The sequence below is a fragment of the Centroberyx gerrardi genome, chromosome 15 (genome assembly GCF_048128805.1).
Source record: "Centroberyx gerrardi isolate f3 chromosome 15, fCenGer3.hap1.cur.20231027, whole genome shotgun sequence".
In the NCBI taxonomy this organism is placed as follows: Eukaryota; Metazoa; Chordata; class Actinopteri; order Beryciformes; family Berycidae; genus Centroberyx; species Centroberyx gerrardi.
The window spans coordinates 6,741,306-6,868,623 of NC_136011.1; the positions used below are offsets into that span (position 1 = coordinate 6,741,306).

At 42.0% G+C, this 127,318-nt stretch overlaps 2 protein-coding genes across 2 annotated transcripts in view; one reads left to right on the plus strand and one right to left on the minus strand.

The window, feature by feature from the left end:
• Nucleotides 1-5,110, plus strand: part of valopa (vertebrate ancient long opsin a) — an 11,511-nt gene extending 6,401 nt beyond the window's left edge. Inside the window, exons 4-5 of the mRNA XM_071924785.1 lie at nucleotides 68-301; nucleotides 4,874-5,110. Of these exons, the coding sequence (XP_071780886.1) occupies nucleotides 68-301; nucleotides 4,874-5,110 (471 nt within the window). The remainder of the gene's footprint in view (nucleotides 1-67; nucleotides 302-4,873) is intronic.
• A 54,031-nt stretch (nucleotides 5,111-59,141) lies between these two features.
• On the minus strand, nucleotides 59,142-121,390 carry cfap46 (cilia and flagella associated protein 46). Its single transcript, XM_078288909.1, has 59 exons — nucleotides 121,342-121,390; nucleotides 121,125-121,246; nucleotides 119,229-119,360; nucleotides 118,822-118,886; nucleotides 117,738-117,902; nucleotides 116,370-116,493; nucleotides 116,122-116,213; nucleotides 114,989-115,144; nucleotides 114,687-114,786; nucleotides 114,174-114,272; nucleotides 113,280-113,470; nucleotides 112,425-112,650; nucleotides 112,047-112,164; nucleotides 110,633-110,753; nucleotides 109,863-109,987; nucleotides 108,843-108,961; nucleotides 107,703-107,815; nucleotides 105,856-106,068; nucleotides 104,560-104,761; nucleotides 100,647-100,796; nucleotides 99,095-99,205; nucleotides 97,862-98,043; nucleotides 97,336-97,467; nucleotides 97,029-97,194; nucleotides 96,773-96,845; nucleotides 96,265-96,400; nucleotides 95,389-95,572; nucleotides 95,082-95,235; nucleotides 93,204-93,412; nucleotides 92,871-93,005; nucleotides 92,240-92,401; nucleotides 91,547-91,695; nucleotides 90,865-90,963; nucleotides 90,716-90,776; nucleotides 89,431-89,583; nucleotides 88,609-88,809; nucleotides 88,394-88,500; nucleotides 86,446-86,628; nucleotides 86,109-86,247; nucleotides 84,160-84,357; nucleotides 81,463-81,651; nucleotides 80,671-80,793; nucleotides 80,160-80,342; nucleotides 79,337-79,510; nucleotides 76,337-76,434; nucleotides 75,935-76,011; nucleotides 75,036-75,202; nucleotides 74,622-74,728; nucleotides 74,030-74,115; nucleotides 73,333-73,506; nucleotides 67,407-67,486; nucleotides 66,931-66,991; nucleotides 66,680-66,712; nucleotides 65,738-65,840; nucleotides 64,169-64,281; nucleotides 60,459-60,540; nucleotides 60,115-60,251; nucleotides 59,839-59,940; nucleotides 59,142-59,352 (listed from the first exon to the last, which is right to left on the minus strand). The coding sequence occupies exons 1-59, from the start codon at nucleotides 121,388-121,390 to the stop codon at nucleotides 59,243-59,245; spliced, it is 7,815 nt and encodes a 2,604-aa protein (XP_078145035.1). The 3' UTR covers nucleotides 59,142-59,242.
• Nucleotides 121,391-127,318: the final 5,928 nt, after the last annotated feature.

Sequence of the window (127,318 nt, forward strand, 5' to 3'; positions counted from 1 at the left end):
TGCACATTTCCAATGATAACTTGCATAACATGAACTTACAAAACGTTTGGTTTTCCGCTCTCTCCAGGTGTCTCATGGTCGTTTGGCCAACGCCAGGAAGCCGGAGCGCCAGGTGACCCGCATGGTGGTGGTGATGATCGTGGCCTTCATGGTGGGCTGGACGCCGTACGCCGCCTTCTCCATCGTGGTCACAGCTTGTCCAACCATCTACCTGGACCCCAGGCTGGCCTCCATCCCCGCATTCTTTTCCAAGACCGCCACCGTCTACAACCCAATCATCTACGTCTTCATGAACAAACAGGTAACTGATGTGTTTGAGTCCAGTGATCATTATTTCATTTCACACATATGGAATACTTGATTTATGTTTAACATCAGCTGAAAAACCAGTTTGCCTCGCCCTTCCAAGAAAAATCAATATCTTCATGTATTAGAGGATAGAAATGTAAGACATGCTGCTGTGCACTTTGTGGCTATTAATGGAATCTATTGCACTAAACATAGATCCACAACTACTCACGTTATACATTTTTAGACAATAAGCTGCTCCAGCCTTTGAACAGAAACACAGTTTGGGGCAATGCCCAGTACCAAAGTACAGCTAGTTACAGCGGCGTAGCTACTGGATAGGTAGATAGACAGACAGAGTTGAGACACATCGCTACTTGTATGCAGCAGATGAAAGCCGCTGCATTTTTTTCCTGTTGTTGTTGGGTGTTAGCCTGTTTTTCAATAATGCATGGTGTATGAATAAATGAAATGTGAAATCCAGAGAGTACAATTGTCCAGGCGTGGCTCTGTTAAAACTGCATTAGGCTCCTATGGTATGCCAGCGAGGCTGGCAGTTGTAAAAGGGTATTGCTGATGTTTTTACGTGCCATTTACCATGTTTACTGTACTTGGCTCTGCCTAGCTCCTTTCCTCAGTGTAAGCGAGATACAGACTGTTTCACATAAAGGATTATCATCATGGCTTGTCCAAACAATGTGTTACAGCAGTCATTAGAGAAGGGTGATCATGTCTGGAACTTAATACATTTTAATCAATCCCTTTTCCAAAACACTAATTCTAAAGTGGCGATGCATGAGTAGAGCCAATCTATGAAATAGACTACACTCTTAATGACTTTTTCAATGCAAAACAGCAAGATGGGAGGTGTAATATGTTATAGTCATTGCTTTGTCAGTGGCAGTGAATAACACTGCCTTTTGCATACATGTTCCTATTCCCACTACAACGTGCTCAGAATAAACATGTAATACAAATCACGTGGATTTGAAATATTGCCTGAAACGGCATATAAGGAAGCATGCATATATTTAAGTTTAATGCATCCTGGTTATGCGTCCTGTTTTTCCTATAAAGCTATAATACAATGTTAAAGGATTCATGCTGGTAGAAGAGCCTTCTAATGGCTACAGACTGGAGCCTGAATTGGGACATGAGAGACTTTAGTTGTAGTTAAAGAGACAGATACCCCATTTACAACTGGCATGCCACTTGCATCTAGATTGTATCCTGATGCGATTCATCCACATTACATTTAATGTGGGACTCACCTGGTTAAATAAAGGAGAAATAAATAAAAAAATAAACATTTGTTATCAAAAATGTGTCTTCAGGAGCTGGATAGAAATCCAATTGCCTTCCCCCTGGTGCTTTCCCTCACAATATGCAAATTTAGTCCACAATGACAGTAAACATCTGGTTTCATTTGTATTCCAGCCGTGAGTCTCATGGACACCGCTGGCCTGCACTCTGACCTCTCTCCTGAAATGTGAACGAGTTTGTGTCTCTCAGAGGGCTATGCAAAGAAACAAGCTTTTAAAGCTGCACTATAAGATTTGTATGTGAAAATATCCATGGTTTCCATTGGTATAAAGCACCGACCAAACATAAGTGTGCTGTGTGCAGTTTACTGACATCACCTAGGGCAGAAACATAGTTTACTTTAATTACGCATTCGCAAGATGGCTGTCACATGTATCCTGCGGCCATTCGGTTATTTGTGCATGTCCTCAAAAATGAATGCTACGCGTCCACAACCAGTATTCCTACCAGTGTGCATATTGTTTCATTGCCTCTGACCAGTGCGGATTGTAAATAACATGCTGTATCTTTTTAACAGAATCCATTACAGTCCTGTCAGTATATTGAATTATCAAACTGTTAAGGCCAGTTATGACAAACATGGCAAGATTTGAGCCTGGGCGACAGCGGGGGTTCAAAGCGATCCGTTTTCAGACAGGGAGAAAGAAGTCAATCTGCTGAAGTAGATGCCTATGCTTGGCATGGTGAGAGGTATTGGTGAAAGGAGCCTGGATAAGACCCCCCACCCCCCCATCGCCAGGGAACTGCATGTCCATCTGATTGCCCCAGTTCTGCGCTGTGATTGCTGTGTAAATGGGTCAGCTGGTGTCACTGCTGAAAGATCAGGCGGCGCCGAGTCGATGTTAATAAGGACAGCGAGCAGGCAGATCCCGGTCTAAGCAGACTCTCCCACTGCTTATGAGCAAGCCAAACTACTTACAGAAGTCAGCTGACCCCTAGTGCTTGACGGTGATATCTCTCCCTCTCTCGCCATCTCTCTCTGGGCGAGTTACATAACGAGCCGAACCAGAGTCTCGGGGGTTTTCCATGATGCATGACTCCTGCATTGTAGTAGCAATTTTGCAGAGAGACAGACTCTTGGGATATTTAGGTCATAAGATCTAAGGTGAAGAAACCATTCTAGGAATATCCATTTATCATCACTTCTACTGCTACTATTTGAAGCATAACTTACACAAAGCCACAGGTTTTGATCTTGCAAGGTCAGACTCCTTGATCAATATGAAAGGCGAGCCTACAATGAAAGTCTGCACACTTCAGAAAAGATATATTTAAGCCATTTATAAATTCATATTTTGCCCATAAGGGCCTTTGTGTGGAATGAAAGCAAAACCTTTCTAATTGTCTGATGTAAAACTGTAAATACTAATAATGTAATACTTATTGATTCTCTGTAAGGACATTCCCTCCCTACTCACTACACCACCCTGCTGCTATAGATGGAGTATTAGAAACATAGAGACAAAGCATAAAAGCAACCACACAGTTAAAATATTAAGGGTCATTTTGGGGAACACTCTGGCCATTTTGACTGAGATGATAGATCATCATTGAGGTGGAAGCATCTTTGGGTCCCATGAGAAGGAGCGACACTTCACACAGGAGAGACCCTCCAGTGTATTATCAGTGATCATAATAATTCCCACCTATAGAAAAGACTCGGAGGAGAGCTGTGCGAAGCTGCTGGAAGACTCGAGAGCCTCATTGTGAGAGGCTGTTAGAAACGTTTACCGCGTCCTCCTATCCCAAACCCCACCATTTCACAAAAGCACCAACTGCTCTCTTGACTGGGTGATTGCAGAGGAAGTGTGTGAAGCGGAAGGACACCCAGAGGCTTGGAGCATCATGTCCTCAATACCTGTATCCTTGGTTATTTGTCAGAAGATGAAAAGGTGATGATTCATAGGGAGGAATATACGCTCGCTGTGTTCCTTTGCATAGCGATTAGGGCTGTAATGGTATGCAATTCACCGAACCACAGTCAGAAAGTAAAGTCATGTTGCTGTAATATCGTGACAGCTGAACACTTCAGATTCAAACAATTACAACTGATTTGGAACGGGCCTAATAAACTGCTCTACTTCTCCCACAAACTCTAGAAAGATTTTTTTCTATTTGTTATGAAGAGTTCATCTTCGACTATGCTCCACAAACATGCTCATGGCATTGTTCAGCTGCAACAACATGGGTTAATGATATGCCCAATCCTGTGGTATGCTTGCTGTCATAACGGTATTGCAGTGATATGATAAATGCTGCAGGCCTAATAGTGAGGCGCGAAATCAATATCATCACCCATTTAAAGTGAATCTCCTAACAATAAATTTGGAAAACTATTAGGAGAACGGCTTTTAAAAGACAGATAGAAAAGTGGCTGCCTTGGATCTTGAGAGTTATTGCGCTTGTGGCTATTCAGTTTCCCATTAAGTTGACATTTTATGACCTTACGCTCTGTGTAGGAGTGTTTTAAGAGCTGCTATGTTTTGCAAACAGGGTTGGAGGGAAGCGGCTAAGTGTTCTACGCGTATGTAAGGGGTTTCTATAGAATATCCCGGGTGAACACCGCCCCGGCCTTTTCTCTTTTCATGACATTAGCAGGTAACAGAGGTGTTACTGCCACTCTTTGAAAGCAAAAGCATTACTGGCTTGCGGGAGAGGCTCACGTGTTAAATTGGGCAGGTCAGTACGGTTCACGACTCTTGATTTCCACCCGAGGCAACACAGAGTGGGAGCTGCAACACTGACGAAGATCAATTAGTGTTTTTAGCTTTGAAGTAATGTGGAACCCAGTGATTTTGGTGCTTTTAGTGAGAAAACTATTCCGGCTACGGTCTTTCACTACGAACAGCTGTTGAACAGGGCGTCATTGTTACCCTTCTGGTGAAATGTGTATGTGTCTGTGCATGAAGAAACAATTTCTAATTAGACTTTGTTTAATATGGTGATTAATGTACTAAATGTTACCAGTGGAAATGTGTTTGATCACTATAAATTATATAATTTAAGCGAGGTATTGTATTTAACAGAGCTAGCCCTAACCCTTTTTTTAAAGTATAGATCCCATTATAACTATACTAATACTGCATCTATATTTTTTATCCTTTGCAAAAAAAAACCCCAGACATACCACTCTTTTTCATGTCCTTTATTATAGTCCCTAATACATCCTAATGGTAAAAAAATGGTAAACATTCTGAATGCACACCTGTCTTTCCTTGTTGTTTTGGATTCTCTGTCCTAACACCCCTTGATGTCTGTCCAGTTCAGGAAGTGCCTAATCCAGCTCTTCACCGGCATGGGGACCATACCGGAGAGCAACCTGAACCAGACCTCGGACCGACCTGGAATGACCGCCGAGAGTCAAACGGGAGAAATGTCGGCCATCGCCGCCCGCATCCCCGTGGGCGGCATGGCGTCGCCCAAGTCTGAGGACCCGCCCAGCGACTGCGGCTCCTTCGCCCAGCTCCCCATCCCAGAGAACAAAGTGTGTCCTATGTAACAGTATACACCGTCCCCGTCGCTGTTCTCCCACCCTGCCCTGTCTTTCTCCGACCTCCACAGTCCATACTAGCTTTTGGTAGTCTAGCTACAGTGCGTTTCAAAAGTCATCGACGCAATTTCTTTTATGTTTTGGCTCTGTATTCTTCAGAAAATGACATGGAGATTACAGTATGAAGATAAGGTGCAGCGAGTCAGCTTTAATCTGAGGGGATTTCATCAATATCAATCCCAGCACTTTTTTCTATATCTCACTTCCAAAAATAATAGAAGACAGAAACAAAACATCAAAAGTGAATAAAAGTGCTGTGGTCCGGGATGTTTTGGCAGTTCGCTCAATATCTGATTAAACTAAGCACAACAGAGAGGACAGGCAGGAATTGGATTGGCTGCAATGCTCAGAGCTTTACCCATTAGAAATATTTGTTGTAAATATTTGCTTGCGATACAGACCTCCTTCCCGTTATTGGAGAATATCTTTGATATTCTCTTGACCATCATCACACACCTGCTAGCTTGTCGTATTAGAGGGCCCTTTGACTTGATAGAGCCTGCCTTGATATGAGCATCACCATCAAAACACAGAGACTGCATATGCAGAGAGGGGCTGATAAAACCCCAAACCCTGACATCCAGTAGTTGAGGGCTAGCCAGTGTTTTTTGGAATATCACAATGCATCCAGCCTTTCATCTCACCCTCGCCTTCCCCGCTTTGAAGCCGCTGTGATGGCGGCTGCGGAGAAAGCATTGTTTTTCTATGCTGTTTCAGTACTTTGCTTTTGGCAGCGCATGTTCATTCATCTCCGCTGCTCAAGAGGAAGGAGCCGTCTTCTGACTCTGGACACTTTTAGCTCGTCCCGAGCAGACTAGATTGGGTCAAAGCTTTCATCTTTAGCGAAGACGGTCAATGGGACTTGGAGATGCCCGTCTCCCGCTGCCTCTGTCGGGACGTACAGTGACAATATATTTTTGAAGCGCCAGCGAGGGACCGTCTCCAAGCACAGACACACAAACACATACATGCGCGCGCACACACAACCACAGGCACGGGTAGCACATATGTACACACACACACAAACACACACATACACACACACACACACACACAGACAGAGTGGAGTTCATAAGATACGTTCTCTATAGGGACTGTGAATGAGATTCAGTGTTTCAATAAATACCATAGCACAAGAACAGCTTAGCTAACCAGCCATGTAGAAAAGCAATGAGGATTAACGTCACAAGCACGGGTCAACAGCAATATTAAAGCAAAATACTGTCACAATACAGTTGTACACTTTGGAGTTAGCTACAGTAGATGTAGCGATGAGTTTTGAAACGTCTGCTACTTGACTTTGTGGTATGTGTTTGTTCACTATTACTGGATATCTGTGTACACAAAACACTGTTGTATTCTCTATGCTGCACAGTGAGTGACTATGTTAAAAAGTAACAGTATGGTGTCTGTTTGCAATGTGCTGAGTGTGAGTGTTAGGATCATTTAACATGAAGCTTTTTGGCCAACCTGAGGTGGGAGGAGTCTGTGCAGACAAGTTTAAAGGTGCTACTTGGAGCATTTTTAAACATCAATCTATCACTGATTCATTTTGATAATTACCTTAAACAAATGAGATCTTGGTTGAGATGATTGGTAGCCTCTATCTCACACCAGTGGTATTGTTTATGCTAGTGTTTCTGAAAATTAATACCACATTTCCTATAAATTGCTTAATGTCACAAAGAGGATGATGCTTCTTCGGTCAAAGGTTTTCTTTTTTGTGCCGTAAAGCAATCAAGCAGATTTCTCACATAATCCAACCCTGTGGCACACAATGTAAAATACAGTGTAGAGACCGGTAGAAGCTGCCAATTTTCTCAGCAAAGATCTTGTTTGTTTACAGTAATTATAATAATGTCTCAAAATTAATAAGGTAATGATTTATTGATTTATTGTTGTTGAAATGCTACATGTAGCTCCTTTCAAGCCATATCTCACGTTCTTAGGAAGTTACAGTTGGGGATTCCTGTCACCTCTCAAAAAAAACCCAAAACAAAACAAAAAAAGATACTCTCACAGTGCTTAATTGCTAAATTATGGCCATGTGGCATGTGCCGTCTGACAGTGCTTTTTCCTCTTTCATTAGTTACTTGTTACTTGTATTTCTGCATTATCAATATTCATTTTTACATTTTCAACCGCTTCTAAATTCTCTCGCATTTGGGTGTATACAGAGGCTTCAGGGGACAAAATCAGTAGATTGTGGTTGCTTGATTGTACCGTATAAACACCATATAAACATAAAGGCATAGTTTGCAAAACCCCAAACCTCTGGGAAATAGGGTAAAAAATTCAAGCATAATGTTTCTTGGAATACGTCTCTTGTTGCTTCTGTAAAATGCAGACACATCAGGAGTGGTTGCAAATGTGAAAATAAAAACTGATAATGGAAAAGTCAGGGAAGACAGAAAACACTAGGAATGATTGTAACATTTTCAGAATACAACCACAATGAACAACCGGATCAGCAATGGCAAAAGCTAGAAATTGTCAATCATAAAACTATGAAGATATGGCTTTGATGTTCTGTATCCACTCTGATCTGCACAGGAAGGTCAAATAATGGGTGTCATGTCAAAAAATGTCCTAAATTAGCTTTTTACGTATCCACGCACACAGTGTTCATCAATCAGTACCCATACCTATTCACCCTTACACACACCTCCAAACCAAAACCACACACACCCACACACACACAATATACCAAAAGACTAACATGATCTACCTTAGCTTGTTAGGGACATACAGTATGCTGGGGTGGGGGTTAGTGGGGTTGGAAGTGGTGACTTTGCCTTGAAGATTAGACAGGATATAAATCAAACAAACCTGCCAGTGTTACATTTTGGGGCAGGGGGGGTGGGGGGGGTGGGGGGGTGGGGGGCGATTACAGACTACACTGCATGCTGATAAGGGGAGGGAACAATTCCAATGTACAGATAGGTAGAGTTCCTATTTCTCACTTTCCTGACCCTGAATATCGAGCCGCTCCAAACTGTTTGCTGTGTTGTATTTACAAAAAGGCATGTCAAGACTTGTTCTGCTGTATGTTTTCTCGTGTCAAGAGTAGTAGTTTGATTTACAAGAGTTTACAGGTCATAGATGCACGCTGGTTATGAAAATGTCCGTATTAAAGTATATTTTTGGAAAAGCAATTATGCCCCTTGTGGTTCTGTTGGTACAAATACAATATGTACTTCAGCTTCAGCCAAAAACGCTACAGAAAACGATGAAGGTTCAAGTGCTACTAGTGCTGGGAAAAAAAGTAGTTCTGAAACTCCACCAGGGTCTTTTGTCTTCATTCTCTCTCCCAGAGTATTATTCTCCTCCCAGATAGGCACTCTCAAGGTCCTATCCCACTCCATAAACTGAAGCGATCAATATTTACACCTACTTGTGTTGATGTATGTTGGACCGTATGCATGTCCCAAAGCCAATCCCACACATAATAGCTGACCCTGTAATGCAGCAGCTATTGGGGAGCTGCAGGAACGGCCCATAGCCCGTTACGACGACATTACCTGGAAATGTCCGTAACACCGTGTCACATACTTTAACACACTGGCCAAATTGGAGTGGATTAAAGGGCCTTGTATCCACCAGAGACGAGCAGGCAGGCTGAACCAGGATCAATTCAATTCAGTGAAAAGTCACAACGTCCCTCCCCCTATTTTTCTTCTCCTCCTCCTCCTCCTCCTCCTCCTCCTCCTCCTGATAGTAAAAAGATTTTTTTTTAGGTTGTGAGAAGTCTATGGCCCAAGTGAAGTGTTTTGGTTCTTTGGTAGTAGTCACATGAACAGCAGTTTATTATAGTCACGACATGGTGATTAAATTTGAGCATTAATCATCATTATACCATAAAACTGCTGTTAATTTAAGATGATTTTCGATTATGCAGCATGCAGTTGAATCATGTGCACTGTGGAAAGCAATAACAGTCAATTTACGTTTCTTTATTTGTGTATATGTTTAATGTTACTAAAATTATGGGTACTCTGGGAATATAATGGAAATATCATTATGGAAATACACGTGGTTTTCAGCCAATGTCCACTCAGAACCATCATGACAGGCAATTTATTACCTGCTCATCAGTAGATCGATTAAAGAGAGTAATCTCAATGGGAACTCCATAACTCCAAAATTGAACCTCCAGCTAGTGAACGTAAGGTTAATGAAGAATTGTTTGTGCGCCACAGCAATACAGGGAGGCAGGAGTTGACAGCCAGACAATTCATGGCACCATTAAGTGAACCTATAGATCACTGCAGAAGCCATCTATGAGCACATCTAACCTAGTTGCTGTGCAATTGTTGCCAAAATACAAATAAAAGCTAAAGCAAGAGGCTTTGAGAGAGAGAGCAGTCCAGGTGTGGTCAAAAGAGTCAGTTTTTAAACCCTTAAACATTAAAGTTGACTAAGAAACAGGTAATGGCACGTAGCATTGGTCCTAGAGGTAGAGACTGACTAATAACCAAAAGGCTGCTGGTTTCATCCAATCAGAATCAACAGTCTATGACAGACAACAGACAATCAACAGTGTCTATGCTGGCGCCAAGTACCCACCATTACTGCTGAAGTGCTCTTGAGCAAGGCACCAAACCCCTAATTGCTTCATGGTTGGCACACTGTAGGCGACCATGTGCTCCAATATATCTGAAAAAATACATGTTTGTGTGTAGCAAAAACGTAAATTCGGAAAGACAAATTTCAATTGCCTTGTGTAAAATATAAAATAATGCAATCTTCTCGATCCTCTTCTAAAACTTGAGGTAGACTTGACCAGACCTCCACAAGGCCACAGGCGATGGGTAAAAATTGGATGATACATGTTTTAAATGGCCTGGAACATATTTTACGGTGGTTCTGATGACAAGGACTTCTTGTCTGCACACGTACAGCAGGTAATGGAGAAAGGTGATGACAAGCCAATCTTTGTTACATGGGAGGTGGTAAAGAAGGTGAACCCAGGCAGAGCTCCATAACCAGTGGAAATGTTCTGCAGGAAAATTCCAGCTTTTTGGTTTTGTTTTACAAGCATTTTGCTGAGCATGCATGCTTGTTTTCAGCACCACCCTGCTTCACATTCATACGGCTACACGCATTCACAGCTGGGAGTTCAAGTGAGTCACATTGAGGTTTACGTGCCTTGCTCAATCGCACATTCATGGTATTTCTAGAGGGAGGGGAGATCATTACTAATTCATTTTTCCCACCCAGATTTTCGCAGTTGTTCTGGGGATTCAAGCTGATGATCTCTAACCTTTAGACGACACCACCTCCAGTGGTTAGTATTCTGTACCAACTCAACTGCTCCCTTTAGGAAGATCCCTCAATCCACCATCCGCAGAAAGCAACCCTGGGAGGTTTAATGAGATCCTGCCTGTTGCTTTTACACCTGTCATGGTTAAGTGCCCAGTGTGGCCGGTGCTACCTCCCCTAACAACGGCCTGAAACTGCTTGACCATCTCATTCCTGGCCGATACGGTGCCATCAATGACCAACAAGAATAACCTGAGAAAAGTGACCAGTCTCTGGTGTAAAGTCTGCGGGCAGCAGTGTCCAGGCCTACAAAAACTTTTCAATTCTCTAGCCAGGAGGAAGACAGTGAACATTGATGCTTGGAGCCCTCTTTCTCTCCCCTCAGTACTCATGGACCGCGCTAACAACTGGATTAAACTAAATAAATGATATTGACAGCATACTTAGGACAAATAACTAAATGAGTACTGATGTTGGACAAGGACATTTACTTATTTAATTTACAGTATATGTTAATTTATGTTTCTTGCTGATCTACATAAAGTAATGACTCAGCTACACCAGATGCGTTTCCGTTCCATCCATTCATGACAGAAGGGTCGGATCAGATATGCAGTCATTTACTTCAATGGAGCTTGCTCCACTGGCCACAACTGTTGAGATACACATAGCTTCTATTTTTGTCGGACTATGCAGCTGTTTGTTGCGTATTTGAGCCATATAATTGTATATAAATGCCAGGATTTTGCTTAGTACAGTCATATATCACCATGTCAGCTTTAAAAAACATCATAGTGCATAGCAGAGAAACAAAAACAGCTTAAAAGTTTGCAAAACATTTACAAACCAACAATGCTATCAAAGCTCAAACTAGATACGCTACAATTGCTAAATCCACTTGTGTTGTTTATGGACAAAAAAGAACAAATTGATAATTTTGTTCACTTAGGCGACCCATAGGTAAAATGTAGATAGGTGCAACACACAACGGACCTGGTGTAGCAGCTTAAAATGCCTTGCTGCAACTGGACTGCAACTAGGCTGCAACAAGTTCGGATACGCAAATGTTACACATGCTGTTTAGTTTAGATTTAATGTGCAATATGTGGACAGTTTTAATGTGGTCTATTGTAATGTAATAATCTAATAAAATTCAGTCTAATCAAGTCATTTTAAAAAAATGACTTGATTTTGCTGTTGATTTTAAATATATTATCAGAGCCAAACCATGTATCCCAAAATTACCTGGACCAAAGACTATGCTCAGATCAAAGCACTGGCCGACTCTCATAAGAAAAATGGATTTATCCTTTATTCATTCAATCTTAGACTGAAAAGCTCTTTTAAATTGAATTATAGTAACTCAAATTAGCTTTCATTGGCATGTGAAAGGACCTTGATTTACCCTCTTATTTTAACTATTTTTAAAGGGATTTTAAGAAATCCCTTTGTGTCATGTCCATGAACTATTTTAATCAGACTTAAACGTTGAAAAGGAACAATCAATGGTCATGAAAGCCACTTAAATGCTCTTTCTTATTTCTTATCGTAGATCAAGGCCTGCTCTTGATGTACTTCCATGGTCTTCACAAAGTGAGGTGCAGGTATGCCTCTCCTGGAGGGCCCTGGGAAGTTTCAAGGGAGGAAAGTGAGGAAAAAACTGCAATTGGTCCTGTACATTGTAATTTAGTGTGAATGATAATTACTGAGATGGCAGATTACTTGATGTTCATTTGTTCATCATTGTGACTTGATTGGCCTTGATGATGACACCACTATACAATAGACACATGGGAAGATGAACATGGATGGGTATACCAACAATGCTATCAATATCTTCTGTGTTTCTGTTGGCTATAGATAGCCAATGATGCGGCTCAAACAAAAGAGCCACCCTTTCTTCTCCTCTCACTTGACAATTCACCCAGGGAACTTATTGACCTTCTCATAAATCATTGAGTGCTCATACTCTCATTTAGTCAAAATATTGACAGGTGCCGTTCCATCACCTACAGTATGTGGATTAGGTGAGAGCTATGGACAGCGCTCAGAAGGACTGACTGAATAACGGCTTGGGCGTGAGCATCCGTCATCTTTATTGAAGATGCTGAGTAGACATGATGGCTTAGGCAAACAGAACAACCTTCTGATCAGTAGTAGGCTATGGGCACTGACCTAGTACACTTTAAGGTTAAAAGGCCTCAGATGCGATAATACTGCATGTTCCTGATCTCCTTCATCTGTGAGTCAGTCTGATCAACTTGATTCATTTGACCAAATTTGGACCAAAAATACAGTCTAAACCACTCTACGGATCACATCCACACAAGTACATGCTGTTAAATCATACACTTCTAGCATTGCCCAAAGAACTCTACCATCTAAGTTTTACTGATGGGAATGCATCCAAGTGGTTCTCAGAGTTTGGCACCCAACTTTCCACCCATCCCTAGCACACATCTGAATCCCATCTTTCATCTCTGCCTATGGTGGCTGCACCCCTGGTGTTCTCAAGACACAAAATCAAATAGCCACTTGCTTCATCAAGGGGAGTCCCACTGGGCATAAGCCGCTACCTACTTTGTGATTGATAACGTACCACCAGAACTCTAGAAGAAAAAAGAGTTCTACTAGACAAATCCAGGTGCTGCAAAACCTGGACACTAATCAATAAAAGTGAGCGGGATCATGCTTTTGAGTAGAGAAGACTTGCGACATTGGGGTGCTGTGACTGCCTACAGAGTAAGGAAATAGCAGGGGTAATTTGCACTTTTCTGACTCACTAATTATAGGGCTGCCCTGTAACAATGGATTGATAGCTGCATTTACGGAGTTTGTGGGTGTCATTATGCTCTCAGAAGGGGCACAAGGATGACTGAGGACTTGAACTCTGCTGCCCTGAGCAGTGGGCCCGTCTTTGTGGCAGTGACTTGGGCAAGTCTGCAGCTCACAGGTGATATCGCAGACTCACACCTCTAACTAGGATGACAGAGGGCAGATTGTATTGCAGAACAGGTGCTGTGTCAGTAAGGAGGAGGAGGCACTTTAGAAGCTTTTGCTCTTTCTGACTCACTTCCCCCCACCGTCGCTCTTTAAGGTGCCAAATGAGGCTTTTCACTTTGATGTATTTAATCAGTCGATCAGAGAATATTCTTCAAAAGCCGTTTTGCGATGATCAGTATCAAAGTCATACCCGCTGGCTGTATGGCTGCCTTGCGGAGGTATGGTGCCACGCTCATGCCCCTCTGGCAGATGGGTGTCACCGCTGTGCTTGGCACAACAGATCCTTCACTGCCAGCCAAATGAAGCTGTAACTTGCCGACGCCGGAGAGCTGGTCAGGTATCAAGAAGGGCATCACTCACAAAGCAGCTGAACTGAGGACAGGGTAACTAGTGGGGGAAATGAAAAGAGGGATGGATTCATTCAGCGAGTGAAGTGAGCTGCTTGGTGTAAGTACCGTAATTAGATGATTAGCTTTGATTGTAAGTGCTGTGCACAAATGTAGAGTAGACTTGTACAATTTATGAAGATGATTGACAGTTAAGTGTGTTTCAGTAAGAGCCGGAGTGTGTGTATGTGTGTATATGAGAGAGAGAGATAGATAGATAGAGAGAGAGAGAGAGAGAGAGAGAGAGAGAGAGAGAGAGAGAGAGAGAGAGAGAGAGAGAGAGAGGGCAAAATTATGTCCCATTTTCTAAATTGGGTTTTAAGTGCATGCATTTGATTAAAGGGGGTGGCTGGAGTGGTGGCTTTAAGTACAGTAAACTGCCATCAGGTGTAAGCCACTGAAAAGCACGACTCCGCAGTAACTTTTTTTTTTCTTTTAAAGCAAACACTTGGGACTGGGAATCATTACAAATTGCCATCTCTTTTTCTCTTCCATGTGTGTTTTTTCCACAGCATCATGGTCTTCAAGAGCCAAATTCAGCTGCGGAGTCTCAGTGTGAATCACTTCATTCCTCTGTACCCGAGTACTGTGAAACTTCATCATGGCAAAAGTCATTTCGAACAGATCAACTCTGTCCTTTATTGAGCCGTATATAATAAAATGAAGGCAAAGTATTATCAATTCAATTGGGACAATTTTACTTTAACTATAAATCTTCACACCATAGCTGCAATTTTAATCTCCCATAATCTTCTTTGTATGCTAATTGAGTTTTGAGAACTTACTTCAGGGTTCTGTATCTATTAGTTTGCATGGACTGCTGCAATATAGTGATGTATATAGCAATATAGGCTATATAGGACAGTAAGACAACACATATTCTAACATTGCTACTTTGATCATCAGCTACAGTAGCCTTTCCAAGGACAGCCAACCATTGCTCCACCGCTCTTTTCTACATCTAGCTATCTGCTGAGTGAACAAACAGCAATCTTACCTCAGTTGAATAAATGCAGAACAAATGAACAAGAACAAGATGCAGTTTTGGGGGTTTTACTTCAACCATTTTAGGCAAACACAAAATTATATTATTGCTACTTGTATTACCATTATATTCCAAATCATTTTCCTGCACTTCAGAAGCTGTCCAACAAAGGAACAGTACTTTGAAAGGAAAAAAAGTAAAAGGAGATATAAATGCTGTAAATCTAGTGTTGTTGTTGTTGTTGATGATGATGGTGGTGATAATGATGATCAAAACCTCTCCTCTTCTCCTCTGTTGTGTAATGCCACAACTCCTCCCTCTTTACCCCGTGTCTGTGTGTGACAGCAGAGGTTAGTGTAACACAGTGTAACCATCCCTTCAATGTACATATGTCCAGGGTCACTGTCCTCCAGAATAACATGCAGCAGTACAGGGTTCTAGTGTTCTAAAAGTGGTTGATCCGTTGATCATTCTGTCCTATGGTATAGATTAAAAAGTGAATGATCTGAAATAGTGCTAATGCCATCTGGCGCTGAAGCAAACATACCTAGAAATGCATTTGTTTGACTCTCAGGACGATGAAAAACTTTGATGCAAAACGATGAATCATTTTAAGTTTCTAGTTGAGAGCTGAAAGTTAGGGATGAGTGGGGGGAATAAGGAACAGAAGCAAAACAAAAGGAAGGCATGGGAACCCCTGTCTACAAATTATGTAATTCTGTTGAGTCACATACGGAGGCAGCCCAACTTTTCAAAGCAACACTGTGAATGGAACCGGGTGACGAGTGATTTGTCAGAGCCGGTACAAGGCCAATATAATTGCTGGTGTATAAATATTCCACAACATCACTTTTTTTTCACAAGATGAAAAAGGACATTAGGGCTTTCTATTTCCCCTGCACTTTTAAACCCATCATTAATTGATAAGATGTCATCATTTTGTCAAGCCTTCAGTGTTAATATTTTATCCCGGGAGAAAGGCGAAGGCAGAAAATTGTGAGTCCTGATGAAATGGCCCTGGTTGGTTGAGCTGAAAAGATCCCATGTTGTTGGTACCGTTGGGTGATTCAGATGGAGGCTAAAAATAAATCCAAATGTCAGTGATAAATTTTGACTAGAATAAATTATGAACTTAAATACCTGCTAAATTGGGCTCTAAAATAATTAGTCCTGAAGGATTATATGAATATCCTCCATCACCTGCAGGGAGAGGGACATTGCTTTGGCAAGGTATTCTACTGGGTGTATTGCAGAGTTCTCTGGATTTTTCATGAATGATTAAATGAGAGAAAAATGTAACTGAGAAAGAAATGTTCGGCTGCCATCTCTAAGCTCCCTTACCTCAGATGGATGAGGTCTTTGGAAGAAACTGTAACTGTAATTCTTTTATTATATAATTAGATTAGAAAATAACTCCTATCCTGTCCTGTAATCAGCACAGGATAGTTTTCAAAAAGTGAACAATGTGATTACAGTGATTTTTTTAAAGGATCACAGTAACATCACTGATAATTTGATGAATTTTTAGAAGTTAAAGCTGTGGTAGGCATTTTGTTATATAATTTTGGTAATATTTGTTGAAATTCTCTTTACATCCTGACAGCTATCAATAAATCAAATGCTCTGAGAAAAAATCTGGTCTCTGTGACTGTCCCAGGTAGCCTGATAAGACCATCCTGATCACGTGACCTCACATTCTGTTTCGCTCCACGGATCAGTCTGGACTTCTAGCCGCCCACATCGATTTCCTGAAATTACAATGTAACCGGGCCAATCAGGGACTGCGTCATAGTTGATGACGTAACCGGGCCAATCAGGGACTGCGTCGTAGTTGATGACATAACCGGGCCAATCAGGGACTGCGTCGTAATTGATGACGTAACCGGGCCAATCAGGGACTGCGTCGTAGTTGATGACGTGAAATACAGGCCTCCGCTGGCAAAACAGTAATGACGTCTTCCGAAGCAACGAGCGGTAACGTTAACGTTAGTAGAGTAAACACAGCCATAAGTGCAGTTATTGCAGAAATAGACTCAATAACAACAATTAAACAGGAACAAGAGTATGCACTAGCGGAGTTTCTCGGTGGAAAAGAAGTTTTCGCCGTTTTTCCGACTGGATTTGAATTTGGATTCGCTGATTGGCTAAAGGAGTTTGTCTGTCAAGGCAAGTACTCCCGCCCACTGAAATCGATGTGGGCGGCTAGAAGTCCAGACTGATCCGTGGAGCGAAACAGAATGTGAGGTCACGTGATCAGGATGGTCTTACCAGGCTATGTCCCAGGCCCTGTAATCAGCCACTCCAAAATCTCAGGGCGCCTGAATCTTAACAACCAATCAGGACAGCTCTCTGCAAGGAGGCATCCCTACCTGCCTGTCAATCACACGCTCACAGACAGTCTAGTCCTGACCAGCCTGCAAACTGCAGAGAGAAAACTAATATATCCACAGAAAAGACGTGGTCAGATTCAGGTCAGTCAGTCAACCGCTGTTAGTAGCTATAGTTTTCCAAAAAATGTTTTTTGCTCAGCTAACAGAGCTGTATTTTGTGTAGAAGATTTAGAATTTATCAAGTTTGCCCCTCTCATGAACGCGCCTGAGCCTTGTTTGAAGAGAGGAGTTACGAGAGAGAGGGAGGGAGTGGGGGGGGGGGTTGTTGTATACTTCCAAATTCTTGGCCATCTCTCCAAAATTACCCCAGCTTTAAAGCCGTAGGTCATCCACTGCATTATATATTTATAGATTAAGCCCACTGTACGACTTCAGGTCTTAACATGGACCCAGATGGAATGTAAATGTTTACCGTCAAATGACTGATTACTTAACATCACTAACTGATAAGATTTCATACATTACATTTTTGGAGTAAACCACCAAACACAGTACAGATATGCCTTTTCAACAAGTTAAAAAAGCTACACAGTCTTAGTTTTTGTGAACAAAGATTTACCATTTGGTGGACTCTCTGCTGCAGCTCATTTCTGGTCAGTGGTCTCAGCCCTTCCTCGTCGTCCTCTTCCTCACTGCCATCATAAAAACTGAGGAAAAACATATATTCACTCATGTTAGCACTGATTGTACCATCGGTGATATAAAAGTACCACAAGAGAAGGGGCACAAGCCGAGCTTTACAAGAACAAAGGAATCAATCAGAAACCCAGCAAGTGCTACAGACCATTAGCAACGGCGTGGCTGCTTGACTCCCTGACTGACACATGCTGCTGGGGAGGGACGTGTGATCTCTGACAGACAGCCATTAGTGAGTCACACCGTAACCCATTTAGAGGGCCAGACCAGAACCGAGACAGATGGCGAGCGTGACTGACGGCTCCGCTGGTTTGGAGCCGTGAACTGGGAACGCGGCACGGGACGAGCCGGAATGGTCAGTCAGCGAGCTGCGATGCTGCCACCTCACGCTGTGTTCATTTCTCATCGCCACGGAGAGGCGTGTAATGAGTGAGACCCTCGCAGCGTCCCGGGCAATCTCCGCATGGCCAGGCCCAAGGCCGGACCCATCTATCCCATATTTGATCAGCCGTAGCGTCGTTTGACTTGGAGGCATGATAGGGTTCTCTGGCTAATGCCACTGAGTCATTAGGGGGTCCTTTGAAAGTTAATCTAATAAAAAAGAGAACATTGGGTAAAGGATGAAGGAAGTAGTTGGCAGATGTGAAGAGATTTCTGAGAGATTCTGTACACTGTGTGGTTTGTTTGTTGTAGACTCTCTTGTTGCCAAATTCCATTCATGTGCAAACACACTCAGTGGAAACTCCTGTCAAACTGATAATATTGGATGGTGAGTTGTAATCATTTGCCACATTCCTCTATTCCTGTCCTTTCTGGGCAGTAGACGCAGGGAAGCAGCCATGGTCAATGGAGTAGCCTCTTGACAGTCAAATGCAAATGAATGGCATCTGTTCAAACGGCTGGTGAAGGGAGGCAGGAGAGCAATAAAACCACTCAAATGGCAATGATTATCATACTTTCTATAAATCACTTGGAAGAGTACAAAAAAATGAGAGCATTGTCAGTTTAAATGCTTGATTGATTCCAGAGTAAAATAAATCTGGCTGTGTTTAAAGTGAGTCAGCATTATAGATGAGTTATATGACAGAGAAGGAGCAAAATAAGCTGTAGTTTTTATCTTCTTTCACTCATAAGTTGCAGTAAAATCTGTGCACTCAACAATACAAAAACCTTCAACATCCTCAAGAGAAATTCTTCAGTGGTTGGCAATGCATTATCTCCTTTCTCTGGCTTGAAATCAATATAAATCTATATCCTTTGCTTAGTTATCAAGCAACAGAAGACAACTGTACAGGAAGATATATCATGGGTACAAATAATGGGTGTCAGTTATGCTGGTCACACACTATAAGACTTTCAATATCCTAACAGGCTGTGAAAACAGAAGGCAGCGGACACTAAAGGAGGGGAATTTCTTGACAATCCAGTGGAAAGGTATGGACACTAGACAATGAAGCAGGGAGTGCAAATCGCACAATGAATGACTGAATCTGCAGGAATCCCCAACACAGGTTTAAAAGACATGCAATGAGTCTGTAACATTATATACAAAGGGCTTTTTGGAGCAACTATTTTCTATTTTCCTAGAAACAAGGGACTAATTGGTAATTGTTTCAAAATACAGATTCATTTCAGTGTTTAAGTGGGATAAACTTAATACGTAGGTCCAAAAATTCTGAACCTTCCCTTTAACCCCTCTCACACTACAAGATTTTCTATGCTAACCGTCCATCCTGACCACCCCAAATCTACTGAGTCAGCAGCAACTCAGCCCGACCTTGAAAATTGTTTAGAATGCCCAAATTGCATATAAGATTGGGGAAGAAGTTAAGTAGCCTGACACTTGCATTATTGTATATCAGTCTTCAATGTTTCTACTTTCATTTTACATAGCAGGGCAGGGGTGCTTGCACCACTGTTGAATGAATGCAGATCAAACCAGACCTAAGACCATTATGGTCTAAAACAACTAGCATGCATTTAGAAGACTAGACTAGAAGCAAATGTTACCTGTTAGGGGGCAGGAGGGCATCAACATTCTGAGTCATGGGAGGTGCTGTTATACCCAGAACTGGTGAAACAGAACTGATTTTCCCACATGTTCCTTCTTCATCCTAACAACAAAATGAAAGTGTTATTCTTCCATAGCGGTAGATGCCAAGGGGGAACCGAGAGCTAATTGTTAGAAAAGTGGGGCTCCCATGTGTGATATCATGGCATAAAACACAGTGCAGAACTGTCGCCAACATTTATAGCCGGAAAAACCTTCTTCTTCACCAGGTAAGACATTCAGGGCTGTATTTACTAAGCATTTGCAGTAACGTTAATGCAGTTGCGTGCGTAAGACATTCGCGTTTGACCCAGTTAATATGTATTTTGAGGAGTGGCAACGGTAGGGTGCAATAATGCAGGAGGAGATTATTGAAATAGATAACTTCCATCAATTTACTAAACCAAAATGCACATAATTGGACATGCTATGGCCAGAGGAACCACATCCTAACTTCTCACCCTGAGAAAGCCACAGCTGCTGGGTTATAATGATATTATTTTATCACTTCTTGATTTAATAAAAAACAAACTGGAACCTCAGACCAAGTGGAGCCATGCCATGCCCACGTTAACAAAACTTGTGGCAGCCCTTCATCTCCCAGCCTCTGGCTCAGCTATACAGTGGGGAATACCAGGCTGCTCTCCTCCAGGCACAATGTTAAAACGGCTTGCCATACACGTTTCACCTGGTAGACATGTGCACTCAATACTTATATTGTACCTCAGGTGTTCAAATCGGAAAATTGAGACAGACTTGATTTGCATAAGTGGTCTTGATAAATCAGGTCGCGCTCGTAATATTTTTGTGTACAGTAGTAATTAGCCCTCAGTGTGCAGAGCGGTGAAAACTCGGGGCAGTGAATGCCACGTATTTCTGGTGTGAGCAATGTTAGAAAGAAAGAAGTTATTGGAGAATGTTTGGCTGCCACAATGCCAAATTGTTCCATTGTATAATAATATAGGCCTCTGTGTGTTCTAATAAGTTTGTATTCAACAGCCACGGGGTATTTAACCAGTGCCTACTGATAATGGACAGTTAAACTCGATTGTATGTGTTCCTCATGCCGTTTTCTCCCCCAAACTGATATTTCAAACTGCATCTCTGGGCATTCACCTTGTGTGTGTGGTGGAAGTGTGCAGCCAGCAGGTCTGTAGCCTGCTGCTCGGTCTGGGCCAGGAGTCCCAGGACGGCTCTGGTCACTGTGTCATCAGTCCAGTTCATACTGATCACAGGTTCAAAGGTGCTGACCCTTGACCCTGCCATGGCCACGATGCCTGGACACAGGGAGGAACACAGAATTGTATTATTGTACATGTGAGGACATTGTACATGTAATTCCCTAGATCCCTAAGATGATCCTCATCTTGCTATCTTTGAGTGGACATTTGGAGTAAGAAGGACACACACACACTCATGCTCACATACTCAGGATATAAGTATAAACACACACACACACACACACACACACACACACACACACACACACACACACACACACACAGGGTGGATTTAAATGCTGACCACATGTACCACCACACTCTGTGCTCAAACTGATCTATATGTGACATTATGTTTCAAAATGTATTTCTTCCCGATCTCAGTGGCTGATCTGTTGTCGCATTTGCTTTCTACTGCAATTCATTAATTCTGTCTACACAGAGAAGTTGTCGTTACATTGGGTAAACTGGGCTTGTATGTGTCTATACAAAGCAGCCTGTTCAGAAGGCAGAAAATACTGCAGATACTTCAGTAAACTCGTGACCATTTGCATTGTGCCTTGAGTGCCATTTGTAATCAGGGGTTTTAGGGGTTGTATAACTTTTTCCATGTCTTCTCAGAAACTAATGTCATGGCTGTCACATAAAAACAGTCTAGACAGCAATGTAGGCCCGGGCAAAATTCAAAATTTCAAAACAGATTGGTTTAGTTCTATTCCTTCTGTCCCAATGTGACTGAGATTTTCCTCTGGTCCTTCAGCCCACAAAGCCATCAGGTGATGAGTCTGTCATTTAAGGGACGAATAATAAAAGGACCAAGGAGGACAGGCGAAGGCTCTCGACAAGATGTTGTGCATCACACCCTCTTACCCCTCTATTTCTACCTCTCCTTCTCCAAACCCCCCTACCGAAATTGTTCTGGAGGAACAACCACATATATTAACATAATTTGATTTGGTGCAGTGGGGCTCTCTGGACATTGGGCATGAGGAATCAATTCGAGGAAAAATCATGACCTCATTATTGTGTGTGGTGTAAATAATTGCATCCTGAATGACATGCTTTTCCTTGCCAGGACCCCATAAATATCTGAGTAGAAATTGAAATGTAAACATGTAATATCGGAGCTTGCTGTCAGATGGAACGAGCATATTTGCAGATCTGCTCATGGTCTATATTTAGATGAGGGTGCGGGGGGCTGGAGGGTCGTGTAAGTAGGTTTCTCTGTCTCCATCTCTTGGGTTCACTCTCCATTTCAAGGTGTACATTTCTCACATCTCAGAGTACATATAATGGTACGGCTAAATGGGCAACCTCTGTCCTAGAATTCACAATGCCCAGGGTTGTCGGAACATGTTCTCGTTAAGTGATCTTGCGTGCATACTCACACACAGACACACAGACACACATACACACACACACCGTGTTCGCGGAGGAGTAAGAGGCAAGATTCACTAATTATTGAAATTTCTTTTACATAAAAAGCAGGATCACAAAAAATGTCTTCATCGTCTACTGACATGAATACAATTCTCTTGTGTGTCTGTTGATAATGTACGATGAAGGCAGTCTGGGTCATACTATCTGAACAAGGCTGCATACTCCCCTCTTGTGAGAAATAAATGTTCTTGTATGAAAATAATGAAGATAATGACGGGGGCAGTGGTAGGTCATTCAGTCGAATCAGGAGTAATATGGTAATATTAAAATCTGACTTTGAGATTACCTGAAGGTTATAGAAGTGGGCTAATGAGTGGACCGTCGCCAGTTCCACGACCTGCACTGACGAGGAAAATCTGGGTGGGGGAAAGTGAGGAACGCTCTCCCTTTCATTAACAAGTACTGTCAAAGTGCCCTTGAACAAGGGCAACTGAATCCCCAGCTGCTCCAGTGCTGTGTATTGTATTGAGCATCTCCCAGTTGTGAATGTGTCAAACTGTTGTGCAACAGGGTGTTGCAGAAAAAACACTATTTTTAGCCCCTGCTGTAGTGGGGCTAAAAATGTGCTCAGTAAAACCCTGTTCAACTAAAAAATGTTTTGCATGGAGCATTATGTAATTCCTAAAATGTTTGTATGTGTCACTAATCAACATTCAAGTTTCAGCCAGTGTCCAAAATGTCAAGAGTTAAATCAATGAGTCAATGAGTCAGAAATTAGAGTGGCAGGCCATGGTTTTGCTGATGATCTGTGAGGGCAAAGGGTCACATTCAAAATAGCATGAACACACCCTGAATCAATACTTGTTGGGGTGCTTGCAAAATAGGATCAAGCAAACTAAATCTGTATAAGTCACCCAGTGACAGGCCAACGCCTGCTGTGCACACTGCGCTTCATCAATAGCTCTGGATCGGTACATTTTCCACAGGGCAACTAAGCTGGCTATAGCTACAGTAAGCCTTATAGTCAATGCTTTCACTCAGTGTAAGTATTGAATCTGCATACTGCAATATTCAGTTCCTGAGGGAAATGTGTGTAACATCCTAAAAACCCAAGACCAAAAAGGGGCCTACAGTAAACCTTGCATGATGAACATCTGAAGGGACGTGACATACACCGGCAGTGCACCTGTTACTTCTGGAGGCCTTGAGCTTTCTATCACTCTTTCAACTGTGGAGGCTCTCTGACATCCAAGACCATTTGTCATCCCCACAATTGCCCTCCAACCTAACCCAACAATGCTCCGTGTGCCTGGTGTGATGTATACCTGTCTTGACAAGGTCAAGGATCCTCTCGTGCTTTTCCAAATCTGCTTGGAATTTTCCAAAGGCCTCGGCAGCACGCTGGCGGGTTAGATCCACCTCTATGGCCTGGTGGCTAAGCCGCCGTCCCTCAGCGGAGGCTGTCGTCTGCTGCTGCTCGATACTCCGTTTGAGCTGCAACAGAGCCGGTGGTGTCGTGACACACTGGACCAAGTCCCTTTTTAATCACATCTTTCAGGAGGGAATCAGCTAGCAGTGCCACAGGGGTGATACCATTAGTTACTACCCTATTCATCTCTAACAAACCCATACTACATCCTTACAGACTCAAGTGTGTTGCTGTGCATTATCGACAGATAGTGTTGCCTCCAAACGGGTGCAAAGATCAATAAAATCTTTACCCACTGGGCCTCTGTGTGTGTGTGTGTGTGTGTGTGTGTGTATGTGTGTAAGCAGTTGGGTTATAAGGCAGTAAAGCAGCATCTCGCTCCATATATGAGATCCATATATGTAGCAGGTCATTTCGGGGGTTAATTATCCTATTTTCTATTTCAAATCAATGTTTCAGCTCACCTCATTTTCTTCTACCCACACTTTGAAAGATGAACACACATTCAAAGCAGAACACTTACAGCATGCACACACACACTCACTCATCAACAGTCACATCAGCTAAGTGCCTGTGTAATTTATCTCTTTGTAACAGTCACTTCACTGAACGCCCGTGTTAATTACATATTTGCCTGTGTGATTGACTGCAATAGGGAAAATGGCGAGGGAAAGCATGGAGGTGAAAGGAGACTTTAATTTCAGGTACATATGCTTCAGTCAACTACACAAAAAAAAACCCACTTCTCCAATATGCTGAAAGCCCTAAAATCATCACTGTGCCACCAAAAGCCAGACTAAATTGCACATTTAAAATGCTGATGCAAAAATGAATGTCTGATTGGTAGTGGAGGATACAAACTCTATTCAGTCAGTTGAGTGAGCTAGTTTGACAGGAGCCTCACTGCATCTTCCTCTGACACCTGAGCCCTAACCCACAGAACCGCTCATCCATCATCTATCTTATCAAACACAGACATACATGCATGTATGCACATAAGCGCCATAAATCATGAGTAGGGCTGCAGCTATCGATTATTTTAGTAATCGAGTATTCTACCGATTATTCCATCGATTAATCGAGTAATCAGATAAGAAATACTTTTGCTTTATTAAAGAGCAATAGTAAATATACAAAAGAGAAAAGCTGTCCGCACGAAGCTGTCCATACGACACTGTGATTTACTGAAAACGAGGTGAAATAATAATTATTATTGATATTTATTACTAGGCCTAAATATCATACAAGTTCATAAGACTGGCTAATGTACATTTATTTACTATGTTGAAGGGTTGCCCTACACCTGCTGACCCTACTCACTGCAATCAAACTAAACTGAATATACCTGCTGTATTGGACTGGTGCATTTTAGGCTCCAATTGCTACTTACACCACCTGATATTTTGCTTTCTGGGGTATTTTATGCATCACTGTGAGGGGAGTAGGTGTGTGTGTGTGTGTGTGTGTGTGTGTGTGTGTGTGTGTGTGTGTGTGTGTGTATGTGTGTGTGACTATCATAATAATAACATGAATGAAGCTCAGGCTTTCACAAATTGACTGCAGCATTTTATTTTCTGTGGTTATTTTCTTGAGCAAAACTTAGCTAACTTAGGGACATCATAACTAGCCACCATATTGATTTACGTTCTTAACTAGCCATTACATATAGCCATAATTAACGTGCATTCTTTACTAGCCTTCATCTCATCCCGTTTTAATATTAAGTGCTGACTCCGCCCACCCGGCCAGTTTCGGCGTACGCCGGTAGCAATTACAAGTGGACCCTATCCTACAGTCCCTGCTCTCAGCGGAGGGAGGGAGCTACGCTGTGTGTGGGAAGCGCTGTGACCGTCAGACCTCTCTGGATTAGACAAGCAAGTAGAGAGAACCGGCATCAGCCGAACCAATTTATTGCCAAATGCTTTGGGATTCAACACATTAACATTGCTTCCCATGGTCAGAAAAAGTCGGCAGATTTGTCGCTAGTCGCTTTTGAGAAATAAAGTCGCCAGGGGGGTCTGAAAAGTCGCTAAGTCTAGCGACAAAGTCGCCAAGTTGGCAACACTGGATCCGAAACTTTGGACACTTTCTGTCGTTTTCTCTGGCCTGTCTCTTCTCTTCGCCCCTCGCTATTTTCTCTCTCTTTCTCCAGCGCGTTGTGCAACAGTAATAATCATCCGTGCGAAACACTGAGTGTGTATATAGTTATATGGATTAAACGAAGCTTCGATGCAAAGAATTTGCATCGATGATTTTTAGTAATCGAGTTACTCGAGTTTCTCGAGGAATCGTTTCAGCCCTAATCATGAGCATGCTCGCGAGCACTCACACAAACACACAGACACACACAGAGACACACACGCTCACAATACCTGCTCCATGTCTGCGGTTATGGTGTCAATCACTCCGCCCTGCTCCAATACATAATTGAAGAGGGCAAAGTTTATCTCTTCCCCTGACAGCAGAAGAGACAAACAAACAAGACTAGTTAACGGGGAAAAGCATAAAGGAAGTGTGGAGGAAAGAAAGTGTGGAGGAAAGAAAGTGTTTTGATGAACTGCTGACCGTGTCACACTGTGGACAGACACACTACCACACGATCAACAGACTAGAGGCTGTAAACTTGACCAAACAATTCCACAACCTCATTGTCAATCTTGCCAGGTGGTATGAAACTTGTCCAAATGAAAAATTACTGTCATTTTCCACATATGCAAATAATTATACATGCACTGTGGCTTTGATATTTCATAGAAGCAAAGCAAGTGGACAGCTGAATAATATTATTATTCAAGAGCATAGTACCGATTCAGAAAACGCTACACATGAAAGCTCCCTTTATCACACTAGACACCATAGGGAATATCTTTACGACCTACATACTGTGTTTGCGTTTTGTTGTGTCAAACACAAACACAGTAATCCTGATAATACATCTGTGGCTGTGTTAGGAGCCCAGCTAATAAAGCCTCAGTCTATATAGCAGAGCAGAGATTATGAAGGAACCGGCTTTGATTAGGCAATTGGAGCCAGACGGCCAGCTCTAGATCACCGGCCCGGGGTCAAATTCTGTTTGATTTTTTAGCCCTTATTTGAGCAGGCGAGTTGACTTAGGAACACATTCTTATTTACAGCAACAGCCTGGGGGAGTCATTGCAGGTGGGGGGAGGGCGGGGGTTTGTGCGCTCACCGAAACAGTTCCTAGAAAAAGAAAGGTTAAAAAAAAAAAATCCTCCCCACCCAGATTTTCCCAGCTCGTTCTAGGATTTCACCTCACAAGCCTGCTTCTGTCTAATCTTCAAGCCTCTACCTCCTCTTTTCAAATCTTTTCGATTGCATTAGCACTTACACTAACTTTGATTAAATATTTGAGCTGTACTTGACAGAAAATAATTCATTGCAAAGGATTCCAAATATCATTTGATCCATATGTGGTAAATACAGTAACATCTGTAAGTATAAGTAACAACTGTAAGTAAATCCATACATGTATGTAATCCATACACCATACTACCATTATTTCTACTGTTTATCCTATTTTTGTGCTTAAATTCTGTTGTCTGTTTCCCTGCTGAATCCTGCCCTAATTTTACAATGGGGATCAATAAAGTTTCTCCTTATCTTTATATGGATGGTGGTGCATTTGATTCACAACTCTCTTACTCTCCATATAGGCTTTGTAGAAGAATTCAGCATCAAAGCAGGCCGGTTGCTCCTCCTGTCTGCTCCGCTCCTCCACAGCTTCCCTGGCCAGCGCTCTCAGTCGTTTCTGCTCGGCGGCCTGCAGTCCAGGAAGCAGCAGGGTGGAGCGCCTCCTGTGCTCCGTCAGCCTCCGCCCCCGACGCTCCCCTTCAGCCCCACCGCCTGCTGCCGCGGCTGCCCGGAGCGTGGGTACCATCAGAGAAGAGCGCCTCCTGTTGAGTGCTGGAGAGAGAGGGAGCAGGGGAGGGAGAGAGAGAGAGAGCACCTCAACTTCAATGAAACAGAGACAGAAATACACTTTCTTTTCTCATGTCCAAAATATAACAAGTGGAATTTTAAGAAATATTCTCAAATTTTAGCACCCTATCACAAGTAAAAGCCACCAATAGTCCTGGGTGAGGATGAGAGGTGTCTATTTTTGGCAGCAAGATATGCACCCGCCTGCCACGGCCTCAGAAACAGAGAATAGATCAAACTGTTGGACTCTGCTGCTCCAAACGTATGTCCGATTATTAATATTTCATTGCATATATTTCAGTGTTATCTGAATGAATATGAACATATGTGAAATGCTGTTGGGCGGTATCCAATGTCATAATATTTCCCATGCATGATTATTGTTTGTTGGTTCTGGTGACACAAATTCCCTTGTCCTCCCAATAAAGATTATTAGAGAAAGAGAGGGAGAGAGAGAGAGAGAGAGAGAGAGAGAGAGAGCGAGAGAGAGAGAGAGATTCTGTGTAGTTGCCACTACATGAAGTGGTGAAGTAGTGAAGTCCAGGGTGCGTGAGAGTTGGAGCTCATTCACCAAGACTCTTTAAGACCATTATTAACACCTCTTTTGAATGATCCAGCTCAGTTGTTATGCAGGTCACACAGTAGCAGCTCACTGAACAGAAAGAGTGCAGAAGATATGTTCAGCATCCCTGCCTATGTTTGACTGAACAAAGCGTGCATGTAGTCACATCCACGGCTTTGCTCTGAAGAAAGAGCAACCACAAGGAAAAAACCCCCAAAAAACCCCAAATAATTTAGTGCTTGTTGCTGGCAGATGGTGGTGATTACAACGAATTGCCAAGAAATTCAAGAAATTTGCTCTGTGGCACAAGTGCAAAGGCAGCAGTTACATTTGAGAACACAATAATAGGATGATTCTGAGAAAACAAAAAGACATGATACCTCGCTGTATTTCTCCACTCACACTGTGCTGGGAGCCATGCCTCCTCAGAACTAATGAGGCTACAGTATGTGTGGCAAAAATTTGAAAGGATAGATTTTGCCTGTGTGAAACATTCACAACACCCCTTACGGATGTGTTACTGTAACATTTCCTTCTAACACACTGTTTTTATACATTTGTTTCTTTTGCAATTAGTATTTTATTGAAAGTACATTCCGTTCATTTCTTTTATACAACATACCAATGAGAAAAACAAAAGAAAAAACAAAAGAAAAAAACAAAACAAAACAAGACCAACTAACAAAAAAAACAAAATATATATAATAATAATAATAATAATAATAATAATAATAATAATAATGATAATAATAATAGTAATAATAATAATAATGAAAAGCAAAAAAACAAAAACACAGCTCTCGATATAGTCATATGGTCTGCTTATGATTTCATGATTGACAAGTTGGTGATATCATAGTACGTTGTCACTCCGCTAACCTTAGTACACAAGTTCAGCATTCTCTGTAGCCACTTTGTTCTCTTTATCCCTTATTATCTGTTGTCCATATACTTTAAGAATAGCTGCCATTTCTTTTCGAATCTGTTTGGAGTGCCCATTAATCTATAGGAGGTTCTCTCATATGCTGCAAGGGTACTGAGTTCTTTAAGCCACTCTTCGATTACATTTTCAGACTTCCATTGTCTCATTAACAATTTTCTCCCCACCATCAGAGCTGTGTGCACCCATTCAACCGTATTGCCAGGTATATGGAGCTTTTTTCCTATCTTTAATCAAGAGCGTGGTCTTTCAATTTGAGAGCATGATTTATTGATTTCACGTTCAGATTTTGTAATGCTTTCCCTCAAACCCTGCCCTCACATTAAATCAGTTACATTGCCTATTAATGACTTCTAAATGATTTTCAAAGCATTAGTAAATGATTTATTAAAAATTAATGAAGCCATTAATTAATGCTTATAAACCCAGTCAAACCCAGAGAAATTATGAGTAGCTAAATGTGTATCTCAATCTCCAGTAATCACGCTGTAGCATTAACTGAGATTGGAATAAATTGGAATAATATCTGTGACACAATTTAAGGATTTCCTCAGCTTTAACAGTAACAGACCCCTCGTTGTTCAACTGGAAAGCTAGTGCTTAATGTCTGCAATGTAACTGATTTAATTGTAGATATGTTACAGATATGATACCTGCAAGTGGGGACGTGTTTACCGTATTTCCAATATGTGAAACCTTTCTGATAGAGCAGACTTTGACACAGCAACGGTAAACATCATTTGAAGAGAAGGATATATACACAACACACCAACTGCGTTTTTAAAATGTAGTTGCTCATTGAATTTACTTTTGTTTTCTACTGTCTTAATGTGTTAGCTGGTTACTTTTGCTGTTGGTACTTTTCCCATTCCTAAACACTAAAATACAGGAAAAAAATGAAACACGGCGGCGTCCATTTTGTTGTTAGTTGCCTAGCAACAATGTTCCCATAACGTACAACACTTGAAAGCCAAGCATATTATCATGGATGTATTCTTATGCCGCAAATATGACTTAACCAATTCAATTTGAAGGAAGTAATAGCACCATTAAAATAAAAAACTTACTTGAGGTCCTTGACTTTGGCGGTCCATATTGGCCAGTGATCCGCAAGACTCCCGCTCCTGAGTCATGAAGGTGACGTCGTTTTCCCCTCTAGCACACCTATGGGAGGCCGATGTGCTATACGGCTACTATTTTATGTAGCTACTATAGTAAAAGAAAAAGTACAGGCGCTGGTATATACATTAACTGTCCTTTTATTCCAAAAGTCATATTTAATAAAGCCCCGGAGGGCCGGAGTGGATGAACCCGGTTAAACAGTAACCGCCCGTACGGGATGCTCTAAGAAGTAAAGCGAACGCACCCACAACGAGGCAGGGATCATTTCATTGGTCAACACTACACCTGGCATTCTATTGGTTGGGGAATTTTGACAGGGTTGTTGCACAAAAAATCCGAGAGCAGAGCAGAAATCCGAGAGCAGAGCAGAAATCCGAGAGCAGACGTTTCAGGAGCGCACAGAAGCAGCCTGAGTGCGAGGAGAAGGGCTGAAGCTGGAGCGCAGGAAATCTGTGTGCAAGCAACATTATATCTGAGTGCAAGCATACAGTTTGAGCAGAAGCAGAGCAAATCTAAGTGCAAGCAGGACATATTTGAGTGCGAGGACAGGGTTTGAGGGAAAGCATTACAAAATCTGAACGTGAAATCAATAAATCATGCTCTCAAATTGAAAGACCACGCTCTTGATTAAAGATAGGAAAAAAGCTCCATACAGGTAACCCTTTTGTTTGTAATGGGTCACTCAAGACAAATAGACGAGGGCATAGGGGTAAGTTAACATTAACAATGTGTTTTATAGTTTCCTGTACCCTCTGCCACTTACTTTTTTACTTTTGTACAGTTCCAAACGCAATGCAGCAGAGTGCCAACCTTCTGCTTACATTTCCAGCATTGAGAGTTCTCTTTAAGCCCTATGAAGCTTGTTAGGTGTCCAGTACACTGTTCAAAATCTTAATTTGCACTAGTTTAGTTTTTAGTTCTCTGGACAGCTTTCTGATATTATGTAGTATGTTGGACCACTCTTCTTGTGTAAAACTTATTCCCAGATCTGCTTCCCATATGATTTTTAGTTCAATCGTACTTCCATATGCTTGTTGCAATAGGGTGGAGTAATATTTGGATGTTTCATGACCTTTCCCAAATACTTCAACTAACTTTTTAGAAAAAGGTACCTCTTGTGGGCCAGACGCTGTACCGATTACCATGCAAGTTAGATGCTTAATTTGAATGTACCTCCAAAACTCAGAGGGTGGAAGGTGAAATCTAATCTGTAATTCCTCAAAAGTTAGAAGGTTATCACCGTCATAAAGGTCCCCTAAGCTCAAAATCCTTGCCCGAACCCATTTTGGCCATAGGAATAGTTTCTTATTGATTTTTAGTTTGGGGTTAGTACAGATTTTGAATTTATATATGGATCAAAGTGGAAGAGATATGCTATTTTCTTCCAGACCCATTGAAGATGTGAAATTATGGGATGGTTAGATACATCGGTTTGGCACTTTGTTGATAGGTAACTCATAGGGGGAAGAGGGTCACAGATTGCTCTTTCAAGGTCATCCCAAGGGGGAGCTCTCTCTGGGGGGAGAGACCATTGAGCTATGTGTCTCAAACAGAAGGCATAGTGGTACAGCAGTAAATTAGGTATCCCCAGTCCACCCTGGTCCACTGGCCTCTGTAGCTTCCATAATTTTAACCTAGGTTTTTTATTATTCCACAATAGCTTGTTGCATAACCTTTCAAATGAGTTGAAGTAGTTTGATGTTATTTTAACTGGCATCTGCAACAAATAATTGAATTTTGGGACCACTGTCATTTTCAAAAGATTTGCTTTACCCCACAGTAACAATCCGAGTAGTAGCCATCTGTCGATGTCACTCTCCAATTTCTTAATGAGAGGGTCCATATTTACCTTCACCAAATCTTTCAGATTACAGGGGAAGGTAATACCAAGATAAGTGAGGCCTTTTGTTGGCCAGCAGAATTATTTTGGGAAAAGAGTTGTCGGACAGTATTGTGTGAGAGGAAGGGCCTCCGACTTGGTCCAGTTTACTTTATACCCTGATACTTGAGAGAATGATTCTATAACTCCAAGTAATGCTGGCAAGGATGTTTGCGGGTTTGTTAGAAACAAAAGTATGTCGTCTGCATATAACATAATCTTGTGCACGCCCCCACTACTGCCGATTCCTGGGAAGTCAGCTAGGCCTCTTACTGCTACCACAAGTGCTTCCAGCGATACTGCAAATAATGAGGGTGATAGGGGGCAGTCTTGCCTTGTTCCTCTGTATAGCTCAAAGTGTGATGAAATAATGCCATTTGTTAGAACAGCCGCAGTGGGTGTACTGTAAATAATTTTAACCCATTTAATGAACCTATCCCCAAAACCAAACATTTTAAGGGTCAGAAATAAGTATTGCCACTCCACTCTATCATATGCTTTTTCAGCATCTAACGAAATTGCGGCCGAGGGTGTGTCAACATTGGACTGGTTCCACATGATGTTAATGAGCCGTCTAACATTATCTGAGGAGTTGCGATTCTTCATAAAGCCAGACTGGTCGGAATGAACAACTGAGGTTACAACTTTTTCCATTCTATTGGCCAGTACTTTTGGAATCAACATTAATTAATGATATGGGACGAAAATTCCTACAGTCAGAGGGGTCCTTCCTCTTCTTAGGTATCAGTGATATCAAAGCCTGCCATAGTGTTAAGGGGAGTGACCCACTGACCAAGGCTTCGTTATACATATAAAGTAGAGGCACTAGCTCCATATGGAATTCTTTATAAAATTCAGAAGTAAATCCATCCAAACCAGGGGCTTTACCTGTCGGCAGTGCTTTAATTGCGTCTGTGTGAAGTTTGCTTTCTTTAAGAAGTGTAGTGTTACTTCATCAGCTACATGTACTTCTGAGCAATATAGCTTCTCATAATACTCCTTGAAGGCTTGGTTGATATGTACAGTTTCACACACTAGGTCCTCACTATTCCTAACCGCAGAGATCACACTGGCTGTTTCCTTCTGTTTAATATAGCTAGCAAGAAATTTTCCTGCCTTCTCTCCTTCTTCAAATTGCTTATGACGTGCTCTAAATAATAAATATTCTGCTTTTTGTGTCAAGATGATATTTAGTTCATATTTTAATTGTGTTAGGGTCCTCAAATCTGCAGGGCATAAAGTAGTCTTGAACATTGTCTCAACCTCTCTAATTTTAGCTTCTAGTTCTGTCTGTTTTTTTCATAGTAGCTTTTTTCGTTATAGACTGCATACTGAATTATGTGCCCTCGTAGGAAAGCCTTAGCCGTTTCCCAAAACAGGCCCCTAGATATTGCTGTGGTGTCGTTTGTCTCTTTGAACAGGGTTAGCTGGTCTCTTATTTGTTCTTTAAATTGGCAATCTAACAGAAGGCTCGAGTTGAGTTTCCACCTTGAGGACTTGCTGTAGGCCTGTGGGGTTTAACTTCAAATAGGAGCATGATCTGATATTATGTTTTCTATAGTACTTACTTCTGATTACTTGCTTTGATATAAGAAAAAAGTCTATTCTAGAAAAAGAGTTATGGGGTGCCAAATAGAAGGTGTAGTCTCTTGCTGTTGGGTTTAGAAGCCTCCAAATGTCTATTAAACCCATATCTTGACACAACTCACTCAGCGCTGACGCAGTCCTTGTTTGACGGACTACGGAAGGATTACTGCGATCAATTAAATCAAATGTAGAATTAAAATCTCCACCGATCACCGTAGGGTAATCACCCATCTCTGACAGTATGTTCACCAGCTTCCCTATGAAGCCAGGGTCGTCCACATTGGGAGCATAAACATTTGCTAAAATAAAAGGTTGTCCTTGTATATTAATGAGTGCGCAAGCCACTCTTCCATCTTCATCAGTGTATTCCCTCACCCACGTGTACCTCAGCTGTTTGCTCACGACAATCGCTACACCCCTACTGCTTCCAGTGCCTGGAGAGGCCAAAATATGTCCAGCCCAACCCCTCCATAATAAGCTTGCGCTGTCCTCCTTTAAGTGGGTCTCTTGGAGAAAAACAATATCTGCTTTCTGAGCTTTGAGGTATGATAATATTTTTTTCCTTTTAATGCAGATATTCAACCCTTTTACATTCCAGGATATTATTTTCAGGTCCCCACTCATGTCACTGCGCAATGTTGTATATCCATCACATAATCATGAACTACACAATCAGAATATCAGTTCCCTTAGCATTTATATACTGTGTCCTTTGGCTTAGAATGGTACAAAACACACTCAACAAAAGAAAAAGCAAACAAACAAACCCAAAATACAAAACATCCACTAAGCAACTCGCCTGGAGTAGCATAAAGGGACAAAAAAATAAACATTTTAGGTCCATTAATCAGTCCCTCCAGGAAATTGCGATTTTGCGATCGCAATAATTAACGCAAATTCAACAAATCTCCGCAATATTTGCGAGAGCTTGCAGTTTTGCAAAATTGCCGCAACTTTTCCACATGAAATGGTCAAATCAACAGACCGCTTGTGATTTGGACCAATAGTCGCATTTCGTGTCGTGTTAACTTACGTCATCGCAGCGCGGATTCAGGTGGAAGGTGAACAAAGCTCACCTGCCAACAAATTACTGCCATAGACCGTGCAAAACAAAACAAAAGCAGCAAGAATCGAGGTGAGTGCAAAAATCAAGCTCTTGGAAGAGTTAATAGCTTAAACTAGTGATGTGTCGGTCGCGAACGAGTCGGCTCTATGAGCCGGCTCCTTTAAGTGAACGATGGGAGCCGGCCCCCGTCTGAGAGCCGATTTATTTTTTTCTTTATTTTTTTTTGTAAATTAATACAAGACAGAATAATAGGATGATCTTTTCGCCACACTGAATGTTGTGTTGATGTGTATGTGCGTGCGACCAATCACGTGTGATGACAGACAGAACAGCAGAAAACAAGATGAGTGACAGTCGCAAACGAAGTAGCATTTGGATGCATTTTAATAACATAGACAACCTAAAGGCAGAATGTAGAATTTGTAAGGTAAAAATATCACACACACGTGTTCCGTTTTGAGTGTCATTTGTTTGGTATTCTGGAAATTATAAGGTTTAGTATAATTACATTGAATAATTTAAGTAATATATGTGCACACATACCAATCATAGGTCAAAACATTGCTAAATTTGGCTGAATTCTAAAAGCCAGAAGTGGTACAAATGAAGAGCCATTTGGGAGCCGAAAGAGCCAGCTCTTATTGCTGAGCTGAGCCAAATGATCTGGCTCACTAAAAAGAGCCAGAATTCCCATCACTAGCTTAAACAGAGAGTGGGAGAGAATAGGGGGAGGCTATGTGTGTGTGTGTGTGTGTGTGTGTGTGTGTGTGTGAGTGAGTAAGAGAGAGAGAGAGAGAAAAAAACAAATGTTTTCTTTGCTTGCAATTTTTCCCAATTCCCGCAATTTTACCGCAAAAAGAGCACATAAAACCAAATTGTATCGCAATTTTTGAGAAAAGCCGCAGCAAAATCAAGCATTTTTGGCTGCAATAATCACAAAAAAAACTCCATGAAATCCTGGTGGGACTGTTTAATGTTTGATACTATTGTAACGAGAGACACTTGAGCTGCCTAATGTCCTGCCATAATCACCAGGATAAACATAACCAGTTATGCTAATTAGGTCATTAATTAAGCTAATTCATGCATTAATTACCAACTATTTCTATGTCAACATACTTGTCTTCACATAACGCATGAGTGGTATTGATATGAACTCTGTATCTTTTTAAGGATTTAAGGATTAAGGAGTTATAGCAGTAAAAGGAAAATCACTCCTCATTAATATGCAAATTTAGGCAGCAAGATGCTCCAAAAATCCAAAAGTTAGCTCTAACACATTGATTGTATTGAAAATGCATTTGTTTTTCTGTAAACAAAGGTCTTTCAGTAGCTAATAACATTCCATTATAATTCCACGACACTACATGATTACATTATTATTCCATTATGTGTTTTAGTCTCATGGCAGCAAATATTTTGTATTTTTTTTAATCTCATTTTGGAACTGGGCTCTTAATGGGTCTCTACAATTTAGCAGTGAGCACATTGAGGCTGCGATTCATGAAACCCATTGGGTGTCTGAGCCCAGGGGGAACCTCCTCCATCCTCCGGCACACTTTTGTCTCCACTTTTCTCCCTACCACTGTAGCCACGGCCACACGTTCTCTCTGTGGAACCAGCCTTTATTAAAATGCATGGCCAGCCTGGTTTTTCCTCCTGAGCCACCGTGCCCTTGCAATGAGGTGCGAGCAGAGAGATGGGAGGGGGTGCAGAGGGGTGGGGATGCTGAAGAGGGCACCAGGACAGCAGGAGGAGGAGGAAGGAGGCCGGGCTGGCTGGCCTGCTTGCCAGCACCTGGAGTCTAAAGCCCCAGAGGCGTGCCACAAGAACAGCTCCTTGCCTGAGGGCCACTCCTCCATCCACATTGTGTCAACCACAATTCGTCAGTGTGTCTCCGCGGTCGTGACTGACATGCTGGCAGTTGGTTAATCAGTGAGACTGACCTAGACAGTCAGTCAGCACCGCCTGGGGGGCCTCAGCACGCTGATGCAATAAGATGCTCGCCGTCTCTAGATAGTCCCACACAATCGTAGAAACTTGATAGTTGCATATATTTTTCTCCCCTAGCTGATGTAATGGATGGCGAAGGCTAATAATCAGAAGTTAGCATGCTGCCGTGGGTGGATCCAGAGTTGGGAGCCGAGAGAAGAAGCCACAAGGTACAACAGAAAGTTTAAGTGACTCATCCCTCCTTCTAGTTAGATGACTGCTCTCTCTTTCCCCATCTGTCTCTCCAATTACACCAGCGCTCAGTTTCCCGACTCACTTGGACAGCAGTTTTTCTGTGCCTGTCTCAGAAAAAAGGAAAAAAAAGGAAAACCTTGTGGCTTTTCATCACATAGAAAAATAGGTCTTGTGTCAAAATCTAGTTTTCGAGTCCCAAAGCTTTTAGATTCTTGCGTTTATCTCTCAATGGATGTTTGGTGATTTAAAAATGTTCAATGTCCAGTCTATGATTTCATGGGAAAACAGCAAATGCTGTATTCACTGTGTGACCAATCTGGGGAACCGTTCCACTTATTTTACTCTAAATAACAAATAATACATGACTGTGTACTGTGTACTGTTGGCTCAAAGCATTTAAATAGAACCAGAAATGCACCATAACAGAGCTGACAACTTCATACTGTTTTGATCAAACCGACACTATAGTACACGATAGCATTTCAGTGTATTAACTGAAGTGTAAGTCTGAACAGCACACACACCTTTTGCTGGTCACTGCACTGCATGTCATTTGTGCATATGGCCAACTTAGATTCGGAAAACTTAAATGTCAGACCCTCACAAGGTGATGGTGCAGATTGCCACAGCGGGGGGTGTGACCTTTCCTCTGAGGCCACATCCCTGCGTGGGCTATCGGCCTGCCTCTTCTTGTTACTGTGTTTACAGTGTTACAGTCTGTCCGATCTTCTCCACTGTAGCTTCATACTGGTTGAGCTGCACCTGCTGCTCCACACTTTTCTCCCTCGCCTGTAAAGCTACGAGAGGACACGTCTACAGATACACAGGATAGCCAGCAACTACAAGGTGTGCTAGTTGGCATCGGTGCAGCTTTATAGAGCAACAACAACCTCCCCTCTCCTGCACTGTTAAGCTGTGTTTTTCGCTCCTGTGTGGTCCAGGCTTCAGCAATACCACATACAAGGTCCTGTGAAACTTTATTGTAGGCCTCTGCAGCCACACTGGCTCCACACTCGTTTGTCTGAGTGAACAAACAGCAAAGCACTGTTATTGTCAAAAGGGTCTGGCTGCAGACCTCCACTGTCAGGCTAACTTCCGCTGTCAGGCCAAGGAGTCAGGCCAGCTCCACGCTCAGGTCTCTTCTTCTCTCATTCTAATGACGCAGCCCAAAGGTCTGCTAATTTCAATGGCTCAATCGTTGTAGGTTGGTTAATCAATGTTTTTGTTTGAAATTGTGTCTAATGGGCTGTTTTTGCATTTTTTTTGTACGTGTGAATAATTAAGCGTATGATAGATTTTTTGATTTTGATTGATTGATTTTCTTTTATTTTCGTGTAGATTGAATAGCTCTGTGATGTACAGCGTTGCAACTTGTATGTTCACGGAAACCCCAAACACCAGAAGCATAGTCAGACACAGGACACACACATGAATTATAGAGTTGTGTATAAGTATGGAATCCCAGATTGCCACATTGTTTAACTTTGTTCAGTACAGATCCCAGTGCTCTACCCGCTGACTGAGCTAGAACATTGACAGCTTCTTTAAATGTCATGTGCTCGTCCAGCGTCAAGCCAAGATATTTATACTGATCAGTATATGACAGCACTATTGAACCAAAATTAAAAACAACTGAACTTCTCTCCCTTGATTTTCGTCTAAAATGTACTATTTGTGTTTTGTCTTGATTTACCAATAGTCTCCATTTCCAGCACCATTCCGCAACAATGCTCAGCATAATCTGCAGGTCTTTTTCATGTTCAGCAAGTAAGACTACGTCATCTGCATATAATAATATGCCCACAATCTGATCATCAACTTTAACTCCCAAGCTTCCAGCTTGGGAGTTAAAGTTCATTAACATAAATGGAAAACAATGTTGGAGACAAAACATCTCCTTGCCTCACACCAAATTGTTGAATGAAATGAATGAAATGAAAACAAGCAGTAAACAAAATTAATGAAAACATCAGTTTGAAACGGAGGGGAAGGATGAGATATCTCCTGCAACTTCTATTGTTCTGATATTTCATCTCTCCTGGTTAGCACTATCCCCAAATCATAAGACAGTCATGAAATAGCCCGTTGTCCCCTTAAACATTTTGCTAAATCATTAATTAGGGAGATTTCACCACTCACAACCGTGTTTTTTGTGGCAGCCTCACAGGGCTTTTATTTTGAAAAGAAAATGCACTTCGGCGGCAAGCCTGGAAATGTGGCGAGTTTCACGGAACTTCAGCTTGAGAGGGTACTGGGAGCATAGAGATATAACGCATGTTATATGTTATATCTCTATGACTGGGAGTTCAAAATAACTGATGAAGAAGAGACCTGAGCTTGGAGCTGTCCTGACAGCGGAGATTGGCCTGACAGTGGAGGTCTGCAGCCAGACCCCCCTCGTTATTGTGGCACATAGATAAGTCTAACATCTGGAACGAGATGCCTGGAACCATTGGGATTCAAAGGCCTACGCCAGCAATCAACAGATAAAATGGGGGAGGAAAAAGACACCCCGCACCCTATGGAAAATAGTTAACAAAATCAAAAAGCAATCACAGCACTGGCCGTAGACGCTGAGAGGCAGTGGCCAATTAATAAGTTCTTCTCTCTACTGACGAGGGGCCGGGAGGTTCTATTTAGCTCGGCCCTTTCAATCAGACTCATAATTTCTTGAACACATCCACAGAGATAAGACAGTGGAACGGTAACAACACAAGGTGAGCAGTCTGAAGGTCGCTGATGAAGCCAATCAGACGAGGGGCGATTTCGTCTAATGTGGAAGCATGGGACAATCGCCTTGAGGCTAGCATACGAAAGGTTCTGTGGAAATGAAACAGATCAGTTAATGTACAGGGCTGTAGAGAGTATGAAGATAAGCTTGCCTCATGTGAATTAACAAGATATATTATAGGCTATATCATTATGTATTATGAGACCGCACTGCTATTGCTTAGAAGATTGAGAAATCCATCAAGTCGCATTGCCATATGCTGCGCTTTGCTGTTGGCTCATTGGAATTCAGTGGGATACCTGGGACAGCCTGAGACAATAACACTGCCATTCCAGCAGAGGACAGGTAACACATCGCCTTTTATGTTAAGCACTTAAAATTACTTATATGATATGGATACTGTGTCTTTTAATGGGTATCAAGAGGGTTAGACAGTAGACAGACACCTCTCTTCTCCTCGGCTTTGAGGAAGCCCTTGTCGCGTTCCCTCGCTTTGGTCTTCTCCAGCAGAAACTGTTCCGTTTTCCGAGCGCGGCAGAGGTCTCGCCGGAGCTCCCGAGCCTCGCCGGCATGACTCTCGCCGTCCTTTATCTGTCGATCCCACGCTCGCAGCACTCCCGCGTGAGCCTCCTCCCTAAAAGCAGAGGGCCAGAAGGATGTCAGGAGTCCCATATATAAACCAGTGCACCTGACACTATCAAACGCCCTGCTTCGAGGACTGATGTGTGTTAACTGCCTCTGACATATCCTCACGGGTCCTCGGCGGCACACAAAGCCTGACTGAGGGGGGCGAAATGGAAGTCGCGCAGAGAGGAGACCCAATCTCATCTCCACTGAGGCGCAGCAGATTAGACCTGCCCTAAATCGTCTAAATAACTGTTTGATGGCCAAGTAAAGCAAATTGACCGAGTGAGCGAGAGTTGGAGAGTGAGAAAAGAGGTGAGAGAGAGAAACGGAGAGAGAGGTGTGCGAATGGGAGAGGGGTTTTTACCACATATCAATGTGTTCGATGGCTTCATCCAAAATACTCCTCTTCCTCTGTTGTGTGGTTAATAACTCCTGCACACACACACGCACAAAAAACAGTTTCATTTACAATGACCATGGTATGGGAATATGGAAACACCAGTGCTTATGAGCTGCAATGCAAATGCATATCTTCCTACCCTCTGGAGCTTGTGGCGTATCTGCAGAAATGTGTCCTTCTCCCCTCTCCTGTCCTGACGGAGTTTGGAGTTTGTGGATACCAAGGCACTGAAGCTGCTATTGGCCTGATGGATTCATAAGGGGAGGCAGGGAATTACTGTCACCTCCTCTTTTAATGTAAATGAACTCACTCAGGACAGCACATACTTGTCATATTGTAGGTTCAAATCTAGCTCTTCCTTGCACATCGTCCACCGCCTCTTCCTCTTGCACCTTTCCTGTCTCTCTCATAACAGTTAACTGTCTAATAAAGCAGAAATATGATAAAAAAAAAAATAATTTAGACAAAGGAAATGAACCTCCTCTTTTCTAGCACTTGTCAAAGTGGCATGGAAGCAATCCGAGTAGCAATTGGGCACATATTGGGTATTTATGATCACATTTTACAGCTGTGTGCCAGTTGTACCGTGGATTATTGTGCTGCTCTGTTGGAAAATATTGCTATTTCAGAGTTGAATTTACAAGGCGGGCATGGCTGTTGAGAAGCCAAACAACATTCACAACCAGAGTTTTGGTTATCCGGTAATTACCGGTTGTTTACCGGGAAAATCTGTTGAAGTCTGACATATTTAAATCTCATATCATAATGTCCGGTGAAAATAATTCCCTCTAAGCACAATTTGAATTGTATTAAAATAGGCTAAAATTAAATTTCCACATATCCTTCTATTAAAAAAATGATGGGGATCTCTCTCTCTTACAGTGGCACCTATAGTCGCAGGCCTTTTGGATTTCGTGGCCACAATCTTCGCTTACATAGGCACCTTCTAACAGACTGGAGAGCCGCAGCCGCGGGTCTGCCATAAGCAAAATATCTTCCTCCTCATCTTCAGTCTCTCTGCCTGTAGCCTCAGGGCTCATATAGAGAGCCTAAGTCCCTCCCCTTCCGGTGGACCACCATGGGACCTTATTTCGGAAAAAATATGTACGGTAGTCAGCGGCGAGAGACAAATAATTGTTTGATTCCGTTTGAATTGTGCCATGAATTACACATATGATGTTTTGTCAATTTAAAAGATAATTTTGCAAGTCAAGAAAGTCGCAGTTTGTCGTAAAATTGTTGAAGTTATAGACTGTGAAAATACGTAATTAGAAAGACTACACACCCAAAAGTCGCGTAAGTGACGTCATAACTTTCTCTCTCCACAAGCTACCCAGAGCCACTGAAGCTAAATCCCTCTCAGATAGCAGGAGTATTATACACAACCTGGAAGGTAAGAACGGATTTAAACTGGTTTAGGATAGTTTTAGTACAGTGGGGGCTAACGTTAACGCGATGCCTGTGTGTTTCGTATGTTTCGTTCCATGTTGGTGTTGGTGACGTATATTGTGCGAGACGAGAGATGTAGTTCACTGAGCGGTTTCACACAAAACTAAACATTACTTTACTGTTTTACGACAAACTGCGACTTTCTTGACTTGCAAAATTATCTTTTAAATTGACGAAACATCATATGTGTAATTCATGGCACAATTCAAACGGGATCAAACAATTATTTGTCTCTCGCCGTTGACTACCATACATATTTTTTCCGAAATAAGGTCCCATGGGGGACAGCAGAAGGGGAGGGACTTAGGCTCTCTATTGTTGGTGTGTGGACTGTCCGACTCCGAGGAAGACGCACCGGTGTCACTCGCGACAGGTCGCGCATCCACCGGCACCGGAGTTAAAAAGTAGTCTGATATTATTCAATTTCAATTCAATTCAATTTTATTTGTATAGCACCATCTCATACAGAAGCAGTTCAAAGTGCTTTATATAAAAACAGAATAAAACAGCAGAAATGTGCAAATAAACAGAAACATCCATGCATACATACACATAAAAACACATATAGCCTACATACACACATACAAACAAACATAATGTACAAATACAGTGTGTTCATTTAAGAAAATGCTTGAGTGAAAAGGAAGGTCTTTAGTTTGGTTTTGAAAGAACACAGTGTTGGAGCAAGTCTAAGATCAGTAGGCAAACTGTTCCATTCTTTGGGTGCATAAATACTGAATGCCATCTCACCAGACTTTGAAAGTGCTCTAGGCACATGGAGGAGATTTCCACCCTGTGACCGGAGGGATCTGCTGGGGTTATAAACTGACAGCATGTCTGAGATGTACTGTGGAGCCAGACCAGCAAGTGCTTTGTAAACCAACAGAAGGATTTTGAATTTTATTCTGAAAACAACAGGTAGCCAGTGAAGGTTCCGGAGGACTGGAGTTATATGGTCTGATCTTTTTGTCCTGGTAAGAACTCATGCGGCTGAGTTCTGGATAAATTGTAATCTATGGATTGTTTTGTTTGGAAGACCGATAAACAGAGAATTGCAATAATCCAGCCTGCTCATGACAAATGCATGCATGAGTTTCTCTGAGTCAGATTGGGAAAGAAAGCCTCTGATTCTGGAAATGTTTCTGAGTTGGAAAAAGGCAACCTTGGTGATGCCATTGATATGATCCTTAAAGCTGAGTTCGCCATCCATGGTAACTCCTAGGTTTTTAATCTGGTCACTTGTTTTTAGTGATCTGGACTCCAGGTACTCGCAGACTAACTGTCTCTGGGCTTTAGGACCCACAACCAAAATCTCAGTTTTCTCCCTGTTCAGCTGAAGGAACAGTCCATTGCGCGTCAGTCGCTGCTCCTCTTACAGAAATTGAGTTTAGTAATATAGCAATTTCTGCCTCACGGGAATTCATTTCTATGTCTTTTAATAGTATCAATTCAATTAAATCTCTCTCTCTCTCACACACACACACACACACACACACACACATACACACAGGTTGAGATGCCTGACAACTACGTTTTCCCGCGGATGAAACAATAATTTTGATTAGACAATAAAGTGAACGATGGTCAACCTGTTACTATGCAGATGTTCATTCCTAATTGGGAAATGGGACACATAAGCTGTGTCCCATTTCCGGGGCTGCCTCCTTCGAAGCCCGCGTTTCGAGGCCGAATACGTCATACTGGGTCATGAAGGCTGTCCCATTCCAAAGGCTCCTGCAAATGCGGCCGAGAAATGCAGCCTTCTTTTGGCCGGACAGAACCAGTGTATTCTTTGCGGCCCACGGTATCCCAAAATCCATTGCGCGCTGGTCGCTTGTTCATATTTTTTCTGTGAAAATGGCATCTGGCCCGGCAGGAACGTCCTCTGAAGCGGAGGAATTCACTTTTAAATGTGAGTATTGGTTTCGCTTTCTAACAATTTTAGTTTAAAACTCGCTGCTAAATCTTTAGCTAAGTGTGCAATATTAAAGTAAGTAGTATGTTTCCACAGGCGCCTTAAATTTCCGTTAGTTAATGTTACATGACTAGCTTACTAACGTTACCAGCCCAGCTAACCATCCAGCTACGTTAGGTAACGTAGCTAACCTAAGTTACTCTTGTTCGCTGTCAGAGGTCCAGTCTCCGTGCTTGTTATCGGCTGGTCCTCTTACAATGTCGAAAATGTCACCTGCTTAAATATTTGCTTCTGTGTTTAGGGAGCAAAGAACAAACGGGCCGTTTCATCCGTCTCAGGGCGGAGAATGACAGCCTCTTCACGGGGGCCAAAAACTCTGCCAGCTACGGTTGGAGGTAACGTTAGGGCAGTACTAATGTAGTTAACGGCAATTGTCTTGGGTAGATGCTTCTATACACTATTGATACCTCGCAACAAATGAAACTTTATAAATATAGGCTACAGTGTGGAATATTCAGCCAGTAATAATGAGTTACCTATACAAAGCACATGATAATTAAGATAGCCAGTAGATGGGGCATAAACCTTTTATTTTATAATTGATTGATTTAATATCTGCTCCCTATTTTATTTTATTTTTTTTTTTACTTGTTTTCTCTCTGTGTGCTATAGGGTCATCCTGGAGAAAATGGGTCTGCAAGGGAAGGTGACTCCCTTGCAGGCCAAAAAGAAGTGGGACAACCTTAAAAAGAAATATAAAGTAAGTAGCATAGACTGATTCTAAGAAATGGTCAGTTGATGATGCTTAGAAAGTATGTAAGTATGTCAGTAGGTCTGTGTGTTATAATAGGTGGAGGGGCAGGTACAACCTCAAATCTACTTTAGGAATAGACTAGTAGATTTGTCATGCCTGTGTGACATTAGACAAGTATGATGCATTCCCGCTTCCAAACAGAAAGGCTGTGATTTGGGGTCCTGGGTCCTGGGATCGACGGCTGCCATGTCTCCAAGATGTTTCTGAAAGGGACAAGAATAAGAGACGACACTAAGTGCTATACAAAATACAACCTTAACTGCCATGTAAGAATATGTCATATATTGTGCTGCTGTTCAGCTTTATAGTCCTTCAAATACACAAACAAACAAACAGTGACCTCATGACCCTCCCTAAATTACCAAGCTTCCTTAAAATACTGCATCTCAGAAAGTGATATGATTATCTCCACCAATCATATTGTAGTCAAAATGAGGTCTAGGTGTTAAACAGGGGAATCAGGGCAGGGATGTCTGTCCCAATTGGCAAAATACAGTTACTACTTAATTGGTAGAATACAATTACTACAAGGCTTTGTAAGTAAATCATTGGTGTACAGTGCAAAGTAGGAATAACAACTGAGTTCTGCTAATTTAGATAAGACATAGCTGTGCATCCCCGCCCTGATTCCCCTGTTGGACACCTAGACCTCATTGTGACTGGAATTGTGATGGGTGGAGATAATCATACATCACACTCTGAGATAGTGTTTTCAGGAAGCTTAGTGATTTAAAAGGGGATCATGAGGTCACTGGAGGATGGAATATAACAGTTTAGTGCTTTAACTTGCCTACTGAAAATAATTATGGTCAGGGGGCACCTCCAGGGTGGACACCTCCGCACACAGCTGGTTGCACCAGGGAGCACCACTTGCTGCCTCCAACTCCTCACTCTCATCCTCATCCATGTCCTCCTCAGGCTCATCCTCTGGTGCCATGACATCGCCAGTCCCGAGGCAGATGTTATGGAGGACGGCACATGCTGTTATCACCTGAAACAAATTGTTAGACAACAAAAAGATACACTATTGTTAGATTTGTTTATCTAGACAGATTTATTCATGTAATTATAGAAAAAAAAACCCATCATGGAGTAATTACTTACCTGAGGTACAAAGGTGGGCTTGACCTCCAGCGCTTGCAGGAAGATGGCCCGGAACCTGGTCTTCATCATTCCAAAGGCACGTTCTATAATAGAACGTGCCCTGGAGTGGTGTGAGTTAAAGCGCTGGGCTGCCACACCTTGTACAGGCCTCTTGTAGGGGGTGATGAGGGGGAGAGGGTGGGAGAGAGAGACGGGGAGAAATGTTGCCAGGTTCTTAGCGACAAAACCATCCCAGTGCCAATTAAACCCAACCCATAAACAGCCCAATGATCAACAAAACTAGTCCAAAATAACAAACCAATAACAAAACTCCACAATACAACCCTGACAAACTTTACAAACAGCGTTTTAAGTCCTACAGCATTTATAACATTTCCAAGTACATTAAAAACCGCGAACCTGGCAACATAAGGAATGCGAGCTTTGTTGACAAACTAAGCTAGTAGTTCTGCTCGTCACCGTACCTTTATGAGCTTCAAAACTATATTTAGCGTGTGAATTTCACAATAATCTTTACACAGAATGAAAGCCAAGGCTTTATTTTATTAAAATCTGATGAAACCCCAAAACAGCCAAAAATCGATCTTTTCTCATAAAATCACGTTTTATCCACAAATGCGCCGTTGCGACTTCCGACTGAAAATGATAGAACGGGTCACATACACTGAACAAAAATATAAACGCAACACTTTTGTTTTTGCTCCCATTTTTCATGAGTTGAAATAAAAGATCTAAGACTTTTTCTATGCACACAAAAGGCTTATTTCTCGCAAATTTGTTTACAAATTTGTTTAAATCCGTGTTAGTGAGCACTTCTCCTTTGCCAAGATAATCCATCCACCTGACAGGTGTGGCATATCACGATGCTGATTAAACAGCATGATTATTGCACAGGTGTGCCTTGGGCTGGTCACAATAAAAGGCCACTCTAAAATGTGCAGTTTTATCTTGAAAAAAGACATTTGTTGGGCACTGAACTATGGATCTCACATGACTAGGGCTACAGATATGCATTTTTTGAAAACCAGTCAGTATCTGCTGTGACCACCATTTGCCTCATGCAGTGCGACACATCTCCTTCGCATAGAGTTGATCAGGTTGTTGATTGTGGCCTGTGGAATGTCGGTCCACTCCTCTTCAATGGCTGTGCGAAGTTGCTGGATATTGGCAGGAATCGGAACACGCTGTCGTACACGCCGATCCAGAGCATCCCAAACATGCTCAATGGGTGACATGTCTGGTGAGTATGCAGGCCGTGCAAGAACTGGAATGTTTTCAGCTTCCAGGAATTGTGTACAGATCCTCGCAACACGGGGCTGTGCATTATCATGCTGCAACATGAGGTGATGGCGGTGGATGAATGGAACGACAATGGGCCTCAGGATCTCGTCACGGTATCTCTGTGCATTCAAATTGCCATCAATAAAATGCACCTGTGTTCGTTGTCCGTAGCTTATGCCTGCCCATACCATAACCCCACCGCCACCATGGGGCACTCTGTTCACAACGTTGACATCAGCAAACCGCTCGCCCACACGACGCCATACACGCTGTCTGCCATCTGCCTGGTACAGTGAAAACCGGGATTCATCTGTGAAGAGAACACTTCTCCAAAGTGCCAGACGCCATCGAAGGTGAGCATTTGCCCACTCAAGTTGGTTACGACGACGAACTGCAGTCAGGTCAAGACCCTGGTGAGGACGACGAGCACACAGATGAGCTTCCCTGAGACGGTTTCTGACAGTTTGTGCAGAAATTCTTTGATTTTGCAAACCAACTGTTGCATCAGCTGTCCGGGTGGCTGGTCTCAGACGATCTCGCAGGTGAAGAAGCCAGATGTGGAGGTCCTGGGCTGGCGTGGTTACACGTGGTCTGCGGTTGTGAGGCCGGTTGGATGTACTGCCAAATTCTCAGAAACAACACTGGAGACGGCTTATGGTAGTGAAATGAACATTCAATTCACGGGCAGCAGCTCTGGTGGACATTCCTGCAGTCAGCATGCCAATTGCACGCTCCCTCAAAACTTGTGACATCTGTGGCATTGTGTTGTGATAAAACTGCACATTTTAGAGTGGCCTTTTATTGTGACCAGCCCAAGGCACACCTGTGCAATAATCATGCTGTTTAATCAGCATCTTGATATGCCACACCTGTCAGGTGGATGGATTATCTTGGCAAAGGAGAAGTGCTCACAAACACGGATTTAAACAAATTTGTCAACAAAATTTGAGAGAAATAAGCTTTGTGTGCATAGAAAAAGTCTTAGATCTTTTATTTCAACTCATGAAAAATGGGAGCAAAAACAAGTGTTGCGTTTATATTTTTGTTCAGTATATTTGACTGGAATTTCTCCCATTTGTCCGGGACATTGAAATCTTCCAGGACACGTGGACCGGCACCAATTTTTTTCTAACGGAAACTCTGTTAACAACACCGAGAGCTCTGTAATCCTTTCACTCAATTACTGTGCCCTCTGCTTTCCAGCACGAGAATAAACTTCCCCGTCTGACTTCCCGCCTGAAGACTTACAGAGTGGAATGTGGTCGGAATACAAACTCAGCTTCTCAGCGTGCCTCGATACTCCAGTGCAAGAAGCTCAGATTTTAGCAGTGGGGTTTTTACAGTAGTTGTACGAGTACGCTCATACATTATATGAGCTGGAGATTAGATACCTTTTTGATGGTGTTTGATGTTTTGACAACGCGGCATTGACATGGCATATGTGTTCACGTAACCTTGAGGTCAAGAGGGCTCTAACAGCATTGAAACTGAACGGGAAGATCAAGAGAATTGGAAAAATGTCAAAAGAAAGCTATCCGAGCCATTAGCTGTTCTTCAACATGCCCTTCAACAGTCAAAAGGCAGCAGACGTGCATTGCACATTAAATTGCCCTGCTCTTGACATGGTAATGTACATTAGCCGCAGCCTTTGGGGAAAGCAAGACATACACTAATATGGTAAAGTGCTTCATATAGAATAAGAACATTTCCTGACAGTGAAATTCATGCTCTGACTACTTGGACAACAACAAAAGGGAAACATTCGAGTCCACTGTACTTATACAAGATGACGCTGACTCAACCTTGGTTCACATCCACTGTGCTACCATTGAGAGAACACATTTTGAAGTAATAAACGCTGGTTAATTTAATAATATGGTATTTTTTCTTACATTTTTTATCCATTTAAAGGGATGTTTTATTAAATTTTGACAAGTTATTACATTATCTGCCTGTTATTACATTATCGCTCCCTACATGCCACTACAATGAAACAATCACAACCACATACAGCATAACTTTGCAGCCTCAGAAGTGAATGGGTACTTGAAGCACACCCAGACCCGCAGATCCAGCAGCACTGCAGCAATGCCTGCAGCGCAGCAGAGCCCTCACAGAAGATTGAGCGTGATAGGTTGTTAAGGGAAATCTAAATTAAACTATGCAAAATGAATTCATTTCTGGCACTTGGGAGCTACAGAATGAAAGTGGTAGAACTCCCTGAACAGCACATCCCGCATATACTGTACAGTACATACTCTATTCAGACAGCGGAACAAGATGAAGTGGGAAGAGAAAATATGTATAAGGGCAGAGGTGATGGGAGTAAAGGAGGACACATTAAAGATGGAGCAAAACAGTAAAAGAAGCAATAAGAGGTAAAAGAGCAAACAAAAGGGGTTGAGAGAATAGGGGTTGAGAGGTAGATAGACAGAGCGAGTGAGAGAGAGAAAGAGACAGAGAGAGAGAGAGAGAGCGCAAACCTTTGCGAGTTGTGTGGTAAGCTTAGGAATTTTTCTGGCAGCATCCTTTTTTGAAGCCGACCCTTTCCTCTCCTTGTCAATCTTCCTCTGAATATCTTGGATCTGCAGCAAAACAGAGCCACAGGCCAAAGAAATCTCAGTTGTGTCATGCTAGAGAACTCACCACTTCTTTAAATTTACTGAACAGCCTTAACAATACCAGTCTACTGTATTCCTTTTACGTTATGTTTTGTTTGTGGGATTGGAAGTGCAAAAATATCCTCATATTAAAGTGAGTACCTGTCTCTTTTCAAACTTTTTGTCAAATGTTGAATACTGACAGACTCACACACACACACACACACACACACACACACACACACACACACACACAACACGCACGCACACACATACTGTTCATGTGGGAAAGAAAAGACTCCTATTAAAAAAACATAAATGCCCTATCTGTCTTTAAACTTTAAAACTAGGGAGATTCTCCAAAGGGGCAAAAAACAGTGGGCTTGCCTTGGCTTGAAGTTGAAAGCAAGCATTGCATTGTTGCTATAAATAATACTACCATTGCTCAGGTATTATGCCCAGGTATTATTATGATCAAGTGCCGTTCTGTGCATCAAGAGTCAAATGTCAAACTCTAAACCACATCAGCCTCACTTAATTTCAGGCAATTTACTTTCTTCAAAGCGAAAACCACCACTGGGAATCAATGGCAGGTGAAGGGTAAACATTTCAAATGATACCCTAGTTTTGAATTGGGCACACATAGTGAAAAAATTATTTATTACAGAGAAAATTTCAATTAGAAGATGCAAACGGCAGTGGAGGGAAGTCGTTTTGCTAGGTCTTTACCCAGATTTCAGACTCAAACCCTTTAAGCACAAGTGGAATACTAATGCCTCATAATCACAGTCAGGCAGACAAATCTATTAGCCTATTTCAGATGCCCGCGTTTGTTGTTTTATCTAGCCCTCTTTGGGCCATCCAATTATTGTTTACCAAGTCCCTTACAGGGTGTAGATTGAATTATTTTGTCTTCAAATTCTAGAGGGTGTTGGAATATCACTGCAGTATTGTACGTTCTCTCTCTATTCTAGTGTTTATTTTCCACTGGGGACTACATTGGAAATATATATTTTTAATACTTCTATGCGGTATCCCCTGTGTGCTATATATGCATGTGTATTTCAAGGTGCATGATCCTTTTTGCTCAAAATAAAACCATTAAATCATCAAATCAGATCATATCAAATCAAATCAAGTCATAAAGCAGTGAATAAAAAAATCAGGGCCATATGTGAGCAACTCCAATGGCGATAGCACACAATATCAAAAGCATCACTACAGAGTAACAGTTTGTACCTTCACTTGAAAATGGCACTTAGGAGCTGTACAGTAGTGTTAGTGATGAAGGTCACAACATAATGGTAATGGTAACGGTTTCTTTGAATCAAATGTTTCCAGCTCACTTCAGAGAGTATGAATGGAAGTGCAAACACTGCAAGAATATGTAGCAGAGAACACACTACATCATAGGGCCATAGAGTGCAGAGAGTCAGTTCATCCTGTATATTAGAGGTTTATTTCTATGAATATTATTACAACATGCGGTGGCCATATCTGGCTCCTTTTACCTTGAAAATGAGGCAGTAATGCAAAGAGGTGCACCAATGCAAAGAAGTCATTTCCCCTGACAATTCCTGAAAAGGCAGAGCACTGCACTGCATGCAAATGACCTGGCTGCTTCAGTGTGCCACAGACGAGTGCCACATACTGCGGGAAAGTATGTGATTTATCTGCTTAGCTCAGTATTTTGTGTTCTATTGATTAAAAGCTGTAATCAACATGCACATTTTCATATATTACATAACTGCTTTTATGTGCTTATTCTGATGTGCAATTTGACCTGAGTTCAGTTTGAGTTCGCTTCAAATGATGCTTTGAGCTTATTTTGCATTGTATTATTTTTGTGGTTTTATATTATTTCATTTTTATATAATGTCTTTATATATGTCTTTTTTTTTCTTTGATTCTGTTAATGTTGTTTCATTGTTGTAAAGCGTACTGAGACAACTTGGTGTGATGTTGCACTTTAAATACATTTTGACTTGACTATATTCAAACCTGTGACAGGATTTCATTATAGAAGTGCTATTACATCACCTCTTTGTATCCAGTACATACAGTATTTATTTACTTTGCTATGGAAACTGATAACACTTTAAAACACTGTGTATATTTAGAGGACAGTACACGGCGGTATGTGCCAAAAGCAATATGGCACATACTGAACACAGAAGTGAAACCGCTACCAATTGTCAGGCCATCAAGGCAGCTTCACTGGCTGAAATAGTCGGTGACGGTGGCTCGGGTTGAAGAGAAAGGACTCCAGCTGGGACCCAAAGTAGGAGATCAATCACATCAATAGCTGCTGTACTAGATAGCTTGGGTGGGGTGATGGGGTTATCATACACTGCCTTAGCTGCCGCTGATACAGCTGTTGTCCCCGTAGCTCCATATTGGATTGAATTGTTTCATGGAGACTGCATTACGAGACACACTTACTTTCTTTTTGTCACACAACAATGAGAAGACTTGGAATCCATATTACAGTGTCAGGGTGCTGTTGAGAAATCGATACCTGGGGTCCGTATTATGGGGTCCAAGTTTGTCAATGCTAATTTTTACGTTGATGATGAGATGGTTTTGTTTTAGATGATGAGAACACACAGTTCAATTTAGTAGTTTAGTTCAGTTGCAGTAGTTTGATTTCCCTCCCACTCTATTGGCTAGGTGACCTAATGTAGTAGGAGACCTAAACAGCAAATTGGTAAAGCCAAGCATACATACATACTGTAGATATTCTATGCATTGACTATGCATATAGTTTATGGTTGAGCGTACTGTATGTCTTGTGCTTTCCCCTTGCATTGTATGTGAGGTCTTGTCATCCTTGTGGCATGCATGTCAGTATGTACGATGAAACTGTGCAAGTTGTCAGAGTGTCTCTGCACCGCTGTCACCAGGACAAATTCCAGTGCATATATTGTCCTTGTTGAATTTCTGATTTCTGAAGAGTGCACAGGCATGAGACTTAAATGGGGAGCTCCTCCACTCTCATCAGGATATCTAAGAGAATGGGGCAGTCAGTAGAGCATGTAATAGTCTCATTATGGCCATGGTATTGTAATGGCTCAGAGTGTGATCTTAGACATACAGTCGTCGTGGAGCTACTTTAACTGTGTCAGAACATACAATTACACAGCATCTCTCAGCACATTCAATTTCAAAATCGTTAAAATACAAATATCCTCAGGGAAGCGAGCGACAATCCTCCCTATTTCAATATGATTATACCATCTAATTGCGTTTTTATTGGCATGAATAGTATGATTATGGCTCCGGAGAGCAAATGTGAAGAGCCTAATTCTTGCCGTGCTGTTAAACTGAATGTGGAGCAGCAAAATTTCCATTTTAATGCGTGTTAGTAGGGAGCCTAACCTCTACATCATTCCATGAGCATGGGCGGATTGCTTTCAAATCTAATTTTCAAAAAGCTAAATGGGATGATGTTGCTAATAAAATGATGCCTGTTTACTGGCTGCGTTTCCCCTCTCTGTTTTGACTGAAGAGGGCATCAATCTGCTTTACTGCCCTCACAGTTTTCTGCACCAACTAGATATTTTAAATTGGAATTCACCAGGCTTTATTATAGATATTATAAACCAAACTTTTTGACATGATGGGCGAAGGGCCGAAATGTAAGATATTTGGTGGATCAAAAATGCTACTGGACATTGATTATTTAGAAATGGGACTGTGTAAAGTCAGTAATAACTTCTTAGGGTCTTTTATCATCACTGTTATTCTTAATATGCCTTGGAAAAAGCAGTACTAAATGTTTGTGGAGGGCCGAATTTGACCTGTGGGCCTCACTTTAGTCGCCATCTAGCTGCTGGGAAGCCATGTAGCATTAGTTATGACATTATCAAGCTGATTTTTCACCAGCAATGCCTAAAATTAAATGCTCAAATAAATAAATAATAAATGTAAGACACACCTCTTTTTCAAGATTGGCCTGCTTGTCTCTCTCTTGGGCCATCAGCTCATCAATTTCGTCACTGCGGAGGTGCGTGGCATGTATGGCCTGGGACACATGATGATCCTCTCTCTTGCTGGGCAACAAGCGAGTTAGTGAGCTTTGAAGTACCTCCTTCTCAGCACTCAGGGAGCCAATGAGTTGTCTAGGAACAAAGAGACAGGATGAGTGATGATGCGAGCCTTGAGATGACCTGTCAGTGGTATGGAGATTGACAGGGGTTGTAATTTTGGCTAGGTACAAGGAGGATGAAGGATGAAGGTTAGCTTGTGAACCCCAAACACTAAGAACATCTGTCTACAAAGCCAGTCAGACAAACAATAAAGGACTTTTATGATGTCTCCAGTATGCAAAACAACAAAACCGTGAGCTTCGCCAAGGAGGGATGGTCGTCAAGTGAGGCATTACCATAAATCAATGCATTGTCTAGGCGTCCATGGTTAGCATGCAGACCGCTCAGGCCTTGAATACAGAAGTGGAGGCTCCACGGATGCTTCAGATGGCTACATCAATCAGCCCCACTTATCAGAGTGGCTTTGGGTCACAGTCACGCCGCTCGTCACTGGGATTCCACATGGGGGAGAATCTCGCTTGCCGCATTAATTCCAAAGGCAGCCTCCGGCACTCACCTGACATGAACTCAGTGGCACTCAGGGGTGAGAAAATACTGTAAGGGGGGACGGCTGGGAAAGTCCAGCCACTCAGAGGAATCACGTCTCTGTTTTTTTTAAGATAATTTTTTGGGCATTTCTGTTTTATTGAACAGTCATAGAGAGAAACAAGAAAGACAGGGCAGAGAGAGAGGGGATGACATGCAACTCTTACCTTCACGTTATGTGCGAAACTACTGTAAAAGCATGGATAAAGCCAGCCATGCAAACCATCTGTATTTCTCAACTCTCACAGTACCTGCCCTTTATATATATACAGTATGAACATTTACCATGATGAAAAATGCCAATTAGTAGTGGTGTAGTAGTACCTCTGTCTGCGGATGGTCTCCTGGGCCTCCCTTTCCTCAGCTCTCCTGGCTGCCCCCAGTCTGAGGTAGGTCTGCTGCAGGGTGAAGAGCTCACTCTCACCTACACACACACGCAAAGGTCATACTCTAGAAGAGCATCCTCAGGCCATGGTTCTCCTTCTCTTCTCAGAACAAACAAAATGATAATGTGCACCTATGGCTTTGGGGCATGACACAAATTCAGTGAGAGTGTGCCAAAAAGATGTTTAATGGTGAGGCACGAGTAATAATGTGCTCTACCTGCCACTGTCAACACTACAACTCGGCCTCTATTTGCATTACAACAATCTACAGTATCCACTACACTGTGCTGAATGTGATGCTTCTGATGAAGCAATGTGTGTTCGACAAGCTTTTAGACAAAGCAGTGCTCTGTAAATTGCTGAGATTCATATATCATCTATATCAATTGATAAAAACAAGTTAATTTTATTAAACTCATTAAAAGTGTTTTACTGCAGTAAATGACAGTCTTTCTCTAAAAATAAACCATCATGAAAAAGTCAGGAAAAGGATATGTAGCCTATCATGAAACGTAATTAGCTTTTTAAAATCGAATGCACCCGACAGTATATAGGCTACTGTAAATAGCACAGAACACAACTGTGCCTTCTGCGCTATTTTTGTTAGCTTACCAACCTCTTTTGTGGATGATATGTTTGTCTTTGATATAAATCCCTCAAGCAAAGGAAAAGTGAGATACAACAATTTTCACTCAACTCACGCAGTTGAATGATTGTCATCCAACATAGAACTGTCAGTATGTGCCATAACGCATGGTGTGGGGTTACGGAGGTGGCTGCATCCTCTATAGATAGGGACTGGCTGGTGGAGCCTCCTGTAGCCAAACTGTCCTTATGGTTTGCCACCAACTTGTGTGGCTCTTCATCTAATATCACTGAACTGTTTCCTACATTGGGCAATGGCTCTCCTAGGACCAGACCAACACGGTAACCAAATGTGTTTGGTGCCATATTTTCATCAGTTTCCTGGGAAAAGCTCCAGACTGTTCTCTTCTCTCCATCACAAAACTGCCAGAACGCCGTGGTGAAGAGCACACTCCATTTGTAGGGAAGGAAAAGAGGTGATTTGATTGGTCATGATGACGCCAGCTCCTACCACACCTACTGATAATGTATTCCTGCTAATCCCACCCCGATTCCAGCCAACATTACCAAACATCATTCCCTACGGCCTGCGCGCCATGTGCCATTGATTCACGAAGTGTCCGCAAAGACATGGAAGTTGTTGCAGATGTGAAGCTCAGCAGTGTGTGTGTGTGTGTGTGTGTGTGTGTGTGTGTGTGTGTGTGTGTGTGTGTGTGTGTGTGTAAGTGTGCCCGAGTGTGTTTGAACTTTGGGAGCAGAACAGCGAGCGAGACAGACATCTGTTGGCTGCCCAGAGGGGTGAAAGCCAAGTGCTCCCTTGGTGAACAGGCAGAAGCCACACTGCTGAGACAGACAGACAGTCCAGGGCAGGGGAGGCAGGAAAGCGGCATCCAGCGACTTGCCCTGAAAGTCATCAGCCCAAGAACAAGCTGTTCCGACCTCAGCAAGGCACACATGATCTGACAACATTCTCAAATGTTATTTCATAATCAGCTATTTGTTCCTAATGGGTTGAGCACTTTGCATTCATGAGCAGCACTGTGGCACTGCAGCCACTGTGTGTCTGCAAGGAAGCCGCTCTGTAATCTCATTATCGATGTCTGATCTGGGACACGGGGAAACGCCGGCCTTGCGCTCGACATAAACAAATCCATTATATGATGCTGAATGTTGCTATGGAGCGGGCATATGTTTCTGTGACAAAATCAATAGAGATTTGTCCTCCTACAAGCCAATGAGATGAGACTTGAGCCCTTCATGTTGCTCTGAAATATCAAACATTTATTACTGTAAACAGAATACTCGTTTAAAAGGCCACTCCATAGGCTCATACATAAATGAGAAACAGCATAAGAACAAAATGTCCTATTTGATCAAGGACAAAATGCTGATTCAGGAGAATAAAATACCTATTTCTTTATCCATCTGCTGGACCTGAGCCTGACCAGTACAGTACCTTCATTACCTCCGTCCGCTTCAGTACTCTCCAACTTGGCTCTGCAGTTCCCACGCGTCTTTGAGGAGTGTTCACCTCAACACACACACAGAGAGAGAGAGAGAGTGAGAGAGAGAGAGAGAGGGGGGGGGGGGGGGAGAGAGAGAGAGAGAGAGAGAGAGAGAGAGACATTACTCAAAGGGCAGAAGCAACTAATTCAGGAATTCTCATGTTATTCTTGTGGCCTAAAAATGGCTGAACAACATTTATGAACACAGAAATCTTTCTACCAAAGCCAGAGAACTAAGACTCTAATAAGTAACATCGTTAACATGTATAGCTTGGCACTGCTTCATTTATAATACATCTGATTTTGTCAATTCAGAAATTGAGATTTTTACACCCAAATAAGCTTAACTGTACTGTCAAAGTGACCTTGTGAGAGACAATCAGAATGATCTTTGCCAAACGAAGCAGAACTGTCTCCATTCTGAAATAGGATCAAAACTTTAGGATGGACTTGCACACCCCATCTTCTAATTTCAGGTGCGACTTAAGTAGGGTGTAAGTAGAGAGTTTGTAGTGCATAAGAATAGGCATAGGAATAGTTATAATTCATTGGTATCCCCCTTTAAAACATAAATAGGGCAGCATTTTAAACCTGAGGTCACATAGTTCTTACAGTAAGTAAAATTTTTAGAACATTTTTCACCCACCCACAAGTCGCAAAGGGTGTGTTTACCAGGAATGATTAAAATTCAGTGGAATATAACAACAAATATTGGAAAATGGAGGATTACAAGCTTATGGATGCATTGCATAGTCTGATAACCACATCCCCTAAATTAGAATTAGCAACCACAAATCCATTTAATTAAATTTGTTTGAGCTCCATTTAATTGAGAGGGTGAATCATGACTTCTCTCAACTGGAGTAAAGTGATGACAGGTCTGGTGGGTTTCATGTTGAAACAGTTTGACATGGCATGTCAAAATGAGAAGTTGAGTGCACCCTTACATGTAGTAGCAACTTTCAAAATGAACAACTGAACATCTCTACAAAAATACAATCTCTGGGTCTAAACACTTTTCCTTTGAAGCTGCATTTTTCTCATCAGACACTATATTCTTGACAACTTACCACAAAACACAACATACCTGCTTCAGCTGAGGTCTTTTGTTTAAGCTCCTTGGACTTGTCCATGATACCTCAAAGCAATGATTTCAGAGAACTGCTGTCTGGGATGACTCTTGATAACAGCAGCCCTCTGATTCCCAACACCACTGGTCTCCATGTAATCAGAAGAACTTGCATAGATACCAGACAAGAGACTAAACATCTCAGCACTAATTATGCATGAAAAATACAGTTGACAAAGCTTGAGTAAACATTCATAAAGTAATAAGGAAGCATAATCGTAACAGGGAGATTAAGTTGACTCAAAGTATACCCCACTACTGGTCATGGTCTCTTGTTGTTTCAGCCAGCGTTTGGTCCTCTAAGATGAGAAGCAGTTTGGTGTCATGAGTCTGATACTGAAGCATATCAATGCAACAACGGTAATCATGGTGAATGACGCAGAGAGTACACTCACTATAAACTCAATATACTGATAGTGTTGGCCGCTGGGTAGAGATAGCCTACCGCAGGCACAGCTTCCCCACCAGACCAGCACAATCCCAGCTTACTCTGGTGTTTTCACAGTGCTGCTCCATGTTATTCCTGCCAGTAACATTGTTACTTTAATAATACAAGACATCTATAGGGTGAATCTCTATGAGCTATCCTCTCCCAGGGATTACAGTGAATCAACATACCTTGGAGCTCCAGCCCTATTCTACCTCTGCATAACTCACTTCTGCTCAGCATAGTAAAACATAGCAGGAAAAATGAAAACATTTATTCACGTAAAATTCAAAAGAAAGTGGAAAATACATGTGAAGAATCAAGGGTCATCTTTAATGAAATGTTTTACTTTGCAATGATTAAACTCCTCGTACATCTAATATTTCTGAATATTGTGTATTACAAAACTGGACCACATATGCCACTAATGTTGGAACAATGCAAATCAATTTAGAGAGGCACTGAAGTAAATCATGTGATAATTAAGTTAGGGAGCCCATAAAGAATACAGTTCAAGGCTGATGGTGTAAGATCCACTTTGTGGTGAGCATCATCTCCCTTGGAGTCTGAGTGGAATACATCTGCAGAGGAAAAACAGAGAAAGGAGTAATTATATCTGAGGGTTATATATTGAATGGTTCTGTCTATATCCAGCTTGAACTAAGGATTTATTCTTTCATACTTGGATTCGTTATTAGAATGTTTCTGTTTGTCATTGTTTTGGTCTCTTTGCAAAGAGGCACAAGCCCCATACATACAGAAACACTAGAGATCCTTCATTGATAGTAGAGAGGAACAGATGTTTACTGTTAAGTAGTTTATTGTGCTGGATTTAGATCCTTTGGTAGTACTGTTCATCTAGGGTTCATGGCAATAGCGCAGACTGAATTCAGAGAGAGAGAGAGAGAGAGAGAGAGAGAGAGAGAGAGAGAGTGAGAGTGTCTATGAGTGTGTGAGAGTGTGAGTGTCTCTATGAACTACCCTTTATGAAATACGGGCTTGAATGTACGTGACTATAAATGCAAATATGAATTGTGGGGCTCGACGAGATAGAAAGTAGGGTATACCATATGATCCTGTAACCTTCTGATTTCTCTCTGAACCCTGAACGTCTCCTTTCCTCAGGGCATGGATGGTCCGGCCAGAGGTCAGTCCGACCCTCAGGAGATCTGCAACACATGGTGTTACATACCGAGTGCGTTACTGTCGCTAATGATCCCCCCCTTGTAAGCCTTGATCATATAATCTTACAACCATGGTTACTAATACTGATGACAGACACATGGAATTGAACTGTTATGTATTTATGGGTGTGTGGGTGTGTATGTGTGTGTAAAACCCACTGTCTGTAATAGCTTCCATATTGTGTGTGTTCCTTTGAGGGCTGCTGTGCCACTGGTTGAGGACGATACTGCTGACCCCGGCCAGACTCAAAAGCACAGCGGTCTCCAGGGGTTTCTCCAGGGCAAGTTGTCCAGCACTGGAGAGAGAGAGAAAGAGGGGGGGAGAGAAAAAGAGGGAGAGAAACAGGAGGTAAGTGTGAGAGCAGAGAGACTGTTTCCACAAGCTACCGACATAGCAACCAAATATACAGACAAGGCAAGACAAATCACTTCAACAAAGCATCAACTGTCAGGATACATAAAAGTTGAATCTAAGTTGTGATTCAACAGAGCTGTTCTGTTACCTCTTCTGCATGTCAAGGTTTGACTGGCGGAGAATGCTGGCACTGTTCTGAACCAGGTCGAAGAGTAGCGCCAAGCGGCACTCTGGAGAGAACAAACATCATTGCCGTTATCTGACAGTGGAGTGCATAAGCCTCTTCTGGTGCAAACTCTCTGCTACAGGAATAGGCAGATAATGTTCAATGTTGATCGGTGAAAGTGTAAAACAGTACCTGGTGACACACTATAATCAGTCATGTAGTGATTAAAGGAACAATCCACCTTACTCTTCCACATATAAATGCAAATACTCAGTATGCAGTGCTAGATATCAATTTCAGTACATTCCAGGAGGTATTTTGTGATCAAGTGTTGCAATTAACTTTTGCTTTTTGCTGTTCAATTAGAAATTTCCTACATTTCTCTGGATAACTTTTGACAACTTGACGCTTTCAGTCAAAGGTGGGCGTATGGGCATTTAAATAGCTTGAAAGTGTGACCATTCAGCTATGGGTTATACATGTGATTGGAGGCTGCAACAGCGATAGCGGCCACGGCCCTTCAATATGCAATATGTCTTGTAGCTGCATTGCATTCTGGTCTATTGAGGCTACTGTCAGTGGAGATATCGGTCTCTCTGCCTCTTCTACGATGGATTTCTCCCTGTATGATTGTTGAACGCTGGTGCAAAATGGTGAGTTTAGATACCAAAACCTGACGTTAACCATTGATGTTTGACATAGCTGACCAAATTTCTGCTATCAACAGCTCAATATGACATCACGTCATCTATGTTTGGCCAGTTATACATTGGAATAAGAAAAATACACCGCTACACAACAAAAATGCAACGGAAATGCAAGGTACATTACCAACAGCTGTTGGGTTTAAGTGTTTTAGGCTGGATTTTTCCTTTAAGAAACTGATTATTTTCAGAATAATATTAATTTAGGTCTTATTTTCCTGAAAACACAACAAAGGATTTTCATGCTGACATCAGTCTGATCCAACTTGCTATTATCTACAGTATACTATGAATTTATGAACCTTCACATCAGCTTGAAAATGTGGGTATATTATCTCTTCACATAAAATGTTGGGTAAACTGAATCCAGGTTGTTTTACCGCTCACTACATGTCTGACTCCAATGGACAGTGAAAAATGATCACACTTTGTTTACAGCAGAAGAGGTAAAGAGTGGTGTGGAATGCTGAATGAAACAAGACAAACAGTGACCCACAGCTACCAGATATTAGGACATGTGGTGCAGGTGGTGCAGCATGTATATGCCTTTTTTTCCCCAGGAACACAAATCTACCATCGCCTTCTATAATCATACCCCTGCTGGCCAATTAAATAGGAAAGCTTTGGTGTGTCGTGAAGTAACAGCTGGAATTCAGACCATGGTGTCAGTCGCACTATAGTTAGCAGCGCTAACGCAAGGCTAGCGGGTGGCGCATATGTCTGGCCTGGGGCGATGTGTAAGGCCAGCTTGACTCTCTGTCAATCACATCAGATAAAGCCCATCCATCCTCAGACTACCGTTGTATCCTGGGGAGGAGGGGGAGGGAGGAAAAAGGAATCAAGGCGCACTTGGTTTGTGCAATGTGTTTGAAGGTGCGGAGAGCTTAAAGGTGGTTTGGGGCAGGTTATCATTTATTTAGGGAACACTGAGGGAGGGAAAAGACCTCCTCTAATAAATGAGACAGGGGAGATAGGTTGGAGTCTCCTTGTCCCCCTACTGTACTGTAACCACAGCGGTGCTGGAATTTAGACAAGAGAGAAACCTTTGAAACCAAATTTCAGAAAAAAAACAAAAAAACATTGTTCTTTAATGATTTTAAGAAAGCTACTCTGTAAATATTTCCAGAATAAATGTGAATCTGCTGATCCCAGATACCGCCAATTATTCAAAAATACTAATTCTAAAGAAGATGAAGAAGAAAACTTGGCAGAATGGATTAAGAATTGAATCTGTGTGTGAAATGCATACAACTTTCACCGCAGTTACAGGTATCACTGGATACCGTCTTCACCAACTTCTACTCCGACTGAATTGAATCCAGTGCTAAAATTCAGGTTTATAAAGCTCTTATTCTCATTCGATTTTCTCAGTTACAGTATTTCTACAAGCGCTCCATTTAGCTGTGAAAATGTTATAGCAGGGACCCCATAATAAAATCCCATTGATTTCACACTGCTGAAGAGGACACTTCTATATATACACACACCCGGGGAATGAAAGATTGATGCGTTTGAAGAGATTAAGCCTACCATCCATTTACTGCTTACGTAAGCCACACACAACCCTGCTCCTAATTTCAATCATTCATTATCTTTCTTTTACCTCTTAAAAAAGCTTTAGAAGACTCAATAAATCATAGGATTGCGTAAAATCCCAGGTACATCACTTAGGACATCAGAGTTGTACAAGAATTTTAAGGAAAAAAATCTGCTCTTCCATCATTTTCATAAAAACAAACAAAAAAAATCTGCCTCTCCGTCATTTTCATCGCTTCATGTTTTTCATGAGAGAGTAAAGTTTATCTTGATAAATTTTCATCTTTTTGAAACGGCCTATATGCAGTGATAGTGGCAGTAGCATCAACAGTATGTCTATGACACCACGACTGATATCCTGCAAGTATGAGAGGTCAAAGGTTATGTTATGGTAATACTACAGCGATGGCATATTTATAATGTCAGCTTATTGCAACAAATAGCTGAGACATGTCAGGTCATGTTATTTATATAACTTGTGGTATGGCTCTTAATGGCTGTGGTTAAGGACATTTCTGTGTATTTGTATTCTGAGAAATGGACCTCCCATACCAACAGTGATGCACATGCTGACCTGGAACCTGCAGGAATGGCTTCATCTGCAGTTATCACTATTATTACTATTGGGCAGCATGATGGTGAAGTGATTAGGAGACTTAACTTCAGCCAGAAGGCCCAAGTTCAATCCCACATGAGAACAAGCAACCGCCCTGCTGAAGTGTCCTTGAACAAGACATTGCCTACCAGCTCCAGGCTGCTGTTCTGTAGCTGAACTTGACCTCTGACCTCACTGTGGAGCTGGGCCAGTGAAAACACAAATTTCTCCTTTGGCGATCAATACAGTATCACAAAAAAAAAATAAAATATATGAAATGAGATTCAGATTTCAGGTCAAATTGTCTGTTTGCTCAAATTATGGGCTTTCCTGTGGAGAGAACAGGCAGAAGACTATTGCTGCCAACAGCACTGAGTACAACTATTAGGGCAGATAGTGTTTTGATTGCCTATGTAACAAGCTTTATAACTGAAATCTCTGTTTGATTTTACATTCTAATTTTGTTGCAATGTTGCTGTAATTTTCTCTTCTATCTCGACACTAGCTATGCAATGCAGGTCAGCGAAGAAAACATTACCGCTGTTGTCATTTTGTGAAGTTTCTTTGAAATAAATCTGTCAAGAAACTTTTAAAATATTGTTTGCAGTAATTCACATGGTTTAATGAGACTTGTGGGTGAGGATCACGGCTTTGCCTGTGTGATAAACGGGTTGGGAAGGCACATTGTCTCTAAAATAGGTCGGCGGGTGCAGATTCAAAATAAGCTGAGTTGGGCTCCGCTACCTGTTTTGAAGAGAAAGCCTGATACCACAAAAGAAAATTGCCTTCAGGTTTCACCCAGTATCTCAGGAGTGAAATGTGAGAATGGAGAATTGTTAGTGTATCAAGTACATTACCAGACAGGCTGAGGGCTGCGAGCTTGGCGGGCGGAACGTTTGCCATGAAGCGCTCCATCCCCAGGTAAATGAAGGCACTGCATTTGCACAGCAGCTGCTCCACCTCGGACAGACTTGACAGACATGGATGAGGGTTAGCGGAGTACAAGTGATGTGATGTGATGTGTTGCAACGTAACAAATAGATGTTGAAGGTGCTCAATGCAAAAACCCAAGAAAGACAAAGTGAGAGGCGTGGCAAAAACTGGAACATTATGTTCAATGTGACTGTTGAATAAGGACACAGCTCATTAATTTTGTTTGGTTTTTTTGGAGAGTGATGCCTATTATATATGTTGTCTTTCATGTCTGTTTGCACTAAACAGTCAGCCTCTACATTCATATGGCATGAATTATCTCATTTCAAGTTATCACAGCATTTTAACCTTGTGGAGTCTCAACTAATTGAACTGAAGCTTGTCCTAAATGTTGCCAAAACTAAATTAATGTTGTTTTCAAATGGCAGGAAGACCACAGATCCTCCTCCCAACATTTTATCCTTGCAGGGCAGCCAGATCAAATTAGTGTCACACTATAAGTATTTGGGCATTTTAATTGACGATCGTTTATCCTTTAGACTCCACATTGAAAGCCTTGTCAAAAAGCTTAAGCTTAAGCTGGGTTTCTTCTTTCGAAACAGGTTGTGCTTTTCTTTCGCTGCCAGGAAAAAATTGGTCGCAGCCACCTTCCTCCCTGTACTCGATTATGGTGATCTATTGTATATGCATGCCCCTGTCCACTGTCTTCACTCACTGGACACTGTGTATCATGGTGCTCTGAGGTTTGTTACGGGCTGTAAAGCCCTCACTCACCACTGCACCCTATATGCCAGGGTTGAGTGGCCCTCTCTGGCTGCACGAAGACTTACCCATTGGTACACATTTATCTATAAATCCATCCTCGGATTACTTCCATCGTACCTCTGTGGTTATATTTCTAGAACCTACAGTAATTATTGTTTACGATCAAATGACTATTACCAGCTAACCGTCCCCAAAGTCCGCACTGATCTTGGCAAACAGGCTTTTATGTATTCCGCACTTACAGCCTGGAACTTACTTCAGAGCAACCTAAAACTGCTGGAACATATTCCACTTGGAACTTTCAAAAATCAAATGAGAGACTTAGAAGCAGATTCCTTTCGTACTTGCACATGTTTTTTATGAACGTTGTAATTGTTTTTATTTATTTTATTGCATGTTTGTGTCTTAATGTTTGTATGTTTTAATGTTGTTGCAACTTTTATCTCTTTTTATGCTGCTATCTTGGCCAGGCTTCCCTTGAAAAAGAGGTCTTTCCATCTCAACGGGACCGACCTGGTTAAATAAAGGTTAAATAAATAAAAAATAAATTCTCGTAATTTATTGGACTGCTACATAGTACAATGTGACTTGTCATGTCCACAGACATGGTATAAAACTGGTCATGTATGGATTAGGTGACACATTTTAGCATTGTCATCATGACTGACTTAGACTACTTAATGGATTATTGTGTGTAGTTATGGAACCCTTCATCCCTGACCTCTAACCTGGGTGTTTGTTTGCTGCCCATTAAGCCCTCCCACAGAGGAGTGAAATGCTGGCTGTGGGTCTCCAGAGTCTTCTTCATCCTCTCTGCCAGACTGCTCCCTTCTGTGTCACACACACACACACACACACACACACACACACACACACACACACAAGATGCACACTTCATGAAACCTTCCACTTGCTATAGATATAGATATGACACTCACTGGGAATTGTAATTGGATTCATATAAGGCCAGCAAAGTAGAGCTTCTATAAAGGAGCGGGGTGGAAAAGTACATGAAGTGTGCTGTAAAAGGTTAAGAGCAGAGAAGAGGGAACGGTGTGACCGGTTGCAGCGATGCTCGGCCGCGTTACAGCGAGGAGAACATTAATCACTGTAGAATTCTGTTTCCTCAAAAGGACTCCCTGATCTCCGCTGGTCTAACACCCAGGACACACCACCCATACAGACACTAAAACAAAGCTAGGGCTGTAAACTGATAATCAGCGACAACAAGCGTTTTTACTGGCCACGGTACAGTACATGTTCCCTCTTATTAAAGCGGAGATAAGATGGATAAACTAGCGGTGACAACATTGGTATTATTTATCAGAAAGCTTATTAGTGTCATATTTTGCTCCAGACTGGGAGATTCTCTTTATAGCTCGTATGGTTGGATGTTGCGGTCAGGATTGACATGCCTGCAGGACAGCAGCTGGCGCAGATCACAGAGAAGATGAACACACACGCGCACACACACACACACACACACACACACACTCACACACACACACTCAGACACACACACACACACACATGCACACACACACACACACACACAGAGTGCCTGATGATCTAAAGGCCAGATCTGGAACACCGCGGTTTAAATAAAATGTTAAACTACGAGTGTAGCTTGGCTTCACTAACAAATAATTCCATGGATTACATTCACTTACCAAAGTTGCCTTCGTTGTATGGGTCAACAATATCTTAGAAGGTGTGTTAAGAATATACTCTATAAAAAAGAACATATGCCAAGAGCATAAATGAAATAGGCAGTGTAATGCACAGAAGTTTAAGTATTTATGGCACATACATCATCAATAAGAATGCAATATGTATGTAAATTATCTGTAGTAAAGTAGCCACAGACTTCTAAGATTTTTAAAAAACTATTTTTACATGAAGACCCACAAAAAAAAGATACATTTGAAGTTGCGTGTGTCTACTGGGAAGGCGTTTGGAGGCAAGACACGATTCACAGGTGCCTGGGTAAACAATAAGTTGAAGTTATTAAAGCTTAGGCCAAGCACAGCAACAAATGTATACTGTATATATCCATACAAATGCAAATAATGTCTCCAGTACTTTTACATCTACAAATACCAGCTGCAAGGGAGAATGTGAGAGAGGTTGTGAAGCCAGGGGAGAAAGAGGAAAAGGAGGAAATGAGAGCGAGAGGGGAAGGGGTTGGTGGGAAAAACAGAAGAAGCAGTGCATGACAGAGGATAAATGCTCAGAAGCCAGAAATAGGATCTTTACAAAAACACATTATGTAATTGATTGAAAAGCCATACTTAAAAGAGAGGCGGGAGGAACTTAAATAATTGCCAGTGCTGACAGCAGGTAAAAGTAATATTACTGCCTGTATCTGGCAGGCCCAGATTAATTTACCAAACTCACCACTTTGATGGCTTTGCTTTGATCTCCCTTCCCCTTGGCTCCCTTGCCACCTTTGGTCTCCTTTTTGTTGTCACTTTCAACTGCCACAAACAGGAAGCAAAACTGATACACACACTTGTCTGAGGGGAAAATTACGCAGCATTTTGACTGGGGAAAAAAACAAAAAACAAACAAACATGAACTTCACTGCCACGATATTTGCATAGTCAATGACATTTAGCGGTGACTGGAGAACTGTTATAAAAGTTTCCCCCTGGCTGCATCGTCTATTGCCCTCTCTATACTGTCAATGATTGTTTAAACTTGAGGAGTTGATCAATTACTAAACACGTTACCAGATTTCATGCCAGCTCCAAATTACTCAATTCAGTTTGGAAAGGTTCCATCTATTTTGAGGAAAACATGAACCTGAACCCTAAGAGATTTCAAATGACTTCATATGGACTTGGACACAACCACAACTAAAGTTTCCAGTGTGCTGCTAGATAGAAATACACCATCTGATTTTGTTTAAAGGCTCGTGATGTACGTATATTCTAAAACTATTGCATGCATTGCTCTCACAACCAAATTTATTCTCTGGTCTGGAGAACAAAAAAAGGAGAACAAAACTTAAACCTAACCTAAGTTTAAAAACAAGAAATACAGTTCAAGTTTAATTAAAATGTGCCCAAAAGTTAATATCAGTTAACACTTTAACAACTCATTATGACAAAATACATTTTTATCCAAAGGGCAGCCATTCCCGGGAGCCAAAGCAATGCTGCACTTCCCATAGATCTAAGCGCTCATCGCTGTGGTGTTTCTGCACTTCACTTCCCAGAGATCACTTGGAAATCAAACTTGTGTGTCCAGTATCTTGGATTCCTTGGATTTTCTGTTGGTGAGTTTCTATAGGTACAGGTATTTTCCCAGGAAAAAACTTTCACTAACTGGGTATAATTTGAATAACTATTGTGTTATATCAATCAGCAACTTAAAGTAGCAAAAGAGACATTTATTTGAAAATGTCACAAATGAAGCTGTGGTAAAATCTGAGGCGGTAACAACAGACACTCATACAAAAGTAATTTCCCACCTTAAGGTAGTCTTTTTATAGTGAGCACTAATTTATCCTGTGCATGTTTCATGCAAAGCACCGCATGGAATAACAAATTGCTCTTTCAAAAGTGGCTTCAGGCACTACATCTTCTTGACACAATGGTAAACTGTATATGTCAAAATTATGGTAATACTGGTCCGAAAAATTTCAGATTTTTCCAGTGTCATCCTCATCCTTGTGTTCAATCCAGGCATTGATAGTTGTGTGATAAGATGCATGTTTCTGTGCCTCTGTGTCAGTGGCATAGTGTCAAGTGACACACACAGACAGCCACACACACACACACACTAATTTAACTGTAACCTTTGAATATCCACCGAAGTTATGCAAATGATTCAACCTTTAAAAAGGTAAAACTGTCTGCAACATCAAATTCAACGATCTCTCCTTTCCTTTCTTTTTCTTTCTGTTCCAAAATCTCAACTTGCACCAAGGAATGCAAAGGGGACAAAGGGACAGAGCATCATTTTTTCTTAGGACTTTTAAAGCATAACCAATAATGACCTGATAATATAAATAAATAAAAAATAAAATAACGTAAAATTTGAAGAGGGCCTCACAAGTAGAACTTGGGGTTTTGTACTTGACTTGGGTTTTGATTTGTCATGTGAGTGACCATACCAGACACCAATAATTGAATTTGGGCAAATAGGGCGACTCTACACCATCTCAATTAGTGGGGATGGGACGCCATCTCTGTTGCAGCCCATTTTGTGATTTAGGCTGATAAGACGAGTGCATTTTTACATAAAAATCTTGCCTAGTGCAGCTTTAACAAGTTTGGTCATCTTCATCTTCAACATCTTCCTCTTCAAGCTGAAACAGTTCACTCAGCACTTCCCTAGGCCACCATCTACCTGTAATACCCCCTGGATAATCAAACCAGCCCCTGCTCTAATGTGTCCTCGCAGGCGCAGAGAAATGGACACAGTTAATGGCCATTCCATTTTAGCGAAGCAAGCCACAGTGTTCACGGATGTCCGCATGAACTTCTGCATGCCAGCAGGATGTGAAATGACCTTTCTCTCCTGAACAAATTCCATTTCTATGGATGGCTGCCTGCAGTGTACAAATCCTGCCATTAAGATGCTATAGCTAGTGCGAGCCATTATTTACTAAGAATATTATGAGAAATTATGTGAGGCAAACATCCAGTCACACAAGTAGGCACTGGTCTAATTATTAAGAGCATTTTATTGATAGACATATGTTCCTCAAAAACCTTTTCCTTCTTATCTCTGACTCAGTGGTTTCCTAGAAATGGGGGATTTTAGAGGTAAGGCGCATACAAAACACACTATAGGCCACCATCTACCTGTAATACTACCTGTAATATCTACCTATAATACCCCCTGGATAATCAAACCTGTCTGAATTTTCTTCAATTAAACAAAAATAAAACTGAAGTAATTGTTTTTGGAGCAAAGGAAGAACGATTAAAAGTCAGTGCTCAGCTTCACTCGGTAATGTTAAAAACCACAAACCAAGCCAGAAATCTTGGACATTGACTGGACTCAGACCTGAATTTCAACAGCCACATTAAGACAATTACTAAGTCAGCCTACTATCACCTTAAGAATATATCAAGGATTAAAAGACTTATGTCTCAGCAGGATTTGGAAAAACTTGTCCATGCATTTATCTTCAGTAGACTCGACTACTGTAACGGTGTCTTTACAGGTCTCCCTAAAAAATCGATCAGACAGCTGCAGCTGATTCAGAACGCTGCTGCTCGAATCCTGACTAAGACCAAGAAAGTGGATCACATCACTCCAGTTCTGAGGTCTTTACACTGGCTTCCTGTCTGTCAAAGAATTGATTTCAAAATACTACTGTTGGTTTATAAAGCACTGAATGGTTTAGGGCCAAAATACATTTCTGATCTTCTGCTACGTTATGAACCATCCAGACCTCTCAGGTCGTCTGGGACAGGTCTGCTTTCTGCCCCCAGAGTCAAAATTAAACATGGAGAAGCAGCGTTCAGTTTTTATGCACCACATATCTGGAACAAACTCCCAGAAAACTGCAGGTCTGCTGCAACTCTCAGTTCTTTTAAATCAAGGCTGAAGACTTTTCTGTTTGCCGCTGCCTTTTATTAAATCAAATAATTATTCATTTCTTACACTGCACTGTAACTTTTATTCTTGTATTTTATACCTGTCTTATTCTATTTTAGCCTAATAATTGCTGTGTGAATTCTGAGAAGATTGACAGATAAATAGGGATCCTTTAAGTACCGACGGGTCGCTAGGGCAGAGTGTAACAGCTAGTGGGATCGCCTAAATAGTACTATAATGGTAAATGTTTGCCCCTCGTTGTAATACCGTATGGTTGGGGTCAACTAAGGTTTCTTTGCAACACAGGTGTCAAAAGGATCCTAATTGGAGACAAAAGGATCCTAATTGGAGACCTTTAGGGGGGTAAAAATATCTTTCTGTTTTACTTGATTTGATTCTTTTAATGCAATGCATTTTGCTTGTTCTTTTATATGAATTTTATCTTTTTCACTTTGTTTCGATGCTTTTAATGTTTTATGTAAAGCACTTTGAATTGCCTTGTTGTTGAAATGTGCTATATAAATAAACTTGCCTTGCCTATAATAAATAATGGATGCTTTTTAAGTTCCCTGATTCCTGATTTAACCAGGCAACTTGACTTATTTTCCGCAAAGGCCTGGTTATAAGGGGAGGAAGGGTTACATGTGCTCACACACCTGTACCACCCAGCACTACCATCCTCTAGCACAACTGGCCACTCGAGGGTACTTCAGTAGTGGATGAAGAAGGGGAGAGAGCGTTCGTACATTTTCCCACCCGGGCCTGAGATTTGAACCGCAAGCCCACTTCTTTAATCTTCAGTTCTACATGTGCAGTGGATCAAATGGTGAAATCACTCTGTGCTGCATTACTGCAAAGCTACATTGCAGCCATCAGGTGCCAGGCTTTGCCATTGGGCATCAGCTGTTGAGCTCATGCTCCCTTTGAAGTCGACTGACCCCAATACACTGGCCAGACTGAGCTGCAGCATCCAGACTGTATCCTGCATCAAGATATGTCAAGATGCCATTCCTAATGACTGATGCTAGTGTTAATGATGCAGTTAATACATTTTTTGGAAGTTTCTGGTAATCCACTATAAAAATCATGTAGCCTTTGACCTATATTGATGTCAATCCATAGAAAGGGCTATAGTTTAAATAGCATCTTGTCCCACCAGCTGATGTGGAGGGAGTAGGGGTGACAAGGGATCTGTCTTTGTCCATGTGTTAGTCACATGCAATATCTCCCAAACTAGAGGCTTAATTTTGATGAAACTTGACTGAATGATGTTTATTGCCACTGTGATTTGGCATTTACAGGATTACCCCGAAACCAACAAACTGTGATCGTGCATATTGTGATGAAGCATTCTGTATCTCTTGCTTTATCTGTGCTACCATCATGAAAACTTGAACATGTACCTCATCATTGGAAGCAAGTTTCTCATAAAGGCACACAAGCTCCTCCCGTTAAATTACACAGATATAAAGAGTTTACTGATGGTTCTGACATTTGGTAGCTTTGGGCATGTTGGAACATCGTTGCAGGCCTATCCAAAAAAGAGCCAAATAATCTGTTTCTGCAGTAATAAGTAAAGTTGGTGGAATGTGTCACAGAGATGATGCTTTTTGGTTCCTTAAATGCCCCTCAGCCACACTGAACCTCTGTAATATTTATGTTGTTATGTAAATTAGAATTTAAATTTATGGATTCAAATAAACTATTTAAAGGTACGATGTAGGGCTGGGTATCGGTACTCGATACCTTTAAGGTATCGACCAAAATAACCCAGTACCAAGTAGTATCGAAACTTCTCCAGTCAAACGATACCTGCATTCGATACTTTTTGTACACAGATCTAGAAAAAAATGACTATTTGTATGGTTTTGCTCGCAGCCAATCACTGCAAGCGTTCTTCAATTTAATGCGACGTGTGATTGGCCCACTACCACAGCAGCTACAACCCATACAGTCTGTGGTGGTGAAGTCGAGCGCGGTGTATGTGACGGAGTTGGCAGTTCAGCGTGCCGAGATGCCACCAAAACGTAAAAAAAAAGGTATCGAATGAAGTACTCTGTTGGTATCGGTATCACTTTAAGGGTACTGGCATTGGTACTGGTATCGTAATTTTTTAAACAATACCCAGCCCTAGTACGATGCGTAACATTTTAACATCAATAAATCATTACCACATTAACGAGACATAAGGATAATTACCATAAACAAACAAGACCATCGGCAAGAAGATTGGCAGCCTCTAGTGACCTCTACACTGCATTTTACATTGTGTGTTACCAGGTTGGATTTGGCAGAGAATCTGCAGGATTGCTTCACAGCACAAACAGAGATTGCTTTATGGCACAAAGCTATTCTTCCAGCACAAACAGAGCTAAAGCTTTCAGATTTTCCTGTAACGGCAGATAGTGGAATGAGTGAAAGCACACTGGAAAAATCACTTCCAACATATTTATCCTCTTCATTAAAAAAAGAGCAAAAGAGAAAACAAACGCACGCAGAGCAACGCTAGGGAGGTGGGACAAGTAACAACATCCTCTTTGTGAAAGGAAGCAATGGGGTTTATGGGAAATGTGGTCTCAATTATGAGGAACACAAGCATTAGCACTGGCATGAGATAGAGGCTACCTATCATCTTGATCATGATCTCTTTTGTTTTTAACGGTAATTATACATGGGTATCACAATTAACTAGACAATGATATACTGCTGTTTAAAAATGCTACCCAGAGCCCTTTTTAAAATGTGTGTATATGTGTGTCTTTGGTACCTTTCTCTGGCTCCTCTCTGTGCAGGCGACTGTGGAGGAGTTGGAGGGAGAAGTCTCGGGACACTGAACTCAGGCCTTCCTCCTGCAGGACGGACAAGGCCTCCAGCGGCAGCTCCAGCAGCCTCCTGTCTGCCAGCAACACCACATACTCCCCTGGCTCCATAGGAGAGCTGACTGTATATATTCACACACACACACACACACACACACACATTAAATTAAATTGCATATTTCATGTCGGTAACCTTTCTTTTCCCTTGAGTTCATCAGACATTTGCTGTACAATGACCTCTATTCTAAGGAACTATTGCTCCACTTCTGTAATTTAAGGTCCACAATTCGTAACTGGTACAATGTGATTGCTCCAGCAACATTAATTTTTAACTACTTACATATGTTTGATATAGTTTAGTGGCATTACAGTAAAACTGCAGTGCATTGTAAAAACATGAAGTTATCATTTTGTGCCTGTAAACCAACTTAACAGTTAAAATCATATGTACAGCAACAGCATTGACCGGAGGGGATAGAGCTGCAGCCTGCCTGAGTGGGCAGCTGCTGATTGGCTGTCAATGAGCAGGTAGGAACACAATAGATGCTGAACAACCAGTGTCTTGATCCATATGGTACACTGTATAGATAACCGCAAGGCCTCAGGGGGGACACCGACTATCAGCTAGATGGAGCGAGAACGCACCCGATAGACCTTTATCTGAGCCTCCTTTCTCTTCCTTTTCTCGGGGTTTGGTCGTCTCGGAGACTGATATTGATGGAGCCTGGTGCCTGAGAGAGGGAGATAAGGACAGGGGAGGATCGGTAGGGCTACAGTGGGGATCTGACAAAACCACAGGGAAGTGTAAGGAAGCGCAAGGAATGGGGACTATGGGAGAACATGCAGCAGTTGCTTGGTGTAAGCATGTAAGCCGCGTTTTTGCTTAAAAACAAGCACATACAGAGAAGAAAGAACCTGACCGAACCAAGACTAATAGACAGACAGACCATTCTCACACATACACACACACACACTCTTGAATGTAACTGCGCAAACAGCATACACATGGGGACACGCACAAACATGCTACAACTGTAGATACAGTAGATCAAATAATACACTCAATCGCCATGCAAAAACTCTTTTGATAAGTAATAGTAGAACTCTAAAGCTCAAAAATCTTCACTTCAAAGTATCAAAGTTTACTGGGTCCTCCCTATGGCTAAGAGAATTAAATGAAATTCTCCAAGCCTTTGTAGTCGACAAAATGGGAAATCTGATGACCTATATAACTCACCTGAAGCAAGAGAAGTCAAACTGTGTGAGAATTGGATGCAGATAGTCTTCCATATCTTGCACAATTTCTCTGAAGTGAGATGCTATTTTTTCTTCTGCAATGCTTTTCTGTGCAGGGGAAACAGGAAAGTAAGCGTAGGGAGTTGCAATAGAAGTAAGACAGTTGCTGCTGTCAGGCCACTGATTACTTTCACACACACACACACACACACACACACACACAGCCCTGGCAGCTGAACAATGTTTGGTTGGATGCTGAAGTCAGGCTTCTCACATCTCCCCGGTGTGTGTGAGGAGACGTGAGCTGATGATAATTGCAGCGGAGTGAGCTTATTTATGAGGTGTGCAGTGGGTAATGTTAATGGAGAGAAAGAGAGGAGCAGAAGGTCTGAAGGAGACCTACGAGGGGAAAAACTTGTCGCTCCTCGGGGGCGTTGAGCCTGCCCTCGCTGCCATGCCAACAGGCTTCCTTGAGGAGGGCATGTCTAGTCTCCTGGCCAAAGGTCTGAGTCCGCTCCCGAAGTGCCAGCAGAGCCCTCGGGCTGACTGAAACCTTGGCCACCCTGCAGCACGTCAGCGTACCTGCAACAATAGAGTTCACACACACAAACAGACATGCATACTCACAGACAAATACAGGCCTTGTAATTGGTCCCCCTGAGCACCACCAACCCCTCTCCTGCTCCCCGTCCAAGATCTCTCTCTCTCTCTCGCCCTACGTCTCTCTCTCTCTGTCTCATCTTGTTTTCTCCTCCCTAGCTTTTGAGTTTTATGAATTTGTCCTCATTCTCCGGCAATGAGTCCAGCTGCTAGCCAATTCTTTTTTTTCTACTTTCCTTGCTTTTCTTGTGACACTGGTCCCAAGAAAGGTCATTTGAGCGGGTAATATGCTAATGCGCTGGGGGGATTTGTTTGACTTATGAAAGCTGATGTTCCCATGTCAGGCCAGTAGCAAAGAGGTCAAAGGGAAAGTCCAGGTGGTTTGCTATGCACTTCATCTCTTTTGCTCTCTCCTTGTCTTCATTAAATCTGAACTTTTCATCTGCCTTACAGATAAATGTTGCATGGGAATACTAATTTCATCTGGTTCCATTTGAATGCTGACAACAATGCTGCATGTGGCACTGTGTGTCAAATGAGGGCCATATTTTCCTGGAGCTATGGAACCAATTAGATGCAGTATAAGTATAACTCACATACACACCTTAAAAAATGCCCTGCTTTGAAATGGCCTGCATCTGTCATAAAGGTAGGAAGACTGACTGCAGCTAAAATTAAGAACATTCATGTAAAAAAATGCACAGCAAGCCTCACCTGTAATTTGCACAGCCTTCCCTTTCTGATTTTCTGTAGGTTTGGCCTTCTCATAGAAGGCGCCATACAGTTCTGACCTGAAAACAAAAAAAAAAAAAAGAAAAAAAAAGCAGAACACACTTTTTCACTAAAGTTAATTTGAGATACTTAATTCCAAATAGCATAGCTGCATTCCTCTTGCATACACAACTGCAGATAGTTTGAACCATTAGCCCTCTAGTGGCCTGTCTGCCACATTGCAGTCTCCTTCTGCTCCAGATATGGCTGTAGTCTAAACCTACTGTGACCAGTGACCTGCTGTCATATACTCATACACCAAACAGACAGCCAGAGGAAGATGGGGCCAGAGTTTACAGCATGGCATAGGGGGAGAGCAAACAGACAGAGACAAACAGACAGTACCCATCCTCAGTATGCTGAAGCAGCAGGATCTTCAGGTTGGGCGGCAGCTCTCCAAGGATGTTTAGGTGGTTGGGATTGATGGTCAGGTGGCTGTAGGCCTGCAGAACAGAAGGCCAATGCAACGTCACAAGTTTGACTGTATAATGTATAGTCAAAGTATCCCTTCATCACAAATATGTCTCAAAAGACTTTACAGAGAACAAGCCTACCTGGACCTAACTAATCAACAATCAACCACAAAACAACATTATGCAATACGCAACAAAACAAAACAAGGAAACAAAACAAAGCACAAGCCACAAAATAAGACAGAGCCTTTGAAAGTGTTTTATTTATTTTTTTTGTGTGTGGGTTTTCTTAAGCTTCTGTACAGAACAAAAAAGGGAAAAATGCCCCCTTTGCCAAACAGCCCTTCAAACAGAAGCCTGAATAAAGAGATTCTAGGTTACATAACAGAGAGGGCGAGATGTTAGTCTTAATGCTCTGATTTCAGAAACATGAAAAAAAGCGCCTGTCATCTAAGAACTTAACAAGAGATGCACCACCTCAGATATATGGAAAAGGGGCTATTTCTATGCATTTCAATTTGAACAAGATCAAAAATTACAAATATATCTTTAAAGCTATGATAGCGTTATGACATTTCAGTTATTCAATTTTCATTTAGATGATATGCTAATCATTTATTACCATCTGATGCTGATAGTATTTATTATTTCTAATTGCTGATGAAGGTCACAAGACCCAAATGCCATTCTTTATTATAACCCAATTACGACCCAATAACAATAGGCACTTGAGCTGCCTAATGTCCCGTCATAATCACCATGATATATTAAACATAACCAGCTATGCTAATAGCGTCATTGATTACGCTAATTAATGCATTCATTAATTGATATTCAACATACTTGTCTTCATATAACACATGGGTGATATTAATATGAAGATCTTAAAGTTATAACAGTTTTAAGAAAATCAGTTTTCCCTCATTAATATGCAAATTTATGCAGCAAGGTCAGATCATCTACTGCTTCGGGGGAACCTGTGGTGTAAGTGTGAAATTTCTACACTGAACAAAAATATAAACGCAACACTTTTGTTTTTGCTCCCATTTTTCATGAGTTGAAATAAAAGATCTAAGACTTTCTATGCACACAAAAGGCTTATTTCTCTCAAATTTTGTTCACAAATTTGTTTAAATCCAGGTTAGTGAGCACTTCTCCTTTGCCAAGATAATCCATCCACCTTGATATGCCACACCCAGGTGTGGCATATCAAGATGCTGATTAAACAGCATGATTATTGCACAGGTGTGCCTTGGGCTGGTCACAATAAAAGGCCACTCTAAAATGTGCAGTTTTATCACAACACAATGCCACAGATGTCACAAGTTTTGAGGGAGCGTGCAATTGGCATGCTGACTGCAGGAATGTCCACCAGAGCTGCTGCCCGTGAATTGAATGTTCATTTCACTACCATAAGCCGTCTCCAGTGTTGTTTCTGAGAATTTGGCAGTACATCCAACAGGCCTCACAACCGCAGACCACGTGTAACCACGCCAGCCCAGGACCTCCACATCCGGCTTCTTCACCTGCGAGATCGTCTGAGACCAGCCACCCGGACAGCTGATGCAACAGTTGGTTTGCAAAATCAAAGAATTTCTGCACAAACTGTCAGAAACCGTCTCAGGGAAGCTCATCTGTGTGCTCGTTGTCCTCACCAGGGTCTTGACCTGACTGCAGTTCGTCGTCGTAACCGACTTGAGTGGGCAAATGTTCACCTTCAATGGCGTCTGGCACTTTGGAGAAGTGTTCTCTTCACAGATGAATCCCGGTTTTCACTGTACCAGGCAGATGGCAGACAGCGTGTATGGCGTCGTGTGGGCGAGCGGTTTGCTGATGTCAACGTTGTGAACAGAGTGCCCCATGGTGGCGGTGGGGTTATGGTATGGGCAGGCATAAGCTACGGACAACGAACACAGGTGCATTTTATTGATGGCAATTTGAATGCACAGAGATACCGTGACGAGATCCTGAGGCCCATTGTCGTTCCATTCATCCACCGCCATCACCTCATGTTGCAGCATGATAATGCACAGCCCCGTGTTGCGAGGATCTGTACACAATTCCTGGAAGCTGAAAACATTCCAGTTCTTGCACGGCCTGCATACTCACCAGACATGTCACCCATTGAGCATGTTTGGGATGCTCTGGATCGGCGTGTACGACAGCGTGTTCCGATTCCTGCCAATATCCAGCAACTTCGCACAGCCATTGAAGAGGAGTGGACCGACATTCCACAGGCCACAATCAACAACCTGATCAACTCTATGCGAAGGAGATGTGTCGCACTGCATGAGGCAAATGGTGGTCACACCAGATACTGACTGGTTTTCAAAAAATGCATATCTGTAGCCCTAGTCATGTGAGATCCATAGTTCAGGGCCTAATAAATGTCTCTTTTCAAGATAAAACTGCACATTTTAGAGTGGCCTTTTATTGTGACCAGCCCAAGGCACACCTGTGCAATAATCATGCTGTTTAATCAGCATCGTGATATGCCACACCTGTCAGGTGGATGGATTATCTTGGCAAAGGAGAAGTGCTCACTAACACGGATTTAAACAAATTTGTAAACAAAATTTGAGAGAAATAAGCCTTTTGTGTGCATAGAAAAAGTCTTAGATCTTTTATTTCAACTCGTGAAAAATGGGAGCAAAAACGAAAGTGTTGCGTTTATATTTTTGTTCAGTATATAATGTATTGGTCTTGAGTTGTTGTTTTCACAAGAATGTGTCTTCACTCAGTCAGACATAAAACTACGGCAAGTTGGAGCATCTTCTAAGCAAAAGTGTGTTTGCGCCTCTTCTAGTCTATGTGATTTTGGAATCCTTCATTCAGAGCAAGGGACAATTACATATCACCATCAAGGGAATTTACTGAACTGGGTATGACAGCATCCATAAATCATGAGTGGGGGAGTTTGGTGGGCCTGTACCTTGGAGAGGCTGTTGAGGGAGTCCTCCGCTCCCTTCAGCATGCTGCTGGGCCTCTCCTCCTGCGAGAGGAGCAGCTTCCTGCGGAGGCCGAGCAGAGCCGAGAGCTGGGACACACTGGTGTCAGCGCAGGCACAACTCAGGACCTCAGCCATCATAGCAGCGCTGCAGCAGCTCTGCAAATGAAAGGGAAGATGAAGGATTTGTTTTAGGAAATGGTAATGCCAGGAATTAGCTGATGATAACTTGAAGAATAAGCTAAGATGATGTGCAGTTACAGATGCACCAGGCTGTGCTGTGCACACAGACACACAGGGCTGCATGCCAACAGGGCGATGGCTGCCTAGAGCAGGGGTTCTCACACACACTCACATTAATTTAGTCCCAGGGACCTATATGAGAAGATTTTTGTTTATTAAGTACTGAATTGCAGAACTGTCTACACTATACATGGGGAGATAATAGTGGTGAGAGTGAAACCTATGATTAGAATAGTCATTCTTATACATTCTCTATCAGATAATTCCTAGAAAACTGTTAAACTATTCCTCATTTTTCTGTAGAGTCTGTAGAAATCCCTCAAGGACCCCTCCACTATGAGAACCACTGGCCTCGAGGTTAGACAAGCAGACTTGTGACTGGAAGGTTGCCAAGTCAAATTCTCTGAAATCTGATAGATTGAATCTAGAGTGAATACAGAGTGAAAAAAGAAGCAAGGTTTTCATTTAGCTCAATAAAGGTAAAAAAAAAAAAAATGCACTGCACACTGTAATAATAATAGCATGCATGCACATTAAATTCTGACACACCTAACCTGAAACGTACCTGAAACAGGGCTAGATATTGACCGGCAGCCACAGGGTCAAACTGGCCGTGGCACTCCAGCATGTTGAGGCAGGCATCGGCCAGGATGGAGGAAGGCAGCTTGTGTTGGAGACACAGGGTGATGGCCTGGGCCAACGTCTCACTGGCTTGGGCCAACAGCTGCTGGGCTCCACGCCTCCTCCGCTGCACAATAAAGAGATGTCACAGACACATACACACACACACACACACACGCACGCAGACAGGCACATATCCACACACATAAATGCAGGCGGTTATCAAAGTGAATCCCAGGAAATCATCCATAACTGACGCATGTTGCTGCTCTTTTATTCTGAACCAAGTTTTATGTGGACAGTTGATCTCTCAGTGTTATCTTTCAATATGAAAACTATGCAGAATGCCTAGGGAATCACTTCTGGGGTATCTGATGTGAGGTGAGCCTGAGTATAAAGACGTTAGATTAGAGGCGAGTCAGGAGTGATGGGGTCACTTGTCAGGAGGTATATACCTGCAGCTCAGCACTTTTGGCAGAGCGCGTCCTGGGCTCTGTTCTGCTTGATTCTCTGCCAGTCTCTCTCCCTAAATCCTCCTTCTCCACAGGAACGGCTTTAGGGTCAGTCCAGGCCTCCTCCTGCACAGGGTTCAGTTCAAGACCACAGAATAATGACCATGATTAGTTTACAATCCCCTCATGATCACAGACCATGAACACCTGAGCTCCTCTGTTTTAAATGAAGTAAGCCGACATCATCTCCCTAATCACTATAAGCTTCTAACCCTATGTTGGAACTGTTTCAAGGTTATTTGCCCATTGGTGTGTGTCTGCGTGTGCGCGTCTGAGAGTGTGTGTGTACATCAGGGTTCCCATGATGGCCCTCATGTAAAATTCCATGACTTTTCTATGACTTTCCATGACAGTGCTTCCATGGCCTAAAAATTTGATTCCTTCCTGGTTTGTTAATGTTGTTTTTCAGCTCAGAAAACTTCTAAAGGGGTAAACAGTCTGGTTTCCATAAAAGTCGGGCTTGCTGTGGAGAAAAACAGCTGAAAACCACCATCTAATGCAATGAATGTGTGAAACAAGATACATTTTGATATATTCCTGTGTGAGCCACTCATATAATTCCCTGATTCTACAGAGAATTCATCAAATTCCATGAACTTTCTGTTTGGAATACACCTCTGAAAATGTCATCATATTCCAGACATTCCTTTACCATTGGGAACCCTGGTACATGTGTTACACATGTGTGCATGAGTATTATTTACGAGTGTATTTATTAGCGTTTATGTTACATGCCTGGTTGTGTCTGTCCCAGAGTGTGGAGGGATAAAGGGGGTCCTTCTGCACCGCCAGCAGCCTCAGGCACTTTCCCATAAGGCCCAAGCAGCGAGCTCTGGTCTCCACGTTGTCCAGGGAGCGAAGGCTCACCGCAGCCAGTTGGCCCAGGGCCGCCTGCCCCAAGGTCCTGCCCACACACACCCATTCCTGGACGGGGACACAAGGGAGGAAGGTCAAATGAGGTGAGAGCTCATAGACAAACAGACACAGAGGGATTCAGAGAAGCAGGAGGTAGAAGGAGGCTACAGTCAACAGGGTATTTGAGGAGAAAGGGTGGGGTGGGGGGGATAGCCCAGTCACTGCAATTTCTGGCTTTCCAAACTCATCTGCCTCACCCTCCCCCATTGGAATTTCAAGTCAACTCCAAAAAAGCAAATGGCAAAACAGTATTATTATTACAGTATTTTGCTTGGTGCTATATTACCTCTTCACTAGACGTTTCTGCTGGATCTCTGCCCTAACAAGCTAGTTTACTCATCTGTGTTGTGTAATGCGACTTTGTTTGTGTCAATTACAGGCGAGCATCATGGGAGGGGTGAGAGGAGTGGGGCTGTGCCAGAGACTTGTGCAGGAGGAGATAAGTTCTATTGATGTTGTTGCAGTTCCTACTAGTCGACAATAAAGGCTGATAAAGGTCACAGATTACTCAATGCTCCTTTAAGTAATAGTTTGAATTGAAAAGTACAGTAGGTAATCAATATCACTTAAGAGGCAGTAGTTTTTGCTATGTGATGTAATTCTCTTCAACCTCTTTAATCAGGATCTACTAAAACAATCACACAAAGACAGAGGAGGAACCCAACAAACTTCTCTGTATTCGAAAGAGCATTGATTGATGTCCAGCTCTTGGCTGAAAAGAATCTCATTTCGCAAGCAAATCCCACCCACAGTATTGGCAGATTTCTTTTCTTTTTCAAAGGCAAAAGCCATTGTATTGGATCAGTAGCAGCATTATTGGACAGGAAGGAGGCAGGGTGGCTGTGGAGATAACATGAAGTGAGTACTCTAGATACAAGTTTCATCACAGCCAGTATTGATCCCTCTGCTGTTGCCATTTAAGAGATTTGAAGAGTCATTTTGGAGAGTGAGAGAGACAGGCAGAGAGAGAGAGAGAGAGAGAGAGAGAGAGAGAGAGAGAGAGAGAGAGAGAGAGAGGTGAGAGAGAGAATGAAGCAACACTGAGAGAGATGAGAAATTGGAATGAGAGATAGAGAGATGAAAAGAGATGGAAAAAGAGAGATAGAAAGAATATGCTTGAGTCCTTCCATTATCAGCGACATATGATTATACTGCTCAACAAGACTGACATGAGGTCTGCTGGAATACTATACTTTGCATGTTCACATCCCTGCAAGCCCATCTCAGCCTCATCATCTACACCATTAATATTAATTGAGCAATTTCCAATTCAAAGCGCTGAGTGACGCAATCGGCAGTATCCTATGTAGCTTTCCAAACATGTGTTGACTGGCAATGATCCCATTAAGAATGAAGGAAATTGTTATGTACTGTAACTATCAGGTGACTAGACTGACTAGACTAGGCTGCTAGCTGCTAGTTGTCATGTTTCTGGAAGTCAAATATGTGTTGCCATGATTCCAGAATGGCATGTAGCAACTGATGTAATGTAATGAATTTCAGATCATTTAAAGCTGCACTTGGCAACTTTGTACTTTGGTGGCCCCAAGTGGCAGTGGGAAACAACTTAAGTTTAGAAAGTTTGAAGGACTTCATTACCCAGAAATCATGACCCATGACATCGATGAACTGTACCATTCTCTGACCTAAATTTCTTCTTCTTAATGGCTGGTAGGGGTGAAAAAAATCTTTTCTCAGTAGGTTCAACCATCGTTGGTGAGTCCAGCTTTATCTGGAGTTTCAGGACATTGCGTAAGATGCTGTTTAGAAGTAAATTTGTATTTCGTTCTTTTGATTCATTGCTTCCTGTGCACTGAAAAGATTTCTCGCTGGTGACCATAACTGAAACCTGAAATTAATTTAGGCAAATAGGCCGAATCTACTCCATCTCAATTAGAGGGGATAGGCCGCTTTTCTCTGTTGCAGCGCCTCTTTTTCATTTAGACTGATAACGGGTGTATTTTTACACAAATATCTTGCCTAGTGCAGCTTTAATAATTGGTCAAAATGTTACAAAATGTCTATCCAAATGGGTTGAATGTAATAAAAGCTGTTAATATAATAAATTGATGGATAATGTAACAACATCTTCACACCGATATTCAAATAATTTTAACACTAGAAAGGCCAATGGATTTTGTGGGCGAAAATCCACCTTCCTGTACACTGGCTTGTACAGGAAGTGGGTCTTGGAAAAGTCACGGAGGAACATTTTGAAAGGCAAGATATTTCAATTATATATTCAAAACAGCTGTCAATTAACTGCAACTTGGCCTTTCTAGCGTTAAAAAGAAAATGTTACACCCTTATAATTAAGTAATTTCCAGTTAATACGATATCAGTCTGAAGAGGTTTTAACATTATCCGTCAATTCATTACATTAACAGGTATTACAGGGCAAGGGTAATACTTTTGCAACATTTCAGTTAACTCCACTGTACCAGGCAAGTTTGAGTCAAAATCAAATCAAATATTTCAAATTTGGCCAGGGTTTAAACTGCTTGTCCACTGCCTAACCTGTTCTGTAGAGTTGGGGTCGGGCGTGCAGCGTGTAAACTCCTCCAGCGCTATCTCAACAGAGGCCTTCCTGTCCCAGACCAGAGCGTGGCTCTTCTCCTCAGCACACAGCTGCTCCAGCATGGCCAGGGAAAAGTCTGCCTGGGCCAGCCGCAGGCGAAGCAGCCTCCGCATGGCTGCCAGTGACGGCCCATGACTCTGGCAAGGGTAGAAAACACACCGCCATAATCACAGAAATTAGTAAATACACACATACCCATAGGCACACAGAAGCACACATACACATGCACATGCAGTGGATACTGTAGGAAACCAAAGTAACACACACCTGAAATATACATATTAACTTATTTTAGCATATTGAACACATAATATATAAGAATATAAAAATCAAGGAATACAGATGTAAATGATTGATGAGATTGTTTGCAATAACTTGAGTACACAGCAGCTCATTTGCTTTGGGTGACCAACCTGGGATCAGAAGCACATTTCTTATACAATAAAAAATCTATGAATGGTATTTAGATGGTCAGTGAAACTAGTGTTCTTAACTGGTGGACCGGAACGCAGAAGTGGGTTGCACATGATAGGGTCATGGAAAAATATCAACTTAGGTGAAACGTGTGATCTGATATAGTGAGACACCGACTTCATGGCAAATGAGAAATTTGGGCTCTGATGCGAAAGCAATTGAGAATCACTAATTTAAACAAGATGGAATGCAATATGGAATGAAAAGCAGCCCAGCTCCAGCAAACTGAGCAGGCAACTTCTGTAGTTGCAGACGTTAACTGCCATTTCCAATGTGGGATGGGTGTCATAACTTACTGGGGCAGCAGCACCATCTGCTGAGAACCCACTGGTACAATTCAACCTCCCCAAGGCCGAGTCAAACATTCACACAAGATTTAATCAAAAACCCAATTCTACGAGGATTTACAACAGGTGTGGGAGTTCAATCAATTGTTCTTTCATGATTCCATCAACATGTAAATTCAAGAGGCAGCCAGTGTCATGCCCAGTCCGTCTCTGGCACTGAAGCCCTCGGATAACCTCGTCTGTATGATAGTTTGGATTCTGTGTGGAGAGAATATGGTTCTCGCACCCATCTGTTGTTGACAAACTGATGGAGGCTTTATCTGTTTGTGTCAGAACATTGTTAAGCCATGGCTTGAGATCTGGAGCAGACCCAAATATGTGCACAGATGTGTGCATGTACACACACATGCCCAAACACACACACACAGTAATTTAGCTGAGATATCACGTACATTCAGGAGCAGGGCTTTAACAACATCATGAAGCAACGTAATTGTGATTTGTTCTCTCATTTTGGATGTTGGCATCCTATGCAATCTTCAACAAGACTGTTGTAAGAAAATGTGCATTGAAACAAATGGCTAGATGAACATTGTAAATCACTTAGGTGCTGGCAGCCAGGTGCTGGCAGCTACGGATTTAGGGGGCCAGGCAGCAAATCAAGCCTCTCTCTCTGACAGTCGGCCATAAACAGGCCTTTTCACAAGCAAATCCCATTTCTCAACATTCTAAACATGCTCAGATACTTCTCTAAATAGGATCAAAAATGTTGCCATCTGTGTGTCCTTACTGGGCCAACACTGATAGCCAGAACTCTGTTTAGGAGCTGGAGTGTAACAGCCAGGCAAATGTAATTTTCACAGTTGTTCAAGAGAGATTCTGTTACAATGAGGAATGCCTGCTGCCTGTTTCCAGTACACGCTTTCTGGTCTCGATTTTTAGCTATCTGTTGATAAGCATCTAAAAAAAAGTCTGGTTGAGTGGCAGTCATTGGTTAAAATGAGTGTGGATAGTAGAAAACATGAAGTTTCTCAGAAGCTGTGGGAAATGAAATGCCCCTAAGGCTTTCGCAAAGTCATGATCACAATGGGAGATGGATGTTCGGGGGACATGTGTGCTGTATTTACCTCTTCCTGCGGAGGCAGCAGGCTCTGCGCATTCAGCACCACATGTTCCTGCACTGTGACAGCTAGCTGCATTTGGGAGTAGGCATCCAACAGGTAGCGCCGTTTCCCCTCTATATCAGTACTATGGCTGGCTAAGATTCTGTGGAGGAATATTGGTAAGAGTTGTCAAAGACAGAGAAAACAATGTATGATTGTGTGAGTGACATAGCAAATGAGCATGTGAGTTGAAATTGACTTTCAAATACTTTCCTTATTATTATTCTTTATAGCAAACCCCAGTCATCAGCCACCTACGCAGGCTTTGATTCAGATGAGACCAGTATAGGAACTGACTAACCTCAGTCCCTGTGCGTACTCCACATGGGCCTCTGCTGCCTGTTCTCTATAGTCCAGTTTAATGAATCCACTGGAACTCTCTCTGAGTGTATCACAGGCAGCCATCAGCCTCTGGACTGCCTGGGTGCAGAGTGTCTCTCCAGGTTCACCGCCAGCAATAGCATGTATACATTCCACTGCGCCTCTGGAAGGCAACAGAATATAGCATATTAAATCTAGACGCCTGCTCATATGAGTGTGCTTGGCTAAAGTTTTAGACGTTAACAACATATGCCATTTAGTGGATGCTTTTATCCAAAATGCCTTACAATATCATGAATACATAGATTTTTAGCATGGGTGGCCCCAGAGGGATTCTAACCCTTAAAATTGGCAGTGTTAGGGCCATGCTGTACAACGTGAGGAAAAGTCTGTCACATTTACTACTATACATGCAATAGCCAGTCAACCTTTATTAGAGTATAATATCAGGTCAACAAGTCCATAGTCATAACACTGCATGAAACAAGGGGCTCCATTTTGAGAATTAACGGTGCATGGCACTAAGAGCAGTAAAAGGCGCACACTGTGAGCGCACAGGGCATGGCAACTGATTTTTGGTCATTTCATGGCCAGAGGCGCGCGGTGCACCTGCAGTGCAGTTGGAAACAGAGCTGGATTAAGGAGGAATACGTTATCAGTAGGTGTGGTGGGTCTGACTTCAATCATGATCAATCACATCACCTCTTTTCTTTCCCTTTTAAAAGGAGTGCGCTCTGTGCCACGGCGACAATTTGGTGATGGAAAAGAACAGTCCGGAGTGGTATTTTCTCTCCCAACAGGAAACTGATGTCGTTGTGCGGGAGGTGCAGAATTGCACTGTGCTTAATTCATACTGACACACCCGACTGCCTACTAAACTACTTACTGCACCTCTCCACCAACTTAGGCACAGTCAGGTTCACGGCAAGTCTCCAAAATAATAAACAGATGTAGGCAAGAAAAAAAAAATGTGAGCGCTTGAAAATGCCACTTCGCTGGTGCAAAACCAGCCATGCGCCTTCACGAAAATACCGCCCATTGACATTGACACTAATCTGGAGTCAGTTTCACAATTTCCCAAATAATAGTTAAAGTTGAGATGAAACAGCATTTCGAGAGTATCTAACTTCCGTATCGTGACGTATTTCCAAGTGAAACAGGAAAGACAGGCGGGACATAATGTTGGGAGGAATTTGATTTGAACGTTGAAAAGTGGGCGTGTCATAACACCCGAAGACACACCGAAGTACCATGCTGTTGCTAGCTAGCTAACTAATGAATCTTAGCTCTGTGCGCTAAAAGTTGAAGATTGATCGATGGGTGGATGTCATGATATTATTGGTTGAAATTGGTTGAGTCCTGCTTACATAAGCACACGGCATATTTTGTTTTACAGGAAGAAAACATGATTGAATTTTGATATAAGAATACAAAGAAATAGATTTTTTGTATTTTTTTTTGGCATATATTGTTAAATAGGTGCACAATATGACCAGGGATGTGATATAAAAGGGTTAAAAAGGCATTTTTCATTTCATCTCGACTTTAAAGTTGCTCTGTGTAGTTTTAGGAAGGGAATTGGAACCACTAAAATGTAAAAAGGTTTATAATATAGTCTTATTATAGAAAGAATAAACTGTTCCACCACATTTAGATTACAAAGAAGCATCTTATAGGATTATTGGTGAGTCACTTTGCTTCAAAAGGCTGTTTTTGTTTATGTGGTGAGATTTTAAACAAGCACCAAGTATTTATCAAATGGTTATTGTATGTGTCATTTTGTCTTACAAAAACTAGATAGTACAGCTTTAAAGTAAAAGAACAGAGAAGGAAAGGCTTCAGCTCAACCCTAGTCAGTGCTCAAAGGGTCAACTTCACATTGAAACATAATGCACTGCGTAAGTTTTACCACAGCAGGGTGGCTTTACCTCATCTCTAGTGACGTGATCAAGAACCTGAGCTCTGGGACTCGGTTTAGCTGCTGCTCCTGAACCAGCTTCAGAGCCCCACAGCCTTGTTTTACAATCTGATCAATCTGTGAAAGAAAGTAATGAGCATGATGGGAAACGTATTCACGTATTCATATATTCACTACATAAACAAGATACATCTACAAGGTGGTTAGAAGGAGGGGATTCCAGACCTTGGTATGTGCATCCTGGTCTCTCTGGCCTACTGTAGCTCTGACCATGGTGAGGGTGAGCTGGTACCAGAACTCCTCATGCCCACCCAGGGCCTGGGCCCTGTCCAGCAGGGCCAGGGCCAGGGCATGCTGCTGCTCTTCACAGGCCAGAATGGCCAGACTGAGCAAACTCCTTGCCACGGCTATCTGGTCTCCCAGCTCCTGAATGGAGAGGATTAGCAAAACAGATACATAAGTGGAATGTTAGCAGAACCAGGATAATTACTTCATAAGCTAAAAAACTGATAATATAGCTGACAAAAAAAGCATAGAGATACGTCACAAAAATCTACTGCTTGCCTGAAGATACAAAGGCACTATTCTATCATAGAGACAGATATATTGACGTTCAGAGTTGCTCTTTATCACAATTGCTATTAGACAGCCAAAAACTGTACGTTGAATATTTTCCAAGAAGACATTTTCCTTTAACAGAACCACCGAAGAAAAAGCAGATGTATGGTATGTTGTTTTGTACTCCTAAATTAGCTACATTGGTATCAATCAATATTGGTCTGCTGACATGGGTCAAATAGCTACAAACATATTTTCTGATTTATTTTAGCCTATTTAGGTGCCAAATGGTTGGGGTTACCACATAGGACAAAACATTCAGTGCCAGAAAGTTTAGATGATCTCAAGCAAAGTATCTTTAAGTCAATTTATTATACTTTTTTGTGACTGACAATTTACCTGACAATATCTCATTTTTCCTGATGTGGCACACCCCAACCATCTGGTACTCCTGTACATACTGTACAGTCTTCCACTCTTTCAACTCACCGTTGCCACCAAGTGGGCCTCTGCCAGCAGCTGCCTGGCTGGTTGATAGAGCCCCATGCTGAGGCACACCTCTGCTTTGTCCAACCAAATATCCTGAGCACACACATCCGCACTCTGTCGCCCAGACCCAGCCTTGTCATCCACCTCAGATTTCTAGGAAAACACCAAGGTTAAGGTCAATTCACTTTTAATTTAATTTAATTTATTTAGATTCAAAATGTAAACAGAAAATAAAGTTCATTTGTTAATGATAAGTGCATCCGTCCTCTGTTATTTGTTACTAGGCTGGATAGGCCAACCTTCTCTTTTTCTATTATTGGAGAAAATCCACTTCCAGAATCTGACCTCAACCCTGGGCAGGCAGTATAATGTTTGCAACCACGTACACACACACACACACACACACACACACACACACACACAATATGAAAAAATCGGTACAACGGCAGAAACATTTGATTATGTGCATTCTGTTCAGATCACATCGTGTTAAAGTTTATGGGACGAGCCCTCTAGATTTCAATGTAAAATCCAGGCCATTCATAAGCTATATGGACAAGGACAAGACAAATGACAACCATTAATAACTATCATAAAAAAAAAAAATTCATTGTGATCTCACAGGATTGACTTAAGTGATGACAGCCATCCCAAGTTTAATGGCACAAGTAATTCAACTCTCATGAACCTGGGATAATAATGAGATATCGGTGTCAGATTATAAAAGTGCACTTAGGGCATAAATTCCTCTCGCCGATGTAAGTCACTGGTGGGTGCTTGCCAATCACGCTCTCAACTGTAATAAAACCAAGAGTGAGCGAGTAGAAGTCATTCATTTCAAGGGTCGTTTCTTTCACTTCAATTCTAGGTTTAATAAACCTCTGCAATATTAATACACCTTGTGGTCTGTTGTAGAGAGCGTTTCATAGGGGTGTACGTTGTGAATGGATTCATGGTGGGACTGATCACCTCCCTCCACTTAAGTCCACAAAGTTGTACAAAGTAACAGAAACAAGGCCACTGAATGGTTTAGCAGAGGTTAGATTTGTTGGTGTAATGTTATATACAGTAGTTCATATAGCAATGTGCTGTGCTTGTTAAACTAAGGCCATTATCATCAGGTTCATTCCTTCACACCCAAACTGCACTATTGTAGGTCTCTCAATGGGTTGAAATCGTGCTTTGATTTATATTTACCATGTCTTGTAACCCTGTATGTAATGATTCACACATGTAGCATTAGAGTAAAAAATGGATACATTCATTCTGTGAGAAAAAGGCTGACCTGATTGAAAGTCATGTGAGGGCTCCTCCTCTCCTGTATGAGAGCAATGGCTTTGCGGCACCTGGAGTCATGAATATCATATCATATCATATCATTGTTCATAAAAGCAAAATGTCAAACATTAAATGTTTACAGTGGAGCTGACATACCCCATTTGTTCTTGTTCTTGGATGCTACTCAGATTCAGGAGCGTCTCACAATATGGTGAATATGTCTCCACACCCAACTGACAACAGATCCTCACAATTCTAAACAGATGAAGAGATTGAAGAGACATATACAGAAAGTATCTGACAGTCAATCGGTGAGCACTGATAGCATTTCAGAAACATGTAGTGTGACTTAACAGATGTTTGACAGGGGGATGTTGCCTTTTAACTGCTATAAAGCAAATGGACAATCGGCTTCGATTGGTTTTGACCCCATCCCTTCCCCCACTTGCCCTGTGCAACAGCAAACAAACAGTAACTAATGGCCACACAAGATGACGTCCATCAACCCCCTAGTTTTTCATGCAACACTTGATTTTACTTGATTGAAGAAATGGCATTTATTTCTGGCTTTATGGCCATCTCACAAGTGACTTCAGCCAGAGCATTCTCTTACACTGGCACAACACTAAAACAAAGTGAAGTGCAGTGTGTGGATAAAGGTCTGGTCTCACAAAGAAAAGAGAAAGATAAAATCTGTAAAATATAAACATAACATAGTGTCTCAATGCCAGGAGCTGTTGCTCCCGTATGCCCGTATGAAACATTAATGCAGACATGTTTTTACAATGCCAGGAGCTGTTGATGCCCGTATGAAACATTAATGAAGACATGTTTTTACCTGAGACGGTAGAGGTCGGAGAGGCTCCTCCTGTCCAGAAGGTCATGAGCAATAGTCTCAGCAAGGTGCATTATGGGCAGGGTGAGGTGGGTGAGGGAGAGCGAGTGCAGCTCCTTTGCCAGTAGGTTGAGATAGAACAGGCTCTGAGTCTACAGCCAAATGAACACAGGGGGAAAAAATAACTTTGTAACGCTGTTTTGAAAAGTGCTTTACAAATAAATACTATTACTATTACAGTAAAGAGTAAATAGTTTGATACCAAATGTGAACCTACATATTAATGCTATCCACTGCTAGATCAGATTGGGCTAAAATTGGCCCATTATCCCACCATGTTTGCTGCATTTCTAGGCTTAACAAACCTAATTTCATCATGTAATTCCATCCCGCTGGGGTGGTAGCTACATAAATTAATCACGACACATATTTAATTTAGAATAATGTGATTTAAGCCTCTGCCAACATTCTGACTGGATCCACACAGATCAATAAGTGCACATCCCCTTTGGACCAACAAATGATGGCTCGTCAATGCCACGGTCAATGCTGAATCGATGCTTCCAGCAGCTCAGCCTTCCACCCTGGATAGCCGACTGATACAATACCCATTACCTGCTGTGCTGAAAACTAGACTCAAGTCAAACACCGTGCCACAGATGATGGTGGTGGAGGGTAATGTGTGTAGGGTCTTGCCTGTTTGGTGATGCTGTGTGTATTGATACAGTGGGGGCTGCTGTTGGTTTTGAATGTCTGCCTGGCCTGGTCAGGACAGCTGTAGCGGGCCCAGTCTTCTGTGGTGGTGGGAAGCACCTCATCCTGGAACTGCCGTTTAGGTTTCTCCTCGGCGGGGGGAGGCTGTCAATCAAATGGGGGAGGGAATTGACATTTGGTATTATTACTGGTTTGCAGTTTTTGGCTCATCTGGTAAACAAAAAAAAAAAAATACCTGCTATGAGTAATTTCTACCAGCCTACCCATTTTCAATGTTATAACGGAGCATTTTGAAGCATTGGTTTCCTTTGATTTGATTAACTCACGGTCAGAGAGGGAGAAGTTTGAGAACAGGCAAAAACCAAAGACTGTAAATAACAAAGGCATTCAAATGTTATAGTCTCAAAAGGTTACCAGCCAGTGTGAAAGACAAATTGTACCGGCATTTGGCAGGTGTTCATTTCGGACCTTGTGTGCAGTTATTGCCATGTAGCAAGAAAAGTGACAATGCATGATTGTCAAGAGTGCAAACTGGTGGCTAAGACGCTCTACTAGACTTATGATGAATCAAATTTGAGCTGTGGAAATGAGCTGTAGGACATACCGGCTGCACCTCTTTGGCCTTTTTGCCTTTGCCCTTGTCTTTGTCTGTGTTTTTGTCTTTTTTGGATGCAGTAGAGGGAGGCGGCTGGGTTGGCTGACTCTTTGACATCTCATTGAAGACCTCGTGCACCGTTGCCATTGACACCTGCAGTGACACACAGAGCACATTGATGCCTGCTCCATACCGACCAACAAACAGTTTGGATTTGAAGAACAGCCTCTTCCACATTCTCAAAGTTATGGTATTGAGCTTACATAGTACCAGTTGAAGAGCCCAGACGCAGCGAATAATTTGAAAATCTTGTAGTAAAGATGTGGTAACAAGTTTTTGGGTGCCCTTTACCTGCCATGTCTGCAGGACAAATGTGTAGGCTCTGAGTAGGTTGAGCTGGTGCTGGGGTGAAGTCCTGTCTGCCATGACGGCGAGCAGGGTGTGTGCTCTCACCAGGCCGTCCAGGCACCTCACCTCCCGCAGCTTAAACAGACTTGGTGTGAATAAAACCCCCTGGACTCCTACTAGGGACTCACGTTTCACTGGGATCGCACCCCTCTCTTTGGACTGGCCCTCTAGAGGAAGGATACACATTATGTACCAATTAACTGTTACGAAGAAGGAAACAGGTAGAGAGGCAGAGGGAAAGGACAGTTCAATTTCATTTTCTTTTTAACGTCGTGAGATTACCTCTGTTACGGGTGTTGTTAAACATAACCCTAAATCTCCATTTTGATGTTGGTTTCTGATTAGGCTTGGTGCTCCTTGATTGAATCCCAAAAATCTGGACTAATCCCAGATTTGAGTCAGATGATCCAAATAAATCCATGCAGACTCTCATGTGGACTTTTTGAGCCCTTGATGTGGACTTTCCAGACTCAAACAAGGGCAATATCCATAAAAAAAGGAGAATACTATGTCATTTGAAAGTGTGGCAAGTACATGAAAGAACAAGAGGCATGCTTCCAAAGTTTGTATTGTTTTTAATAATTTGGCGGTCGTCCCAAAAGATGTTCCTGCATTTGTGAAGTTGCTCCAGATGGAAAATAATCCATAAGCATAAATGAAATAACATTACATCCTTTATACTTTTAACAATGGCAAATAAAAGGAGGCACAGAGGCACAAATCTTTAGAATATAAACCTGTATAGGTGAAAATATTATTCAAATTGTGTTGTCCTATTCATGTATTTTATTTGCTAATGCACAACCTGTGGATTTATTATCAACCATACACATCATGCTTTCAAACCGTTTTTCCATTCATTCATTCTGTTCTTACTATACCCACTTCCAGATCTTGGGTTGCCAATGCTGCACTCTGTTGGAGTCATAAAATCTGAGAAATGAGGGCTCACAAGTTCAGGATCTAAACACTGGGACCCCTGATTCAATCCACTTCATTAGAGAGAGCGTGTTTTGTGTGTTGGCCAGCTGAGATCATTTAGGCCATTTAAGCTCAATGTTCCAGAGAGTTCATGCTGGTAAGGGTGCACTTCACAAAGGAGTTCATCTACAAGAAACAACAACAACAACTTTGCCTTTTCCTCTCTTTTTTGACGGTTCTTTAGAGAGCTCCTAGTTTTCTGTTTTCAGTTTGTTTGTCCCTTGGGAAATATTTAGTGGACTCTCATGGCGAGCATCTTATACTATGCAAATCTCACTGAGTACCCACATGGGTACCTAAAAAAAACTCTCCCTTTTTCTCGTTGGTTGTTTTGAGTCAACTTATGTCGGTTCCTTTTCCTTTGAAGAACATTTGTCTGGTTTCGTTTTTAGGGAGCGTAACCATTGCAATGTAAGAAAAAACAATGAATTTCATTGCTGATGCAACTGTCGCAACACTGTGAAGTGACCCTTCTCTCAAATAGGATCAGATCTTTTTCCCCTTAGACTATCACAGAGACAACACAGTGTTATTCTGCCAAAAGCCTGTGCGCTTTGGGATTCCCTAAAATAAAAATATACATGCACTTATGCGCACACACACACACACACACACACACACAAAACTGAACCCATATGGCAAAAGACCCCTGAGAAATCTGCATGCCACGCTTACATGCTTACCTCTAGGGGAATTCTCCAAATCTGTCAGTTTATCCCCTTTTGGTTTAGGTTTGCCTGAAGAGTTTGGAGCATACAATAGCATTATTAGGTAGAACACCTAACCAGATGTTAACGCATTTGCCTCATGAAACAATGAACATTTTGAACTGAGTTGTACCTGCTTCCTCTGCCTGTTCAGTGTCCATGTGTAGAAGGATGTCTATGGCCCACTGAATTTGGTGTTGAGCATCAGCTTTGGGGAAGTTCTGACAGTACAGCCACTCTCCAAACTCCAGCAGAAAGCCCACCTTCTGCCACTGAGTCTCTGCACTCTGATCACAGATGGCACCAGAAACATTAGGGGACAACAAGAGCTACTAGCTGCAATGACATGTTGGCTCCACAAGATGGTGCTGGAGACTGTTTAACATTCTTGCCTCTGCTGAATGCACATACCAGACATGGAAAAAGAGCAGAGGTATTACCAACAGAGAGGTGATGGAGTTCTGGTAGCAGGCCAGCTGTTGAATTACATCCCCAGCACACGGCGCCACCCGGTGCCACATAAGTGAACAGCAGAGCTCTCCTTCATCTTTGAACCTCTGCATGTCCATCAGCACACTCTGCCCCAGGCGAGCTCGTACCAATACGCGGTGTTTAAGCAGGGGCCTGGGGCAACAGAGAGGATACTGGCATGTTAAAATCAATTTCAGGGTTATCCGTGTCAAGAAAGGGTGACCGAATAATGATTCTGGAATTACAAACTACATTACATTACAATGAACATACATTATAACTATACATTACAACATTGTCACTGAGCAACAAAGAAAATACTGGTTCTTGTATGCTGCCAAGGTGTACAGTGATAGTGAAATATAACACATGCCAGGATATCAAATCACAAAGGACTTTTAGGACTTGTTATAGATATTTGATTATGACTGTTTTGCCCTGATAACAACCTACCATAACATTTTCTAACCTCTAGGGTGGTATGTGTTTTTCTGCTATGTCTGTACTTTATGCAATGGCTATAGAAAACAATGCCTCCCTAAGGAGGTCAATCAATCAGTTGATCAATCTATCTCTCCTTCCACACACCCATCCAACCAATCCATCCATCCATCCATCCATCCTTTTTTTTTTGTCTTTATGCTATGTCTGTACTTTATACACTGACTGCAGAAAACGAAATTCTTCTTGAGGACGTCAATCCATTAACGAATCAATCAATCAAGCTATCTATCTATCTTTCCACCCACCTACTCAATCAATCAATTATCTATCCCCCCTGTCTACCTGTCCAATCCCTCTCTTCTCCTTCCTCCACTCTTCACTATGCGTGTTTCTTTACTCACAGCCGGTGTCTGGTTTGGGGCATGTCTCTGATGGCTTTGTCCAGCAGCTGCAGAGCAGTCTTCCAGTCTGCTCTGTCAGTATGGATGTAGAACAACAGACTGTAAATGGCTGCTCTCAGGGTCAGGTCATCTTCATCTGCTCACACACACATGCATGCACGCACAGACACAGAGAAACACAAAACTAGATTAAAAATTCATCTTTTCTACAAAGCAAGTGTGCATAGAGTGCATGGGTCAGCTAGCACTGCAGATCTAAGAACAGAACAGAACCAAATAGACTACTCAAATGCAAATGCCACCTCAAAGCTTACTTCTCTGTCCTGGAGGGAATAACATCTTCTGTGCACTCTACTAGTTACAGTATAGAGGTATAGAACAGTCCCTGTGGGTAGCTGACCAATCAAACGGATTCATAAAGAGGAAGCCAAACCTTTCATGAAGCCATTTGCAAAGGCATAACCTCTAAAAAGACATGGAGCCATTTGAGGTTCCTTTTAGCACTCACTTGATGCTTTGGGCTCAGAGCTCCCAAGAGGCAGCGTAGTCAAGGCCGCCAAGCCCTTCACTTTGCCCTGTTTCTATAAGAGAAATGGAAGAGGAAAGGCATTAACACTTCACTGCCTATAAGGGTGAAAAAAGAGTGGTGGTAGTGGTGGATGAGGGCTGGTTATAGTGAAAGCACATTGGCATATTGGGTAAATCACTATAGGACCTTGCCCTGCATAGGACCTTGCCCCCGTATCCCTAAGAGGGAGTCATACATTTGCGTGTTTGGTGTTGGTGTGGGCCAGGGCATTCAGGATCTTCTCTAGGGGATCTTGGAGCTGCAGTCTCTCTACTGGGGTCTGTGTCAGAGGCAGGCAGGTGTTCCAGTAGTGCCTGGCAGCAGCCATACACAACACTGGGTTCCCAGCCTTCTCTGCATAGCTGGAGACGAGAGAGAAGAAAGGCAAGGAATGACGGAAAGGGGGGGAAAATAATGACTTTGAGATGAAAACAAAGAAATAGAGAGGCGTGAATGGGTTTGCAGCTACCCGAGGCAATGTGTGAAATGACTGAGGACAGCACCTAACACTGGACAGGAGCACGTCCATAGCTTCTCTGTAACTGTGTGGATCACCGTTGGACTCATGGACCAAGCTCAACCCCCTCAAACAGGCTGCACTGCTCAGCATCTCATTCACTGCTGACGGGCCATATCTGGGGATATGAGGAAATTCATTAGTTATCAATCAAACTATTCATCAATCAATCGACCAAAACTAAAAAGTACAAACTTTGCAACTCCATTTGGACTCAAGCAAAAAACACTGAAGCAGTGCATGCCAATTCATATCAACTGCAATACTCTGTAATGGGCACAAGGTGTCACTTGCCCCTCATACAACTTTGCATGCAAAAATCTCAACCACCCCCGCTTCAGTCCTTTCAATAAGAAAGCACACCCATTCACATCAAGTGCAATCCCTCTAGCCTTTCTTTTTTAAGAATCAGACAAAAAAATAGATAGACTTTACAAAACGCTGGATCTACCCTGGCATTTCCCAACCTCTCTTGGTGTTAAAATGAACTCTAACCAGCCAGCTGCACTTACAAAACACAAGGCATGGTGTTGAGGCTCTGAGCTGCTGCGCTTTCCAGCTGCAGAGCGCTCTGGGTGCAGGATAAGACCAGGCTGTGGTCCTTGGTATGGTGGCAAAAGGCAGCCAGCTGGCTCCACACCTGCAACTCCACCACTGCATCAGTCCAGCTGCAGTCAGACGCCATGCGCACCAGCTATAGGTGAGGAGAGCAAGAGAAATGGGGAGGGAGGGAAGGACAGTGGAGGAGAGGAGGGCGTGTGGGAAAAGAGGGGAGGAGGGAGTGAGGGAAAAGAGGGGTGGAGAGGAAAGAAAGAAAGAAATTATGAAAGGCAAACAAGGAGTGATGGAAAAGGAAGGGCAGGGAAGAACGGAGCGAGGGAAAAGAGGGGATGCAAGTGGGGAGTGAGGGGAAGATTGGGAAGGCAAGCAGGGAGTGAGATAAAAGAGGGGAGGAGAGGAGGGAGTGAGGGAAAACGAGAGGAGAAGAGGGGTGGAGGGAAAATGGAGGAGAAAAGGGAGTGAGGGAAACGAAGGAAGGCAAGCAGCAAATGAAGGGAAAGTAGGGAGGAAGAGTGAGTAAAAAGAAGGAAGGCGTAGAAAGAAGTGAGGGAAATAAAGGGAGGAGTAGTGAGGGAGAAGACAGGAGGAGGGAGTGAAGAAAAAGAAAGGAGAGGCGGAAGAGAGGAAAAAGAGGGCCAAAAGAGGGAAAACAAGGCAGGGAAGAAGGGAGTGAAGGAAAAGCAGGGAGGAAAGGAAGGAGGGGAAAAGAAGACAGCAAAGAGGGAAGTGAAGGAAATGAAGGGAGGCAAGCAGGGAAGGACGGGCAAGTAGGAAGGAGGAGCGAGGGAAAAGAAGGGATAAAAAGTGAGTAAAAAGAGGAGGACGGAGTGAGGGAAATGAATGAAAAAGGGGGGTGGGGAGTGACGGAATAAGAGGAAGAGAGGATGGAGCGAGAGAGAACAGGGGAAGAGAGGAGGGAAAAGAAGGGGAGAAGACAGAGGGAGGATAGAGGGACGGAAAGAAAACATAGAAACCCACGGGGCCTCCTCAGTGTCAGAAACGGCAATTCCAAACAGAAGAAACATACAGAGATTTCAGCTAACCTCAATCTGACCAAAGCATGATAATCAAGGCAGCTACAGTACTTTGAAGACATTGAGGAAGGCGGAGACACAGGCAGAGGCTCTGAGAGCTAGTGGGTCATCTTGGCATCTGATGGAAAACACAAACATAGAGGTACATACTGTGCAGAGACTGGGGACAGAGAACTCCATCTGCCTCGGGTTGCTGTTGCACTGGAACATCTCCACTCCAACCAGCACGCGCGTCATGGCCGACACTAACTCATTCTTACACTGTGGGAGAGACGGGGGGAGGGGGACAGAAAAAATGCATACTGAGCATTGATACACCCAGTATTTCATTGCAGTCCTGTGTTATATACAATATACAATAGTCCCATAAGTGGAATTATAGAGAAGTTATATACATGTATTACTATTTGCTTCTAAATTATACAGTACATCTACAGTATGATTACCATACAGTATGTGTCCCAAATACTGCAGAGACTGGCCTCGTTGATAATGCATGACTTCCTATTGCATGGAAAATGAGTTGATGAATAATTTATTGATTGCAATTAAGAGATAAATCCCATTTATATTAACAGTGCATTTCTTAATTTGCATGGCAAGAAACACACCCCATCTTGCTGTGACTCACTCAAAGCGCATCACGGTGACGGGACTAATGTAGGGCAGGAAATTCGTAGCTGACAAATGGTCACAGGATTGTGTTGACTAATCAAACAGTCCATTTAACTGACAAATTGTGAAATTGCTTTCTCCATATTCTTGTCCCACAAATAGGCCACTTAACATCTGGATATGATCAAACACCAATGGATAAATGGCTCTAATGCCACATATGCAGGAAATAACTCCTATAACATGAAAAAGATGATTAAAAACAGCTTAAAAATGTCAGGGATTGTAAGCGTACAGTATAATAAGCACATTCTGAATGCATTGTGAGTATGACGTAATTATGAATGTGGGATGATTATGTTATGACGCTGAACCATTCAGTCGTCGCAAAGGGCATTCACTCTTCTTAACATTTTACATATTTTGTTGTGCAACAAACAGATTTCCAAATATCTGAGACAGTGTACACAAAGGACTCCATTTCCTTCAAGTGGAAAAGACATTGATATTTATATGAAGGTATAAAAATTGAATAACAGCTCTACTCTAATTTGAGAAATTCTTACTCATCCTTGTTGTTGACATAACTGCATTTTCTCAGCATTTTACAGCATATGTTACTTTTGTAGAATATTTCATCATTACTATGGCACAAATTCCATCTTTCTTGATCTTGATTTGGCAGGTCCCTTCAATACACCTACTGTATAAGCTGCTCCAGATTACTCTAAGTCAGTGTGAATTACTGTCTGTGTTTCACTGTATGGATTTGAGTCCAGTGCCCAAGCTTTCAAAGAGAAAAAGTAATCACCATCTCACCACTATATACTAAAGGATTAGCCAGAAGAAAAGCAGGCTCTAAGAACAAAATGTAGCTTGCTACTGCCTGGATACAGGATTCATAATTATAACGCATTATTCCATGTTATGTAACTGTAACTTTAATGCACAATGTGCCTATAAAGTGATTACAGTATAATGCCTTATGAGCGACACTTCAAAATGAAGATCCTAAACATTGATTAGCAAACTACTTGACAAAGAAGGAGCAGCCCTAGAATATTGGGACTGACGCAGAGGATGGTACCTCATCATCTGTCTCCATCTTTGGGCCAATCTGCTGCTGCAGGAGCCTCTTGATCTGCACCCATGTGGCCACCACCTGTTTCCTTGCTGCGATGGGGACATTCTCCCCTGGGATGGTGCAGTTGGATAGGCGAAGGGCGTAGTCACACAGCTAGGAAGAGACAGAGAAAACAACTGAGCTCAAGCAAGCATTCTATCTAAGCATTCTATTCTAAGTATATGTGCGTAGTATGTGGTCTTGAAAAGCTCAATGAGTAGAGCATGGCATGAACATGGCTTGAGGTTTGCTTTCCACTGGGGCCTAACCCTAAACCATATTAAAGATGCATGCATTTGTGGTATTGTTAGACCGTTTGGATCAAAGCGTCCACCAAATGCTGTGTGTTTTGTTATGTTCTATATCTGCAAGACTCCCTTTTCAAGTCAGTACACACTGGGCTTTTGACTTTCTGTAGCCCAAGGCCCTCTGCCAGCCTGTCAGCTGCAGACATGACAGCATCCACTGTAGACTCACAACTCAATAAGGCTTTGCTCAAGTGAGAGACTGTATATGACCCCTTTGTAATGTAGGCCTATTTATATAAAAAAATTTATTGGAATGGATGATTTCTCATCTTGCCATCAGAAAGGAAACCGATAAGATGACAGTTAGTTAATAATTCACTGATAAAGTGCCTTTCATCTAGAGTTAAAACTGATGTTCATGGTAGATCCTTTGAATACAAACGGAGGAACGAAATAGGATTTAATTGGTAACTGCAGCACGGAGAACAGAGAAGTAAGACTTCAACAGTACAAAGAAGCCCACTCATGACAGGGACGTGTGCGTATGTCTGTGTGTGTATGTGTGTGTTCGTGTGCACGTGTGCATGCATGCGTGCATGAGTAACATTCTGTGTGAGAGGATGGAAAGATGTCAGCCGTGAATTCCTTAGGATTCACACAGAGAACGAGATGTATCCTGAGAGCTACTCAACTTTCAAAATCTGCATTTCAGAAAAGTTCCCTCTTACTGCTTTCTCAGACTGTCGTATCTGTCATGATATTGTATCAAGGAGGAAGCAATGCTCCCTGAGTGGCCTCGTATTTCTACAGAGCAGACACACACACACACATATGCGCACTATGACATGAAGCCCCAACAGCGCCCGTGTCTGCACTGATTCCCTGAGAGCTGAGTGTCAGCACCATGGACAGCGGTCACCAACAAATAAACAAAGGGGCTTTCTCAATCTGCATTCTTGTCTGTTCTTGTGTCCTCGATGATGCATGAGCTGGCCGATGAGAACAAAGGGGAATGAGTTCCCTGTTGTTGCATTCTTGAGAAGTTTGTTCTCTTCAAGACAAATGGGGAGAAAGTTCTCCACAAAGACACAAGTATCGACTTCTTGGATTTGATAATCACCAGGTTGTCCGGGAGAGAACAAACTTCTCAAGAAAGCAAAAACAGAGAACTCATCTTTACAGTTTGAGATGGGCTGTGTGTTTCATGAGGCACAATCAATTAAGACACACGGGTGTTCATTGTCTCAGCTGTTTCAATAGGCTTTGTATTATAGACTATAGCATTGTTTGGACATAATTGCAATTGTCATTCTCGCAATCTCGTTCACATTCTCGGTTGGCAAGAAAACGTATCAAAAAACATATATCCCAAGGCCACGTTTGAGCACACAAGATGCATACTGTTCTCTTGTACAGGCTAATTTGTGCCCTCATTTTCATTATTTTGTGCCCACAATTTCATATTTTGTGTGAACAAACGAACACATTGCCACAATTTAATAAAATGTGCATATGTTTTTTAAAGTTTGTGCTCCAGTTAGCTTATTCAGCAAGTTTCAAACTGATTTCACCCATTTGCCAGAGTTGAATTGTATTGATTTAGCCTGATATTGTTATTGTTATTGTTGAAGGAAGATACATAGGGGATGAGTTGCAAACTTTGAGATTCAAGGCATTATTGTTAGTAAGAAACAACTGACAAGGATATTGACAGCCAATGAGCAATGGAACCATCAATATGCATACTTGAGGGATGCTGACTTAACTGTCGATCAGTTCAAGGACTTGTATCAGTGAACACTTAGAGCTCTCCAACACCATGTGTCAGAGGAGAGGTTGGTGTGGCTGCACTGTGATATATTAATTTAATGTGCACATTTTATATCTATCCACATGCTTTTTATGCAACTTGAGTACTCAAGTATTTGAGTACTCATTTTATATATATCGTGTGCACGAGTTCATACTTTGTTACCACAAAATTTTTCCCTACAAGACAGGCTGCTAGATTGCAGCCAGTTCTGGGCTCGTCATCCAACCTCTGCTCCATTCTCTTTTTTGTTTTGACTCAGATAGCGACTGAGAGCCTAAAGGGAGGCTGCCAGATGCCAGATTGCCCCTGGACAACCCCAACACCCAAAAGCAATCCCTGGAGCAATTCTGCACCCCCACTCACTCCACGGTTCACTCTTCATCCCCTTTCCCCTGCTTGGACTGTCTTCAAAAAAATCACCCCACCAGGTCCACACCACCTCCTGGTGTCTGTGTGTGTGTGCTTTGCCCCGCTGGCATTATATTGCACACATTAACAACCATAGCTACACACAAGTATCTTCTCATATTCTCTATTAGCTGCACAAGACCTTGTATCCATGTGTGCGCTAAGCTACTAAATTCCAAGCTTCGCCCATGCTGTCTGGTCCAATCAGCATTTGTGTTTGTCTGCTCCAATCAGCACTGAGTGTTTGCAGAGGAAAAGAAAACAAATGATTCCTTGTCGGGTTGATAGGTCTGGCAGTTTAAAAACACTGAAGGAGGACAGACTCTCTGACAAAGCAGATCAGCTCAACTTAAAACCTCACACACCCCTCCACACTTTGATTCACAAGCTAAATTTGCTAAACTTAAACATACACACTCACACACCCACACAAATGTGCACAAATCCAAATGCAGACACACACTTAAACACGCACACAGATACAGAAACATGCACAGATAGTACATGCTCACCCACACACACACAAATAAAGAAACAGGAACAGACTTAATGCCTTAAGACTTAAGTGCAGCACATACACACACATACACACAAATACAAATACAAATACAAACACAGACACAGAATAAAACTAATAAAACTTAAAGGGGCCCTATTATAGAATTCAAATTTTCTTTTATTTATGTACATATATGATCAAAGTTGCTCACTTGGGCGTGACCAACAGATTTTTGGTAATTTTGTGACCAGGGCGCTGGCGCACCTGCAGTGCAGTTGTAAAAGGGGTTGACTTAGGAGAAATAAATTATCACTAGGTGTAAAATAGGCAAGCAAAGCAAATACTGTATATAAGTGGTGATGTGGCATTATGTGATTTTGGAGAGGTCTATGTGGGTGCACCATCAACGAAAATAGTGCAGAATGCCACTAAGATGCACTAAGATGTGGTCTGAGTAGGAGGCGCAAGTGTAATTTTTTATTCCAAAATTGCACTGTGCGACTCGATTTCTATTGACATTCCTCACTAGTGCGCTCCTCCGCCCATTTTGGCACAAACAATGTCATGCTGAGCCACAAAATTATCAAATGGGCGCATGCAGATTTTTTCCCCATCATCAAAATTACCACTTCCGCCACTTGAGCTGTCTGCCTGAACTAGCTTCCAGGCTTCGCTTCATTTATTTGCAAAACATCATGAAGAACATTATTCTTATCCTGGGAGAGAACAAACTTCTCAAAAAAACAAAAACAGAGAACGTATCTCTACAGTTTGAGATGGGCTGTGTGCTTGACGTAATCATTGATGAAATCATGAAAACTGAATAATATGGGACCTTTAAACAGGCACATGCACACACAGGTACACACGCAGGAACAAATACAAACACACACAAATACACACACACACCTCCAGTGCTTTGCGGGCATCCTGGAGTGCAGCTGGGTCTATGGGAACCCCATGGATGCTGCCGGTCCTCTCCATCCCTTTCCCTGCTCTGTTTTTGGCCTTGTCGCCTGGCAGGACTGCCTTGCTGCTGTCTGGTCCACACAGAGGTTGGATGAACCCCCGGGCCACAGCGTCACACAGCAGCACAAACAGAGCGCGATCCCTGAGAAACACAGCAGAGGAAATGTTCCAAACTGACATTATCTAGCGAAAACAAGTTCTGAAAGTTGCCCTTGGAGGCCAAACAACTTTTTTTAATCTTTTAGGTCTTCCTGAAAATATACAGCCTTACCACGAAATTGGAGAACAAAATGTATACTGAAGTTTCCTTGGCCACATTATTATAGGAGAATATCACTGAATCCAAAAATTCACATAATTATGCCTGAGGACAGTTTGGTCTGTTTTCATGAACATTCACTGCTGTCTCCCACAGCCAGAAATAAGAGAAGACCTTAACTCACCTCTTATTCTATGAGTGAGGTGCAGCTCCATAGAGAATGAAAACAATTTTAAAAAATCGACTGATTTTCTGAGGACAAGGATACATATTGCTGTTGTCAGCTGAAAACCTTATACTGTATATTGGTAATTTTCATGTTTTTACCAGAATTGAAGCATGTAGTCCTCTATTGGTTTGGGAAATTTTATGACCCCTGGGCCAGTGAAACCCTTTCAAAATCCTTTGAGAAATTTAAAAACTGCACCATCATCAACAAGGCTGCATTTCTTAATTCCTGAAATGTTGACATTTTGTAAATATAAGGTTTTCAACACCAGCAATATTCTAGTTCAGTGTTTAGCGTTGTCCATCTTCGGTATGATGTATATGATATAGTGTTTAATCATATATTTATTGCAGAATTGATCAATACTATAATGTCTGTCTATGGGAAGCCTGAATTGACCTAATGTAATATTTTTATCAGATTCCACACAAGTATGCATGAGTATGTTTTATTATTATTGTTCTGGGTTAAAATGGAGAGTTTTAATGTCCCATGATCTAAATACAGTGCCAGAGGCTTTTCCACTCCATAAAGAGTAATGTTCTGGGGGAAAACACTGAATACTTGTAATTTTTTTGGCATGAAAATGGTCAAATTTAAATGCTTCAATCAAATAAAAGAAATAAAGATCGGCATTGTTATCTGTCTTCAAAAACCCATATCGGTCAACCATAAAAACGACCCCCCTAACTACCCTATGTACAGTAGTGCTACACTGTATAGTAAGATTGAGAGCCCCGGGCCCTACCCAGTGTGCTCTGACTTTCTGAGCATCTCCACCAGCCTCTGGAAGGTGGGCAGGAGGCGCTGGTGCTCCCCAGCTGCCAGCAGGTGGCTGCTGTAGTTCCACAGGTACACTGCTGTATTGGCTACCACCCACGGCTCCCTGATCTCTGCTCCCAGCTCCGCCGCCCGCTGGAAGCTGGAGGTGGCGTAGGCAGACAGCTCCTGGATCCACTCTCTGGGTGAGAGAGGTAGAGAGGTAGAGCAAGAGTGGGGGAGGGAGAGAGAAAGTGGTGTGTGTGTGTGAGAAAGAGAGAAAAAGATAGTATGTAACAGCACTAAAAGTAAAAAGTTAATATATAAAACTTAAAATAATAATCTGCAACATAAATAAATGTCCGTTTTGCTGGTCTCTATCGCAGATTGATAACACAATAGTGATTCAAAATTCTCTGGTGTACACGAAGTGATGTGTTTCCAGCAGCAGCAGCAGCGATTTGTTTGGAAAAAACAGAAGAAGAACTGGGTAGTTTGCATGAGCAGTGATAGCCACCATGGCTGAACAGACAAAGAAAAGAGAAACTCAAACTGCATCAACAGAAAATCCAAGCTCCGCCCACACTGTTTGATTGACAGGTGATCTCTGGGAAGTGCAGTGCAGAAACACCACAGCAATGACTGCTTAGAACCAAAGATGGAGACAAAATACAAAAAAAACAACAGAGAGAGTGATAGTGAGAGAGAGAGAGAGAGAGAGAGAGAGAGAGAGAGAGAGAGAGAGAGAGAGAGAGAGAGAGAAAGAGGTGGGACGGTGGGAAGTGAAAGGATAAACAAACGTCTCACATAATTTGTCAGCACAATGAATGTATTAAACTGCTGAAATGGGCTGTGTATCTACAGCACTAATACCAGGAATGGCTTGTCACTACTTGCAAGGCAAGCATAAGCTCACTGAATAACTTGGCTTATATTTTTTGAACGGATAAATCGTGTTCTTTCCATGTGACATTCAGATGGTTCTCTGACCTGTTAGTAGTCTCAAAACCAAATATAATGCGACATTAGAGTCTCATGTCCCATGGTCCCACTGCCAGTCCATTCGATGAACTAGCTGGTCATTCCAACAGCCAAACAATCTCCAACAGTCAAACGCAAAATGCCATTAAACACGTGCTTTCAACACAATAACACGCAATGGGACATGCCTACATCTGATTTTTCAATTATCCATCCGATTTTCCATTGCCGAATGCACGAACACGCAAATGGAGGGTAGGGGATGGATTGAGACGGAGCCATAGGCTATGTTCAAATCAATAGCTATCATCTCTATGCCACACCCTGCATGGATACATTGTTGTGGGAAACTTGCCCAGAGAGAGGATGTTGGCACTGGGAACACATATGTCAGTGATTTAAATGATACAGAATTGTACAAAGCATGTTTATCTGCCACCTAGAAGTTATGGCAGCTTGATGAAAAGTTGTCTTTTTCCTTGTTCCGTGTCCTCCATAGGCCAATTGGAATGCGGCCGCAGACTTGTGCAGTCCAATCCTCAACAACTACGATGATTAGCTAATGACATGACAGATCCTATGATCAGATACACCTAGCATTTTAGCCACGCCCTTCTCATTCTAATGTGGGAGTAATATAATAGGAAAAAGAAGGAAATGAAAATACTAAATAGGAGAATCAGAAAATAGGAAAATAGATAAACGAATAAGCATGTGCCATGGTAGAATAAAATAGCCTAAACAGACACATAAGTAGTTAAATATTTCAATGCAAAGGATAAAAATGAGAAAATATTAAAATCGTTAATTTAACAGTGTGTGTGTATCTTCATGTGTGTGTGTTTGTGCCTCCACCTGTAGACAGCCCAGTGTGGATCGTCTTCAGAGACATGAACCCCTCTCTCCTCTGGCAGGACGGCAGGGCCATTGAGCTGTACCCCCTCCGCTCGCAGCTTATGGATGGTGGCCTGAACAAGACGGAAAAGACTCACTTCTCAACCTCAAAAGGCAACACTCAAGGTGACTTGTCACATTTAACAACTCCATCATAAAAGGAGCAGTGGGACCTCCCACAGTGGGGACGGCAGGTTCGCTACAGCCATCATGGCTCAGCTGTAGCAGATCAAAGATACAGGAAAGGATTGGTGATCTTTCGGCTCCAGTGGCAGACAACTCGTCTAAGACAAGAGAAAAATGCGTCTGTCGTCGCATTGGAGGGTAGGTTTCCTTTAAAGAATCAATCGATTCAAAAACCAAAGGGAGCCAACTGTCATAGAACAAAGAGAGCATGCGAGCAGCAACTACAGAGGAGTGCTGTATGAGTCTGGTTTTGGCAAGGTCATCTATTTGCTGTGGATAGTTGTCTCCATTTTCTTCAAAGTGCTGTCAAGTTAATATCTCTGAGGACTTAATAAAGGCTCGGAGCTGGAGGTTTGATGGGAAGTGAGATTACACAATAAGACAAGCACATAAGAAAAGCACAACAATTTCTGACTCCAACCAATCAACATCTACCTCCTGGGCTTGTTAAAATCCCATAATGCATGTCTGCTGCTGCAAGCACTCTTTGTTCCTAATCTCATATCTCAAAAGGAGAGCCCACCCTTAAAAAGAATTCATATACTAGAATATAATAATCTTGGATAGTTCAATAAATATTCGTGAACATGAACAACTCTCTCCCACAACTTCTGCATCCTAATGAGCTTTATTTCACAATACTGAAATAAAAGTTCAGAAACCAGAAAATGTACCCATGTCCCGGGAAAATCAGGCTGTATCATCATGCACAAAGCTAGTCTCCCATTCACTGTCAATGGATCAGCTCCAAAAAGTGAGTTTTGGGAGGGAAATTGTGCCTGCAAATTTTGACTAAACTGACCAAGTTTATAGGAATAATGTGTTATTTCTGTTTGAGAGTGGATTGTCGTTTTAAGAACTTCAGGGAGTGTGTGTGTGTGTGTGTTTGGAGGCATGACTTATGAGGACACGCACCTCAGCATTGATGAACCGGATTTCAACTAAGAGGTGCAACAAGTCCTTTACAGAGCTTTGGGTTACTTTGCAACCATGAAGCCCTTCTGCGTGGCTCTCTTCCTCTACCCATTCACCTTCTGGATTGAAATGACACAAACATGAGCAATGAGCATGAGCATTGTTGATTAAAGCATGAATATGTGATACCATATTTTAACATTTTTTTTCTATGTTTTAAAAATTTCAGAATGGAAAGCAGTGTCTCTTAATGACAATATCAGTAAAAACATAGCTTGCAATTATCACTATAACTTTCACACATTCAGAAATTGCTGTGCCATGTTTTAGGCTAACAGAGTAAAGAAAGGATTTTAAGATAGACAGAAATGGCCTAAAATAGTAATTACACAGACCATAAACTCTTCACATTATCATCAAGATTGATTGGAAATCAGAAGAACCTCCGAAAATTCCCTTTGAGAGGGCAAGAGTAATGAGAGACACATTCTCTGGGGGACACTAGCATCTGTTTTGTTTCTCACATAAGCATAATAGGTTTTCAGACAACACATATTTTGTTCTTTATTTTAGCATTAATACTGGCAGAGGAATTCAGTGTTAATGGCTGAATTTCAATGACGCCACATAATGTTTCATCAATGGCATGGGCAGGTATTTCACATATGTAGCACCATGAGAGACATAGAATTGAAAGGCATTACATAGATGCACTCATTGTGAAACTAATTTTAACATTCATCATAAGATCAGTTATAAAAGTAACCATAATAAATACTTGATAAATAGCAACTCAACTGTTACGTTTTTGCTGCATTGATTGAGATTGATTTAGACACTCATTTACATTCCAGTAAATGAGGGAGGCTGGGATTGATATGGATCAGTCAGCAGTCATACATCAAAGCCTTCTTCATTTCTTAATTTAATCGTGCTTAATTTCAGACGTTCTTCTTCATATCATTCTATTATCTTAAAACACCATCTCTCTCAGTCTTGGTAATATTCCTAATATCTTACTGTCAGTCTTTGTAAACTTCCATCTCCCATCATCATAAAGCAAGCAGAATCGACATGCAGCTCGGCACACATCCCAAACTTCCTGCTTCCTGGCTGTCTTCACCAGTGCTGACCACAACTTCACCCTGGAAACAGCCGGAACAAAAAAGAAAAGAAAAGTGAGAGCGGTTATTCCTTTTTCAAAGGTGGAGGTCAGGGCAAGAGCACAAGAATACACTTCTAAGGTTGTTTGTTTGGGAGACCATGAATAATCTGTGATTCCTTAGAGGAATCCTCCGGTCCTGATGACTATGCTCTCTCCTCACCATGAAGACTGCTATTTTTGATGTGCGCACTTTTTAGCTGTAATGACATCGGGAGACCAGGGGGAACTCAAGTATGCACTATGAATGAATAGATGGAATAGAAGGACGCAGACTCCCATAGTCACTCCACAACCTCGGCCTCAGAGGGGACCTTGTGGATCAAACATTCATTACTATCTCATGTTCAGTAAAAGCGAGGACTAATAAATTCAGCAGGGCATAAGAGGCTGATTATGTAGGCAATTTTCCAACTGGGGTTCCTGGGAAACCTGACAGCTAAAAAAGATTACTAAAAAAACTTGACATGGCACTTGCCTTCACAGAATATTGCTGCGCTGGTAAGGCATGAAGACAGAAACACAAGCAGGCAAAACTGGGCCTACACAGTGCAGTGCATGCAATCACATGTACGCACACATGCATGGATGGACACAAACACACATGTAAATGCACACATACACACACCTCTCTGTGTTGTTGGTGTCATCTCCTTGTCTGGCCAAGTGTCCCTCTGCCCTCTGTACAGATGTAGAGTGGTGCTGAGCCTTAGCGGAGAGCTGAGCCACTGGTCCAGACCCAAGACTGCCTATGGCAACTAGACAATCATTGGAATACATACACACACACAATACTTTATTTATAGTGTCGGAAAAGCTGAGTTGAGTCTCATAAATAAAAAGTCAATTACATTTTCTGGCTAATATGCATACAAAACAGTCTAGTAATTTTGTTACACAACTCCCTAAGCCTGTATGTCCATAATTTATACAACATGGAATAAATGTGCACTCATGTGCATAGTAAGGAGGTTATCTATTTGAGGAAGTTATGCAATTATCCTTATTATGCCATTCCCATGTATGAAAATGGAAAAGAAACCAACAACTATGAAAGTGAAAGGCCCACTTCCAACAGCTCCAACCCTTTCAAACAGGGATGTGATTGATATAAAATCAGATTAAATACTTGAATAAAATTTAAACTAAAAAAGCGAGAAGCATCCCTGATTTTCTGTCAGATCCATGTCTGCGTCTGCAGCAGCAGGGGCACTCAAGCATTTGTGTTAGGGATTGAATTATGAAGAGAGGTCTGTGCCTTTGATTGCAGCATTTTAGAGAAGCAAAATGCTCCAGTGCCTGTGCGCTCACCCTGAGAGTTCAAATACAGACACGCCCGCGCGTGCACACACGCACACACTCTGTCTCACGCACACACCTCTCATTGATGAACGTCTGAGAGGACAATACAAGATGGTGGCAACATTACATGCTATAACTAATTCATTTTTCTAGCCCGATTGCCCGATTCTCAAGGGTTACTCGGTACACTGGCTTTGAAGTTCACAGCACAGTGATTAAGTGTCTTCGTCTTAGGGAGGCATTTTTGAGGTGCACAGAGAAAAACAAGGGGTACCTCTAGGGACCCGGGGTTTTAACCCATGCCTGAAGAAGCAGTAGCCCTTTGACTAGCTGTCAGAGGCAAGTCCTTCCTTTAGTCATTAGGACTGCTGAATGCTCATTTGATCCTGAGCATCGAGGAGCCTAGAGTGGGTCTGAGATCAAAGGCTCTCCCAAAGACCAGGCCCTTCGGCATCAGGGTTCCACGATCCACTGCACACAGTCGATGGGGCTTTGCTATGAGCAACACTGAGGAACATCCTGAACCCCTTTCTCTGTGAAATTTCCCATTATCTGGCATAGGGCTCAGGATAGGTCGACTTTCACATTAACCCCCTGCCCAAACTCACTGTTCAGACTTACAGACTTGAGTTTCAAACTGTCTCTACTAGGAAAGATATGTCTACGTGTAATTCAGAAAAGGCTGTTGTAACATGGCATTGTGTTTTAGTGGAAACTGCTGAAGGAAGCAACATCAGTACTTTTGAAGGTGTTGTCTGCATCCAGCACCATCTGGAAAGCATCGGGAGCCAAGAGGAGTCCCACGTTGACCAGCATGGGACGGCTGTCTGTCATATCTTGGGGCTGCATGTCCCTGGCCTGGCAGAGAGAAAGAGAGAGATGGGGGGAATTCAGACTTTTCTTGTATGCTGTTCACCTACTACTCTAAGTTCTACTCTCAGCACGCATGCTCTCTGCCGTGACTTAAAGCACAATCTACAGCATCTCAATCTGTCCCATATTCTGATTGAGGCTGATAAGATGGGTGAATTGTTACATAACACTCTTGCCTAGTGCAGCTTTAAAGATCCCTTACATTTTGTAATGTTAAAACGTCTGACAAAAGAAGGGCAGACAACCTGTTGCAAAAGCATAGCAGCCTTATCCTCGGTCCTGGCGGGGGTTTGGTAGACGGTCCCTCTGAGCTGCAGGAGGTGGAGAGCTGAGGACAGGCGTTCTCGGTGCGTCCCCTGATCCAGCAGCATGGCTTTCTCAAGGTGTGTCAGAGAAGCCTCCAGGCGCCCCTCCTCCTCTTCAATCACTGCCAGCTCTGAGTGGGCCTGACAGCGCGTCTCCAACAACATGCTGTGCAAACAATGCACAAATCAATATATTATGGAAGCAGTGGAAACACAAACATCAGCACACACACGAGGGCCCAAACACCAGGGGTTTTAGGTCTGATACCACAGCTGATAATTGGGAGGAAAAACTAAATATATCTATTTATCGCCCTGAAAAATATCTCAAATTTGTCTCTCAGTAATTGCGACAAAGGGCTACATTGAAAGTTCTTTGACCAATAAAAGTTATTGTTTCTTAGCATAAATCATTATAATAGCATTTTCTAGACCCAACTGTAAAACACAGAAATATATTGGATTGTTGTAAAGGTTTTTTTTTGCAGCTTAAATGGAACCATCTTAAAAATTCTTATATAACACACCAAGCAAATATTTAGATGTGGAATAGATGTTGATATAATTTTTTACTGTGCCATAATATCATGTGAAACTTTAGTGCTCGTTTTGTTTGACGTTGAACTTGGCACCTCCTGCATGTTGCCATCCATAAAATGCTTGCTGGGCCATTTTTTTTTAACTAAGTTGATTATATACAGTCCATAATCATAAAATACAGATCCAACAATATCTAAAAGACCCTAACACATACACACACACAGATCAGTGTATCATGATCAATTTGAAGGAAACCTTTGTGTGTCTTCCAGTACTTGGGCCACCCTGAGCAGTGGTGCCTTGATGCGTCTCCTGAGGTTGTGCTGCAGGAGGGGCAGGCAGAAGCTCCACTGGGTAGCACACACCGCCTGCATGGCCCGAGGGTCCCCCTCTCTCACTGCACTCTGGAGCCACCGATCCAGCTTGCCTATCTCCTTCAACCGGGCCTGTGGGATAACAACTACAGATTGGGAATCTCTCCTGCAGTAATGATAGAGTATTCAACATCTCTATCAGATGGGCTGTAGGGTTCGACTGATTTTCAAGGCTGATACCGCTGATTTTTTGCCTCTCTTCAAATTTGACCATTTTCATATCAAAAATGTATTTGGTATTAAATGATTCAGTGTTTTCCCCCAGGAAGTTTATTCTTGTTAGGTAGAAAAATCCCTGAAACCTGAAATTTAGACAATGATTAGACACTAAAATTCTTCACTGAAACTTAAGACTAATGAAGTTGTTTTAGGTGGATTAGCAGCTCCTTAAGGCAGTGTGACCCACCGCACTTATTTTCAACGGAAGGGGAAGCATTGCTGCTTTTAAATGAAGAAATAATTTACAAAAAACATTGTTGAACAATTTAATAAAATGTGCGAATGAAATAAAATTTCATTGCAGGTTTTACATACTATTTTTATATAGCTGTTGAGGGAGGATCTTCCATCATATCAGAGGTGGATGACACTGATTGTAATATAATATTAAATGGCGATATATAATAAAAAAAATAATCATCAAACCGATATATTGGCCTAACCCTACTGTATACCACATAGGATTAAGCCAATGAAATAAAGTGAGTCCATTGCATGCATTAACATGCTCTGGAGCTAGACACATTGAGGATAATTCATGCACATGATAAAGCACCTCCACGCAGGCTTTGGAATAGTCATTCATCTTCCCTTCTTTCTTCAGGAGGCTGAGTTCACATTGGACACACTCCATTATTATGCATTGGCCAACAGTCTAAAAAGACAAACACAGACGTGAATTCAGGAAACAGGGTTCAGCAGTGCCTGGAAGAGCAGATGGCACATTTCCATTTCATATTTTATGTCAAAAAAGTCTTGTATAAATGTTGTTTTTTATCTAATCATGCCACCCAATACAGTATGTGAATGAGAGCATAGAGTAGAGCAAAAGTCTGATTCAGAAATGTGCACCTTTCCATATATATTTCACACTGCTGAGAGTAATCAAAAAAATGCAGGGACCTCTTGGGCATAAGCTCAGCTAAGTATTCTCATCTCTTGTCAAGTGCCCCATTGAGAGTGGGTGTCAAATTCCATGCATATATTTGCATGTTTTAATAATATGTACAGTTTTAGAGCATGGCTCCATACTAATGCATGAAGTGTTGAGCGAATATCGGTCACTCACGGCTTCTCTTGCCAACTTTAGCTCTTTCAAACAGTCAGCAGCCACTTCCTGATGCTTCATTTGCAAGGCCAGCAGAGCCAACTCCAGGAGGAAGGCGACTCTGCAAAACCAAGATAAAACATAGTTTATACAGTTCACAACACTTCAATACAGTAATCTGAGCCATGTGCTACCCCATGGGATATCCATGTGTGGTGTTATTGTAGTGGGAGGTGAAGATGCATTTGCAGGAAGAGGAGAGGGAGCAACAAGGGGAAGCTTGTTGGAGAGGAGATTTGATCAGCACAGCTTGGGTCACAGACCTGTCAGCTGGAGGGATGGGTGTTGGGCTCTGATGAGGGCTGGAGGTCGGGGGCGCAGCGGGTCCTGCGGTACAATCCACCAGGAGATGGAAAATCTCCTTAAGCTTGGCAGCATCCTCCTTCTTCAGCTCACCCTGCTTCCTTTCTTCTATCTTGCTACTGACAACAAGAGTAAGTGTCGACGTACATGCATATGAACACAATCTGCACACAAGCAGATACATGCATATATACTTTCATGCCCCCTCTAACATACACATACCAAAGAGTGCATAAACCTCAGGCAAAATAACCTATGTGATGCTGACGATGGTGGGGTCTGAGTGAGTCATGCTGTCTATGCTTATAGCTGAGCTGGAGAGCCATAAGGAAATCTGACACGTCGAGTACACGCCTGGGGAAAGGGGGTGGGGGCTGGGTTTGTGGGGGTTGTCCGACTCTCTGCAACACCACAAGCCACGCTAAACTGGTAATGCGCCCGGGCAGCCTGATAAACTCGCCCGCTGCGGGATGCCATAGGCTTAGCTGAGAGCCAGTGGATCACTGGCCCAGTGACCCAGGTTTAGTGGTTACAGAGGGTCCAAGTCAGCTTAGGGAATAAAAGCTTTAGGATCAAGAAAGCAACAACAGCCCACAGTAAATCCTACAGCCTAGGACAATATGGCAAATAGCAAAAATACATATCACGGGTTACAATTAGAGCATGGTAGACTTCAAAAAGCATCGTGCACGCCTGAATGCTCATTATGTAGCACAAATCATGACCTTGTTAACTCAATTTGGCCCCAGTTTTGGAAGGAAGCATTCAGGCAAGGGGCAAACATGCAGTACATCAAAGCATATTCTTTCAAACAACATTTTAAAACAATTGTGCCTCCAACAAATTCTTCAAATGCTTTTTCAAAGCAGACATTATCAAAGTGGACCAAGACCTTCTCCCCTAGGACTGCTTTAAGAAACAGCTAAAACTTGTTTATAAGAGCTGCAGATAGATGGATGGGCCTTCATCACAGCAGTAGAAAAAAGCAATGCTTTCTGCAAACCAAATCATGCAGCAATTTGAGAGCAATAAAACAGCATCCAAAATGAATAAGTAAACCTTTATTTGAATATGACAAGGAAAAATGCCTTACTTTTTAAGTTCCTGCATTTTGTAAATAACTGCTAAGACGGCACTCTGCTCGGTCATCTTAAGCAGGCCACTCTCTGACAGCTTGTGTTGTATCTATGGAGAGAAGAGTAACGCTAGTGTTAATAGGTCTTATGTAAATTCCGAAAAAGAAATGTTACTCCACAGTGTTTGTAGCTCTCTCTGTATTTTCTGAACACTGACATAGATATTTAAGCACATTTTAGTGTATAATAAAGGCAGACTGTTTACCAGTAGGGTAAAGATTTTTGGATAAAGATGAGGGGTGTGCGTCTCGATGAATTCTGCTGTAACTTTGGCAAAACTGCGAGCATCTTCCATTTTCCCTGAGTCCACAAGGCATTCAACCAAGTGCCTGAACAGACAGAGAGCAGATGAGAAATGAAATTTGACTGACAGAGAGGAATGGAGTCTTGCAAACTTAGAGATGCAACTTCCTGATCCGTGCGGTACAACAGCCAAGGGTTATTCAGCTGTTCCACAACATTTGGACATTGGTCATGATGTGTCTGAGTTTTACCACAGCAGTCTCCACAGCACCATGGTTTTCAAAAGGCAAATTCATGTCAGTCAGTTGGGGGCAAGACACTCCACTACTCTATGCCTTTGCACTATCAAACTTTATCATGGTGTGGTAAAAAAAAAAACTTTTTCTACAAATCCTATTTGTTCTTCATTGAGCACTATCTAATTAATAAAAGGTAGTGAAAGTTGTATTACTGTGGAAATGTAGCTTCAACTGTAAATCTTCCCATCATAGCTGCACATTTTCACACAAATCCCCTAATTCTCTTGTCATATGCAAAAGAAATTGACATGAAGTCAAATGATGGAGCACATCTGTGTTCATTGATTTGTTTGCCTGGACTGCTGCTATACAGCGATGTAAAGAGTCATATACTGTATAGCTAAATCTTTTTATTGGATTAGATTAGATTAAACTTTAATGATCCCTTTGCGGGAATTGCTGTGCTGTTGCAGCAGCAAGTAGTGATGTGATACATCAGAAAAGACTAATATATAAATAAGAATATAGAAAAAAGGTTATACAAACATACTCAGAAAATTCCAATATTCAGACATATTAGGGAGAAGTGGGTGAAAATGGATGTGCAAGACAGCAGCATTGTAAGGATGCATTAACATGGATGTGCAAAATAGATACAGCAGTACAGCAGTTGTACGCGTAGCAGTGGACATGAGGCAATCTGAGAATTTTTTTTTAGCATTTTCTCATTTTCCCCTCATTGTTTGAGGGGAACATGAGAAAATGCTAAAAAAAAATAATTATAAGGCAATCCATAATCTGGCATTTTATAATAAAGCACATTGTTGTATGAGCTGTATAATATGTCATACAGTAAGATGTGTTTGCTAATGCTTCCATTGCTAATACTGATAAACAAGCCGAGTAGCCATAGAACACATTCTCCATAGAAGAGATTATGGCAGCCAATTAACTAGGGAGCTCAGATCACATCCAAAATAGCTGCTAATTAATTAGGCCTGTACATCATCCCCGTGAATGCACCGTGAGACTGTATAGAATCTGTACTCGTTAGTGAATGAGGAGTCGGGGAGCACTGCAGTGGCACTTGCATCATGAGTTCAGCCCTCCAGCTGTGGTCCCGCTCCGCCACCTCCTCCAGACCTCGGACCACCTGCCTGAGGGAGGGAACCAGGTGGAGGCACCGCCCCGGCTGCAGGAGAGGACGCACCGTCTGGAAGTACAGCACCGAGGCGTTGAACACCACAAAGTGGTATCTGTTAAAAACAAACCAGATGAGGGAGAAGCAAACAGAGAACAATGAATTATTCACATGGCTGCACATGCAAGCTATTTGATCTCTTAGTACATCTCAATTCAGACCAAGTGTCAACTTTGTACGGGAAAAAACTCTATGAATTGCAAATGAGTGTGCATTAATCATCGTCCAATGTGCCATGGGAGGATAAGCTGTACAGTGCATTTCTATTTGAAATAAAAGTAATTCATGAATTCCAGGCACTGTTCTAGAGAAAATGGAGTGAACAGTCTGTTTGAGTGTTGCTAATTTATTCACCAGAGAGTGTGTTATGTATTAGTCTGGGCTGGTTGTATTAGATATGTATTCCCTTTGGTGTTAATTGGGATGGTTCGCCCAGCCCGTTTACTGACAGGTTATGAGTTCATTAACCAATGGATTCAGTGCTGATTGGTTGCAACACCTAAGCCTGTATCGCCAAACATCCTACAGTGAAAGCAACAAGGGAACTTCTGTTTGAGGCTGTCTATTACATCTCTATTTATTGCCCTTTTCACCCTGCTCAGCCATACTTAGTTGTTAAAATTTAGAAGAAGACATGTTGAACATCATCCATTTGTGAACAAGGGGTGGGGGCGAGGTGTGAGGGATCAGAACTTAGTCATATTTCAACTACGTTCTCAGCAGATCATACCTTTCAAATCCCAGAATATCTCTCTGCACCAGATTGAACCCCAATAACCTACCATAGCTCCGAAAAAGACATTCCCTCCTCCTTATTCGGTTATTTCCCTTTTGTGATGCCTTTGTACAGGCACGCTATAGCACTATAGTGCTTTCTGCCAGACAATATGAGAGATGATATACACATCATAAATTATTCAACTTCCCTGCCACTTTAAGAAAAAAGCCAAGCGAACTTCCGACAGGTGGCATACCTTGGTTTGTCCTTTGATATCTCAATTGCTTTCAGAAAATACAGCACAGCCTTTTCAAAGTCTTCCTGAAATTGAAATAATGCAAAAAGAGAAGGGAGAACATGTGTCACGTCATAAGACAAACATATTGTGCAATCTAGGCCACTATTTAATAAATAATCAAGACAATCTTTAGCCTTCACTAAATGGTGGAACAACAAAGGGCTTTGTGCCTTGCAGGCAGAATCACATTTTGCTACAAAAAGTGAAACCAGTGGTGCTTGTTTGTAAAGCTGGGGCAATCGCTCCATTTTAAGTGCAAATAAGGATATCACTACAGTAATTGTCTGTGTGTGTACAGCATTGACACGCACGCACACACACACACACAACTCCTTGAGGAGCTGTGTCCAATTTACTGTCCTTACCACACTCCCAGTGGCCAACGGAGACTTCAGCTGGCCCAGACAGAGGTAGGCTCGACACAAGAATTGATTAGCTGGCGGTTTCCCTTCAAAGTACATCTTTAGACACGCTTTGCTGATCTCCAAACAACCCAGCTGGAACAGAGCAACACAGAAACACAAATGCCATAAACAAAATAAATATTTAAACCATACTCTCAAACATATTGTATTTAGCTTCACATGTCACCACCATTTTTCTGTTCGATGCATTATTAAAACTGTTTGGAGATGGCTTAATGTATTTCTGATGCATTTGCTTCCTTGTTTGGTCACAATTCCCATCAGTTAAACTTTGACCTTGAAATATTTGCATATTCTAAAATGTTTTAAAATTGTCTTCATTGTATAGGCTGTTGCCCATGAGAAAGCCAATACTGTGTCATATACTTTATTCTGTTAAATGTCAGCTAAGGTCACATAGAGTAGTTTTCATTTGTGGGATATCATACTGCTATGTTAACATAAAGTACTTCCTTTTTTATTCTCATGTTGACAGATCATAAAGTTATTAAAAGTGAATAATAATGAATTGGGGATTACTGAGTCAGAGGAAATGTGGTTATGCAACAGGTTTTATAATACCAAGGTTTCTCTGTAGAAAAGAAGACGAACATGATTTAGTCCTATTGGGGTAATTGTTCAGTATTCACTTGAGCATGAGCCTTCATGCGAGTAAAAGAATGAAGCTGCATTTTCACTGAAGCCCTCATTCTGTTACATGAAGGGAAAGAACCCCCAAATCACCTTATAGAATACCACTGTGTTTCATTATTCAAATATGTTTTTCCCTTGCCCTAGGACAGTTCAGTCTGTATTAGTGAATATTCATTACTGTCCCCTATTGGCAGAATAGTTAGATGTAACTACAGCTACTGTACAATACCAGTGGCATAATGAAATCTGTGATCAGACTTTGCTAGGAGAGGGGTCCTGCAGAGGTTTTATTTCCATGCTTCATTGATATCAAATCGCTGTGGATACTGTCGCCTAAGGCTATCATCAGTCGAACAAAACAAGGCATTGTCTTTAAGTGGAACAACCCCAAAAGGGTCTAGGCAAAGTCCTGCCTTATTCGGCACAACCAAATATAACCTCTCTACATGCTAATGATATCAGTCTCAGGCACAGCCTAGATCCACAATCAAACGAGTGTATGATGGCTGCATACTGTGTACCCATGCGGGAGCCCTTTCAATCCCTGCACCACTAATTCAGACGCCTTCATAGAATAAGATTGTATTGCATGCCTTTACTGTAGCAGGCATTCACAAACAGGCTTGGGCTCTACGTTCTCCGCAGTCGGATGCTAATCTCTCATTCTAGGAGGTTGCTCGAAGCATCGTGTCTTACATGCCAGCTCCAGGAACCATTCACAACATGAAAATTTTCTTCGCTGCACTAAGAGAGAAAGGTTGCAGGCATGTTCAGAGCATGTCTCCTTTCATGCCAACCTTTCATTGAGAGGATTTCAGCATCAGATCCCCATTGTGGGTGTGCCTGTTTATGCAATGTAGGCCTAATCGTGGTTATGTAAGATCAAATGACTTTGTATGTGTAGCATTTAGAGGAGCATTTATTGGATTTGTAGCAATTTCATTATCTCCTCTCCATTGGCCTAGTATTAAGGGTAGGCTTTGGTAAACATCATTAATCCAGCCTGGCATAGACACTGGAAACTCCACTTCACATATTTATTCATGTATTCATGTTGTGCTTGTGACTGATGTTTGCTTAACTTCGCAATCAGATCAAAATAATGACTACTGGCTCATTAAGTACATACTGGTGGTATATTTGTCAGCCAAGTTGAAATAAACATTATTACATTGAGCCGTCTATGCCCCGCGTCCTTCTCACCTGTAGAGCTTCCTCCGCACACAGGACGTACAACTCTCGGGCAAAGCATGGGGTTTGTCTGCTTGTTCCAGCTGCTGTCGCCTCTCTTATCAGGTTGTAGGCTGTCCGCAGAGCAGCGGTGTCTACAAAAAGTAAGTCAAAGTCTCGTGAGGAAGGGATAACTTCAAACTTGCTTAACGTTTGTGTTAATTGCCCCCGAAAGTAAAGCATGGCAAACCTTTTTGCTCCTTTGCCTTGGTTAGACACTGGCGAATATCAAGATCCATGTCAGGTGAGATTTGGACACTTAACGTTAGCTAACGTTGACGTGCGCTTGTGTTAGCTCAAGCAGTACTGTAAGCTAGCTGTTGTCGCTGCCTTTCTAACTTTACACAGGTGTATACAATTGTTAAATTGTGAAACCGTTTCGGGAAACATTGGCTACGTCAGCTCGTTTAAGTCAGTAGTCAAGATAACATTAACTATACTATGCGAAAGCTACTTTATCGAACCACAAACGTTAGCTGCAACAGAAATGTTAGAAACGTCAAATTCGCCTCAAGATAGAATTGCAACCAGGACGGGACGGGAGCTGTTTGTAGTCGGAGGAGTGTAACCAAGCAACGGGACACTGCTATTGAACTACGGTAAGCGCAAAAGTTCAAAAGTGCTTGATTTTCTTTCGTTGCAACCGGGGAAGGAGTTACATTTTGTGCAGCCTCATGGGGCATAGTTACCGGTAGTCTTTTAATATGCTCATCTTCATATGAATAATGTTACTCAACGTACTATTCGCTGCTAGAGGTTTTTTTTTCAAACAGCTGAAAGTCTCTCTCTCTCTCTCTTTCTCTCTCTCTCTCTCTCTCTCTCTCACACACACACACGCTCTCTCTCTCTCTCTCTCTCTCTCTCTCTCTCTCTCTCTCTCTCTCTCTCTCTCTCTCGCTCTCTCTCACGCAACACAATAACACCTTTCCCAGTTAACATGCTTGTGTTCCCAAATGCTTCTTAACTTCAAAGTGTATCATTAGAAATCAGGCCAGTCAGTGTGCAGTTATATTTTGCTTGGCCACACCAAATACCACTGCTGATGGAACAAAGTAGAGAGGCAAGGCGAATACTGTGGCTACAACTCTAATGGGCTCGAGTAACTAATTCGTGTTTTTATTCATAGAATCATGTTACCTGCCACTATTTCAAAGTAGCATACAGTTATTAGTTCATCAGTGGCCCTCAGGCATTTTCCCAATCAAGTCTCCAGCACTCAGCTCATATGTTAAGACTCCATCATCTCCTTAACAGTATCTAGAAATACTCACATTTGGAATGGCCTTCAATAGTAATGGATTTATAATTATTTATAACCTAACCTCACTTGACCCATTTAATACTTTTTCACTGTTTAATGTTAATGTTAATTGTGTTCTTCTGTATTTTCAAAGACACATCAAAGCCAATTGCACTAGATGTTTTGTTGAAATATATTCACCACCAGGAGACTACTGGCACGTCCATGAGCAAGCATCCAATGGGCCACTAAGTATGCCTCTTTTGGCTCACTGGTGGGCCACCAGCTGTGTACTGGGGTGGTGAATGTCGTGTGTGTTTGCTCACAGATGTGAGTGAGTTGGGGGTTTACTGTGTGTTGGTTGGTGGGTAACAGACCGAGAAATTCATTTGTATTGACATTTTGACATTTGAGGTGCAGAGAGATAATGGGTAGAGAAAAATCCCTACACTAGTGGGACAGATTGGGCCCATGGGCCTTGTGTTTGACACATTTGTCTCAATGGATGATGCTTCCAGCAAAAATTCAGACTTTGGTCATATAAATGTCAGCTCTACTCATATACTGTTTTTGAAGAATTTCTTGTGAGCATGAAACAAGTAATTATCATAACCCATCATAACTGGGACTTCAGCAATCTGGGCAGAATTTGGTTGTTGTTTTTGTTACTGCTGTCATATTATAGCAGTAGACCTGCAGTGGTATATCGTCTACAGGAATCCTTACTTTAGCCCTCAGGGCAAAATCCATACTAAATACAATTTATATATAATATTACTATAGTATATAAAGTTCAATCAGTATGTGCCAACATGAACAACCCTACAAAAAGCTAGAAACAAGAGAAACAAGGCTCCAATGTGTGATGTCATCAAGAGACAAAACCTAGAGCTGACAATGACAATGGAGACTTATTGGAGCTTTTATACCCAAATGAGCTTTATTTAATAGAAGCACTAATAGCTATTAACCAGAAAATGTGCCCGTATCCCAGGGAAACACATCCAGGGCATTGTCACTCTGTCCACAACGTCTGACTTCCATTCACTATCACTGGAGCAACTCCAGGAATGGCCCACATTAACAAAAAAAGACTTAACTGTCCATGATTATATGAATAACATGTCTGGACTCTGTTTTAGGGATTTAATTAAATGGATTAAAGAGTGAGTTGAAGTTCAATCCAATGAATGGATGTTAGGCTCCAGCTAGGGCTCAATGCCAGATTTGCGTTCCATTCAGTTTCTGTTTACACCCCGTCAAAAATACTATTCTGCTGAAGAGTGGCATGTTTGGTTCATGGTCTCTTGCTAAATGAAAAAGAAAATTGTAATGGCATTGATGAAGCATGTGCTGTGTCGGTGAGTTATCTTTGTACCAATGGACAGATCCTAGCCATATCTGATGAGGAGATAATCTATATGACACAATCTTTTCAACGGCATTGATGCACTCCAAGGTGGAAAACAAAGATAAACAATGCACCAGCAGCAGCGAAATCACATTAATCACCCAAGCGTTTTCCAGACATGAATAGATGGATAACCCAAAAGGCTGATGATGCTGCACCTCACACCAGCGGGATTATTGTATAAATGCATTCAGAGGAGTCAAAAAGATTTGTTCTTTATTTTTTATTCCAGAACATAGAAGTTATAATGAGACCGAATCTAGTAATTGAGAGAAGGCTGCTAATCCTTACAGCATCCTGGTTTGCAGCGGCTGCTTGATATCTCACACTGTGCTGGATGGAGACATCCCATCCCACAGGCCAAACTTTTTCATCCAGTGACCAGGTAAAATAAGTTCAACCTGGCAACTTTCACAAAGTTGAAAGCTTTGAAGTTGCAATAATGATTGTTTGAGGCATTTCTACCATTAATCAATAATTAGCCCTACAGAGAGCAGATGCAGTATTTGGGCATCACAGGAATTTATTGGATTTTCTATTTCTATATTATTATATATATAATATATTATATATATTTCTATATATTTGGTTCCATCACACGATATGATTTTAAACAAACACTAACCTCTATATTTTATTCAGCAATCTCTTATCTTTGTAAACACATGAACCCAGACTAGGCCTGTGTGTTGTGCGATGAATCAATTACCTACATAGATTGAATTTTCAGCTGAATTTGGCTCAGTGTCTTTGCCTTAATCCTCAAAGATTTCTGTATTTTTTTTAAGTTGAACGTGGGTTGTGTGCAGCAGTGGCTTAGAACACACTTCAACTCAGGTAGTGTGCCCAATGGGGACCGGGGATTCCGAGCTGCTCTGTGCCCTCACTATCACATACCAATTCACCTCTCATCCATAATGGATCAAAGCCATTGAGTGGAGTAGATTCTATTGCATTATCTGGCCCCCTGATGGGATAACTTTCAGCATCTCTGAAAATTCCCACAATGCCAGCACATCCTCGAGATGTTAAATCAGCAAGATCAAATCAATTATTGATTGACTCACAAATTGCTATTAATAATTGAACATTATGCAGTACAACTTTTGGTTGCACATGTGGTGCCCACATACACACGAATGGCAGCAGCCAAACGGTGATCATATTGGCCTGCACAGGACTAGCTGTGCCTGTCCTCACATGCAAGTCCCATTAGAGTTTAATACACAGACACAGATACAAAGGCTCATGCTTTAGACTCAGATGCAATATACTTTATCTATGATTGAAAAGGCAAACAGCCGATTTCTATATCCATATGTTTAGGAAACGCTTCAATCTCTGACACTAACAAAGATGACAGTGTGCGCTGTATAGAGGGCAATACACTGAAACAGGCTTATTTATAATTTATATTTATTTGTGTATATTATATTTATAAATAACTTGTGATGTATGTAATAATAATCTTTATTTATAGCATTTTTCAAAACAAAGTTACAAAGTGCTTATGTAAGGCAAGCCTGTTGAAAATATTTGAATTCATGGTATTCAGACATATCAGACATTTGATGGGCTGATTAAAATGATGTACATCTAGTGAAAAAGATTTACACTGGTCTGAATTGAGGTAAATAGAAAATATTATCTCTATCAGTATGCATTAGCCTGCCTCACAGCAGGAAACACATATACAGGTGCACACACACACGCACACAGTGATAACCAACAAATGATTTGTCTGCATAATCAGCAGGACCACCTACATTCAGGATCTAACTCACTCAGCATGGGATTTCAAATAGATGTCAGTGTTAGTGCTTTGAAAGAATGCAGTTCAGTAATTCACTGTGGATTTTCCTGTGAAAGGCCACATGAGGATCGTGTCTCTGAGGGCTGCAGTGGAGCCGCTTCTAATTAGTTTCTCTACAACCAAAGCCCCCTCATCTGAAAGCACATACAGTAACAACTCCACAGCCATTGATTGGCCAATGAGCCTAGGTTTAAATTCGAGGCACTTAACAAGCGCCTATTTCAAACCCTTTCAGGCAATAAATCATTTCCACTTGCTTATTACCATGAAATCATTAGAGTCCGTCCAAACAACATCGTGGCAAACTACGTCTCTTTTTGTTTGTGCATCGTTATATATTCAAATTCAATTCCCTGTAAGAATGTGCTATTCTATTAAGGGCAATTAATGGTGTGAATCATGGTGTTGGTGCGTTTGCGAGCATCTGTTACACCTCATCTGGCAGCCTCAGCGAAAAACACCCTCCCCCCATCAGTTTGCTGACTCATTATGAGCAATATACTATTTTCAGGTTCTTTGCTTGGACTTTTGGTTTCCTAGAGATTTTTGTAATCCCACCCTGTAGTGTTGAGTTGGTTACTGTGGCATCTGCTTAAAGTTCGCACCCGGCAATTTATCTGTACTGTACACCAAGTGTCCTATTTTGAGGGCGCAATACACACTTTAAGGATGACTTGGTTTCCCAATCTGCTAGCTTAAAGAGTTCAGCTTTTGAAATTGATCTGGTCTGTCAGAGCTGGACTGTCAGAGCCACAGTCTCTTATCTACACAAGCATGTGTTCAAATGGCTGATGAGAGCATTGACTCACTGCTCATGGTCTTATTGGAGATGACAGATGTCACTGATTTGTTTAAACATCCTTCAGAGTGGGGATTGGATTTGATGGCACCCTGGCCGCATGCTCAGCAATAACTGAAACGATGCCCAATCCCTCACAGCATGTATTTGCTGATTTGGTTGCACTCCATAGAGATTAGTCATTTTGACAAAGCTGAACGAAGTAGAGCGTTACACTAAAGCTGCCTGTGTTTCTTATTGCTCCATATGTTTTACATATGCTGCAAGTCTCATTTTGAGGTAGATTCAGTGTACGTAAGCTGAATGCATCTACTGTATGTACTGTATATCAAGGCTATAGCCAGGGTAGAATGATAAATGAATGTTGAATAGCTTTAAAGAGATTATTGTGCTTTGTATCTAAGAACATAGGCAACATAGCCTACATATTGAATAGTGTATTGCTCATGGAATCAGATTATCTAACAACCATCACTGCAAGTGAAAAAAACTATAGGCCAAGGTCTTTGCTGACTTACTTAAATCACCATGAGACTGTTTTAGAATCTGTGTAATTTTCACTTTAATTGCTCAACAGCCTATGATTAAAAAGCCCTAATGTATCTGATGGAGGTTGAGGATCCATTGAGAACTTATTAATCAGTTGTGCAGTCAAGTGCATGGAAGATAAATGAGTCTTTCGTTTGCGGGATGTATTTTATTCCACTTAGATTGCTGGGGATAAGCCAGGTTGATTGATCTTCTCGTTAAGAGGTTCGAACCTCTCCAGTTCAAACCCACCGTCTCAGCGTGGATGCATACTGTCAGTTGTGATTAGACACACTCTAGCCCCCCGTTGACAAGCATCAAAAAACCACTTAGACACAGAGATGGGTATCCGCTGGTTGCACTTTTACATCCCACT

Bases quoted from the DNA above. Each gene is read 5' to 3' on its own strand.
- cfap46 (XM_078288909.1), bottom strand. From the start codon at position 121,390: ATGGATCTTGATATTCGCCAGTGTCTAACCAAGGCAAAGGAGCAAAAA. The intron at 84,358-86,108 runs GTAAATACAGCA...TACCCTTGCCAG, and splicing joins TGCTGCCTCCGCAGGAAGAG to AGTCATGGGCCGTCACTGGC. The intron at 67,487-73,332 runs GTACCAAAGACA...TGTTTGTGGCAG, and splicing joins CAGAGAGGAGCCAGAGAAAG to TTGAAAGTGACAACAAAAAG.